The sequence below is a fragment of the Phocoena sinus genome, chromosome 13, assembly GCF_008692025.1.
Source record: "Phocoena sinus isolate mPhoSin1 chromosome 13, mPhoSin1.pri, whole genome shotgun sequence".
In the NCBI taxonomy this organism is placed as follows: domain Eukaryota; kingdom Metazoa; phylum Chordata; class Mammalia; order Artiodactyla; family Phocoenidae; genus Phocoena; species Phocoena sinus.
This window is the reverse complement of record NC_045775.1, coordinates 24,467,284-24,579,775: the sequence shown is the minus strand read 5'-3', so window position 1 is coordinate 24,579,775 and position 112,492 is coordinate 24,467,284. Positions and strand designations below refer to the sequence as shown.

At 47.0% G+C, this 112,492-nt stretch overlaps 1 protein-coding gene across 1 annotated transcript; it reads left to right on the top strand.

The window, feature by feature from the left end:
* The first annotated feature begins 4,687 nt into the window (after positions 1-4,687).
* On the top strand, positions 4,688-104,032 carry CAPN13 (calpain 13). The gene is given in 23 exon segments (XM_032652236.1): positions 4,688-4,759; positions 23,896-24,125; positions 36,667-36,745; positions 37,742-37,857; positions 43,458-43,591; positions 49,759-49,933; positions 50,866-50,940; positions 55,711-55,796; positions 59,820-59,894; positions 60,933-61,078; positions 63,389-63,531; positions 67,275-67,286; positions 69,420-69,622; positions 70,634-70,670; positions 70,996-71,085; positions 75,020-75,033; positions 75,119-75,162; positions 75,260-75,318; positions 76,904-76,972; positions 79,134-79,209; positions 80,784-80,912; positions 81,873-81,928; positions 103,922-104,032. Coding segments are annotated over 22 exon segments (2,127 nt in total). The 5' UTR covers positions 4,688-4,759; positions 23,896-23,927.
* Positions 104,033-112,492: the final 8,460 nt, after the last annotated feature.

Genomic DNA, 112,492 nt, shown 5'->3' with positions numbered 1-112,492 from the left:
GCAGGGGACACGGGTTCGTGCCCCGGTCCGGGAAGATCCCACATGCCGCGGAGCGGCTGGGCCCGTGAGCCATGGCCACTGAGCCTGCGCGCATCCGCTCCGCAACGGGAGAGGCCACAACAGTGAGTGGCCCGCGTACCGCAAAAAAAAAAAAAAAAAAAAAGAGGCACAACTATTTCTTTGACCTCCCATCTTGGCTTTCGGGAGTCAAAACTGGTAAATCTGAGCTTGACTGAAGCCCTATCTTTATGAGGCACTTCTGCGTACTCCTTATACACGGTTCTGGGCAGTTTAACGTCCTCATTTAGTTACTTTGTGAGGGTGCCACATCCATAATAATGAAATTATTTTGATTATCTTTCATAGAGAGTGTGTCAGTGGACAGTTTGCAGCCCCAGAAAGAGCACAGTGCAGATCTTCTGCTGGTTCAGACCCAGGGTTTCCCCTTTCTTTTTTCTCCAAGGCTCCCCCCTGCTCTCTCTTCTTTTTTCATGGGGATTCATTCATCTGCTCTGTCGTAGTTCCTTTTGTCACCCCAAGACTGGCTTAGATGGAGACAGCCTCTTCATCCCTTTCTTGCTGTCTCCACAATGAGCATAGGCACCCTTTTTAATTAGCTTTCTTGTCCATTACATTGGGAGACAGATGGGGAAGCCTAGAAATCCATAGGCAGAAGCTGCATTGGCCTAAGCAGGCTCCGCAGGATCGTTTTCTTAGAGGTTCCCTGGAGCTCTCTGCTCCAGGACTGAGAGCCTCTTTTCAGGCAAATGACTCAAAATTAAGCAAGCCCGCCGTAGCCCCACGTGAGTTTGGGTTGATGCTGCCACCAGTTTAGTAGGATTCCCAGTCCCTGAAAGAACCCGCTTGTCATCCTTTGTCCTGGGCACACTGCCTCTTCCTCCCTGAGGTCCGCTCACCTCCAAGGTCAGTCACTGACCTTTCTGGGCAAGTGCGGTGTTTCCCAGCCTGGTTACCAAATGCCCTTCGTCTCAAGCCACTCTGCACCAACTTTGAACCCTTCTTATCTGTACTTGTTCCTACTCCACCCCATTTGTCACCTTTCAGGAAGAAGGGAGAGTTTTCCACAGTCCCCTGGGGTAGCTCAGGAATGAAAGCAGGGAGTAAACTGACTCTAATCCTCCCTAATCCACCCACGTGTGTTGGTTGACCTAGGCCTTCTTGCCTCCAGTTTCTGAGAACTTCTTTACTGGGGACATAACCCAAGAAGGAAGCAGCAATAACAGTCCTCTATCCTGTCCCCTCACCCATACTGTAGTCTCAGGACAGTTCTGGTCCATGTGTCCTCCTCAGGCTGCAATGACAGTGACCACCCTTAGACTGTGCTTTTGTGGAACTGGGCGTCCAACGACGGAGCTTACCCTGAGGGATGCTGGAACGTTGACAGGGCCAGGGCAGCGCCCAGGGACCATGCCCCGACACAGACACACGTCTCTCAGGGTGCTGGCTTCCTGCTCCTTCAGCACAAGCAAGATGTGGGTTTCCCCAGTTTCCCTTCACCATGGCCACCACATCAGAAGGCAGGGAAAGGGGTCCAACTCCTTTCAGCCCCCTCATTACGAAGGTTTCCACTTTGGTAGCAGAGCTCCTTTCTACTTGGCCCGATGCCTCTGTCTTTCTCAGGTCAGCGACATGTGGCAACACCAGAAACAAACACATCATGCCGGTCTCTGTTGGTTTCTTCAGGCAATACTTATGTGGATTTACTTGGTTTGGGTTTGTTTATTTTTTGTTTGTTTTTAAATTTTTATTGGAATATAGTTGATTTACAATGTTAGTTTCTGCAGTACAGCAAAGTGAATCAATTATACATATATCCACTCTTTTTTAGATTCTTTTCCCATATAGGCCATTACAGAGTACTGAGTAGAGTTCCCTGTGCTATACAGTAGGCCCTTATTAGTTATCAGTGTTATATATAGTAGTGTGTATATGTCAATCCCAATCGCCTAATTTATCCCTCCCCCACCCTTACCCCTGGTAACCGTAAGTTTGTTTTCTACATCAGTGACTCTACTTCTGTTTTGTAAATAAGTTCGTTTGTACCCTTTTTTTAGATTTTATATATAAGAGGATATCATATGATATTTGGCTTTCTCTGTCTGACTTCACTCAGTATGACAATCTCTAGGTCCATCCATGTTGCTGCAAATGGCATTATTTCATTCTTTTTTATGGCTGTAAAAAAGCCATATGTTGTATATATGTACCACATCTTCTTTATCCATTCCTCTGTTGATGGACAATTAAGTTAGATTTACTTGTTACTGAAACAGAATTTTAAGAAATGAATGAAGACAGGTTTCATTTCCCTTTCCAGACTTTCTCTCCAACAGTGTAAGGCTCTACTTCCCTAGCCTGGGGCATCACCTTTATCCTTCCCAAAAGAGTCCATGGTTTCCACCTTAGAAGTCCCAGCCTCTCTGACGTAGTTCTCCTCAACTCCCACCAGCCAAGTACGGTCTGGCTTTACCAAATAACAGCCGCCCTTTGTTGCATAATTACTATGTGTCAGACTTAATAGTAAGCAATTCACCTGTCTTTGCTTTTTTTTTTATTATTATTCTCATAATGGCTGATGAGTTAGATTCAGTTATCATCGCTGTTTTGGAGTGAAGGAAACAGGCTTAGCGTTAAGTTGCTTGTCCAAAATTCCACGATAAGTAAGTGGTAATGCCGGGACATTTTGGTTTGAAAACGTGAGTGTTTCTAATGCTTCTCTTGAAGATACTGTTAGATTTGTCACCTACTGCTCTGAGTCTAAGAACATGACTTGCCTAATTCATCCAGAATGCAGCCCACAGCACAGCACCGAAGCGGCGTGAGCCTGCACTTCACACTGCTTGGCACTAAAAAAAAATCATCTCACTTTGTTGACGACTTTTTCCACCCAGAAAGGAATGTAAAAACACGTGAAATCTGTTAGATGAGCCATTTGATTACATGGCAAATACTCTGTACACCTGTTTGCCCTACCACACTTGTCTCCTTTGTCATATTTTGCAGGGACATTTGATTTAATCCCCTAAATCAACAATGAATTTATTTTCTTTTTTTTTTCCTTTTTTTTTGTTTTTTCTTTTTGGTTTTCTTTCTCAGCTTTATTGGGGTATAATGAACAAAACACTGAATCTGTTTTCTTTAAAATGAGGAAGAGGATGGAGCTTATCAAAATGCACTGCGGGGGGGGGGGCTGGGGATAGTTTGCCTTGAGGCTATCCTGGAGGATAGTGATGGGAAGGGGGGGTCCCAAGTGGGCTTTGGGGTACTGGTAATGTTGTCTCTTTATCTGGGTGCTGGTGATTTGGGTCTCACTTCATGCAAATTCCTCAAGCTGTCCACTTGGCATTTGTCCTTTCTCACTGTGCTCACCCTTGCCTGGACTACATCACCAACCTCTTCTCTTGGCAGGCTCCCCACCCTCCATCACTCCCATGACTCATGGGTAGAGATGAGGTTTCCCTCTTTTAGGCTGTGAATGAAAAATGTTCCTGCCATATCAGCAGACAACGGATGTTGCACCCATCAGCCCCTAAAGCAGCCCCCGCTGGTGAGCCCTGAGGGAACTCAGGCTGGAGACAAACAGGGCTGCCCACTGCCAAGCCCTCAGGCACTGCAGCACGCCCACCCCCCAGGGGACTCAGGATGGGAAAGCACAGGATACCGGCTGTAGATAGCTAAGGTGCAGATCAGAGGAGTGATTTCAGTGAGTCCAGGCTCTTGCATCTTCCCAAACACAGAAAAGCGCCAAGTTCCTTAACGTGAGATGTCTGCTTTTCTTTAATTAACAGTAACCTTTTGATGTTCCAACTACCTGGTGTTTGTTGCAAAACCTCCTGTGTATCCTGGCTCCTCCGTTACCTCTTCAGAGCCGTCCCTCAGAGCTATGTGAGAGGCTGCCTCCTGGGCTTGAAGTCCTAATAATTCTCAGCTCTTAGGCTGTGCATTTTTTTTCAGTCAACACCTATTACGTAGGGTGAGCCATGCTATGGGGAGTCTGGAGTCAGGAAGCGCCTGCTTTACACGCCTCATCCCTTTCTCCTTGAGCCGTTAAGCAGGGATGATGCGGAGACCTTCCCCGGGTCTCTCCATGGCCAAGGGTTCATGGGGTCTGCCATTTATATTTGTGGAAAGAGCTTCCTGCAGAAAGCCCAGGTGGTGTGATTTACCTTGGGCATCTGCTCTTGACGTGCAACACCTGGCGAAGGCACTTCCGGTGTGGGAATGAGGCACAAAGGAAGGACACTTCCCTGTCTCAGCACTTCCTCTGAAGGAGAAGTTGCTGAAGTAAAAAACAAAGCGGACGACCACAACTCAGGCAGCCAAGAAGTCGAAAGCTCGGGGCTCCAGGAAGTGAGGTGGGATCAGGTGGAGAGAGGCTTAGGGTGGAGCATCTTTGGGGAAGTTTTGCAATTAAATCCAATATCCTCTCTCCGGGAGGGAGGCACCCGGCGCCAGGCTGGAGTCATTGTTTAACTAAGGTGGGGAGGTAACTGCTGTGCCTGTATGAGGAAGAGCCTGAGGGGACGAAGCAAGCAGAGGCCTGCGCTGTGGGGCTCTCAGCCTGCCTTTTCTCCAGAGGGACTGCCGCTGTCCTCCACCGCCTGTCTCCTATGCCACTCTCCATCCCGCCGCAGAGCTGCTGCTGCCACCGAGCCTGTGGGACCCACCCGGCCCCAACTCTGCTCCCCACAGGAATCCTGCTGACTAGGCTCCATCAAACCACCTGCCTCTGAAACAGGTAGGATGCGAGTGGTGACCTCCCAGGGCTTCGGACCAAGACAGTGCTCCAAACTTGAGTGAGCACATAAATGTTTCAGGGACGGTCTTAATTCTGTAGATCTAAATCTCCACCCCCAGAGATATGGATTCAGTAGCTCTGAAAAGTGGGTGTTTCTGATGCAAAGGGCCCAAGTACAAGTTTTAAGAAAAACTGGGGCAAAGGGTGAGTTGACTCCCTAAGAGAAGATAACCTAAACTTTGCACACTTCATACAGTGAGAGGATCTCTTAATCACTGCGTCACCTTGGCTTTCTGCTCATTTAGTTACAACCTGGAGGGCTACATTGTCATAAGGGATACCCTGATGGCAGGAACCATGTCTTTGTTCACCACTGTATAGTTTCTGACACGTAGTCGGTGTTTAATATTTGCTGGAGGAACGGGGCCCAGGGCTTGCCTTTTGTTTTCTAATGATCTAGATGAATAATTATACCAAGTTGAAAAACCTGTGTTAATCCCCAAAGGCTGGTCAACACCACTGCAGAGATTCAGGTGGTTCCTATACCCCTAGAGCTGCTTCCTGGTCAATGCATGTGCCTCCATGGCTACAAATGTTGTGGAATCTGAGATGTGATTCTGTACTTGGGGAGACAGAGCCACAGCTATTTTGTCTGAACCCAAGCTGACCAGATTAGAATGAGTGCAGACATTTTTCCTCTGCAGTTACAGTTAAGTTATGACCTGCCAACTACCCTGTTTGTCCTGGGACAGAAACAGAACTTTGATGACCCCCAGATGGCATTACCTGAATATTTAGTGAGCAATTCTCTTGGATTGGCCCACTTGTACCCAACTGGACCTAATTTTTGTTCTTGTGGGTGATAGCTGCAGGAGGACTCTGGTTAGCACATTGGTTGTTGACAATATAATAATCTACCAATTGTGTAATAAGCAAGAGTTATATGTAACATAAACTTATTATTCCCAATTTGTAGATGGAATAAGAAAGGTACCTGGTGAGCCACTTGCTACTAAGCAAGATGCAGATGACTACGAGTTATATTATTCCTGGCATGCTGTTTGTTTCTAGAAACTTGTCCATTTCTTCTAGGTCATCCACTTTGATGGCATATAGAACAGTATTTCATAGTTCATAGTATTTTCTTATGACTTTTTGTATTTCTCCAGTATCAGTTGTTAATTCTCCTCTTTCATTTCTTGTTTTGTTTATTTGGGTCCTGTCTTTTCTAATTAGTGAGCCTGGCTAAAGGTTTATCACTTTTGTTTATCTTTTAAAAAAACCAGCTCTTGGTTTCATTGATCTTTTCTATTGTCTTTTTGATCTGTTTTATTTATTTCCTCTCTGATCTTTATCATTTCCTTCCTTCTGCTGACTTCGGGCTTTGTTCTTTCTTGAATTCTTTTAGGTGGTAAGTTATCAATAGGTTGTTTGCGATATTCTTGTTTCTTGAGGAAGGCCTGCATTGCTATGAACCTCACTCTTAGAACTGCTTTTGCTGCATCCCAGAGATTTTTGGAGTGTCGTGCTTCCATTTTCCTTTGGTCTTGACATATTTTCTGATTTCCTCTTTGATTTCTTCACTGGTAGTATTTAGTGAGTGATTTCACTGGAAAGAATGCCTTAGAAGAAAAGGTGCTGGTGAGAAATATACAAATTAATGATCCACCTACTCACCCTGAGGGCTTACTCTATGTCTAGCACTGCGCTTGATGCTACCATGCGTGCTGTCTGATACTATCATCTGGGCATGTTACGTAACCTGTCTGAGTCCCAGTTTCCTCATCACTAGAATGTAACAATAAATTAGATTAAATGAGATAATATATGTAAAGTACTTAGCAGTGCCTGGCACATGGTAGGTGTTCAAAACATTTTAGTAGTTACTATTGACATTATTTGAGCCTGGGTCCTCTACAAAACAAAGCTTGAGGCAAAGCTTAAGTGCTAATGCCTCACTGGGAGTTGCAGTACCAGGGCAGTGAGAGTGAGGGAAATGAGAAATGGGGAGAGAAGGATGGGAAGCAATATAAGATGATGTGTCACCCGCCTCTCTTCACATAGAGATATAGCCAGCTACTTGGCTAAAGCAGGACACCTGTGGACTAGCTTTGCAGAAATGCTGTGTCTTGGAAGAGTCCACAGGAGAGAGGCTGGAGAGGAAATTTACATGTGGGCTCCCTCCTGTCTCCCATCTCTCATTGCTCAAAGTTTGCCCCGTGGGGAATTCATGCTTCTGAACCTCTGGCTTGTGCCATGTGGCCCCTTGGCAGCCACTGGGAAATCCAGATCCTTCTCCTTGTGGCTTGGCACCTCATCTGAGTCCAGAAGTGGTGAGAAGAGCCACTTCTTTTCCTGGGGTCAAAGAAAACCCCCCAAAGAGGGGTAAGAGACCCAGAGACAGGTGAGACCAAGAGGACCTGAGACAGCACATAAGATTAGTCCAATACGGATCAAGTTATCATTATTATTTGCAGGACACTGTGCAAGGCACTAATGTTTCCTGATCTTAGGGAGTCACCTCCCCCTTTCTCCCATGAGGCAACCATGAAAGAGTCCTCAGGTCTACCCCATCTCTCCTCAGTGTTTGGAAGAGGTCAGACTGAGCACATCCTTCACTTTCCCAAACCTTTATAAGGCAGCGCATCCTTTGATAGTAAGAAAGGCTACAGCTGTGCAAAAGAGCAGAGCAGAATCGAGAGCAGAATGTTGATTTTTTTTTTTTTTTTTTTCTGCTACCTTTGGGGACTCTATCTCTTGGACAAGCATGCTACATGGAACACTACTTCTAGGAACTGTTGCTGGGAGCTCCTTGATATAAAGTTTCTGTGATCAAACGTGGGTGAATGTTGCCTCCTACCTTCCCCTCTTCGGAGAGTCATGACTCAGATTTACATAAAAGGCTTTGAGAAGGCAAAATAAAGAAACTGGTTGAACTGAGTGCATCAGCAATTCCCATACTCAACACGGGTCGGGAGCACTGCTTTGGACCCTAGTGACCCTGGGTTCGATCTTTCTCTGTCTCTATCCCTGAATTCTCAGGAAGCTCTTCTCTACCATGTGTGCTCACTAGTCTGCAAAGCTGGCCCTCCCAAGAGAAAAACAGGAAATCTCGGCCAAACACAATTTCCTCATCTTAATTTTTAAGGTAGTTGAATAAGGTGATCCCTAAGGAGCCTTCCAAACCATTGTAATCTGTGAGGATCATGTTGAAAGGCAGCTGAAGGTCATCTCACCCAGCTCCTGAGCTGCCTCAGAGATGACCTATTTAGCTAATAAACAAATGCAAATTTTGAAGCGATGATGTGGAAGTGAAGACTTGCCCCACTGCCGCCCCCTCTGGTAGAGTTTTTCTAAGATGAGAGAAGTACTGTGTACTAAGGGTTATGACCCTGGTGATGGACTGCCTCTGAGTCCCTGGGCTGGTAGAGAGCTGCAGCAGTGGGGTTAACATTCTCACTGTGTCACATCGGCCACAAGGGACCTTTAAAACTGAAAGTGGCCAAGAACTTTGACTTCTCTCTGAAAGAGTGGTCCCTTGGGCAGTACTCTGCCCTCTGATCACTGGCCAGGTCTGCCCTGCCATGCCTGTGGATCCAGCCTGACCAAGAATTCCCACACAGCTCAGAGAATTGAGCCAGACCCCATCACAGCCTGGGGACTAGAGACCCTGGGGGCTTGTCTCCATCCGGACAGACCACACATCTGCCCTCTGGAGGCGTAGCCGATGACTCACATCTGGATCCAGTTGGTTCTCAAGTGCCTGAGGTAGGAGAGGTCACAGGACTTGTTCCCTGGGTCTCTTAGCCAAATGTCCTGTTTTCTCCCCAGTCTAATCCTTAACGAGAAGAGGCTGCCAACCAGCCGAGCTACATCATAACGCTCCATGTCTGAAATTTTTGGCTTCTCTTCAGGAACCAACGTGAAGAGACTTTCAGATGGCATTGCTGGGGGGAGAACTTCAGGTCAGAGGCGTTCAGGATGGGCCAGCTGCTAGGACGCAGGCATGTGGAGTCTGTCCCGATCCAGACGCTGTCTCCCTCTGATGCTGTTTGAGGACCCTGGCTACCTCCTCAACCCGGTCACTTCCTCCAGATGGGCACAGGACTCACCTGCCCCCCTCACCTGTTCTGACCTGCAGCCCAGGCAGCAGAAGGGAGGCCGAGGTTTCCTGTGGCAGCGTCTGCATTCCGTCTTCCGCTGGAGGGATGGAGGTGTGGTCCCTCTCCCACCTGGCCTGTCGTTCCCACCACCTCCCCTCTGGCCCCTCCTGCAAGCAGCGGCTCCTAGACCATTTCTGCTCCTCTCTCTTCCTACTGTCTCTGATTCTTAAGAATGAAGAAAAGAGCATGGGAGTCCTGAGAGGCTTAAAACCCCCCTCAACCTGCTTTTCAAAACTGCTTCACTCACCCGCTTATACACATGTTTATACACATGCTCACACACAGAATCGTGTTCTAAGTTCATTCTTTTTCGTGATGCTCTTCAACATAATTAATTCAGAAAGCTTTTTTTTAATTTTTAAAATATTTATTTATTTATTTGGCTGCCTTGGGTCTTCGTTGCTGTGCACAGGGCTTCTCTAGCTGCGGCGAGCGGGGGCTGCTTTTCGTTGCTGTGCGCGGGCTTCTCATTGCAGTGGCTCCACTTGCTGCAGAGCACGGGCTCTAGGCGCGCGGGATCAGTAGTTGTGGCTCTAGAGCGCAGGCTCAGTAGTTATGGCGCATGGGCTTCGTTGCTCTGCGGCATGTGGGATCTTCCCGGACCAGGGATCGAACCCGTGTCACCTGTACTGGCAGGCGGATTCTTAACCACTGCACCACCAGGGAAGTCCCTCAGAAAACTCTTATTTTCAAAGAGACTTCTCCCCTTTTGCTGACCCGTGCCCTGTCCCCAACCCCACAAGCATGACTCCATCTACTTGGATGGAAGCCTGCTTTCAGAAAAGTCTCAGACCAAGTAGCTTGGCCTGGGCCTTTTGAGAACATACCATCATCTTATGTCCCTGAGCTGGTCAGAAAAGGGAGTCTCTCCCTTACAGTGCTTGGGTGCTGGTGCGAGTGTACCTCTCTCCCCACCCGCATCCTCACACCACAGTAAGGACTGGACACTGGCAGAACCAGAAGCAGGCTCCAGTCCAAGGCTCTGCCCACTCACCTCTGTGGCCTCCACAGGCCTGAGATGCCCAGAGGTGGCCGGGTACAGACCGGGATGCCCGAGGTAACCTGGCCAGAGGTCCAACTGCTGGTGTCCGTCTTTTTCTCTCCCCTGGGTGATCCCCTGGATCTCCACACATGGCTCTGTCCCAGCAGGCGGGAACTTCAGAGAGCTCCACCAGGGAGTCTCAGCCGTTGCACATCTGTTTTCCAGGTGTGCCTCAAGTGCTCACGTCTGAGGGGTGAGAAAGCATGGTGATGTTTGCATATGACTTCAGCACGGTCGTATGCTGGCATTGCACACGGATGCACATGGATGCTTTTTATTAGTGGACTTGTCCTTCTCCATATCTTGGGCCTCTCGTTCCTCCCACTCTCTTCATCACCATCTCCGTCTCCGCTGGCTGGCTGTCTCTGTCTTTGTCTCTCTGCCCCTGTCTGTCTGGGTCTCTTTATCCCTGTCTCTCTGTTTTATCCATTTTCTTTCTCTTTGTCTCATTTCATTGAAAGCCTAAGAAGACAGGCCAAGAGGAAATCGTTTAAGAATTCACTGATTGTCTAAATGTGGTGTCGCCTTCCAAAGAAATTATTTAAAAGGCCCTAAACTCAGCGGGCTCAGTGCTTGCCTAGGCCTCTCTGGTTCCTGCCGCTGGGAAGTGAGCCGTCTGGAGCGATCTGGGGAGGATGGCTTGGAAATAGTAGCTCTTAAGACCAGATTATCATTTGATACATGACAGGCCCCAACTTCCTAAATCCCCCTAATTTGCTTAAAAGGGAGCTTGAATTAGCTAAATGGGAAGTATATCCTCTCTTTATAGATGGGGGGGAAAATATGCCCAGAAATCCAAGATCATACCGAATATTACAGGGTGTTTCCGGGACACATGTAATTATAGAACCCAGAAAGAACGCTCTGCCTTGTCCTCAGAATACACTGACAGTCCACTCAGGAACTTTCTAGGCCTCTTCGGTAATCGAATGACACATACCAAAGCACTTTGGGGTTGGTAAGGAGAATCATTTCATGCCAAAACGTTTTGATTTTTCGTGTTTGCACATGGCGAACCTAACTGAAAGGAATACTGTATTCCTGTTTCACTGCCTGCTCAACAATGTCACATAGGGTGCGTAAGAACTCACGTTCCCAGTTCCAGAAACACAGAGCATTGCAGCTGAAAAGCACTTGGAAGAGTAAATCCAACTTGCTCAGTGTTCCAAATGGGGAACCTGAGGCCCGAGGAGAGGTGCGGCTCACAAATGCAGTGGAGCAGAGCAGACTCCTTTCTGCCAGGCAGGCGTTCTCTTTGTTACCCCATAGCGTGCCTGGGAGGGACCCATCAGCTGAGGTCTCTGAGCTCCCTTAGGCCGTGAGTCCCCAAAGAGGCTGGGTGCACATGGCGAGGCCAGCAGAGAGAGCAGTGAAGGGTTGCATCGCCTGTGGCCATGCAAAGCGGTTTCTGCTTTTTGCCTCTCTCTTTCCAGGAGGCTCATCTCCTTGGCAGTCGGCCTGGCCCTGAACCCAGAGTCCCTGGCAGGCCATGGATAGTTCTATTCTGAGCACTCACTTCTCTGGCACCTGTTCCCCATCGGGGGCGCTGCGGCACTCTGTATCTGAAGCCACGTGAGAGGCTTCTCTCATTACTCCCTCTCCCGTGGCCCTTGGATCAGAGATTCTCTCAGACCCCTCTCAGCCCTAATGAAACAGAAGGTAAGGTGCCTCTTGGCAGAGACTAGACTAAGCTTTGTGTCCAGGCCAGGGCATCAGCCTTGAAGCTGGGGGCTGGACAGCTGTCCACTCCAAGCACTGTCCAAACGCCTCTTGTTTGATCTTAAGCCTCAGTTTCCCCTTCTGCAAAGAGAGCCCTGGGTAGTCTTCCTCTGAGGACTGCCTTTTTGGGGGCCACAAACCTCACTCATGGCTTTCAGGCCCCCAAGGCAGGGAACCTCACTGAGATGGTTCTGAAGTGGGAGAGTAACCCAGGGAAAGCACTGGTCTAGGTGTTAAGTTACATTTTAAAACCTAAAATGTATGTTCATTCTCACCTTTACACCACCACATACCAGCTCTCCTTGAGAAATAGTCACGTGAACTCCCAACTCACAGTAGATTTGCACATGCACAAAATTCCCTCTCTCCCTCCCTCTCCCCTCTCTTTGTCTCTCCTTACCTTCCCTCCGTCTCTCTCTTCCTCTCTCTCTCCGCCCCCAAAGCCCTGAGGTGTGCGAGGTATCACACAGCTGAGAGTGGTTTGCACGGGGCTTTTTTTCCTCCAGAGAGCAGTTAAGTGCCTTATTTTCTCCACTCGGGTGGCTAAATTATTCTCAATGCGTTAAACAGTGTAATTAAACACATACGCCTGAAATGCGCCGGTCCCCTCCCCCCACCCTTCCTCGCTCCTTGTCGGCAGAGAGCACATTAGCCCCAGCCTTCAAGCTCTGTTAGTTTTAATTTGAGTTGTGGAATTAGTAATGGGTTTTGCTGGAACACTGTTGTGGGAAATAGATCACTCCTCGTGCAGGGTGTGGGCACCATTTCAAATAAGTATTTGTTAAGGGGAAAACTGTCCCTTGTCGTGTTCTGCTACATTACATCAGATTTATTTCCATTGTTCTGGAAAGCACCAGCCAGGAGAGTGCGGTGTGCATCACTCCCTGGCAGGGAACAGTTGAACGCTGCTTCCTGTTTCTTAGCGGATTGAAAACAAAATGCAAAGAGAATCCCTCTTTTTGGCTGGGATGTTCTAAGCTCAGCCTGGAGGCCGGGTCACCAGGGCAAGCCTTGCACCTGTCACTGTGAGGTCTGTCCTATCGTGTCACTGACAGAAAGCAACTGGGTGGTTTGGTGGCAAAAATATCGTGTTGAAGAAAAGCAGTTGAGTGCAGAGAACCCCAGCAGGTCAAAGTGAAAGGATCTAACTCAGGGATACTTCTGCACCCCCCCCTTTAATAATCATCCAACCTCAGCTTGACTATCTCCCGTGAAGGGTGCTCAGGGCCCTCCTGGTTCTGTGGTCATTGCTGCCATTAGCAGCTCTTACTCTCGGCTCTGTCCAACAAGGTGGCCGCTAGCCATGTATGGGTATTTAAATGTAAATGTAAATTAATTAAAATGAAATAAAACTTAAAATTCAGTTCCTTAGTTGCATTTACCATATTTTAAGTGGCTACTCTATTGGACTCAACTTTGGGGACCTGAGGAGACCTACTGTTGGAAGTCCAGGAGTAACTGGCCAGTGCCTGGGGTGCCCCACCTGTCACAGGGACAGGGCAGTGGGCACCTGGGGAGATCCTGACAGGGTGATGGTCACGAGACCTACCTACCTAGACTTCATTATGTTCCATGCCAAGCTCTTTACAAGAAGCTTCTCCTTTAATACACACCTAGTGCTAAAAGGCTGGTTTTATTACCACCACCTCCAGTGCATTTTATACGTAAGAAAAGGAGGCTCAGGGCTTCCTTGGTGGCGCAGTGGTTGAGAGTCCGCCTGCCGATGCAGGGGACACGGGTTCATGCCCCGGTCTGGGAAGATCCTACGTGCCGCGGAGCGGCTGGGCCCGTGAGCCATGGCCACTGAGCCTGTGCGTCCAGAGCCTGTGCTCCGCAATGGGAGAGGCCACAGCAGTGAGAGGCCCGCGTACCGCAAAAAAAAAAAAAAAAAAAAGTAAAGAAAAGGAGGCTCAGAGATAGTAAGGGCTTGGCATTGCTCAGTCAGTCAGTCACTAAGCCACATCTGGATTTGAACCAAAGTTCCAGCCTGATTCCACATGCTCTTGACCACCTTTCCAGGATGTCTTTTTTTTTTTTAAGAGACAAGGCAAAACCCAGTTTTCTGAAAGGCAGTATTACCTTGGGGGTTAGAGAAACAGCAAGGAGGAGCCCAACTGTGGGACCAGAGGTGCTTAAATCCATGCTGTCTCAGACGGGGATTATTGTAGCGAGCTGGGGATCAGGACTACGGGACTGGCTCTGACAGTCATCGTAAGTCTTTCAGTCTGTCTTTCTCCCTATAAACGTTTCTAGATTTCCAATTTCCCAGGAAGTAATCTCTAGGTTCCTTGCATGCTTAGCTGATGGCATGTTTGTGCCAATTAGAAAAAGTCATCACGTTTTCCCGGTGGCTATAACCGCGTGCCAGTAAACCATCCTTGCAAGCAGCCCTATGCTACTCTAATACCTTCTCTGGACACCGCTGAGGTTGTTGATGTACCTCTTGAAATGTGGCCCCCAGAACTGAACAGGGTGGGTTAGACGTCCATGCGGTGTCAAGAGCAGCTTTGTACAGGGGGCTGGAGCTATCCTGTCTAGAGCAGCCCCTTACTACTGTGATAGCAGTTCAGATTGTGTCAAGTCTTTCACCACATTGCCTCATTTAAAACGGGAAGTCAAGTAAGCCACACAAGATATTTCTGAAATGAAATTTAGCCAAGGCAGAACCCACTCACTATTCACTTGCACAGTTAACTTTTAAATGTGAAGACAGATTTGCAGTTCCTTTGGTTAAATTCCATCTTGCTGGTTTTGAGGTCCTTTAGAATTTGGATTTTGCCATCTGCGTAGTTAATTGTTCTTGTTTTCTTTCTATCATTAAAAATGATGGGGCTTCCCTGGTGGCGCAGTGGTTGAGAGTCCGCCTGCCGATGCAGGGGACACGGGTTCGTGCCCCGGTCCGGGAGGATCCCACATGCCGCGGAGTGGCTGGGCCCGTGAGCCATGGCCGCTGAGCCTGCGCGTCCGGAGCCTGTGCTCCGCAACGGGAGAGGCCACAACAGTGAGAGGCCTGCGTACCGCAAAAAAAAAAAAAAAAATGATGAAAGCGTTAAAAAGTAACTTCATTTTCATTTCAACATCTTCATCCGGGACCAAGATTAAAAATGTTAGTGCAAAGGAAAGAGTTCTGTGACTATTACAGTATGATGATTCCAAGTTAATCCAAAATCATTCATCTATGATCTCTGGTTCAAACTGTGAATTATATTTACTAGATTTTACTTTACTGTGCTACTCTACACTGTACTTATGTAAAATACTGTAGGATATAACCTACCCAGTCTAGTGGTCTTGTTTGGTTTTACCATCTTATATGTAAGGAATAAAGGGTGATTTTATCAAACACTTTTTAAAAATCAAGATATGTTATCTATCTGTACTTATATAAATCAATACATATGACCATATATATGGCATTCTCCTGTTCATCTGGAGTTGAAACTCTATTTTTAGAATCAGAAAAAAAAAGAGCAGGAAAGTTAAGTAACTGATTTTGGTAAGGCTATATTTGCTTCTAGAAATACACACATCATTTCCTAAGTACTCAGTGTTTCTTTGCAAGTCCATTTCAGAAGTTTGCTATGAATATTATACTTCTTAAAAATATTATTATAGAGCTATAAAAAATTTTAACCAATGCTTTGGGGGAATGAATGTGTAAATTACAAATAAGCCTTCTGTTTATAAAAAGAGAATCACAAAGTTTCTTACATTAAGTTCCCATAAAAATTAACATTTGGCTCAATTTATAAAAATGAAACGTCTAAGAAAAGGTTCATAGCACATTTATATTTGTATAAAGTGAAGAATATCTCTGTTCATCCAAAGGCATTGTAAAGGAAGTAAAAAGATAAGCCACAGACTGGGAGAAGATGCTTAGGACACGTACGACCAACAAAATATGAATATCCAGAGTAAATAAAGAATTCCTACAAGTCCATAAGGAAAAGATAACATAGACAAATGGGCATAAGATATGAATATTCATTTCATACAAGGGGGAATGTGAATGAAGAATATACATATTGAAAGATGCTCAGTCTTACCAGTAATTTCAAGGAGACATAAATTAAGACTGCAAGGAGTTACCACTTTACACCCACCAGATGCATACAAATAAGAATCCTGCCAATACCAAGTGTTAGCGAGGAGATAGAGCAGTGGGAACTCTTTTACATTGCTGGCGAGATTATAAATTGATACAATCTTGGAAAATACTGTGGCATATTTAGTGAAGTTGAATATATGCAAAAGCTAAACCACTGGTACTCGGTGGTCGTGCCATTTCCCATATGCACCACTAGTAAATGAAAGTTCTAGCTGTTCCATTGTCTCACCAATACTTAGTGTAGTCAGTTTTTTTTTTTTTTTGCGGTACGCAGGCCTCTCACTATTGTGGCCTCTCCCGTTGTGGAGCACAGGCTCCGGACGTGCAGGCTCAGCGGCCACGGCTCACGGGCCCAGCCGCTCCGCGGCATGTGGGATCTTCCCGGACCAGGGTAGGAACCCGTGTCCCCTGCATCGGCAGGCGGACTCTCAACCACTGCACCACCAGGGAAGCCCATCTATTCTTTACTTTCAATATTTTATTCAGTCTGTTCTTGACTTGGATACTTTTTATTGATCTTATTCTTTCCTCTCATTTCACTTATTCTTTCCTCTGTCACCTCCATTCTGCTCTTAAGCCCATCCAGTGAATTTTTTTATTTCAGATTTTATATTTTGCAACTCCAAAGTTTCCATTTGTTTCTTTTTTATAACTTCTGTTTCTCTATTGAGATTTCCTATCCTCTCATTGATTTCAAGTGTGTTTTTTTTTTTTTTTTATCTCATGGAGCATAGTTTAGTAGCTGCTTTAAAATCTTTTTCTTATAATTTCTACATCTGTCACTACAACGTTGGCACCTGTCAGTTGTGTTTTCTCTTGAGAATGGGTCACATTTTCTTACTCTTTTATTTTGAGAAGTTTGGGATTATATCCTGGACAAAGTGAATGTTATGTTGGGTAGACTTTGTGTCTGTTATAATCCTCTGGGGAATGTTGATTTTTTTTTTTTTTTTTAAAGCAGGAATCAACCTGATTAAGTTCAGACTATGCATTCTAGCTCACCTTTTGTGGGAAGTGATTCAAATCTCAATTCGTTTCTTTAAGCCTCTGCTGTGCTGGTTTGGATCCATACCACACAGCTGTAATACAGATGGGTTAGGCTAAGACTTATGCAAGTTTACTTACATAATTAGAGGATCTCATTCTCTGGTGCCCTCTCTTCTCTGCTTCTTTCCCCTGGTGTTCTCCCCCGAGGTCTGTAGGAACTCCTTTCCCAGAAAGATGGCAGGGTTTCCTTCAGTCATCTGCACCAGGCCACTTCATGACTGGGGCCCACCCTCATGGCAAAAATGTGAGAGCCAAATATCAAAGACCTGGAAATTCACCCTCGTGCTTGCTTCTTCTCCAAGTTTTGACTCCCCCATACAATTTTCCAGCCTTTGTTTTCAGATTCTCAGGTAGTTGTTTCCAGAGGTTATAGCTATAAGAAGCTCAAGAGGTGGGCTGTATAGGGGGCTTCTTACATTGCCATAAAGGAATTGGAACTGCTGTGTAATTTTTTTTTTTTTTTTTTTTGCGGTACGCGGGCCTCTCACTGTTGTGGCCTCTCCCATTGCGGAGCACAGGCTCCAGACGTGCAGGCTCAGCGGCCATGGCTCATGGGCCTAGCCACTCCGCGGCATGTGGGATCTTCCCAGACTGGGGCATGAACCCGTGTCCCCTGCATCGACAGGCGGACTCTCAACCACTGCGCCACCAGGGAAGCCCCCTGTGTAATTTTTAAAAGCTGAAAAAGAAGCAAAATTAAAACAAGGCAATGTAGAGATGCATAAATATGTGATAAAGCTATTTTTCAATAAAAGCAAGAGAGTGATAAACACAACATTCTGATGTTGGCCTCCTCTGGGGGAGGTGAGGGAGTGGCAGCAGGGAGGAAATCATAGGTACCTTCATAAGTATTGGTAAGTTCATAACCTTGGTGGTAGGGTCATGGGTGTTCATGAGATTATGATATTTTATAACCTATATAGCTTACATATTCTCTTATATGTATCTAAAGTGGCCTAATTTAAAAATTAAAGAATGTGTTGGTTTGTATAGTTTAAAGAGTTTGGTTACCTGTTGTCAAAGCATCCTTAGGAAGATTTCTATTAACTGAGAGACCCACTGGGGGAAAAAAATCCTGTTCTTAAATATGTCTGAAGCTCACTTGTCTTGAGAAGATGATGACTACTCTTCAAAAAAGAAAAGCATTAGGAAAATTCACAGGAAATTGTCTTGGTATATATTAAAGTTATTTCTAAGAGCATTTATACACACACCCATACATGTTTATCTTCTCCATTTCCAAAGATAACCCAGTCTGTGAATTTCCATGTAGAACACCAACACAATTGTGTGTGTGTTGTGGGGGGGGGGGGGGGGTCTTGTCTGTGGGCTAAGTGCCCTTAATCCTGTGTCCAGGCAGAAGTAGTTGGATCATCCAGCTGTGTATTCTTACAACTATCCATCTCTGAGTGGGAGCAATACAAGAAAGGTTAGAACAAGATTATTGGAGTCAGAGAAATAAATAATATCTTTGTATAATGCTTCATGATTTAAATCCCTTCCCACATATTTTTCATTTTATTCAACAAAGTATCATTATACACATTTGACAGGAGAGGAAACTGAAGTTCTAAGTGCTTAGAAAACTTCCTCAGGCTCATATGGCTAATAAGGGACAGAATAAGGACTTGAGTTGGGATCTTCTGCAGTCATTTAACTTTGGGGCTTTTTTTTTCTTCTGAAGTCTTTTAACTTTTGTACGTCTTCTCCACACATTAATAAGAACTTGCCAATAAAAAGACTTGCTGCTTATATATGTCTGAAACACTGAAAGCAAACTTAAATTAGTTTCTTTATTGAAGGACTTCTTGGAGTCTTTTGTGAATCTTCATAAAGTCTATTCAATATGAAATATTTTCCAAAACAGTTTGACCTCATAATTTGTTATTCATGGAGGCTTCTCCACGGAACATGCTTGAGAATAGTTGACATGTGACATTCATTCCACCAACACTCATAAGAATTTTATAGAATACCTACTGTGTGCCAGGCCTGGCACGAGGTGCCGGCAGACCAAAGATACTAAGATCTAAGTATTGGTAGGCCCCCAGGTCCTCTTTGATCCGCACACTCCCTGGAATATGCAGCTGGGGTCGCGAGAGTTGTTTGTACAGCCTGGGGTTAGTCACTGCTGTGGACTGAATTGTGTTTAACCCAAATTAGGGTTTGAAGCCCTAACCCTCCATGTGACTGTATCTGGAAAAAGGGCGTTTAAGCAGGTCACTAAGGTTAAACCAGGTCATAAGGCTAGGGCCCTACTCCAGTAGGCCTGTGGCCTTATACGAAGAGAAAATGAGAGAGAGAGAGGTCCCCCTCTCTCTCTGCCACTCTGCCATGTGAGGACACAGCGAGAAGGCTGCTGCCTGTAAGCCAGGAAGGGAGTCTTCACCAGAACCGGACCATGCTGGCTTCCAGATCTTAGACTTCTAGCCTCCAGAAATGTGATGAAGAAAATGTCTGTTGTTTAAGCCCCCCAGTCAGTGACATTTTGTTGCATCCAGAGCAGACTAACACAGTTGCCCATATCAATAGAGGACAGAGGGAAGGACTGAATCAAACTCATTTTATAGGCACTGATGGGAGCAGAAGAACAGGCTTGAACCACCAACTATATGCCTCTTACCTGCTTCTCATAATAGTTCTGAGGCTTGAGTCATTAGCTCACACAGTTCTCACCTTAAGAACTTTAACAGTTAGTGTCCAAAATATACAAACTGTGCATACAACTCAATATCAAAAGAAAACCCAATCAAGAAATGGGCAGAAGACTTAAGTAGACATTTCTCCAAAGCAGACATACAGATGGCCAACAGGCACATGAAAGGTATTCAATACTGCTAATTATCAGAGAAATGCAAATCAAAACCACAATGAGGTACCAGCTCACACTGGTCATAATGGCCATCATCAAAAAGTCTACAAATAATAAATGCTAGAGAGGGTGTGGAGAAAAGGGAACCTTTGTACACTGTTGGTGAGAATGTAAATTGGTGCAGCCACTATGGAAGACAATATGGAGTTCTTTAGAAAACTAAAAATAGAGCTACCATATGATCTGGCAATGTCACTCCTGGGCAAATACCTGGAAAAGATGAAAATTCTAATTCAAAAAGATATATGTACCCCACTGTTATAGCACTGCTGTTTATATTAGCCAAGAAATGGAAGCAACCCAAGTGCCCATCAACAGATGGTTCAAGAAGATATATACGTATACAATGGAATATTGCTCAGCCATAAAAAAGGGTGAAATATTGCCATTTGCAGCGATATGGATGGACCTAGAGAATATCATCCTAAGTGAAGTAAGTCAGAAAGAGAAAGACAAATGTTAAGTGATAAGATATCACTTATACATAGAATCTACAAATTAATACAAATGAATCTATATACAAAACAGAAACAGACTCACAGACATGGAAAACAAGCTGGTTACCAAAGCGGAAAGGGAAGGGGGAGGGGTAAATTTAGGAGTATGAGATTAACAGATACAAAGTATAATATGTAAAATAGACAAGCAGCAAGGATTTACTGTAGAGCACAGGGAACTGTATTCAATGTCTTATAATAACCTATAATGGAAAAGACTCTAATATATATAAATATATATAACTGAATCTCTTTGCTGTGCACCTGAATCTAACACAATATTGTAAATCAACTATCTTTCAATTTAAAAAAATAACTTGATATCAGCTCTTTTTGCCGTTTTTCTAGCTCCTGTGCCATTTTTCTCACTAGACCCAAGAGATACCCCAGCAGCAAGACTGGGTTTTATCCTGAATATCAGGTAGACCTTCTGTCTTTCTTTCTTTATCCAGAGAGCAGAGTCTTCTCCTGCCTTTGTTTTTTTTTTTTTTTTTTTTTTTTTTGCGAAGTGAGGCAAGTAGGTCATAGAAGAAAAGAAATAAGCCAAAGAGCCCTCCCCAAAGCGACAGGTGGGAAAATTGTTTGGCCTTTCCTGCTGCACACACCAGCAAGATGTCAAATTCTGTAAACCCTTCCTGCCTGAGAAAGTGAGTCTACAGGCTGTTCCCTGGGAAAGCCATTGGCAATTTGGAGAGCAGGAAGGTGAGTCCAGTAGGTGTGAGGTCTGTTAAGGTGGAGACTGCCTTTCCAGCCTGTCTTCTCTTTTCCACATCAAGATTCTCCTTCTCCACAAAGCAGCGGACCGCCTCCTCCAGCAGCGGACACCCAGACCTGCCGCCAGTCCCCCAGAGCCTTCTCCTTCCTTTCTGGGCTCTCAGAGCAGTAGCTGAGCTGAGGGCACAGGTCTGATGTCCCACCCCTGGCCCTCACCCCTGCAGGCCCCTCTGAGCCTGGCCTGTCATTCATAAGAGCAGGTCCTCCTCTTAGAGGGTGTGGGGCTTCTGCACCATCCTTTTATGGCCAAAATGATAAGAATGTTAATTATACTAATAACCACTGTCGACTGACTGCTTTCTGCTTACCAGTCACAGTGCTAAGTATTCGACAAGCGTGGTTTTGTCTGAGTCTTCCAGCAACTCTATAACATGCATATTAATGGCATCTCCATTTCGCAAAGGAGGGAAGTGAGTCTTAGAAGGGGGATTCCTAAAGTCAGCTGGTGCACTGCCCGGTGGTGGGCAGTGAGGACCCTGCAGATGAACCTGGGAACTGATCCCCAAACATAAGGCCCTTTTGCAAGATTCTGATAGAGAAGTCAAGCCAAACTGTTCAGACTCATTTTTACCTGCAGTTAAGAGCTGCTTAATAACAGTCTCATAATTGTAGGTGGGTGGCTTGGCAGTGCTGTATTGGCTCCACTATCCCTAAGTATGTGTTCAGATGGTGGATCCATAGTTTTCACAACCCTCCCTTATCAGGTGTCATTGCCGTTGTCTTCAACTGGCAGCCAACTTCTATTAACATTTTCTTGTTCTTGAGCGATACCTTACTGTTATTTCAGCTTTATCACTATTTATGTAGTTTGTTGTAGGTTCTCCTCTTAACCCTATAGGGAGTGGTGAGGTACACTGACGTATTTTCACCTGTTATTTTCCAAGAGCCAGATTGAAGAAATGTATATATCATACTGGGCTAAACCAAAGGAAATTGCTCATATTCAATCATTTTTACCTTAGGTTAAACCATATGATACTGACTATATTCAACCATTTCTGACCTATAAAAATGGCAGTTTCATATGGTCCAACCTAATAGTTCAAATATAAATGATTCTTATCTCTTTTGCTAGATAATTGTATGCATCATTCCCTCCAAATATGTGTGTACAGTGATACTTATTGGTGCTATTTTGCCGATGAATTTGTGTTATCTAATTTGCAACATACTACTATTATATGTTAATCGTAAGAAAATTATAAGTTATTTTTTAAGTTTGCATATTTTTTCTGTGATCCAAGATCCTGATTGTAAGCTCACATTCTTTCTTTATGAGTTGTTCTTTCATGTTCCTCTCCAGTTCTTTATCATTACCTGATTCCTTTCTCGCTGTGAAGTGGTTATGGATAGGACATATGGACCTTCCGGTCTTTTGTGTCACCTTTATAGACCCTGGTCAAAGAAGATTGAAAAGCACGACTTTATGGGCTAAAGAGGTTTTTCAAGTCCCACAGCTAGTAAGCGTGGATTAGGATTCAGATCCAAGCCAGCTTGCCTTGCAGGTGGAGGATGTGATGCATATTTTGGTAAATGGCATCAGTTACACCCCTGTGGCTTCCTGGACAAGAAAACCCAGGCTACCTTGACTGCTCTTTAGAGAAATTAGGATGCCAACGTTTACTGAGTGGCTGCTGTTTGCCAGTCACTCTGTTCAGTCTGTTAGGTCCAATGTCATTTAATACAGCAATAAACCCTCTGAGGTTGGTATCATTAATCCATACAGGTGGAGAGATAGGTTCACAGGCTTGAATACTAACGCACTATTGCAGAACTGGTAGGTAGGTGGTGAGAGCAGAGAGCAAACTTCAAAGCTCATTTGATTGTTCGCTGCACTGCCTCTTCTTCCTCCCCCACACCCTCGACCTCCCGCCCCTATATTCATCATCGGATCCTATGGGTTCTACCTAAAAAATGACTCTGGAATCTGTCTCTCCACCATCTTCACTACCATTGCTCTAACACTGTCTCTCCTGTGGACAGATATGCAGCAGCCTCCAAGCCTCTGCCCCGTCTGAGACCCTCCCCATCCTGCTGTATGGCCTCCAACTTGCTCCACGATCCCATACACAGATCTGATCATAAGCCACCTCTTCAGTGGCCCCGCAGTGCTTGCAGGGCATAAAACGAAAGCAGTCCAGTTTTCCAACCTACCTTCCTGGCCTTGTCTGCCAAAACTCTCTACTCCCAACCCTCACTCCACTGCCTCTCCAGCCCCTCCCACCCCCTCTAACACCCATGACTTCTCCAATCCAGTTCCTGGTCCTCCATGTAGTTGCTACTCAGGGCACCTGAAGGGACTTTTTTTTTTTTTTTTTTTAATCTTAACCTACCTGCCAGTTCTCCACCCGGCAAATTCTTCTTCTCTCAAGGCCAATTCCAATGTCAGTGCTTGTGGGAGAACCACCCCAGACTCTCCTTGGCAGTTCCTAGCTTCTCCTCTTTATATCCATCCACAGGACTCTGTACACATTTTTAATTAGACCGTTTCTGTTGAATGAGAGCTGGTTGTTGAAATGTCTAATCTATTTTTCCCACTTGATAATGAGCCCCCAGGGGATAAATATCATGTCATATTTATCTTTGGATTGCCGGCATTCAGAAAAGCGCTTGGTATAAAGTCAGCACTCAATAAATGTTCATTCATGTATGAATAGTCTCTCACGCACGTAAGAGCATCCTGAGAAGCTGTTCAGTACAGCAGACTGAAAACTGAACTAGAAGGAAGGATGCTTGGATTGTAGTCTGGGCTCACCTACCAACTGGCTGTGTCACCAGGGATAGCACTGATCTGGGTCTCTGTCTCCTCACTTGTAAAAGCGGGGGACATCTGAGTGCCTTTCAAGGGTTCACATCTAATGATGCAAAGGACTTGATGGCTTACCCCTAAAAATATCTTTTTTCTCACTGAAAGGGAAAGACCTTATACCTCTTCCAAGAAGAGTCATGGCGCACAACCAGGAGCTTCTAGCCAAGACCCCCATCATCAAGTTCAGGCAACAGGACTTTTACTCCTTGCGGGATTATTGCCTAAACAGAGGGCTGCTGTTTGAGGATGAGACATTCCCTGCTGAGACTTATTCCATAGGTCTACAGCTGCTCAAGGGAAGAAACCTCTCCAGCCTAAGCTGGATGCGGCTAAACGTAAGTGAACCTCCTCTCTAGGGACACGCCCAGCTCCTGGACCCTCTGACATGGTGCCTCCCATGGTGCCTCCCCCTGAAATGAGGGGCCTGAGACCTGGTTTTCAGGGCTGGCCCAACTCAAACTGGAAGGAGACTGAAGTTCATCTGGTTCCTCAGCTACAGAGTTGTATCCACAGTGGGATGGAATGACCCTGTACCAGGAAGCAGGACCCCAGTTCTAAGACAGCATGTCACTAGATTACATGCCTCATTCCCACATAAAAAATGGGGATGCATGGGGAGGAGGATTGTAGTAGTAGCTGTGGGGTCTCTTCAATCTCCGTAAATGAGCCCCTCTGTCAGTCTTCATCATTCTTTAATCTGTCAGGTATCACTGTCTTTATCTTTTTTCTTTCCTTATTAGAATTTACTCAAAGGGAAGATAACATGTCAGTCACTTATATAATAGGATGAATTTCAACAATTGCCTTGCCTCTGTCATGTATATTTGTATTTTCAATCTTGTAAAGGCTGATCACCTATAAAAGAGTTGTAAACACCAGCTGTAAAATTAGGGCGGTATTTCATGGCAATGTTCAAACCCCCCGACTCCCCCACCCCAGTAGACGACCACTAACTCCACCTTGAAGCCAGGCGAGCCCTGTTGGTTTTTTCTAGAACTATCTCAGTTTCAGGGCATGAAGCTCCAAGGGAAATTTCTCAGCCCACTAGACATTCTCATAATATCATTTTCATTGACGCAAAGGACCTGGCTAAGGGCCACTTTGAGGGCCCTGATGCTCAAACCTCCTGTTCATGCTTCCAAAAGCAGCCAGCAGAACCTAGAAGAAGAGGAAAGAATCTAATGTCTGGTAAGCTAATGACTATGATTTCAGCAAGCATTACCGAATGCGAATGAAATGCCAAGCACTCTGTGTAACACGCTCAATGAAGCCAGGTTAGGTTATACAGAAGAGGTGTTTTCTGATGACAGAGAACATGACGGAAACGCTAGAGGTAACAACTCTTGTCCTAACTCAGGACCAATTTGTAGCTTTGGGGAAGGGGAGGGTGAGTGGGGATCAGGTGGGGCTTAGGATGCTACTTAGTTAAGATGGGGGTGCTTCAAGCTTCTAGAATCCATCTTACCATCCAGAGGCAATAAGTCCCCAACAATGACTCCCTACTTGTGGACTTCACTCCTAAGGAGAGCTGAGCAGAGAACTCTATTTAGACCTTGGAAGGATTATATTTTTCTCCCTTTGTTATTTTCAGATGAGGTTCTTTTAGAATGTTTTTTTTTTTTCACAAGGTACTGAGCAATAGATGTGAGACCATATTTATAGTGTTAAAGAATTTATAACATTTTTATTTAGAAAGGGTTGAGAGTTTTTTATTATCTAATTCCAGCAACATCTCAAACTGTGATGTCTTTTGAGGTCTAGGAGAAACTGAGGCAAACAGAAATGAAATGACTCACACAGAATCGTTCCAGGAACCCAAAACAGAGGCAGCCAGGGGCCAGATACTTTTTACTCCCGTTCTTCTTTTACCCATCCAAAGGCTCTACCAGGGGGTCATTTTTCATTCCAACATTTCTTTTATAATGTATATGTGGATATGTCATATCTCTTTGTATCCCTTATCACAACTGTCAGCACTTACGCTTGTATAGTATTTTCCAGAGCTTTCCATGTGTCTTCTCTTACTTTGTCTCATGTTCTTTCCCAGTTTTATGAGAGGATATGCTCAGACAGGTGATGTGACTTGCACAATGTGACACAGTTAGTGAGGGAAAGAGCCCGGATTTAAACTAAAATTTCTGACTCCCCATGTTGTACTATTCCTCACATAGGATTAGGATTTGGCTGAATGAATAAGTGAGTGAATGAATGATTCTGTCCACAGGCACCTGAAATGGGTTTCAAGCTCTACATGTATAATATAGAATTCTTGAGTTGACCTGTTTTCCAAGCAAGATGGTGGAGGAGAAAGCTGACGTACTCACCCCTTAAACATGGTGACGTCCTCAACTGCCACAGCTCACAGCTGCGACTGAAAAGAGCCTTGAAGGAGAAGCTCCAGCCAGCACGGAGCAATCCTACCTGTAATGGCCAACACTTAGATAGTGCTGACCACATGGCAGGCCTGGCTTTAGGTGCTTTGACTCACTGAATCCTCATCATAACTCTATGAGGAGGTACTATTATTAGCCCCATTTTACAGTTGAGAAACAGAAACAGAGAATTAAGTGACCTGCCTAAAGTGATAGAGCTGGGACTTGAGCCCTGGAGTCTGGCTCTGAGACATATTCCTAACACCACAACTGTGTCGCCTCCTGTAAGGCTTCATCATAAGCTCGTGACGTATTTTAGGCCCCTGTTTGCTGCTAATAATATCTTGTGCACCAATAGAATCTCCTACTTTGTCTGGGTAACGGAATCAACCCCTGTCTACCTTCTGCCCTTCTTTCCATTTTTATAGGTGAAAAGAATGAGGATAAAAATGGTACCAGTACCTAACAAGATTATTTTAAGGAATAAATGAAGACAATACTTAGAACATTGTCTAGCACATTGTAAGCACTTACTAAACACTAGCTATTGTTACTATGGCTAATTTGGGAGGGACGGCATAGAGTAGCAGCCACAGGGACCATGCTCTGGGATTTCTTGGGCTTTCACTGTCCAGTCATCTCAGCTTCAGCCAATTTCAGCAAAGACTTTTAAGGAGAAGTGTGGGTCAGAGGAAACCATCTGGGGAGGCCGGGGTAGCCTGGCAGGGAGCGTGCGTAGTGCTTTTCTTCTCACATTTTCTTGCCTATCACTATTAGAAGGTTGCCTCCCAATCTAAAGCTTGCTCAGTGCCTAACCAGAGGCCTGACTGGCATCCCCTAAACTTCAGTTATATAATGGCTGAGGTGGCACCAAGGCTCCTTAGGCCGTATCTGCATTCTAGGCTTTTCTAGATAATGGGAAAGCTTCATACTCTAGGCAACTGTTAAACCATCATGGGTATCATTCTACCTCGCGTACTCATCTAGGCTAGGTAGGTTCAACAACGGTGCAAGAGTCAGGGGCATGAAACTAGGCTCAGCTTTCTACACCTCATGAAGAAGAAAAGTTGCTTCGCATCCCATAGTTCATGTTCTCTCTCTCTCTCTCCTTTTGCCTACCTCTTCCTTCTTCTTGTCTTCCCTCTCTCTAACAATTAACCCTAATCCATTTTGCTGCTGTAGAAGCTCCTTCTATTGCTTCCTTCAGCTTTTCTGGGTTTGAGGAATTGGTAACCCACTCCCCACACCCTCCCCTCCCCCCACCAGCAGGCAATCAGGTTCTGTAAATGCCCGTGACTGCGCCTGGAGCAAATGGCACTGAAAGGATCCAACTCCTCCTCCTCCTCAATGTTTCCTGCAACACCAGCCTCAGCAAGAGACAATGCTGAGAATTACACTTATACCTGGAGACTCTACGTGATATTTCCCCAAACTGAATTTGGCACTTAGAGTCACTTTCTTCTAAAAATTTTATTTCATGAATAATAACAAATTCCATTTATCAAGCATGTACCTATGCTAGGTATTAATCTAAGCACTTTACATACAACATTTCATTTAATTACCATAACAGGCCTACGAGATAGATAATATTATTATCCTCATTCAGTAGATCAGCACCGTCCAATAGAACTTTCTGCAATGATGGAAATGTCCTTTCTGCCAATACAGTAGCCGCCAGTCACATGTTGGTATTGAGCAATTGAAATGGGCTAGTGTGACTGAGGTATTGCAGATTTGATTTAATTTAATTTAATTTTATTTTATTTTATTTAAATGTAAGTTGCCAATATGGCTTGTGGCCACCATATTGGAAGACACAGAATTGTAGACGTAGATCTTCACAGCAGAGTTGCCACTGTGTCAGACTGAGGAATTGAAATTTCATCTTTGTCCCCATTCTTTAGTGAAAAACATGTCCATTTCTCAACTGAAGAATGGGCTGGGGGCCCAAAACATGTTCAGGACTCAGCACCCAGCCCCACTGTGGATTTTGGCCTGTGGCCATCCCAGAATGAAGTGTTGCCTACCCAGACACTGATGTTCATCTTCCAAGTAGCCAGAGCAGAGTTTCCGAAAGGATCATTTACTATAAATGATTCACCTTGGTTTCAGCATGAGTTATTCCGGAAAGGAAGGGGTTAACAAAGTGGAGCTCTGAATGTAGGCTGTGAAGGCAACAGGTAGCAGAAGGCGACAGAAAGAGAGCATGCCAACAGCCAATTGCCACTGAGCCAAAGAACTTTGATTCCAATAAAGCAAAGTTCTCTAGCAAAAATAGAAAAGGGAGTGACGCTGCCACCTGGCGCAGCCTGAATTGTGGCCACCGGCTGAAAGGGCCTGTGTCTGAAGACCAACACACTAAACCGGGTGTTTCCTCATCCAAGAGCAGCACACCATCTCGGGGAGGGCATGAGGAGCCTTTGACAAGAACACAGGAATCGCTGTCCAAAACATAGGAAGTGATGCTGTGTTAGAAGGGACACCTCCAGAGACAACTGCAGGGGAGTGCCTTGTTTGGTACCACTTCAGGTATGGGTTATGGGTGTGGATGCAGAGGGGAAGAGGGAGGAGGAGAGGGGAGAGGTCGAGATCTCCTACAGGACATAACCAACAGGAGCTATATAGATATATCCTATTGATTTATTTATTATGAGGAATTGGCACACATAATTATGGAGGCTGAGGCGTCCCAAGATCTGCTATCTGCAAGCTGGAGACCCAGGAAAGCTGATGGTGTAGTTTAGTCCAAGTGGGAAGCCCTGAGGACCAGGGCGGCTGATGATGTAATTCCCAGTCCCAGGACAGGAGAAGACCAATGTCCCAGCTCAGCAGTCAGGCTGAGAAGGGGCGAATTCTCCCTTCCTCTACGTTTTGTTCTGTTCAAGCCCTCAGTACATTGGATGATGTCCATCCATATTGGGGAGGGCAATCTTGTTTACTGAGTCCACTGATTCAAATGCTAACCCTCCTTAGAAATAATGTGTAGCCAAAAATCTGGGTACCCCATGAGCCAGTCAGATTGGCACATAAAATGAACTATCACGGCTTCCTTCTGTACAAATGATGTTGCAGAGACCTCAAAGGGCCAATCCATCTCACAGAGTCAGAAAACACTGAAGACCCTGCCTGCCAGTGTGGTCCGTGGGGAAGGCATTATGGGAGCGGAGTGCCTGATGCACAGCCTGATTCCTGTGGGACCTAGGATAAATCACTCAACCTCTCTGAACCTGCTCCTTGCCCTGGCTGGGCCTCAGAATCACCTGAGGAGCTGTGTGGATCCTGAACTCTACCTCCATCTGACCTACTAAATCCAGGTCATGGGGGGCGGCCTCCAGCAGTCTCCATGTCTGCGAAGCTCCTGCGTGATTCTGAGTCGCACTCGGGGTAGAGACTGCCCATCGCCAGTCTTACCACATTCTCTAACTGCCCTGGTGTGCCCAGCCCACCCAGTGACAGGGGACCTGCCCAGAGCCAGGGGATTTTTATCTGCCAACCATCTTGATCTATTTTCTCTGTGGGCCCGGTCTCACAAAGTCGGCCCGGCAGACTGAAATGCTTCTGGGTATAATTTCTGTCTCCTCCTACCTTTGCTCTTTTTGGATCACCCAGGACCCCTCTAAAGCCCAGAGTGAGGAAGGAACAGGCAGCTCAGGACAGGAGATAAAAAATGCTAGTTTGGTACCTAACTTTTATGCACACAATTCTAGTGTTTGCCCATAAATTTGATGTTGACAATTGATTTTTGATTTGAAATAATTATCCTTTAATTTTCATAACGTATCTTTCTATTCCTAATTAACTAAAATTTTGTTTTTTTTCATTTTCGATTTTGTTATTTTGGTAAATCAGAGAAAGTTGTGCATTTATCAAATGCCTTCAAGGCATTTATTGGAAAGATAGCAATTGTTTCTCCTTTGACCCACGTAAATGGTATTTTATACCATTAGATATCCTGATAGGAAACCATGCTGGCATCCTGCATTTCTATGGCAAACCCTACTTAATGGTAGTGGGTTAGTTGTATAATTTATTGTTGATTCATTTGCCGGGTATTTATTTCAGTATTTTTCCGTAAATGAAATCAGTCTGTGATGTGATGTGTGTGTGTGTGTGTGTGTGTGTGTGTGTGTGTGTGTGTGTGTATGTGTTTCTCTCTCTCAGGCTGGGCATCCAGGCTGTGCTGACTTCTTAAAATAACCGGTTGCAGGATTCTTTCTTTTTTTAAACACAAACTGCAGGCGACACAGGAATTATTTCCTAAAAGTTTGAGAGAATTCAGCAAGAAAATTTTGAGCTTAGAAGCCTTGACAGAGATAATAGGGAGATATTCTTTGATCATTTAAAAATACTGTTTCAAGGTTATTGATTTTCAGGTTATTTACCAACTTGGATCATTTTGGCCATGTTAATTCTTGTCAGAAAATCATCAGTATGCTTAAACTGATTAGTATAGAATTTTATGTCATGTTTTTATACTGCTAAAACCTCCTTTCTATTTCTAATTTTATTTGGGTTTCTCTAGCATATTAGCCAAAGGTTGGGTCTAAGTAAACCTTCTCCCCAAATACAATGTATTCAATATTTGCGTTACTGATCTTGCTGTGTTTCTATTTTGTAACTCACCAGTTGTTCTGTTTATCATTTCTTTCCGCGTATGTTTGTGAGGCTCTTTTGGTCTTTCTAATATCTAAAAGTAGACTGTGTAATCCACGTTTTTATTCCCTTTCGTTTTTTTTAACATCTTTATTGGGGTATAATTGCTTTACAATGGTGTGTTAGTTTCTGCTTTAAAACAAAGTGAATCAGTTATACATATACATATGTTCCCATATCTCTTCCCTCTTGCGTCTCCCTCCCTCCCACCCCTCCAGGCGGTCACAAAGCAAAGAGCTCATATCCCTGTGCTATGCAGCTGCTTCCCACTAGCTATCTACCTTACGTTTGGTAGTGTATATATGTCCACGCCTCTCTCTCGCTTTGTCACAGCTTACCCTTCCCCCTCCCCATATCCTCAAGTCCGTTCTCCAGTAGGTCTGTGTCTTTATTTCTGTCTTACCCCTAGGTTCTTCATGACATTTTTTTCCTTAAATTCCACATATATGTGTTAGCATATGGTATTTGTCTTTCTGACTTACTTCACTCTGTATGACAGACTCTAGGTCCATCCACCTCACTACAAATAACTCGATTTCGTTTCTTTTTATGGCTGAGTAATATCCCATAGTATATATGTGCCACATCTTCTTTATCCATTCATCCAATGATGGGCACTTAGGTTGTTTCCATCTCTGGGCTATTGTAAATAGAGCTGCAATGAACATTTTGGTACATGACTCTTTTTGAATTATGGTTTTCTCAGGGTATATGCCCACTAGTGGGGTTGCTGGATCATACGGTAGTTCTATTTGTAGTTTTTTAAGGAACCTCCATACTGTTCTCCATAGTGGCTGAACCAATTCACATTCCCACCAGCAGTGCAAGAGTGTTCCCTTTTCTCCACACCCTCTCCAGCATTTATTGTTTCTAGATTTTTTGATGATGGCCATTCTGACTGGTGTGAGATGATATCTCATTGTAGTTTTGATTTGCATTTCTCTAATGATTAATGATGTTGAGCATTCTTTCATGTGTTTGTTGGCAGTCTGTATATCTTCTTTGGAGAAATGTCCATTTAGGTCTTCTGCCCATTTCTGGATTGGGTTGTTTGTTTTTTTGTTATTGAGCTGCATGAGCTGCTTGTAAATTTTGGAGATTAATCCTTTGTCAGTTGCTTCATTTGCAAATATTTTCTCCCATTCTGAGGGTTGTCTTTTGGTCTTGTTTATGGTTTCCTTTGCTGTGCAAAAGCTTTGAAGTTTCATTAGGTCCCATTTGTTTATTTTTGTTTTTATTTCCATTTCTCTAGGAGGTGGGTCAAAAGGATCTTGCTGTGATTTATGTCATAGAGTGTTCTGCCTATGTTTCCCTCTAAGAGTTTGATAGTTTCTGTCCTTACATTTAGGTCTTGAATCCATTTTGAGCTTATTTTTGTGTATGGTGTTAGGGAGTGATCTAATCTCATACTTTTACATGTACCTGTCCAGTTTTCCCAGCACCACTTATTGAAGAGGCTGTCCTTTCTCCACTGTACATTCCTGCCTCCTTTATCAAAGGTAAGGTGACCATATGTGCGTGGGTTTATCTCTGGGCTTTCTATCCTGTTCCATTGATCTGTCTTTCTGTTTTTGTGCCAGTGCCATACTGTCTTTATTACTGTAGCTTTGTAGTATAGTCTGAAGTCCAGGAGCCTGATTCCTCCAGCTCCGTTTTTCGTTCTCAAGATTGCTTTGGCTATTCGGGGTCTTTTGTGTTTCCATACAAATTGCGAAATATTTTGTTCTAGTTCTGTGAAAAATGCCAGTGGTAGTTTGATAGGGATTGCATTGAATCTATAGGTTGCTTTGGGTAGTAGAGTCATTTTCAAAATGTTGATTCTTCCAATCCAAGAACATGGTATATCTCTCCATATATTTGTATCATCTTTAATTTCTTTCATCAGTGTCTTATAATTTTCTGCATACAAGTCTTTTGTCTCCTTAGGTAGGTTTATTCCTAGATATTTTATTCTTTTTGTTGCAGTGGTAAATGGGCGTGTTTTCTTGATTTCACTTTCAGATTTTTCATCATTAGTGTATAGGAATGCCAGAGATTTCTGTGCATTAATTTTGTATCCTACTACTTTACCAAATTCATTGATTAGCTCTAGTAGTCTTCTGGTAGCATCTTTAGGATTCTCTATGTATAGCATCATGTCATCTGCAGACAGTGACAGCTTTACTTCTTCTTTTCCGATTTGGATTCCTTTTATTTCCTTTTCTTCTCTGATTGCTGTGGCTAAAACTTCCAGAACTATGTTGAATAAGAGTGGTGAGAGTGCGCAGTCTGGTCTTGTTCCTGATCTTAGTGCAAATGCTTTCAGTTTTTCACCATTAAGGATGATGTTGGCTGTGGGCTTGTCATATATGGCCTTTATTATGTTGAGTAAAGTTCCGTCTATGCCTACTTTCTGGAGGATTTTTGTCATAAATGGGTGTTGAATTTTGTCGAAAGCTTTCTCTGCATCTATTGAGATGATCATATGGTTTTTCTCCTTCAATTTGTTAATATGGTGTATCACATTGATTGATTTGCGTATATTGAAGAATCGTTGCATTCCTGGAAAAAACCCCACTTGATCATGGTGTATGATCCTTTTAATGTGCTGTTGGATTCTGTTTGCTAGTATTTTGTTGAGGATTTTTGCATCTATGTTCATCAGTGATATTGGCCTGTAGTTTTCTTTCTTTGTGACATCCTTGTCTGGTTTTGGTATCAAGGTGATGGTGGCCTCATAGAAGGAATTTGGGAGTGTTCCTCCCTCTGCTATATTTTGGAAGACTTTGAGAAGGATGGGTGTTAGCTCTTCTCTAAATGTTTGATAGAATTTGCCTGTGAAGCCATCTGGTCCTGGGCTTTTGTTTGTTGGAAGATTTTTAATCACAGTTTCAATTTCATTGCTTATGATTGGTCTGTTCATATTTTCTATTTCTTCCTGATTCAGTCTTGGCAGGTCGTGCATTTCTAAGAATTTGTCCATTTTATTGGCATAGAGTTGCTTGTAGTAATCTCTCATGATCTTTTGTATTTCTGTAGTGTCAGTTGTTACTTCTCCTTTTTCATTTCTAATTCTATTGATTTGAGTCGTCTCCCTTTTTTTCTTGATGTGTCTGGCTAATGGTTTATCTATTTTGTTTATCTACTCAAAGAACCACCTTTTAGTTTTATTGATCTTTGCTATTGTTTCCTTCATTTCTTTTTCATTTATTTCTGATCTGATTTTAATGATTTCTTTCCTTCTGCTAACTTTGGGGTTTTCTTGTTCTTCTTTCTCTAATTGCTTTAGGTGCAAGGTTAGGTTGTTTATTCGAGTTGTTTCCTGCTTAAGGTGGGCTTGTATTGCTATAAACTTCCCTCTTAGAACTGCTTTTGCTGCATCCCATAGGTTTTGGGTCGTTGTGTCTCCATTGTCATTTGTTTCTAGGTATTTTTTTATTTCCTCTTTGATTTCTTCATTGATCACTTTGTTATTAAGTGTATTGTTTAGCCTCCACGTGTTTGTATTTTTTACAGATCTTTTTCTGTAATTGATATCTAGTCTCATGGTGTTGTGGTCGGAAAAGATACTTGATACAATTTCAATTTTCTTAAATTTACCAAGGCTTGATTTGTGACCCAAGATATGATCTATCCTAGGGAATGTTCCATGAGCACTTGAGAAAAATGTGTATTCTGTTGTTTTTGGATGGAGTGTCCTATAAATATCAATTAAGTCCATCTTGTTTAATGTATCATTTAAAGCTTGTGTTTCCTTATTCATTTTCATTTTGGATGATCTGTCCATTGGTGAAAGTGGGGTGTTAAAGTGCCCTACTATGAATGTGTTACTGTCGATCTCCCCTTTTATGGCTGTTAGTATTTGCCTTATGTATTGAGGTGCTCCTATGTTGGGTGCATAAATATTTACAATTGTTGTATCTTCTTCTTGGATCGATCCCTTGATCGTTATGTAGTGTCCTTCTTTGTCTCTTCTAATAGTCCTTATTTTAAAGTCTATTTTGTCTGATATGAAATTTGCTACTGCAGCTTTCTTTTGGTTTCCATTTGCATGGAATATCTTTTTCCATCCCCTTACTTTCAGTCTGTATGTGTCTCTAGGTCTGAAGTGGGTCTCTTGTAGACAGCATATATATGGGTCTTGTTTTTGTATCCATTCAGCTCTCTCTCGTTTTATAAGGAATGCATTTGAGATGCTGGGTTTATCCATGAGTGTGGTCTTTTTAATTTTGCAAATATTACAGAAACAGGGAATCAATATTTATTGAACAGGTCCCTTGTCTGATGCTACACTCAGTATTTCACATCCTTCCTCCTTTGTAAAATGCAGACTCCTGCTTTGCAACTCTGTCGGGAGACCACTGTGAATGAAGCATCTAGTCCTCAGTGAGGGTTTGGTAACAGCAGCCAGGGCACCAATGGCTTTCTCATTTGACTCCCACTTTACATATGAAGAAACTGAGGTTCAGCAAAGTAAAGAAAATTGCTCAAGCTCACCCAGGGAACAATGCAGGTAGGATTCCACACCAGGCTTGGTTCAGTCACTCTCAGCACACCTACCCCTCCTCTGTCCATCATGGGGGTAAACCAGGGGTAAATGACGAAGAAGCTGCAGCTGTGCTGGGTCTAGAAAGCTGAGCCACACTGTCTTTTTTACCCCATCCAAAAACCTGATGGCCTCTACCCTCTTCTTTAATCCCTGAGTGGAGGATCTCCAGCTAGCCTCCACTGAGACCTTGAGTTCCCTTTTCCAGTAGAAGGTGAGGGGACAGCTAAAGCCACTGAAGTGCCCCAAGTTGCTTTGACACTGGGAGAGTTGCTTCCTCCAGGGCCCTGTGGAGAGCTGCCCTTCCTGCTGGTGTTGGGAGAGACCCCAGGTTCTGAGCAGCCAGGGGTAGGGCATAGGGTCAGCTGGATGCCTCCATCACAAGGGCCTGAGCCTGAGCGCCCTGCCCTGGCCATCAGAGAGGGCTGGTTATGTGCAAAAAGATGGTGGGAGGAGGCCTGGTGAGGTGGGCTGGCTGACTTGTTTGCAGACACGCACACCTTTGTTTTCCCCTTGGCGGCTCCACCAGGAAACTGGCCGGCAGTATACAAAGGGCTGACAGGTCTCTCAAGATACAGGACTCCACACGTTTATGGCTGTTGAGTAGATGAATCTACTTTGCCGCCCTGCTCTCTGGGGACTTATTTGTCAATGTGAAAAGGAATGATACAGGAACAGTTACCAAATTATACAAATCCACACAATGGAAATCCAGGAAGAGCTGCACAGAGAGGATGCTCAGAATAATCCTGTGGGCTCCTGGTAGCAGGAAAACCTAGAGGCTGCTTGGGGTCTTCCAGAATCCGTCTGTGTGTTAGCCAGGGAGTGGGCAAGGTCCTGAATAATGCACATCCTCTGTCCTGTACAGCACATGGCTGGACTTGAACCTGGAGCTCAGAATGTCAACACTGACTTCTGAGAGATGACATTTCACGAGGAAGGCGTGGTCATGCTTATAAAAATTTCCTCTAATAAATGCATCCTCTTCTTTTTTGGTTGTTTATAAACTCCTAATGAAACAGTGCTGTTGGTACCAGGATGGCTGATCATTTGATGTAAGGATCCTGAGTCCTTATCTCTTGGCACAGATTGCTTATGCATTTATTGCCTTTTTGGTCAGTTACATATACACCCTTTTGACATCTGCCTTGCTGTTAGCAATAAAACCTGAAGAATGAGGGCAGCTTTCCTACCTCATATTTTAAACACCTGTTTAAAGAAGTAACCTCTACCCCTCAAAGACAAAGAGAGTGACGTCTTGGGTAGCACACAGGGAGACAGAGGAATGAAAGATGCTCATGGCTTTTCTCCCTCTTTTCTAAGGATTTATTGAAGGGTAAATCAGAGCCTCACTTCATCCTGGAAGGTGTGAGCAGTTTCGACATCCAACAGGGGGAGGCAGGTAAGAACTCAACCTCTTCCTTCCCAGCCCTGGATTGACGCAGGCTGCCCAAAGTCAGCCTCAGAGTAGGGGGGGTCAAGAGCAGTGCCCACCCAGACCCCCAGAATGCTGCCCCATCTTCTGAGGAGGCAAGGCTGGCACCCTCGGTGTTGCTGTGGACGGACTGTTCACACCCAGACCCTCAGCCTGGAAGTCGGCTCAGTAGCGTGTGTGCAGAGCCCTTTGGGGAGAGCAATTATCAAAGAAAAGGAGCAAATAGACAGAGAGTTTAATCTGAGCACTGAGTAGAGAGAAGCATCAGGGAAGCAAACGTTAATTGAACTTCTGCAAGGCTGTGCTAGATACTTTGTATGTGCTGTTTCGGTAAAACCATTACTCCCATCACCACCACCCCCCCATCACTCCCATCACCACCACCACCCCCATCACTCCCATCACCACCCCCACCCCATCACCACCTCCACCCCCATCACTCCCATCCCCATCACCTCCACCTCATCACTACTCCACCCCATCACCACCCCCACCCCATCACTCCCATCACCACCCCCACCCCATCACTCCTATCACCACCCCCACCCCATCACTCCCATCACCACCCCCACCCCATCACTCCCATCACCACCACCACCCCATCATTACTCACACCCATCACCACCTCCACCCCCATCATTCCCATCACCACCACCACCACCCCCACCCCATCACCACCTCTACCCCCATCACTCCCATCACCACCACCACCCCATCACTACTCACCTCATCACCACCTCTACCCCCATCACCCCTTTCACCACTACCACTATCTCCATAACCACTACCATCACCTTCTCTATTTTGCTTGGAACTGAACCCAGTGAATCTTTCTTCTGGTTCTCCTCTCTCAGACAGAAAAAAATGCATTATTCAGAAGGAGGTATGCTGACTCTGTGCAGTACATGGGATGGGGCTTCCAATTGTGTCCAGGCAGCTCTCGTGGCTTATGTCCCCTCCCAGGAGATTGCTGGTTCCTGGCAGCACTGGGCTGCTTGACACAGAACCCACAGCATCTGCAGAAGATCCTAATGGACCAAAGCTTTTCATACCAATATACAGGGATTTTCCATTTTCCGGTAAGTGTGCTGCTGGGATGCTCCTTAAATGGGATTCTCTGTGAGCACAGGAAGGCGACTGTCGTGAAAGTTCTGTTGGTCTGGCAGCCCGAGATGTGGAAAAGACACTTATGTGTTAGTTACTCTGTGTTGGCTCGTGATCTGACGACACATAGGGAGGATGAGAGTTAAAATGTTTTCATGTAAATATAAAGAACGGCAGAAACAATCAGCAAAAGAGAAGAGTCATTCATCAAGAAGCCTGTACATCATTGAGATTTTGTCTGTCTATTCCTGTGCCATATCTGGTTATTTTGACTACAGTAGTTTTAGAATGAGTTGTAATCTCTGGTGGCATAGGTTCTCCTTCATTATTCATTATGCTTGCCCCAAAAATATTTTATCTTGGTGATTCTTGCACATTTATTCTTCTATGAGAATTTTTAAATCATGTGTCTATTTAAAAAGAAAAGCCGGGCTTCCCTGGTGGCACAGTGGTTGGGAGTCCGCCTGCCGATGCAGGGGACATGGGTTCGTGCCCCAGTCCGAGAGGATCCCACATGCTGCGGAGCGGCTGGGCCCGTGAGCCATGGCCACTGAGCCTGTGGGTCCGGAGCCTGTGCTCTGCAACGGGAGAGGCCACAACGGTGAGAGGCCCGCGTATCGAAAAAAAAAAAAAAAGAAAAGAAAAGCCACTGTGATGCAGAATAGAGCAGCATTAAATGTATGTATTAATTTGGAAAAATCAAACTTTTATTACTGTAGTTATTCCTTGACCAAAAGACAGTATATCTTTCCATTTATTTGGAACTAGTTTTATGCCCTTCAGTAAAATGTTATAGTTATGTTTTGATATTCATGCTATACCCATCTTGGTAAATGTATTCTCAGATATTTTACAAGTTTGTAGCTAATATGAATGATTTTTCTAACTAGACGTTGCTAAAAAGAGGAAAGCTATTCCTTGTTTTATATTAAGTTGTATCTAGCCACCTTACCAAATTCTTTTATTAGTTCTAATTTTCTTCTTTAGTAGTGTCTGGATTTTTTTTTAGTTATCTAATATTATCCACAAAGATAATTTTGTCTCTTCTTTTAATATTTATAGAGCTTATTTTGCTCTTTTGCCTTGTTGCATTAATTAGAAGGTTGCAATTTTGAATAAGAGTGACAAGAGCAAAATCCTGCTGTCTCTTGGTTTTAGTGACATACTTTCCTGGTTTGTCATTCTTTTAATCCACTGTTAGATTAAATTTGCTAAAAATTTTATTAGAATTTTTACATCTATATCACATGTAGAATTGGCTTCCCATTGTTTGTTGTTTTTACTATGGAGTTATGCTTGCTTTTTAATATGAACCTATTGAGATTTACTTTGGTCTGAAATAATTTGTATAATGGCTGTTAATCATTGATTATCTGTTCTTTAAAAGTAAAATAGGCAATAGTTAAATTGTCTGGACCTATCTCCTTTTTATTTATTTATTTATTTTTATTATTTTTTTTTTTTTGCGGTACGTGGGCCTCCCACCGCTGTGGCCTCTCCCGTTGCGGAGCACAGGCTCGGACACACAGGCCCAGCGGCCGTGGCTCACGGGCCCAGCCGCTCCACGGCACGCGGGATCCTCCCAGACCGGGACACGAACCCGTGTCCCCCGCATCGGAAGGCGGACGCCCAACCACTGCATCACCAGGGAAGCCCCTCTATCTCCTTTTTAAATATGATTTCTTAAACTCTTCTGATGTGTTCAATAGCTGTTGATCTGCTTGGGCCTCTTATTTCTTCTAGAGCTAATTCTTGAAATTTATATTTTGCCAAGAGAACCAACTGTTTCTTCTGTAGTTCCAAATTTATTGCACCAAAGTTGCTTATATAATTCTCTGAAAATTTATTTTATTTCTTCTAATTTGTGATTAAGTCAACTTTATTAATCCCTAAACTATATTTTTATTTTTCCTTTTTTCTTAATCCAGCTCTTCTTAATCCAACCAATCTACTGTATTAGTTTTTGGATGACTCAACTTTCAATTTTCATTGTTCTTTCTATTCTTTTTCTTTTAGGGTTTTGATTTCCATATAATTAATTTCAATTTAATTTTATTAATTCCCATTTACTTTCTCCTGGTCAATTTTATTGGTTTTTTGTTTTCTGAAACTGTACACTTAATATTCTTTCTTTTTCTCTTCATGATAAAAGATTTAAGACTAAAATTTTCCTTCTCAGATCTTTTCTGTATCCATCAATTTTAATGTCAAATGTCTTATTAATTTTAAGTTAATATGTTTTTAGCTTCTTTATGATGTTTTTAGTTTTGATTAAGTTTTATAGGGGATCATCTCTTGGTTGTAGAATTTTAGACTTATTAGATGATGATCAGAGAATATAATTCATAAACTCTCACATTTGGGGAAATTATTAAAGTTTTATTCATGGCCAGGTCCACAACAGTTTTTATAGATGCTTCATGGACATATAAGAAGAGTATATATTATCCATGATAATATATCCATGATATATGGAATCAAGCTCTCTGATTTGCACATTGTATAATCTGCAATTATCTCTTCTATCTTGGCTTATTTTTTGTCTATTTGATTTGTCATATTCTAAAAGAAGTGAGTTAAAGTTCTTCCCCAAAGTTATAGTTTGGAGGGTTCCTCATGTTCTGGCTTTATACTTTTCCTGCTCTATTCTTTGGTGCCCAAATATTTATGTTCTTGCTCTCCAGTTGTTGCAATAAAGCTTACACAATATCCCTCTTTGCTATATTTATGCTTCTGAACTTGAATTCCTCTTTATCTGATATTCACATTGCTACTCCAGCTTCCTGTTACTTACATTTCCCTATTATATCGTTGCTCATCCTTTCACTATCAATTTCATTTTCACTACGTTACCAGTATATTTCTTGTCCAAAGAATATTCAAAACTCATTACTCACCATTGTTTCTTTCAGCCTTCATTTCCTCTTAAGATTTTTGTTCTAATTTCATCCACATTTGGTAGGAGTAGTTCCTTGAATAGTTTCCTCAGATTACGTGAGTATTTTTCATTTGATCTTACTTAAGAACAATATTTCGGTTGGGTTTAGGATTTTTGGATTACATTCCTTTTCCTCAAGAATCTGTAAACATTTCTCCATTGTCTTGTACCTTCCCCAATGTTGCAGAAGAAAAATCCAATGCTAATCTATTCTCTTGGCCTTGTATGCAACATATTCTCTCAAATTGCAAGTTTATATGAGGCGATCTCTCTCCTTGGTTCAGAAATTTCTCTAGAAATGTCCAGATGCATGAATTCCAGGCAAGATTAATCTTGCCTGGAATTCAGTGAGCACTTTCGTTCTGAAGACCTGCCTCCTTTTTCTGTTCAGCTGTTTCTCTCCATTTTTTCTGGGTGTCCTCCTTTATCCTGTTCTGTCTTCCTGAAGTCCAATTATTTGCATGCTAGGTCTTCTAACAAGCTCCCAGTTGATGCTGATGTTGCTGGTCCAAGGGTCACACTGAGGAGTTAGCCAGAGGGTGCAGTGTTTGGCTGTGTCTGGGCTCACCTCAGGGGTGCAAGTGTTGGTGGGGTGACAGGTAGTTAGGACAAACTGAGGCCCAGGCTGGACATGCTTTGCCCTTCTGGGTGGTGAATATAGTCCCACAGTTCCCCAGAAATAGCTACAAATGCTGACCTCTGTACATCTCATCATTCTGAGCTTGGGCACACTTCTCTGGAAAGGGCCCAGTGCCTGGGCAACTTGGATACTTTGCCCAAAACACTTCTGGTTTCCCTCAGACACTTGGGTACTGGCTCAATGGCACCAGCCAGCTTCTTGAAGGGCACAGACATTTTCCAGGTGCCAGCCCTCCTCACCCAGAGCAGTGAACCAGGAAACACAGATCGGTGGCCTCATTCTTGACCACCAGTCAGGCTATTTTCATCCTTTTTGGGAACGATGATCTTATCTGAGGTTCCCTTTGTATAGGGAGAACAAGTCTGGTCAGCATTACTGGTGTGGGAAGATGTGAGTGAGGGTAGAACCAACAAGAGGATCTCGTTCAAGCCAGGACTCACTCCTTCTTTATGGCCTACTGTATGCCAGGCACTAACCTAAGTGCTGAACGAAAAGCCTGTCGAGAAACAGTTCTTACTTTCAAACTTGTGATCTCACCTTCACACACTCACCTGATCCCATCACAGTAGGAGGTAGCTCTTACTCTTAGCACCATTTGACAGATGAGGAAAGTGAATCACAGAGAATTAAGTGTCTTATCCAGTATCTATTGCTCAGGACAAAAAAACAAAACCAGGACTGGAGCACGGTTCCACTGACTGGATACCACCTACTACACTTTGCTATCCAATTAAACCCCAAATCCTGATGGGTCTGTCCGTCTAGTATCCTCCTTCAAGGAGCTAGAGTTAGCTTCCTTGATGCTTCAGACAGGTTTCACGATCTCACTGTAATAGCATCCCTGTTGGCTCCCAGCCTCACCCTCCTGTGTATCCTACTGCAGTCGGGATGCAGATCCACAGCTGGGGCAGCACCAGCTCCAGTGCACTGGTTCATTAAAGACTGCGAGGACATCTTCTTCGTTTTGTCTCCACTGACATTTCTGTCTTGGTCTCCCTCCCTGCTTCGAAAGTGCATCCTCATGTGTATGCAAAAGCCCAGCATCTGGGACATCCAGCTGTGGGCAAGTCTCCCTGTCACCACCCAGCAGATGATGGATTGCATCCACCCAGCTTTACTCCAAGCCCAACTATCGGAGGCTTGCCTGAATCTTGTCAAGACTCAGGCCTGAAGCCAGAAGCCCTGTTGCTGATCCAGAGACCAGCAAACCAACTCCAAAAAGCTGGCTTTGTTATGAATTATCCTCATTTGGCAATGCCCCCGGGTGAACCATTAAGAGTTGAATGCTGAAGATTAAACCACTCTGTTTTGAAGAGGAGCATCTGGTTCATTTGCACGCTTAGCAGCAACAGTGCCAGCGCGCCTCATGGCGGCTGCTCTGCTGGCAAAGACAGCTGGACGTGAGGAGAGGAGGGCCAGGGGGAGGCTGTAACTGTAACAGTCCTCCCGAGCAACCTCACCATTCGGCCCCTAGGCTTCCGCCCACACTGTCGCCGCCGCATCTGGGATGCCTTCCCTGCGCCTCGCCACCTGCTGGAATCCTGCCTCCTCTCTCAAGCCTTCAGCTCCCTAAAGGCTCTCCTTCCCCATCACAACACTCTATATCTCCCATTCTCCTTTGCTACTCAGCATCTGCTCCCCCTACTGCCATTTTGTACACAAGATGTACCCGGAGAGTCTTCAGTGCGCCTGAATCTCACAAAGGACTTGCCGAAGTGAGGCAGGAGTCAGCCACAAAGTCCAGGTGGAGCCCAAGACTCCTTCCTCCCTGCTGTATTTTCCTTGATTAACTTGATCTGTGACTCACCTGTCAGTGGAGATGACAGTCCGGTCCCCCGTCCGCCAACCTGGGCTGGGATTTTGGTCTGGATAGACTTCCTTGTTGCACTGTGGTGGTGAAGTGGCAAAGGTGGTTATCTTTTGACCTGGGTCGGGGGGGCCAGCACCTCCCTCCTGCCCCAGCTCTACTAGGGCGTATATTCCTCAATCTCCTCCAGTTCTGGCAGTGTGGCCAGTGGGTGGAAGTGGTGATTGACGATCGCCTACCTGTCCTGAACAATGAGTACTTCTTTGTTAATCCTTACAACAAACAAGAGTTTTGGCCGAGCCTGCTGGAGAAAGCCTACGCCAAGTAAGGATGGGCCCGTCCCTCTGCCCAGGGCCTGGATGCTGGCCCTGCCTGCCCAGCCACTTGCCCTGACTGACGCTCCCCACCAGCCGGCGCTAAGACTTTTGGCAGCTCTGCTCAATGCAAGCGATGCCCCTGGGAGCTTCAGAGCCTTTGCCACCTCGCTGGGCATCCTCTATAAATAATCACTGTGCGCAAGGCTCAGCTGGAGCCAGAGGAGGGACCCAGAGACACATGGCGGGGGTGGGCAGGGCAGAGCTGGACAGAAATAGGCACTGACAACGGTATCACTGTAAGGGCTGGTGTACGGGCCCCAATAAAATGTAGTATCATGTTCAAAGTCTGCTGAGAGGGGCAGAGGCGAGAGACAGCAGTTCTGACCCACAGAGACTCAGCTGGGACTGCACAGAGGAGGTGGCGTTGAGCAAGGCCTTGAAGGATGGGTAGGATTTCAGAAAAGAGAGAGGAGATATGAGGGGGGAGTGATTTGAGCAGTGACCCGGGCGGGACACTTGGGGACCCGGTGTGGCTACCGTGAGATTGCATTTATGACTGGGGGGCAGGGCGGGAGCTGCTTATTATTATATGGTCCAAACACCATGAGTCAGGGACTACCTTCTGGTGTTAACAAGCTCGAGGACTTATAAACTCCCCAGGTCACCTGTTTCGCTTAGACAATTTGGGTTGCTTTTATTCAACAGCTGTGTATGGAGCGTTTAATCCTAATCCAGGCACTGTGCCGGGCACTGGGAGAGACGCTCACGCTGGCTCAGTCGGGGTGTGCAAGAGTCTGTGTGTGTGTGAGAGGTCTCTGTCATCAAGACCCACACAAGTGAGGGACACATCGGAGCTGGAAGTCAATGCTAGGAGACAAAAGGTCAGGGGACCACACATTTCAGGAGAAAAATGAATAGTGGAGAGTGTCCTGGAATCAGGTTCCCCAAAGATCTTCCTAACCAATGCCTCATAATGACACATGGGGAAGCCAAGGCTCTGAATAGTGATGTGATGGCAGGTGTAAGCGATTAACCTGAGTCTACCGAGGTCTTTGGTCGTTTGATCAAGTGACATCATTTGGCAAGACTGAAGACCCCGCCCCATCCAATCCTGGGCCCTGAGGAGTGGTTACGGCCCCACAGACTACCCCAGTCCTTGTCCTTCTGGAGGCGCATCTCAAGGGCTCTTTTCGTGCATTCTTTCTTTTGAGCCAGCTTGTGCAAAACTAAAGCTGTTGCTCATTTCCAGTGTCAGGAAGAGCTGGTCGTTAGCATTTGAGAATGAAGCCCAGAAAACAGGCGAGGTGGATGAAGCCATCCATATGTTTGGGGAGGTTAATTCACTTCTAAGCTACTTATGCAAACACGGCCATTATCTTTCTGGGGTGGAGTCGGTGCTCACCGCTCCAGGGCCTCTTTTTATTCCTTATTGAAAGTGGGGAGCATGGCAGTTCACTTGGAGAATTAGAAAGCTCGCAGATGAAGTGATGACTTTGACCCGATCTTGTTAACAGCTGACCTAAAGCAATCATTCAGCTTGAAAAGAAATGGGAAACTGGACCCAGAATCCACATTCCACTGCCTGAAGAAATCTAGTGCAGGAGAAAATGTTTCAAACTCCAAAGCTATTTAAAAGCTTTGCCCTCCATCCAAAGAAGGGGGTTATAGAATGCAGGAGGGAATCAAATAGAATTACAGCACATCAGAGCTAGACGGAGCCTCTGTCAGCATCAAACCCTACCTTCTTTGAAAGATGAGGAAACTGAGGCTTGGGGTGGGGAGGGGCAGTGAAATGACTCACCCAAGGTCACACCGTGTTTGAGGCCAAGCTGGGATCAGGTCTGTCCTCCCCAGTCACGTGCTTTTCCATCATTTCTTGATACCGTCAGTCCTAGAGGAAAATGAGTCGTCTTTTTGCATCTTTGGAACTCAGTGTCTGGCACAGAGGGACCACAGCGCAAGCATAGAGAACCCACCTGTCCAGGTGGAGATGGTCCTCTTTCCCTCCAAGGGTGTAGGCAATACCGAGTGAACATGTGGATCCCAAACTTTCAACCATTCTTGCAGCTGGGGAGTCAGAAATGAATTGGTCAAGTGAGTCAGATGCGGAGGGGAAAAAAATCTTTGTTTGCAGGGGTTTTTTCCCCAGAGGTCATAAAATAGGAGAGTGGGAGACAAGATCTGGTGAGCTGCCTAGCATCCTTTCTGGAATCTCTGTGGCTCAGAATTATAGCCTTTCAGCATCCTTTTTGGATCCCGATTTGACATCTGAATTCTCCCCCCTCTCACATCATTGCCAGGCATGTAGACATTTCCCCAAAATGAGGCTGAAGCCGAGGGGTGAGAAGAAGACTCTCTCAGAATTCCTGGGTTCAGGCGACACGCGTAGTGACAGGTGTGGCGAACACAGTGCTCTCCTCTTTCCCTCCCTTTCTATTTCCTGGCAGCAAAGGGAGCTAAGAGTTGACTTGTCCCTGAAGCATGAGCAGGGTCTGTGAGCTTCTGTTTGTAAAGCAGAGAGGGGGAGCTCGTTGTCTAAGCACCCAGCTGCTGCTGGGACAGGCTTCGTGGGCATCGTGGAGACACGGCGAGAGAAGGCTGTGGAAGACACCGAGAGGGGGCCACTGGCCGTGGGTCCCTCCCCTTGCGTTGGGTGTCTCTGTGGTGACTGCAGAGAGTGGGAGGTTCATGAACTCAGACCGTCAGACGAGGCCCGTAGACACTGAGGCAGTGGCCCTGAAGTGACAGGGCAGAGCCAGCAGCTGCTTTCCTGGTGTGGCTCCAGTGAAGCTCTCTTGGAAGCCAGAGGGGGGAGGTCATGCTGGTGGGCTCCGGAATGGGTTCCAGAACCCTAGTCTTGGTGATCTTCCAGCGCCCTCAGCAAAGCCCTCTTAATCGAGGACCCAGAGCCAGAAAACGTGGAAAATCAAGTGAGTCAGACGCTGAGACCTACCTAGGCACGATCGAAGCTTTGCAGTTGACTAAAAACACTGCAGAGATCAGAGTCTAATACCAGACAACCCTGGTCAGAGAGAGGGAGAGACAGAAAGATAAGACTTAGAACCAGTTTAATAACGAGCTGAGATCCATCTGCCACCTGGTTCCTGTAGAATGGCCCTTGGGTTCTGTGGATCCTTTGCTTTCATTAACACAAGACTCTCTAAGCCGTCCATGGTGTTTGTGCCTGGGACGGTGTCCTGCTGAGAGCGGCTGCTTGATCTGTATTTGCTGAAATGAGTTTACGTGAATTCTGGGGGACCCCAGGAGGAGAGAACTGCAGAGGTGGAAGTATGGTGAGAGAGGGGTGTCTGAGGAGCCCCAGAGCTGATCCAGGTGAAGGGCCAAGGACCGGGAGGGGTCTTGTCCGAGGCCTCGGGCCCCAGTAGAGGCGGCAGCAGGGTGGACCCACGCCTGACCCCCACGTGGTTTTGCATCACCAGAAAGCAAGCCACAGCTGGAGCTTTTCTGCGGCTACCAACCTGTATGGGGCTTGGCCTCTGCTTCCCCGTCAGGGACAGGAAAGCTTAGGTCCCGGCCGGAGGCCTGAGTGACTAGGCAGTGTGGGAACATGCCCACTGGACAGCTCTGACACCAAGAGGCAGGGTCTCCTGCCTGGCCTGGCTCAGCTCCATGCTGTTGTGGGTTTGCCCAGCCTATATTTTAGGAGCCCGTGGGAACCTTTCCAGTTCACCCCATCGACAGGAACTTGAGTTCTCAACACAAATCTGACCTCATGTGGCCCCTGCTTCAGTGGTTCTCCTTGTCAGTGATCAATCCGCCCTCTCTCCCGGGAATACCAGTCAGTCCATCATCACCCCCACTCCACCACGCTCTTCCGGCTCCGGAGCCTACCTGATTTGATTCTTCCTCCCCAGAATGTCCATCCCACTGTCCAGACCTGGATAAAACTCAGTTCAGAGTTGTGACCCCTCTCAGAAGCCTTCCCGGGACCCCCAGTTACTTCCTCTCTGTTCCAAGGTGATCCACGCGCTCTCACAGCAAATAGACACCCAAGGAAGGCAAAGCAACCCGACGTGTCCTTCTAAGGGGAGAGCATGTGGGTGGTGAGTGCTGCTGTGGAGGGGTGGACGAGTTTGGCGGTAGAAGCAGGTGAGCATGGACTTGCTGTCCTGATCGTGCTCACAGCAAGCACACCTCCACAATCCAGACCCTCTCCACGTGCTGTGCGCGCTTCACCTGGTAGCACGACCGCAAGACCCCATTCCCCGGAGGAGCAAAGGGGGCCTTGAAAAGCTCAGCCTCCCGCCCGAGAGGAGAGCTCACGAGAGGGGAGGCCAGCAGTTGGGCTGAGCAGATTGGCTCTTGAATCTGGAGACTCTCTAGTAGGTGACTGGGGGAGAATTGGGAGGAGGACAAGATAGGGCAATAAGACAGGGCATTTCTCAGGGTGTGGGTCCAGAAGCAGAAACCCCATGGGAGGGTGGGAAGAGGCATTTTTTAAAATATTTATTATTTTTTAAATTTATTTGGCTGAGCCGGATCTTAGCTGTGGCACTCAGGATCTTTAGTTGCCACATGTGGAATCTTCGTTGCGGCACACGGGATCTTTAGTTGTGGCATGCGGGCTCTTACTTGGAGCATGCAGGATCTAGTTCCCTGACCAGGGATCGAAGCCGGGCCCCCTGCATTGGGAGCATGGAGTCTTAACCACTGGACCACCAAGGAAGTCCCGGAAGAGGCATTTTGGAGAACAGGTCTGAGAGTTCTAGGTGGTTTGCTTTGGGGATATGTTATGTAAGCCTCACCCTCACCTGTGTTACCTTCAGTGACATCACCTCCCTGGTGATTCTGGGGGTAGTGGGTTAGTTCTGAGGATGGGAATGGGGATTCTGGGTCAAGCTTCACACAGAGTAAGAATAGAGGCTGCCTATGGCCACAGCGAGCATCACAATTGTTGACTGTGGGCTCTTGGAGGGCAGGAACAGGGTCTCATCCATCTTTGAATGCTCAGTGCCTAGCAAGGTACCCTGCACACAACCAGTACTTACCACTGTTGTTAAACAGGAAACAGTAGATCCTTTTTTTTTTTTAACATCTTTATTGGAGTATAATTGCTTTACGATGGTGTGTTAGTTTCTGCTTTATAACAAAGTGAATCAGTTATACATATGTTCCCATATCTCTTCCCTCTTACGTCTTCCACCCTCCCACCCTCCCTATCCCACCCCTCTAGGTGGTCACGAACCACCTAGCTGATCTCCCTGTGCTATGCGGCTGCTTCCCACTAGCTATCTGTTTTACGTTTGGTAGTGTATATATGTCCATGCCACTCTCTCACTTTGTCCCAGGTTACCCTTCCCCCTCCCCATATCCTCAAGTCCATTCTCTAGTAGGTCTGTGTCTTTATTCCCATCTTGCCCCTAGGTTCTTCATGACCTTTTTTTTTAAGATTCCATATATATGTGTTAGCCTACGGTATTTGTTTTTCTCTTTCTGACTTACTTTACTCTGTATGACAGACTCTAGGTCCATGCACCTCACTACAGATAACTCCATTTCGTTTCTTTTTATGGCTGAGTAATATTCCACTGTATATATGTGCCACATCTTCTTTATCCATTCATCTGTTGTTGGACACTTAGGTTGCTTCCATGTCCTGGCTATTGTAAATAGAGCTGCAATGAACATTTTGGTACATGACCCTTTTTGAATTATGGTTTTCTCAGGGTATATGCCCAGTAGTGGGATTGTTGGGTCATATGGTAGTTCTATTTTTAGTTTTTTAAGGAACCTCCATACTGAAACAGTGGATCCTTATCATAATAATAGCCAGTCTTTATTAAAGGCTTCCCTTGTGCCAGGCACTAGGCTAAGCCCAGCCCCACGAGGTTAGGTAACTTGTCCAGGTGAAGCAGCTAAGTATCTGGTGAGACTGGGATTCAACCTTTGGCCCGTGGCCCCAGCACCTGCATTCCTAAGCTCTGTACAATACTGCCACCTGTGGGGCTCCCCAGGCCCAGGAGACCAGGAGAAGGAAGCGATAATGGTGGCATGTCGCTAGATTCTTTATCCAGGAGAACAGAAGGTGGGTGGGTTGCCATAGCCCAGGGGTGGTTGGGAAGTCCTGGAAAATATGCAGAGGTCCGGGTACACCCTCCCTGTCTGGGGGCACCAAAGGCACCGCAGGGGTCGATCTGCCTTTATCCCTCCCAGGTTTCATGGGTCCTATGTCAACCTGCACTATGGCTACCTCCCTGATGCCCTGGTGGACCTCATAGGAGGGATAGTCACCAGCATCAGCCTGCCTTCCTCCTCGTCTGACCTGATGACAGTGGTGAAGATGGTAGCCGAGGCAGGCTCCCTGATGACCTGCAGCACCCTGGCCGGGGTGAGTAGACCAGGAATCTCGCTGCACTGGTTCGAGCCTTTCCTCGCCCAGGAGTGTTCAGCCACTGGCCCATTCGGAGGAATGGCCAAGTGACCATCGCGGAGCACTGATGCTGTGCTTTACTGACACCACCTCATTTAATCCTCACGGTAGCCCTCCATCTGAAATAGGGATCGCAGAATTCACTTACAGAAGAAGAAATGGGCTCAGAGAGGCTAAGTAAAATGCTTACCGCCACACAGCCAGTGAGTGGCTGAGCAGGGGTTCAGACGCTGTCGTCTGATACTGAAGCCTTTGCCTAGTGCTTCCCTGTGACCAGAAGCAGTGGGGTCCAGAGTGAACGGGGGGCCCTTTGATTCTCACTGGCTTTAAAGGCAGCAGCCCAAAGGCAGAGTACCCCATTCTGAAAAGCCTGAATGACCCTCCAAATTATTTGAGTCTGTTCTGAGACAGCCAACACCGTATCCCTGAGGACAATTCCTTCATTCTTTAACCATGTGGGCTTTGAGTCACACACCCCTCGTCTGCAATGCCACATGAAACCAGAATGCACTTTAAACCCCAATTCCTCATAGCTTGGAGGTGGTAGGTCTTCCCAACTCCCACAAAATGCCCAGAAGTTATGTCTTGTGTTGTGTCTCATTGATAGCAAGTAATTGGAGAAGCCAGCAGCCCACGTCCTCAGGACTTGGTGGCCTTCTGTCTGTCATGGGGTGGTCTCCTGAGGTGTGAAATGCTGGGGCCTCAAGCACCCTACAGCCTCCAAACTCTGCCTCTCTAGGAAAGAAATCCAGGAACACATGCCGTTCCGACGTGAGTCAGTGGGATGCTTTTCTTCTGGCTACAGCCCGGCTGCTGATTGAATAGTGCTTTTCTGTCTTTTTGAAGAATGTGTGAATGTTTAACGCTTGGTCTGCTTTTCTCCTTTGAAGCCGACAACTGAGTCCACAAGGATGGCAAACGGGCTGGTGAGTCGGCATGCCTACACAGTGACTGGCGCTGAGCAGGTAAGGCTCTCCATGAACACGGTGCCCCAGGGTTCTTGCTCCCCTACACAGGAGTCAGAATCACTTGCCTCGGTGAGCCCAAGAAGCTGAAACAAGTAGTGATCACCCTTGCCTCCACCATGTCCAGGCCCATCATGGACAACCTCATTCCCTGTCTTCATCCAGTAGTTCTGGTGCCCAGTATCCTCATCCCCCAGGGACCCACCAAAAATCTTACTATCCTTGAATGGCCTCAGACAGGCAGAGTGTCTAACTATGCTGGGGGATTAGCCCAAAAAGAAAGCAGAATTAGCTACCCAATTGAATTTGGAGAAAATTTTGCCCCAAAAGGGTTTTATTTGTTATGTACCAACTGAACTGCTCTGAAAAAGACACTCGAAAATGCAGGGGCTCAAACGAGATCAAGTTCACTACTCAGCTAGGCAGGTGATTCCAGAGCTGGTAGCTGGCTCTGCCACCTGCAACATGGGGCTTCTATCTGTGAGCCCAGGGCAGCTGCCTCAGGTCCCCTCATTTCCCAGCCGGGGGAGGAGAAAGAGGCCAGGGCCACTTATACATCCCTAAGGAAGGCACGTATCAGTAAAGGCACACACCATTTTCTCTCAGATCCAATGAGTCTGGACCTAGTCACGTGCCACCCTGAGGCCCAAGGTTGTCTGGGAAACATGCCATCTAGCTGGGCTGCCATATGCCCAGCTAGAACTTTATTCCCATGAATGAGGGGAGGATGGCTACTGGGGGACAGTCTTTCCCCTTGATGCAACAACCAACTTTGGGTGGACAAAAATGCATATCGTCAGTGTGTGCAGTAGCGTTTGGTCTGGAAAACACGACTAAAGTCCACCCTCCTCAATTCCTAAATGAGAAGCCGACACCTGAGAGGGGAAGGCCAGGGCGATAGAGCTGCTTGAAATGGCCGGGCCCAGCCACCACGACTCCTGGGTTCCCATCTATACTTATACAGCCGTGCAGGGACAGCACTTCCTGGCCTTGTGATGATTTCCCACAAATGTTCCCCCATCTCTGTAGTTCTCACAACTCTTGAGGTCTGATAATGTCTTCTAGGTCATAAGAGACAGTGTCGCAAACCCCAGGGTCCATTTTTCACAGGTATTTATGGGCCAAGGAACGCAGAGTATCAGCTTCTATTTATGGCCTATTTCTCATATCTGCCTTCCCTCTCTGCGTGTAGTCTCTCCTGTCCATTGACCTAAGGTCAGTTACTCCATTGCTTTGTGTTTGGGTGAATGTTCCAGTCTGCAAAACAGAGGCAAGGTGGGAGGGAGACGCAAGAGGGAGGAGATATGGGGATATATGTATATGTATAGCTGATTCACTTGGTTATAAAGCAGAAACTAACACACCATTGTAAAGCAATTATACTCCAATAAAGATGTTAAAAAACAAAACAAAACAAAGCAAACAAACAAACAAACAAAAAACCAGAGGCAGTATTTTCTCTCCCGCCTTCCTCCCTAAGGAAATCAGTACCAAAATGCTTCCTCTGCACGGCAACTGGAGGAGAGTAGGCACCTAATAAATGCCTGTTGGATCAGTGGACGAGTATGCTTGCATGAGTGAATGAATGCATTTGTCTTTGGCCTATGAGGATGACATCACGGATTCTCCATCATAGAATATGTGAGGAGCTCCAAGGACATTTCCCACAAGCAAGGAAGAGACCCTGATAAACCGAAGCCATAAGAGATCCCAGTCCCAGTGGTTCCAGATGCCCTTCCTCTGGGATCTCCCTTGCCCTCCTCTGAATTCTCAGTGGAGACAGACAATACCATCATCACATCTGGCCACGGATGGACATTCTGCTCCCCGTAGCTCCCCATCCCGGATGTGGACAAGTCTAGGTTAGAGAGAGAAAGTCAGCTTTCTTGTGTGCCAGCCTTGATCCAGGCAGTGCTGCCTTGGATTACTGTGTTGACAAGACTTGGGCTCTGCTTCCGGACTTGGAAAAAGAGAGCCGTGATCAATGAGTGATATCTGTGCTGGGCATGGAAGGAAGGAGCCATGGTACCTGCGTGATGTGCTGGCCGTTCCTGGCAAGGCCCTTTTCATACATTGAGACGGCCTTTCTTTCTCCTCTGAATGCAGGGGAGAAGGGACTTGTGTATCCAGAGGTCCAGATGGCCATGGAATGTGAGCCCCGCAGAGGCTGGCCATGGGGATGGCAGTGACTGCCGGCTTATAGAGCAGCCAAGTAAACACCTAGGGCCAAGGTCACGGAGGTGAACTGGGGAGTGGAAGTGCGGGCTTGGCTGGGGTTGGGGCTCGTGATGATTCTGCTCACAGCCCGGAGGTTTCCTCCCCCACAGCACACGCTTTGAGTTGTTCTTATAGCACACAGCAGTCTAAACAGGACACTTCTGTGACAGTAGGTGATGAAGACCGTGTGTCCTGCATGATCCATTCCCACCATTCTTGCCACTCTGCGGCTGCTGACGCTTCCCAGCCTGTGCTCAGAGGAGCACCAGCCTGGTGCGATGCTCTATGAAAGCAGTATTCGGATGTTAACATGTTAAAGGCTCTGAGAAGGCCTGTATTAACAATGTATTAGCAATATAAGTACAGCTTGGTTTTAATCTACCATTAGCCATGAAACCATTTTTTTCTAGGAGTAACAATTAACTGCCTCTGGAACTTGCATTCAAGAGAATACTTTCAAGGAATTATTATCCTAGGACAGATAACCTGGATCACCTCTTCCTGGTGGCACCCTTTCTGAGAGATCTGACCAGGGTCAGGGTACAGTCAGCAGCCAGGAGAGTGAAGCAAGAAAGCCCGCCCGTTCTCAGATGCAGCTGTGACCTTAGCCTCGAAGGTTACGCCTGAGGCACTTGGCCAAGGCCCATGTGATCACCAACAGAGCACTGTCGAAAAGAAGTGACACGGTCAGACAAGCGCCCGAGAACTTGATTAAAGGTTCTTCCTGCTGAAAGAGGAGGTTATAACTCTGACCACAAGTGGTAAGATTAAACCAGCCCATAAATGCAGTGAGCTTTTTAATCTGCTCACCCACCCTCTGGGCGGGACACAGACAGGAAGATAAATGAAATTGGCATTTTTTACTATGCACCTGGCTGGGTCAGTGACTCCCCGGGGCCAGGGGGTACGTGTTTCTCTGCATGCCTCATTTAGCCCCTTCCGGGCACTGGCCCCTCTTCTCCCCTGTGCCTGCCTGAGCCCCTGACTGTCCCTTAGGCACTGAGGGTGGCTCATTAAGCTATTTGGGCCACCAGGCGCCCGTTTCTCACGTCCCTGTTCCGTGGGCTCCGTCACATGCTGGCAGTTAAGAATACACTGTGTGCAAAGCCTGAGGTGCCTGGTGGGGGGCAGAGAGGGGCACCCGCATCCCACGTGGCATTAAAAGAGTACCTTTCACTGCAGTGTCAGCTAGACGGAAGTAGACAAGAAAAGAACCATACCCAAGCTGGGTTCTTGGGCCCTTGTCTGACCACACCGCTCCTTCATGCCACTGCCCTACTGGTAATCACGTGCTGGCCCAGGTTTACGTGCAAGGTCAGGGTCTCGTCCACATGTGAGAATGAGCTGGGCCCGGGAGCAGCTGTATCCTTTATCCACTCCCAATTCCAAAGTTAAGAGCCTGGGCTTTGGGGACTGACAGTGGCTGGGATCAGAGTTCCTCCTCTGCCACTTACTCTGTGGCCTTGGGAAAGTTGCTTAACCTCTCTGATGCTCAGTCTCCTCTGCAAGACGAGGATTATATGAATATCCACCTCAGAGGATGGAAGGCCGTAGTGCACATCACACACTCAGCCAGGCCTGTCTCCAAGCCCTGCCTCCACACACGGGTTTCTTTTCCACGTGGGAATATTCCACTTGGGACTTTCTCCTGTGACCTGGAATCAGTGAACAAGTCCGCCCCTTCCTCACCTCTCCAGGCCTCTGTCTCCTCAGACAACATTAGCACAGATCAATACTGCCGCTACAACTCAATCATGCTTTAATTCCTCTCACCAGGCGGAGGCCTCCTGGATCCAGGAACATAAGTTCAAAGGGTTGTGATTGTTTTGTTGTAACTTTTCAACAAACAGTCCTGCCCTCTGGCCTCGGTGGTCTGAAGGAGCAAGTGTGCCGGCCTCTGTATCTGGGACAGATGATGATGTGATCCCCTGGGGAAGGAAGGAACGTTCAGGCCACGGGGATGCCCTGCTCGCTGACAGAGGCAGGCTGCCAGGGGAGCCGGCTGCAGCCCCGGGGCCGCAGTCTAGGAGGGCTCCACTCCCAGGCCTCAAAGGTCTTGGTCGTGCTCAAATCAGCCTCCTACTGGCCTTGCTCAGGACAGTGCTGTGGAGACCCCAGCACAGCTCCCAAGGGGCCGCCAGCAAGGAAACAGCTATTTGAGTGGAACAGAGATGCCGGCTGTGACAGGGCATGGAGGAGGCTGGAGACCCATAAAGATCTCCCCTCTGCAGCCCATGGCACCGTCCGTGCTATTTATCTGCTGTTGTCTCAGCTGGCTCAGATTTTAGGATGCAGTCATACAGACTGAGGAAGCTGCGCCTGCCCTTCAAGGTGCTGCACAGAAAGAAGGACCGTTTTCTCCTCGGTCTCATTCCAACTCCACACAGGCAGAGACATTGATTTTTTTTCCTTTCCAGTTTTTTTTTTCCTGCTGCAGCCAAACGAGGTCAGAAGTTAAATCAGTGCTTGGAGGTGAAAAGCAGCTGCATTCATATCCCTTCTGCTGACCCTTGCTGGAGACCACTGACAGTTTTCCTTTTCTGTTCTTTGCAGATTCAGTACAGGAGCGGCTGGGAATAACTTATCCGCCTGTGGAACCCCTGAGGCAAGAGCGAATGGAGAGGGCGCTGGAGTGACAGGTACGGCTTTTGGAAACCTCTCTCTCTCCTTCATGGAGACCCGGTGTTTGGAGAGCATTCTGACCCATGAGGGCAGCAGGTAGATCTCACTGCAGGTCTGTCCAGCTCACACCTGTGTGTGACTTTCAGTCGAACTCACACTCCCGTGATACCATTCACCAAGCATCATTTAAACACCTGCTGTGTACTCCGGACTAAGTACACTGTGCTGGGTGGGTGCTGTGGGATGCATACAGATGACAAGAGACAGTGTCTGTCCTCCAGAAGGAAGCAGTCTTGAGCGATGAACCCATATACCTAGAATAAGTACGAAATTAAAAGAGGGGCAGGGTAGGGCAGGAGTCAAGTTCTACTTGGCAGACAGAGATGGGGAGAAGGAGTCTCCTTCCATAAAAGGATCCCATGGGATTCTGACCCAGATGATGCCATGTCGTCAGGATGGAGAAGACTTCATTCTAGGGGGAGCTGGGGAGCTGAGGCAAAGATCTGGCTGATCTTTTGATTCAGTCCACCTGCATCATCCATCCTGCCGTATTGGTCCAGACTCCCACGAGCAGCCAGCGCCTTGCTGGTGGTAGGAGTGAACAAAGCTACGTGGGTCTCAGATGCCTCTGCTGGCCGTGTCCCAGGCAGTTGCTCGCTGACCCAGCTGATCTATGGGGCCCCCGCTGTGTGGTCTGTAGTTCCTGGAGAGCTGGGCTGGTGTTTCCCAGCTGCCAGGAGGATGGATCCCTGGTCCCCACCCCTTTGCTGACTAAGAATGAGATGACAGGCCTGAGAGGGATGGCAGGCCAGCCACAGGGGACTGGCTCCTCTCAGCAGCCAGCAAGGCCCAGCCTGCCCGCAGGTCTCTGAGGGCCTGTGTTAGATCCACGGAAAGAGTCGAGACACGTTGGCCAGCCGTGGCAGCTTAGCACGAGGGAGAACATGATCTGAAAGGAAATACATCGTGTTCAAGCAGGTGAAAATCAATACACGGAGAAGTGTGTTCTGGAGGCGAATGCAGAGTTCTCCCACCCCTGCCTGAGCCTGATGCCCCAGGCTGGGCGGTGCCCACCAGCCGAGGCGCCTGCACAGGTGGGGCTGGAGGGTAGGAATATGAGAGAGAGGGAGAGGCAGAGACACGAATTCTTAGCATAAACCTGGGTGTGACCTCCCTCAGATGCCCCCTGGAGAACAGGGCAGCTGAATCCCCTCCTCCCGCACAGAAGGGGAATGAAATTGCAAAACCACGAACCACTGGACAATATTTTTACTCCCCGCCGCACTCTCTCCTTTTATGTTGCCTCTGTCCTTTCTTCCTCCCTGGGGATATCCATGGCCCTTTCCAGCCCTTCCCAGTCATCACCCCAAGCTGCCCAATATGGCGCGGGGTGGGATCCGATTAGCCTGAATCCCTGATTCGGGGTTGGCTGTTGCAGGAGGAGTGGAGGAAGGGCAGATGTCAGAGGCACAGTCCCCTTGAGTAGAAGAGGCAAGAAATTCACGTGAGCTGACGTTCTGCCCACGTCCCCCAGGCTAAAGATCAAATGACCAGTGATGGCAATAAGGGACCCCAGAGGTCGGGGAAGAGAAGCTTCCCATGGGCGGGCCTGTTCAGGGAAAGCGTCTTGAATGGGGTTGAACTGGAGTTCAACCAAAAAAAAAGTATGACTCACTTTGGAAGCCATCCCTAGGTAGGCGGGAAGTGTCGGCTGCTGCGCTGAGCCAGAAACAGTGGCTCAGCGTGTGTTCAGGGCCAAGAAGCTGGCCTGAGGCAGAGGAACCTAGGGGAGACGTGTCGGGGGCTGGAACCAGAAAGCCTGGTGCCAGCCGAGAGGTTTGGATTTGTACCTACAGGCATGGGGGTTCACAAAGGCCTTTGAGCAGGGAGGAGAAGTGTGCAGAGCAGAGACGGGAGATGGACCCTGCCACACCTACTCTGGAGGATCACGTACCCCGGCTGAGGGCTGAGGTTCCCCATTCCCCACCAGCAACCGGGCTGGAAGGAAGCGATATGGCCGCATCATCACTGTCTCCGTGCACTGGTCGATTTCTTCACTATGTTTTTTAAAATTATTTATTTATTTATTTATCTTTGGCTGCGTTGGGTCTTCGTTGCTGCGTGCGGGCTTTCTCTAGTTGCGGCGAGCGGGGGCTCCTCTTCATTGCGGTGCGCGGGCTTCTCAGTGCGGTGGCTTCTCTTGTTGCGGAGCACGGGCTCTAGGCACGGGGGCTCCAGCAGTTGTGGCTCACAGGCTCTAGAGCGCAGGCTCAGTAGTTGTGGTACATGGGCTTCACTGCTCCACGGCATGTGGGATCTTCCCGGACCAGGGCTCGAACTGTATCCCCTGCACTGGCAGGAGGATTCTTAACCACTGCGCCACCAGGGAAGCCCCTTCCCTACGTTTTAAGGAGTGGAGACGGATGGGGAGGGCGGGTGGTCTAATCTCAACCATAATGGAAATTTCAATCACACATACTTAAAGACAAACTTGCATGAATCAATAGTGTATTGATTTACACTACATTTATTTTCCCTTACACACTGCAGAAAATGTAATTATCACTTAATTATAAAATTACCATTTTACAATAACACATCTGACTGGCTCGGCCTGCAGCCAGAAGCCTGAGTGGTCCCTGCGTTGCTCTCCCGGCACAGAGGTGACCCAGGCCCTCCATGCAAGTCAGTTCCAGAGAACTGGACCCTTCCAGAGAAGGGTCCCATTACACTTTTGTGCCTTGGGGGCCGTCACCTATGGATGTGCCTCCACTTTCAGGAGTGGGCTGGGAAGTGACAGATGCTCCCTTCTGCCTGTGAGGTCTCCCTCCTTCACCGCAGACTCTAGAAGTAGCTTCTGGAACACATTATCCCAATGAAGTAGATGGCTTTAATTATTAATTAATTAAGCCAGCAAAAAATTATGGCATCCCACCATGCACCAAGGCATTGTGTTAAAGCCCTATGACGGATAATATAATGGAGAGCAAGGTCACTGATCTCATGACACTTGGAATCTAATGGGGGACAGCAAGAAATAAACAAGCACTAGTAACACAGGGTGCTAAGTGCTGAGATGGGAGTGGTACAGTGTGCCATGCGGGCTCGAAGGAAGGGCACCCCAGGGGGGACAGGGAAGGTTTCCCAGCAGAAGTGCCTTTCAGGAGGAAAGATGAGTAAAAGTTATTGGGTTATAGGACTGAAAGGAGGAAGTGTATTCCAGGCAGAGGAAGCATCATGGTGAAGGCCAAGGCGGGTCTGGGTTGGGTGCTGCCACTGCCACCAGACACACAGGTATTTCTAAGGAAATGAAGATGTTCATTATTGCTGGAGTGTACGGTTCAAGGGCAGGGGGATAGGGAGCTGCTCGGGTAAACCTGGAGAGGTAAGCAGAGGCCAAGTTCTCTTTCAGAGTTTGAAGTTCATCCTGAGAGTAAAAGGGCAGCACTGATGTGTTTTAAGCAGGGAAGTGCCCTAACCAGACTTCTGTTTTAGAAAGATTGTTTTGATTGGAGGTGTAGAGTATGAACAGGAAAGCGGGCCGGACTGAGTTCCGGGAGACCGGTGAGCAGTCCAAGAGGGAGATGAGGGTTCTTGAACTTGAAAACAGCAATAAGGATGGAAATAATTCGACGGCTTTGAGAGGGGTTTAGGAGGTAGAATCAATAAATCATTAATATTTGGTGATGGCTTGGACGTGGAGGGTATGAGAGAGAATAACCCTTCGTGTTCTCACTTGGGCAATAGAAGGAGGCAGAGGATGAGTACATTTTGGGATACGTTGATTTCAAGGTCACGGTGGGGCTCTGGTGGAGACAAGGAATGGACCATAGCATGTATCCATCTGAAGCTCAGGAAAGAGGATGGGGCTGGGAGACAGCTTGGAAGCCATCAGCATAGAATCACCAGGTAGAGCGACACTGTCCACTCACACCCAGAAACTACTGGAGGCCTGTGCAAAGGGCCCCTGTCGGGCCATGTGTGGTTGAGATGAAACATCCCAGGAGGTCTCATCCTATGGTCTGTCTCTCCACGCCCAGGTCTCTGGAGTGGCAGAAAACCCACGACCGACGGAAAAGCCAGTTGTATGAAAATAAGGATGATGGCGAGTTTTGGTACTTACACTTTTTTCAAAATTAGATTTTAAATCTTTAACTATTGCCCAAACCCTCAATCCCCACCCTTTTCCCTAAACTTTTGTGAGAATAAAGATTCGCTTTTCAGAGATCTAGGTAGAAGGAGGCTATTTTCTCCACCAAGACACAAAAGCTTTGAAAAGGAAATTGTGTGTTCTCTCTTTGCATGAAAGGTATTTCCTCTCTGAAATGTTAGAACTCTCAGGAAACGTTAATGGTAGAAGGGAATATTGGCACCAAAGCTTTGAAACCACCAGTTTCCTGGAAACCAGGATGCATGGTTATCATGCCTGTAACTTCTTTTGCCATCTTTTTTGGAGCCCTGGAGTGCCACAGTCTTTCCTGGCATGAATCGCAAGAGAGGAACATGGGGGTTAATCTCCCAGCCCTGACTCTAGAGTTCTGGGTGAGTCATCGGTGTCATCACTCAGCAGCTATGTAGGACTAGATGTTTTACAACACATCCCCAGCCCTATGCTCACATCTTAAAGAATTAAGATGGACATTTCTCTGAAGGGCTGTCTGGTTTATTCAATGACATACTTAAATAAAATTTAGCATGTGTGAGAAAGAGACTGGGTCTAAGTAATTAAGAATCAGAGGAACACATATAAATTACGAGGAAGAATATTTCCAGTATCGCAACTTTAATCACAGGTATGATTTTAGGTGTTGAATCCATTGTATTCTGATAAGACCCCAATCGTGCATTTGGCAAAGGGCCCTAGGGAAAGGTGACTTTCTTCGCAGTGTGTAGGACCCAGGACAGAAGGAGACTGGCAGTCGTCTTGCTGGCCGTGAGAGGGACCTGAAGAACTCATAATTTGACTCTGTCCTTGTCCTTCCGACCACTGGAGACATCAGAAGTGTATCTGACCACGAAGGAACCAGAATGGGGCTCTGGCCTTTGGGTAGGACGGTGGTAAATCAACGGATACTATAGTTGACAGGCAGAGGTACAGTGAAGTTATGGGACAAACCCGTAGTCGTTAAGTGATGTGTCTCTCTTCATAACAGGATGTCATGTCAAGATTTCCGAGATAACTTCTTCTGCCTATTTATATGTAAGCAAGTTCCAATCAGCCTGGACCATGGAAACGCACTCCATGAAAGATGGTCCCAACTGATGTTTAAGAACCACTTAATTCCAGGAAATGCGGAAGGTAGTTATGACCTTGGTAATTATTCTGCCAGATGGGAAGCTGCCAGCCTTTGCCCTATCCCAGCTTCAGCTCTCAGGGGCCCTCGATTCTAGACCATCAGCCTGAAGAAGAGGACTTTGTCAGCCCAAAGGGACAGCTATACTTCTCCAGGGGAAATGATTGCTGTGGGGGTGGGCCGGAGAATCTCCACTGTGAATCCCCTGCTCTCTTGCTTTCCCACTGTCCTTCTACTAAGCTCCATCCACCTCCCAAGAGTAGAACGGGCCCACTGCTCTTCAGTAATTATCCAGGGGCTTCCCTGGTGGCGCAGTGGTTGAGAGTCCACCTGCCGATGCAGGGGACACGGGTTCGGGCCCCGGTCTGGGAAGATCCCACATGCCGCGGAGCGGCTGGGCCCGTGAGCCATGGCCGCTGATCCTGCGCGTCCGGAGCCTGTGCTCCACAACGGGAGAGGCCACAACAGTGAGAGGCCCGCGTACCACAAAAAAAAAAAAAAAAAAAAAAAAAAAATTATCCAGGACATTGGGGGAGCTATGAAAAGAACACTGGGCAAAAGTCAGGGCCTGGGTTAAACCATTGTTTTTGCCACATTTTGGCTTTGTGACTCTGGTCTCTCTGTCCTCAGTCTCCCCAACTGTACATAGGGGAATTTAGTCATCTCTATCTTCCCCTTGAAGCCACAAGGCACCATGCAGGCATCAGGGAGCATAATCCTGCCCATGTTGGTTGATGCATCCTGCAGCACCATACTGAGATCCCAGAGGTGGGCACCTCAGAACTTGTCTTTGGGCTCCCGGGAGATGAATCTCATTGATGTGATTTTAAGAGAGCGAGGGACATACTCTCACTGCACCTCTGGCTCCCCGTCTGTGACATGGCTGAGTGAAATATCACCCTCTGAAGATGGACCTGAGTGCTCACACATCCTGCATAGGAAAAGCTGTACAAACAACATAGTTGTGCGTGTGTGTTTGTGTGTGTGTGTGTGTTTGCACCTCGCCACGTGCATTCCCTCACCTTGGCACCAGCCTGTCGAGAATGGTGTGCTTGAATGACCCCACGCCTCCAGGCTCTTCACTCTGCTGGTCAGAGAACCTAGTCACCAGGAGACCAAGGACAGATTCTAAGGAACCGCCGAGTCGCTCGGGCAGCAAGTTTACTGATTCATCTTCCTGAGCTGCACCTGTCTGACTGTGGGCCAGCACCCCCAGATATTAGTGCAGATCGATGAACTGACCAAAATTATACATTGTGCCATCTGTAGTAATTCCTTACAAGGGAGAGAGGGAAGGGAGGCAGCCGGCGAGCACCTGCTCTGTGCTGCTAAGTGCACTTGAGTGTGTCATCTTGTTTGATCCTCACAAAAAGCCGATGACCGAGATGGTCTCTATGTCTCCCTATTCCCCTTTCAGAGCCTCCCAATCGTACCCCAACCTTCTGATGTCTATTAATTCATTTCTAGCTTGTCTCATCTTCATTTACTCTTCATACATTATCTCTCATGCATTTGGTTGTGTTGTTTTGTTTGGTTTTTCTGGCTATGTCAGGTGTTTCGTTGCAGCACGTAGGCCCTTTGTTGCAGTGTCCAGGCTCCTCTCTAGCTGTGGTGCACAGTCTCAGTAGTTGCGGCATGTGGGCTCTCTAGTTGTGGCACGCGGGCTCAGTAGTTGAAGCGCATGGGCTTAGCAGTTATGGCTCGCGGGCTTAGTTGCCCGGTGACATGTGGGAACTTAGTTCCCCGACCAGGGATTGAACTCGCCTCCCCTGCGTTGGAAGGCGGATTTTTAACCACTGGACCACCAGGGAAGTCCCGATCTCTCATGCATTTGAATCTAATGGTTTTCACGTTAGTTGTCTCCCTCTGGCTTTGGTGAGGACTCTTGGGTAGCAGAGTTCTATGAATTGCCATCTCTCTGCCTCTCTTCCTCTGTCTCCATTGATGCTTGGGGGATTGACACCATTTCATGGCTCCATGGTTGTCACCAATGCATACCTGAGGCCTCTGGAATTCCACTTATTATTATAAAAATAGCCCTCAACTTTACAGTGTAAGAAACATTTTCACCAAGTAGGAACTATACTTTCCCTCCTTATTTTTAAGAGGAGGAGACTGAGGCTCACAAAATAAAGAAGCTTGTGTCACAACTAGTAACTGTGGAGAATGGGACCCAGGCCTTAGGTCTATTAGCCCAAATCCAGAGTTTCTATCACAACCATCACAACGTTGAACTGGCTCTCTGAAGTGGTCACCGTCTCATCCTGGAATGCCAGAGATGAGCTGAAGTCCAGTCACTGCCCTTTTTCATGCAGGACCCCAGAGGGACATGCAGTACATCTTCTCTGTGCCAGAAAGTATGGGAAACAACTATGTCATCGTGTCCTTCAATTTTATCATGCCACAAAATTTAAAGGCAAAAGACAGGACATTTCCACTGAAGTCCGAGGTGTTCAAGGTAAGGCAGCATGCTTCCGGGCTTTGCCCTTTGAGGACATTTCTGTACACCCTGGAGAAAGCAACCAGCTAGGCTGGGAGATTTCACCCAGCTGCAGACTCAGAAATAAAACCCAAAGGGTGACAGAGTTCAGGGAAACCTGAGACGAAGGAGGTTACAGTGGGCACAGCTCCTGCCCTGCTGCAGGCTCTGATGCTTGCTCCTTAGAAAGTAGTCTGGTCCGAGACCAGCTGTTGCAACACTGCAGATTGTGGGATCGCCCCCAAACATTCTGAGTCCCGATCTCCGTGGATGGAGCCTGAAAATCTGCATTGTAACGAGCTCCCCAGGGACTGCTTATACACAGAACTGTCTGAGAATCTTTGGCTAAACTCTGGGAGGAGTTTAAGGGAAAAAACAATCCTGGGTATACAGCCGGGAGGTACGTTTTTCTCTTATGCTTACACCAAAATCGGTCAAAGCTCCATGGTTGGCTTACGAGCATCTGCTCGGCCACTCATCCAAGGCCAGGTCTTCCTCTCCGCCTAGCCTCCCCTCCCCTCTGATGGCTCTTCAGTCAGCCCTTCAGCTCCTAAGGGGCCATCCCGCCGTACAACCCCCAACACACACTCACCTGCACACACACTAGCTGTGAGGAGGTGATCAGGGAATTCCTTTTTTTTCTTTTTAATACCATGAAAAAGAAAGGAGTTACAAAAGAAAATCTGATACCTGTGCTCCCTCCTCCTTTCCCCAATAGTTTAATGCGTCCCACAGATAAAGTGGAGGGTTCTCAAACCATGCACCCCACAGCCTCCGCACGAACATGGATAACTGCGATCGTGCAACCATCAAATGCTGGGATCCCCTGTCCCCATATTACAGGTGAAGAAACTGAGGCCCGGTGACGTGATGTGACACAGAGTTAATGGCAGAGCTGGGGACCGGGTGCCAGATGTCCCTCGAGCCTTCAGTCAAACACACCCATCTCTTGTGTGGCGGAAGCTCTGACAGCATCTCTACGAAGGATCCCGGGAATGTTCACTGAGACTAAGGCAACATTCACAACTAGGGCCTTAGCCCCGTCATGGACAGGCAGGGCTCCTGGGTCCTGAGACAGTCCTGTGCGCTGGCTGTGGTCCACTCTAACACGAAGGCCTCACTGATAGAGAACTTCAGAGTTCCAAACATGTTCACACTCACTGTCTCAAAAACCCCAGTACTCCTGCTTTTATAGATGTGGAAACCAAAAGTCAGCATGAATGACCTGCCCAAGGTGCAGCTGGGTGGTGACAGGGGAGTGCCCGATACCAGAACTTGTGGTCCCAGGATGAGGGCTCTCAGCAGGACATAGGCACTTGCCTTTCTGGTGGTGCTCACAGCTCAAACAAAAATATGTTTCTGGCTCTAGAAGGAGGAGAACCCTTTGGGTTCTGCTCTCTCTGAGCACATTTCCACATCCTAGTTGCATGAAATCAATGGAAAAGAAATTGATGGGGTTTAGCGCCATACTTTGGAGGTTCCGCAAACCAGCTGAGACTATCAAAGAACATCTCCTAAGGATGCGGTAGTGGACAGTTGTCATTTTCATCACCACTAGGCACATGGACACCCTTTCCATGTGGGGGGGAACCTTGGTGAAAGGCCAGACCTGGTCTCCCACTGCAGCAGTCAAAGAAGCCAAACATTCCCTCTCCCCAGCCGTTGGATGCAAAGGGGTAGACTTGTGGCCCAGGCTTGTCCAATTAGATGTTCTTGGTTACTCTAGGCCTTGAGTCTTGAGGAAGTAACTAAAGGAGCTGGGACCAGCTGAGGGATTCTTCGCAGCAAATCTTAGGTACAGCAATGCAGGCAGATCCTGTGGTGGTGTCCAGCTGTGTAGCCACCTCTTCTCATTCCTGCCCACCTTCCAAGTCGCGTTCTCTAGATTTCCCATTGACTCTGATTTATCTTTCCCGTAAATGACCTCCTGTTTGCCCCACCCTGGATTAGTTTCCATTGTTTTCTGCCAAGGATCCCAACTGATTCAGGTACCTTGTAAGAGGATCCTCATCCTCAGAGTCCCCTAATCTCACCCCTGAGAAGAATAAAATGAGAGGAGTTGGGAAGGGCTAGGAAGGGACTGAGACATCTGGTCTACCAGCAAGGATTGAACAATTCAAGTCCTGAACCAGACAGGACTCCTAAGAAAATCTCAGCCAGCTCTTCCCTTTCCTAATGAGAGACAGAAGTCCAGAGAGGATATGAGGTCTGCCCCCCATGCACAAAAACTGGGGGTGCTGTTCATATTTTCATCTGATTCTAGTGTCCCAGAGCTGAGCAACACGGCAGCCTTGTGTTTACTGATTTGCCCCAAGTCTTTACAGTTCAGGAGCCCTGGCAATATTGTAATCATATGTTTTTCTAAATGCTGCCAAGCCCATTTGTCTACTTTTCGGCCAGAGGTACCTTATTTCTCAGCTGCCCATTTTGCCGAAGGGGCAAGCAGACCTGTGACCTCCTTAGGCTCCCTGGAGATCCCTTTGGATCTTGCAGGATCCTGATCGAGTTAAACACCAAAGAACAGTCCAGACCTTGACAACTCAAGAGACACTTGGATTCCTTTGACAGTTCTGCTGAGAAACAGGCTATGTTGGTGCCAGCAACTAGGCTGTCTGAGACTCCAGGGCTCTACTGGTGTTCATGGGTACAGCGCTGCCCACATGACAGCCGCATACATTTCTGCAACCTTGGCATGGGCCTGTGACTCTCCAACTGCTATGGGAGCACTGCTCTGCCTTGCATCAAACCAAGCACAGGTGGTGTACAAACAGGCAGGGAGAAGACAGGACAGAGAAAAAGAGCAAGGATGGATAAGCTCCATCCTCCCGCAGGCTGGAACTTGCCACCTCCCTTCCAGCTCATTCCTGATCTCCAGATAAGTCTGCCCAGGCAAATCAAATGGCCGGTACGCCTAAGTGGAGCCCAGGATCAGCAGTAGGATAGAACTGAAACCCGTGCCAACTGTGGAAGACAGTACATGGAGGTGGTGGGTATTAATTACAAAGGAAGCAACACAGCTTGCTCTGTTCTCACCTCTGCTACTGAGACTGCAAATTCTCAGTTTCGGAGCCTAGCATATGCTTAGGACTACTGTGACAACTCAACACATTCCATGCAAATACTTTGCAAACCATGAAGTGGCTTAAAAATGGGACTGCATCTTCAGTGCCTCCTTATGCAACATGAACAGACCGAAACATAGATATTTCCACATTCAGACCCACACATACATCCCTACAAACACTGAGGTACAGTGATTGGGAGGAGGGGAATGCTAGAACAAATTCCCACCATGCTTTACAGTGGTCTGATGGAATAACAGTTTCCTTCTCCTTGGAGCTCCAACTCTGGGGAATCTACCTTTGATCCAGGTTCTGTCTTACCTCCAGTTCCCATCACTGTCTCTTTTCCTTCCAATTTTATCATCACTGCTGTGAAGAGTAACCAAGCTGAGATGAGAAAGGGAGAGTCTCCTTTTCTCAGACACCTTCCTCCCACTTCAATTTCCTTTCCCCTTCATGCTCTCTACAGCAGTTGGGTTTCCTTTGTCACAGCTCTGCACAGAGAGTGAGTGATGGTCCCTGTTCACTCCCAGGTGTTCCAGGGAACAGGCTGAAAGTGCAACAAAAAGGAACGCAGGGCCCCGAGCCAGCCTTCTCAGATCGGCTCGCCTTTGGGTTTTAGTTTGGGTTCCTGAACCTGCCTTTCTTCTCTTCCCTCAGATCGACTATCAGGTATGGCCACCGCCCCTGCTGCCGTCTGTCCATATTGTTACGCCTCTTCCAACACCCTTGACCTCAACGTGTCTCTTGCTGTTCTGTGGCTGCCAATTCAGTCTTGCTATGTCCTGTAATAGATACAAGCTTAGAACTTCCGAACAGGTCAACAACGCAGGGAATATTTCAGCTGTCCTTGTCTAAAGCTGGATCCCTTAAGCTGTTCTCTGGTTTGACGTTGCAGAGGGAATGCAACCATGAAACCATCTTCAAGCATTTGGCCCCTGATAGATAAGATTGATGCTGCCCGTTCCTTTTAAGATGAGAGACAGGGCTCACGGGTCCCTGGTGGGGCAGGGGGTAGATCTTTAGCCTCCTCTATTCTTTGTCAGCTCCCAAACCCACCACAACCAGGATGCATGCAATGCAAATGCAAGTTCAAGGCACATCCTCCAACTCTTCTTACAGCCACAGCACCGCCACCACCCTCCCTCCCCACCCTCCCGACCACCCACTACCACCTGCCCCTCCCCACCCCTGGCCAGTAAATATTCTGGCTTGGCATGGGCGAAAGGTGACCAAAATATGGGTAAGGATGGAGAAGGAAAGATGGAGTTTGGGAAACCTAACCTCACAGGCACTCAAACACCTTTAGACGTGAACTCTGTAATGCGGCTGTTGCCCAAGGGGAGGTACATGTGCCAGGACGAGGATGGAAGGGAAGAGGGAGGGAGCAGGATGTAGCCACAGCCAACGGGTGGTGACTGCAGCCTGCTGGCAGGTCCAGGGAAGCTCCTCCGGCCCTTCCAGACGTCCCCCGACAGGGAGACAGAGGCTGCGACAGGTGGTCCTTGAGCACGGGATACACAAAACCCCAGGCAGAAAGCAGACAGCAAGGAGGTCTGCCTGTCACAGCGGCAGCCCAGCCACAGAGCTGGGTTTAGGATCCAACTCTGGTTCTCAGCACAACAGTCATGGAATGAGAACTTCTGGAAGGGCTTCAAGGGAAGCAGTCAGGTGCAAGGAACGAGTCAGGGTTCTAGTTCCCAGACCTGGAGAACGAGGTGAGGACTTGATCGAATAAAAGGTATGAGCTGCATCCCTAGAAATAGAGGGTCAGGTCTTGTGATTGTAGGAGGCTCAAAGCCCACACCCGTCTGTACACAGTGCCTCCCCATGTGCACACGTGTGCATTCACACACACACACACACACACACACACACAACAGTGCTGACTCTGGAGAAGAACTGATCTCATCATTTCTTTTGCCAGAAAGGCCCAAGCAAGTCAGGCTCCAGAGACACTGGGGCTGCTGATAATGTCAGCAGCATCAGTTTGGAGACTCTGCCCAGCGCCCCGTTGCACACAGCAAAAGTAACCTCAGCCGTAGCCCAGCCTGGTTCCCACCCCTTGAAAAGACCCTCTCCCCGTCTCCTTGTTTCCCCCCAAGGCAGAGCTCACAAGCAATCATTTCATGCTGCGTGACCGTTCTAAATGGAATCCCCATCTCAGTTGTGTTGGGGAAAATTTATTTAGTAAGGGATTTTTATCATGTAATATGTATGTGACGTCCAGTAATAGGAACTGCATGATATTTATTGTTTTATCTCCAAGAAAATATTGAAATAAAAGGAAAATGATGAGGGCCTATTATTCTCCAGTGAGAAGGCATTTCAGGGCTTTACTGGAAGGAAGAAATGGAGGGAGCGAAAGGACTCCAGCCCCGCAGTGCTGCAGGGGTCCAAGGAGTGCTTTGCAAAAGGGTCCAGAGAGAAAGGACTCCAAACTCCAATACTGAATTACGTTTTGAATTACTGAATTAATTCAGTATTGAAACAATCTCACTAGTTTTCATGATTTGTCTTTGTATATAAGCAGGGAGATAAACCCAGAAGCCCAGGATGCTGTAAGATTTAATGAGGTAAAACCATGTATCATATTCCCCTCATTCATTGTAGTGTTAGCATCTATATTAAATAACAGTCTGAACTCTATTGCATTTTGAGACTTCGGGTAAGCAATGTCTCCCTTTTCAGGGCCTGTAGTGCTGTTTTGATGGATGGAGAGGGGTCTGGGAGGTAGGGGGTCTCTCCTGGTAGCTGTGGCCCATGCACAGAGGGGATTTCTCACCATCATCACGTCTCTTCCAGTTCCAGCATTTCCGAGAGAGATTGCCGTCCACCTTTTTTTCCAAATTCAGAATTGCTGAGAAGGGCATCATTTCTGAAACCGCATGCAACCTTACAGAGTGTTTCAGCCTGAGCCCTGGGACCTATGCGGCGGTCGCCTCCGCAGGCAGAGAAGCGGTTGAGTTCTTGCTCCAAATCTTCCTAAAGATGCCAGACAGTGACAGGTACAGAACTACTGGGATTCTAAACGTTTTATTCTACTTAATTTTATAAAAACACATTGCACCATCTGTGCAGCAACGCACTCAGTTAGCAGGGGACACAGCACGGCCCCCCCACTCTCAAGAAGCTCAGCACAAAGTGGAGGCGAGAGAGTCTGTGAACCAATACGTAGACCACGAACAGGATGGGGCCATTGCCTGACGGAAGTGCAGGGTCGTGTGGGAGGACAGAGTGGAGGGATTCCCTTCTGGCAAGAGGGACAGAGGAAGGCTTCTTGGGGGACATGGAATATGAGCTAGTCCTTGATGGAAAACCTAGCAGTGTTTCCCAGGGGAAGGCAGTGCAGGTGGAGGAAAAAGACATGAGCAGAAGCAGGGAAGTGGGTGAGCATGGGACTCTTTGGAGAATGAGCGATGTTGTCCATACACGCAGGAAGGTGGTACGCGGCATGCATGGCAATTGTCTGAAATGTGGACAGAATGTGGGGTACATCGGGGAGACGGTGAGAGATGGGCCTGAGTGATAGTCTGATGGTGGAGGCTCTTCACTGCAGTGAAGACCCTGCTGGGCACCTCATGTCTTCTTGGCCCCGAGGCAGACATCACTACAATCGTGGCAGTCTTTACCGTTGAGCATGGACGAGGCCTTCTCAGTCCAGAATGCCAGATGGTCACTGTGCCACCATTCAGAGTTGGAACCTAAGGCAAATCTTACTGGCCATCCTGGCAATGGGGGTTACGATACACATATATCTGGTTGTGAAAGGAACAGTTTACAAAATGATTTGAAGACCGGGGTGGGCCACCCGAAAGACTGGACACGAGGTCAAGATGCTCGTCTGTCTGCTGACTGCCACGGCTGCCCACTTCACAGCTTGCTGTGCTGAGGGCTCTCCACGCGTGTCCTTGGCATAGACGCCCAATGCCTGCAGGGGTGCCTGCCACATGTAAGCGTGAGCCTCCTTTGAATAGTGAGCTGGTCATCCTTGTCACACTGTCCCCCTGATTTTCTAGGAACCTGGACGATAATCCCAACCTCAGACCACTGCAGGTAAGGGTGCGGCAAGGCTTGGTTGGCAGACTTCACTGGGTCCCCTCCCCAAGAGCTTCTGTCTCCTTCCTTCTTGCCTCACCACTGACCAATGAAAGCACAGATACCACAACGGGCTGGTGATGGCTCAAAGGGGCAGGGACGAGGTGAGAAGACCAGGCCTTGAAGGCCAGGCTGGACCCAACCATCTTCCTTCCACAAATTTCCATTTTCCCATTCCCCAAAAAGGTTTGATCCAATTGCTGGATGAAGAAGCCTCTGTCTCAGATCCAGGTGGAAGGTTTTGGGGCCCTCACCGTATCAGACAGGCAGCCTCCTTCCCCAGAAATTTGATGTTGGCTATTCTTCCTTAGATCCAGGCAAGTCGTCCAGAAATGGCTCCCAACGAAGCATTTTCTACAAATACGCTCAGCAGGTACAGTAGTTAGCATGACGGCGAGGGGCCCTACACAGGACAGGTGATGGAGGGGCCAGAGGGAGGGAAACATCTCCCAGGTCTTTATCAGGATAGAGAGAGGAAGATGACTTGATGGGTGGCCGTGTCAGCCTCTTTCCCTGGATGTCCAGAACTGATCTGGAGAGACGGGGCGCCCCACCTGGGTGACATCTGGGGTGAAGTGTAGTTTGGAAAGGAAGGGCCTGATTATAGGGGAGTGAGCTTTTTAAAGCTTTAAACAAGCAATTGGCAATACCCCTTGAAATCTTTCCTTCTCCTGTTCTGCCACCTCCCACCAACGCTGGCATCCCTCTCAGGAGCTGGCCAGCTTCAGAAAGCACCAACAGCCTTCTTCCTGCCAAGCCACCTACGTGCACAGGGGATTTTCCTAATGGTTTAATCAGCCATTATAAAGAACTCCTTGACTTGTCAGGAAAAAACCCAGCTGCCAAGGGCTCTGCACGATGGGCCTTTTACCATTAGTCGTCATGTCGGTGTGGGAAGTGAAAAGTCATATAGGTGATCGAGTGTACCATGCCGACCTCGGGCAGACAGGGGCCAAGGACAGGAAGATGCCAGACATTCAGAAGGCTAACGGGGCATTGGTAACCAGGAGGCAGCCAAAGGGAAGTTATTCAGGTAGCCTGGGCCCAGAGATATAAATAAGCAGAGATGAAGAATGTGGCTGGCATGAGGGTACACGTTATAGGGAACAGCTCAGTATGAACCTCCTTGAAATCAACTCTAGCCCAGGATTCAGGCCCACATCTGGGCTGACTCAGAAAGCACTTCCCTTGATGCAAAACAGGATCTACTATGGTGAATGTCCCCAGTCTGTGAGCTTCTGAAGGCAGGGATGACAACGTATGCATTCCTTGTCCCCAATAACTATCACTGTCCTTGGCACAGAGAAGGTGTTCAATCAATCTGCACTGCATTAAGACAGATTCACTTCCCCAGAGCAGACGCTCTAGCTAAGGTTACTTCCCGTAGGTGATCAGCAGGACCCGGTTAGGATACGTGAGGCCAAGCTTCCTTCAGGGGCAGGTGGCAAAGTCCTCAACATGGTCCATGAACCTGCACCTCTGAAATAAAAAATATAATTTGTCATATGATAAATGGTACAGATTCCCTAATCAGGACTTTTCCAAACAACAACCAAATGTCTTCTCATAGAGGGTAACTGGCAGCCCATATGAGGCCTTTGTAGGAATTAGAATAGAAGAGAGATGGAGCTTTGCGCCAAGGTGCGTGGCTCGAGAGTAGAACCCAGACTGGACTCCAACTTCCTTTCTCCCCTTGGTGGATACCCTTGAGCAGGGCCAACCTGGCATCACTCTGCACAACCTGCAAACTATCCTCAGAGGTTGTGTCCTCAAAAGAAAGTTGAGAGCAAAATATTCGTCCATGTCCTCACTCTGTCCTTTCTCCCAATCTCTTGTACCCCTTTATCAGCCATAGTAGTGGTGGTGGTACCACAACCCAGGGTCCGCCTGTGGGAAAAGGAAGGACACACTCAGCCTTTGGGACAGGCGACATCCATCATCTCTCATTTATTCAATCAGCAAACATGTACAAAAAGGCTAGGATCTTCCAAGGAAAGCGAGGCATCAGTCCTTAGGCATCTTCCATTGAGGTGGTAGAGGCCGACGTGAGATTCTTTGGGCGTTTTGTTCAGGCAACCTTTATCTCCATTCCTAGCCCCATCTCTTCCAACATTCTGGTGTTTACTGGGTGCAGGGACCAGGTCAGGGGCTGTCCCAGCGTGGGGGCTGTGATCCATGCCCCACAGCTGCTTACATTCTCACGTGACTCCATGTAAGTTGGCATTCCTCACCATGACAACTGCTCTTTATAGTGAGGTGCCACGATTCTTTCGAGGAAAAAACTCAGTTGATGGTGGGCACACAGCACCAACTTCCCTGACGTGACCAACCAGTGAGACGTTGGAGGGATGACCTAAGGGCCAATTTCAGATGCTGGCAGGATGTGTTGCACTGGTGACATCACTGGGGGTCATTTTTCCGGCTAAAGGACTCCAGTAAGGACAAACTGTAGGGCTGCTTTTGCTGTGTGTTCTGGGTGGTGAGGCCACCCTGGGGACTGCTTATCTGTTGTCTGTGTGGTACTGGTTCTCAGAAGACCCCAAGGAGGCACCTCCTTCCTCCTCACCTAGTGCCCCTCTACAAAGCCACCTGCTGGGAGCCCTCACTCCAACTCCTCCCACGGAACAGCTTCCCCAGGGTGGTGATGTCCCATCATGCCCTCGGCTTTTTACCAGGCTGGGTGAAAGAAACAGCTGCATGGAGAAGAGCTCTGCTTCTCTGTCAAATCGTCACGGAATCTGCTGCCCATAAAACTGTTGGGGTCAGCGTCCCAAACAGAAAAGTGAAGGCAGTTAACACCTTCAGAAGTTCAGGCCAGGAAAAGTTTCTCTCCCCTCAACCTCAGCTGCTTCCCGTTTTTTATCTGAGGAAAACCATGATGTCTCCCTTTCTGCTTCTGTGGCTGGGAAGACTAATGCTAAGTTATGTGCTCAATTAGAGCAACTTGTCTTAGCCTGGATTCCTGGTGTTTTTATCTCCCCTCGCCACACACACACACACACACACACACACACACACACACACACACACACGCACTCAGTAGTCATGTTTTCTCTCACTTCCTTTCTGGAAGCAGATGGGGGAACACACCTGTAGGGCTGAATTGATTCATTCAACAATACTTCTCCTGAGGGGCTCCCAAGTGCCAGGTATGGTGAGGGGGAAGCAAACACAGCTTTCAGCCCAGTAATGAATAAAGAGAGAAATGCAAGGTAACCCACACCAGGTATCAAATGTCAGGAGTAATCAGCACTACAGATGTTCAGGGAGGGAGTTATCACCAGGGCCTGGAGCAATCAGGAAATGCTTCCTGGGAATCCCCTGGTGGTCCAGTGGTTAGGACTCCATGCTTTCACTGCTGAGGGCGCGGGTTCAATCCCTGGTCAGGGAATTAAGATCCCGCAAGTCATGCCACGCAGCCAAAAAAAAAGAAGGAAGGAGGGAAGGAGGGAAGGAGGGAGGGAGGGAGGGAAGGAAGGAAGGAGGGAGGGATGGAGGGAAGGAGGCAGGGAGGGAGGGATGGAGGGAGGGAGGGAGGGATGGAGGGAAGGAGGGAAGGAGGGAGGGAGGGAGGGAAGGAAGGAAGGAGGGAGGGATGGAGGGAAGGAGGGAGGGATGGAGGGATGGAGGGAAGGAGGGAGGGATGGAGGGAGGGAGGGATGGAGGGAGGGAGGGAAGGAAGGAAGGAGGGAGGGATGGAGGGAGGGAGGGAGGGATGGAGGGAAGGAGGGAGGGAGGGAGGGAAGGAAGGAAGGAGGGAGGGATGGAGGGAAGGAGGCAGGGAGGGATGGAGGGATGGAGGGAAGGAGGGAGGGAGGGAAGGAAGGAAGGAGGGAGGGATGGACGGAAGGAGGGAGGGAGGGAGGGATGGAGGGAGGGAGGGAGGGATGGAGGGAAGGAGGGAGGGAGGGAGGGAAGGAAGGAAGGAGGGAGGGATGGAGGGAAGGAGGGAGGGATGGAGGGAAGGAGGGAGGGATGGAGGGAGGGAGGGAAGGAAGGAGGGAGGGAAGGAGGGAGGGATGGAGGGAGGGAGGGATGGAGGGAGGGAGGGAAGGAAGGAAGGAGGGAGGGATGGAGGGAGGGAGGGAGGGAGGGAAGGAAGGGAGGGAAGGAGAGAGGGAAGGAGGGAGGGAAGGAAGGAAGGAAGGAAGGAAGAGAGGGAGGGAGGGAGGGAGGGAAGGCTTCGTGACAAAGGTGAGATGGGAACTAAGTGCTCAGAAATCCCAGTGCTTTTACAGTCAGGCAGGTGTGCCCCTCTGCTCCTGGGCACCGATGTGATTCCTGCATCCCTTCCTCGTTTGGATCAGGGGCTGGACATTGATCCAGGACTTTGCGCCAAGGTGCATGGCTCGAGAGTAGAACCCAGACTGGACTCCAACTTCTTTTCTCCCCTTGGTGGATACCCTCCGAACCCAGGTTCAGAGCCTTCTCAACCAGGAATTCCTGGAAGGTAAGGAAGGACCTCCTGGCCCCAAACCCATCCCCATGGCCACGCCAGTCCTATGCCCCCTCTCTGACATTTCAGTCCTTCCTGTTCTCCCCCTCAGGACCTCCAGGGGACACATTCTCTTTGGATGAGTGCCGGAGCATTGTGGCTCTGACGGATGTATCCTTTGCAGTCATCCCCCCTCCCCCAGCTCTAAGAGCCTGTCTGCTCCTTGGGCTTCCCCAGGGGTCTATTTAGGACACTGGGGAACACTTTTCTCACCCTCATTATTTTCTTTCTTGGTTCTGAGGGCTCACCGAAGAGCCTGGGCTCCTGGGGATTCTGCACCAACTTGCCCTCCAGAACCGCCACAGCAACGATAACCAAACTTACCACCTATCAGACGTCTACTGCGTGCCAAGAGCTGTACTGACATATATTTTTTTCCTCGTAATTCTTGCAATAACCCCTGTGATATAAGAAGTATTGTCCCATGATCCAATGGAAGAAACAAGGGTTCAGCCCAGATCACACACCTAGTCAGAATTTGTGTCTGGATTTGCAGTGGGAGTTTTCAGCCTCCGAAGCCTATGTTCTAACATTATTCTTCACTGCCTCCTTGTAGCACCAGTGGGAACTATGTTCCTTACACCCCTCTCCTTACCACTGCAGGAGTCCTCGCTATTTAAATTCCTTGCTTAGCAAGCCCCCAGTTCAATAAAGATAACAGCCACCAACCTTGCAGAAGACTCTTCAGTCCGCACGGCACTTAACACCCCATTATTACTATCGTGCTGCACTCGTAGATGAGACTGGGCTGGGACAGTGCACTGACCTGCCCACGTTCCGTGGCCACAAGTGGCAGGGCTGGGACCCAGCCCCGGGTCTCCTGCCTCCCGTCCTGACTTCCACTCTCCCCTGAGCCGTTTCTCCCCTGCCCGCCCCATCTCCCCTCTGGCTCCTCATGGGCGTATCCCCCAGCTGTTGCCTGGCAGCTCTTCCCTCGGGTGTGCACGGTCTCCCTGGGGTGACACGGATCCCCCGGCTCTTTCACTCTTAACAAGGCTCGACTGGGGATGTGAAGCCAGCCATTGTCAAACAAGAGGCCGTCCTGATGAAATCATCCGTCAGGCCCTGTCTCTGCTGGCTGTGGCTTGGAATCACCCAGAGACACTGCTCATGCCTGAGGATGAGTCCAATGGCCCTCGGCAACCCCACATCCTGGGGCAGGCAACCCTAGGGGAGGTCATGTCTGCAGGACCCCTGCAAAGCAGACAGGTCTTTTCTACCCTTCCTGTTGCTCACCCACCAGCTCCCCTCCAGTGCCTCAGAGATCCATTCTTTTCATTAGTTTTCATTAAACCCATCGTATGGAGTGACCAGGGCTGACTTGAATACACAGAACGTGGTCCATCCACTGGCGCACACTTAGCGGGTACACTCACCTCTCATGCTGCCTCTGGAGTTGCAAGGCGCTCTCCTCCCCCCAGCTGCTCCCCACTCCCCCCTGCCAGGGCCCCCACCCCAACTGGTGAAGGCTGTGTTTGGGGCTCGCTCTCTTCCCCTGGGCGCATGTGATGTTGGCTCTCCTTTCTCAGGGCCGCCTTCTCCTTCCAATTGATTGTTTTCCCTGTGAAATAAATCTAAGCCAGCTGGTGTAGGGCCACATCCAGGTGACGCTGGACTGACTGTGCTACTAGTTGGTGGCTGGGGCTGCTCTCTGCTCACTGCACGAAGGACTGCTTGACTCTTAACTGCCCACCAGCTGAAGGTGAACGGACGGCTTGACCAAGAGGAGTTTTCAAGGCTGTGGAGCCGTCTTGTCCACTGCCAGGTACCTGCGTGTTCCCTTTTGACTAGCACTCTTATTCTGTCTGGTTTAGCATATGTTTACAGGGTAGCCCGATCCTACACCAGGGTTGAGGGCTATGAAAGGAGAGGAGACTCACCCCCATCCTCAAGGAGGGCCCCTGTTTTGCTTGGGGATCTGTACCTGCACCACTAGAAGGAACGAGGCAATGCCCGGTCAGGTGGCAGGCTGAGGACCGCTCTAGGAGGCTGGAGGAGAAACGGGTCACAGTGACTGTAGCTAAAACTGCCAGCTAGCACTGCTCTCCTCATTGCTCCCCGGGCCCACTGCAGCATCCCCTACCAGTTCACCTCATCCCCTTCCCCTCCGTCTTCCAGGACATACATCAGAATCACAGTTGTGGTCTGTGGCCTCAGTGTGGCCTCACTGTTGTTCTCAGGACAAAGTTGAAACTCAGGGCTTCCCTGGTGGTGCAGTGCTTGAGAGTCCGCCTGCCAATGCAGGGGACACGGGTTCGTGTCCCAGTCCGGGAAGATCCCACATGCCGCGGAGCGGCTGGGCACGTGAGCCATAGCCACTGAGCCTGCGTGTCCGGAGCCTGTGCTTCGCAACGGGAGAGGCCGCAACAGTGAGAGGCTCGCATATTGCAAAAAAAAAAAAGTCGAAACTCATCAGCTATACGTAAGATCCTCTGAGTTGGGACCCACTTTGGAGTCCAGGAGAAGCCCTTACCCTCATCCCACTGACTCCATCGGACCCCAGCTCTGAGACTCCTTGTTCTTCCGTCCCTGCACTCAGAGCCTACCTGATGCCCACCCAGCCTGCGGGTCCAGCCCCAAAACCCCTTCCCTGAGGGGCCTCTCCTGGGGGCCTTGCCCGCCCCCCCAAGACCCAGCGAGTCCCCCTTCAGCTCCTAACACTTGAACCCACAACAATAAAATAAAAACACTTTCTATTTACATATTATTTATTTATATCACCTAATCCCTGATTGGAATCATTTGGTTTCTCACCAGGCACTGCAATGGCCGACAGTCCTCCCATTAGATTGCAGGGTCCTCCCGGGCAGGGATCCCTCATATTCATCCTTTTTCCCAGGGCCTTCCACAGTGTCCAGCACACAGAAGGCACTCAAGAGTGCTGAACAAATGACCGAACGAATGCGTGACTGAATGAATGAGTCCGTACCTAATTGAAAACACGCTAGGCCTCTGAACTCACAAAAGCCAACTAAGGCCAGAAAAAAGTTGTCAAGCCGCTATTTCCCAGTAATCGGCTCCCACGAGCTGCCTCAGCTGCACACCTGCTTGGGAGTATTTTGCTTTAAAACAGCTCCTGGGCAGCAGCTGAGCATAGGCCAACGTTAGGAGTCCCGGGTTCAGTCCTTCGGTGCCTGCCTGCTCCATTCAAGGCAAGTTACTCACCCCACTGTGTCCTCACCTGGGAAGCAGGAGGAGCCTGAGGGTTCGAGTGAGAATTAGGGGGAGGGAGAAAAGTCTCTGGCAAACGGAGAGCCGCCCTGTACAAAATCGGGGCGTTCAGGTGACTCCACACCACGGCCGTGCTTGGTCCCAGGCGCAGTTCTCACGTACCTTCAGTGCTGCCTACACAGCACTCACTATCGTGCAAGGCACGCTCCTAAACGCTTTATAAAGATGTGCTCATTTACTCCTTGCAACGAACCTATGAGGTAGGTACTGTAATTGGCCCTGTGCTACAGAGGGGGAAACTGAGGCCTAGAAAGGTTAGGTCACTTGACCCAGGTTACACAGCTGGTAATAGTCAAGCTAGGATTTATACTCAGCGATTTGGTTGTAATGTCTGTGCTATTAACCCCACCCTAGGCAACCTCTAGAGAGCTCTCTACCTCCCTGGAAGGCAGGAAGCCTCCCGGGCGGCAGGAGCCCAGTCTAGGAGGTGAGGAAGAGGAAGGAGAGCAGGTCGGGGGAGCGGGGGGAAGGTGCGGGCCTGGGAGAGGGACCCCAAGCAGAGCCCATTCCCCAGCCCCGGCCTCAGCCATGCACCCTGCCGACCTCTGAGCTGGGCCCACCCGTGTTTTAGTGAAGCAGCCTCCAGGGCTGGGAACGAGATTTATCGGGACCTCCCTCTACCCAGGTACTCAGGACATCCTCTCCCAGGTGGACACTGGGCTCACACGGGCTTCTTGCTTTTTCTCCCATATCAGAGTGTTTCCCAAAACTCCTGGAAGAACTCTGGAGTTTTCCCGAGCTCGGATTTGTGGAAGGCCATAAAGGACACAGGTAAAGCCGGCGACCCTTTGAGCCGTGATGACGTGTGTGTGTGTGTGTGTGTGTGTGTGTGTGTGTGTGTGTGTTGCCCTCGTCCCCAGCATGCTATAGGCAAGGCTGGTAGAGAGGTGCCGGGCATGGCGGGGAGAGAGCAGAGCACACAGTTTGTGCCCTCCCCTGCTTTACACTGGGTCTGTGAGCTTCCTGGCTCCGGACGCAGACTCCACCCTCCCCCACCTGAGTTCTCGCCTGCCAGTTAATTCTCCTGATTGCCTTCTCTCCCCAGCACAGCTCTAATTGTGTAGAAATGACCCCGCATGGTTGGTCCCCTACCAGAAATCTAGCTTGCCTTGAAGATGCTTCCATCTCGGCATCCGGGCCATCAGGGTTAAATACCCACAGGTGGGCTGATGCGCTCTCTTTACAGAGGGTCTGGGGCTAAGTGAAATCAAATGGCCTCTGTCTGCTTCAAGGAGGCAAGAGCTTTCAGTCCTGGGAGAATGATAATAACGGCGCAGGGCGCAGATGCTTCATATTTCAGCAACAACTTGCGCTCACGTCACCTCATTTGATTGTCTCAACAGCTCTGGGACTTGGGAAGGACAGGAATCGTTATCCTCACTGTACCCATGGGGGAAATGGCTCACAAAAAGGTTAGGTCAGGAAACTGCCACCTTCCTGAATACAATATAAAATCAGGCTCCAACAGGTCCCCTCCTGGAAGGGCAGCCTCCACGGGTCTCCGTCCCGGGGGCTCTCAGCCTGTTGAGCGGGTAGAAACCTGAGCTGCTGCCCGCACCCCGCCTCAGCCTCTATCCTCGCCTTACTTTTCACAGCCGAGGGCTGTGGTTCTCACACTTGAGCCTGAGTCAGGACCCCTGGGGGCTTGTGAAAGTGCAGATTGGTGAGCCTCACCACCTGCCCAAAGTTTCTGCTTCAGGGGGACTGGGGTGGGGCTCAAGAATTTGTACTTCTGACAAGTTCCCTAGTGAAGCCAAAGCTCCAGGTCTGGGGAATCACACTCTGAGAACCACTGAATGGCCAGTGAAAGACGAAACCTTTAAAGGAGAACCTCACTAATGACTCCAGAATAATAAAAGGGAGAAAGAGAATAGTTGGAATTTGGCCGAAAAGCTGGCAGGGGCCAGTCCGGTAACTGAAAGGGGCAACAGAGCTGATGTGATCTGAGGGGGCAGTTTGAGAACATGCAAGCTGCAGAGGCATGCCCTAGCTAAAGGCATTCAAATTCACATTTTATGAGCTCTGCAGGAGAAACCGAACATGTCTCTGGCTGTATGGGGCCCACAGGCCACCAGGCTTGTCCCCTTGATGGATGGTTTGGTTTACAGTGTTCTGATGGCTCACCGGGGTGCACAGGCCCCCCTGATTTTCAGTCTGCCATTGTGGTTCTGTGGTCAGTGCCCCCCTGGAGCTCACAACTAGACCTGCACAATCACAGGACTCGAAGAGGGCGAGGGAGCTCTCTCCCGTCCACCTGAGGCCACCACCTGAGCTCTCCGCTCTGAGGACAGGACCACCCCAACTCCTGACCTCCTCCCTGCTCACTGGCTCCCCCTGTGTCCCAGACTTCCTTGCAGGGATCTCCATCACCAATAAGCGGCTGGATCTCATGAGACTCCGCTATAGTGACAGCACAGGCAGGGTCAGCTTCCCCAGCCTGGTCTGCGTCCTGATGCGGCTTGAAGCCATGACAAGTGTCATCCTGGGGCCATCCTGGAGACCTTCACAAAGAACACAGGAGGGGACCAGGAATGCGCTCCAGCCCCAGGCCTGGGCTCGTCCCAAGGGACAGAGCCAACGTTAGCCTGTGTGATGGTGTAGTTGCCTGGAGTCCCCAACCTCCCTTCTGCACCCTTTTCTCCCCAGGACATTCCCCCACCCCAGATGGCTCATTTCCTCATCACCCTACTAGCGCATCTCTCAGGAACCAGGTTAAATCGCTGCGGCCCCTCTCCAGATTGTGTTTATGGTTTAAACCTACTCTTTAGCCATGCAACGAAGGGTTTGATCCCTGCTGAAGGATTGCACACACAGCGAGTAGGTGGGAGCAGTAGGTCCCCCCCGACCAAGGCCTCAGAAATCCAGCTGTGTAGGCCAGAGGTTTTGACACTTTTTAGCAGCACACCCCTTTGTTTTAAATGACATTTCACATGAAACCCCAAGCCACAATATAGCTCTAAATGGAGCTGTTGTGGTTGAGGTCGAAGTGGGATCTGGCCTACGCTCACATCCTTGCACCGCCCCTGCCATGTGGCACTAACCCCACAGCTCTGAGGCAGGCGATTAACAAGGTGGAGAGAGCAGAACGCTGGGAGGGTAAAGGAGAAGCCAGAGGTACAGTCTTGCTCCAGAGAATTCGCAGCTGGACAAGGGAGGTGCCCCGAGATACCTGCTAAAACAAGCCCCGCATCCCCACAGCCGAGTGTGGAGAGTACAAAGTGTAAGGAAGCTGCAGCGGGCAGGGGCGTGTGGGGCAGAGCAGTCAGGGGGCTGTTTTGAGGGCTGAGCCTGAGCCACGGGTGTAGAGTTTGACTAGAAAGAGAAATGGAGGGGAGGCCGAGCACACTCCAGGCCTTCACACAGAATCACCACGTTGGCTTTCATCACACGTGGGCCCAGGCCTGTCCTGATTCTTCTCCTCCTCTTTACCCTAGAAGCGTTCCAGAACCTCTCCAAGGACGGAAAAGGACTCTACCTGAGAGAAATGGAGGTGAGGTACCTTCCCCTCACAGAGACAGGGCACAACCCCAGGCTACCTCCCCTCACCTGATTCCAGGGGGCATTTCTCTCCCTGAGGTTATTGAACAGTCTGTCAAAGGCCCGCCAAGCTGCCGGCCCCCTGCCTCCAATTACTGCCTTTATATATTGCTGGCTGCCAAGGCTGCTTTAGGATCCTGGCAGACAGATTTTATTTCTTCCAATAGCTTAATAAAGCAGAGGATTGTGTGGAAGTCATAAATCCAGGAGGGAACTAAGGAACACCTGCGGAGCTCGCTGTTTTTTTTAATTTATTTATTTTATTTATTTATTTTTGGCTGCGTTGGGTCTTCGTTGTGGCGCGCTGGCTTCTCACTGCGGTGGCTTCTCATGCTGCAGAGCACGGGCTGTAGGCACGCGGGCTCGGTAGTTGTGGCTTGCGGGCTCTAGAGCGCAGGCTCAGTAGTTGTGGCGCACGGGCTTAGTTGCTCCGCAACATGCAGGATCTTCCTGGATCAGGGCTTGAACCCGTGTCCCCTGCATTGGCAGGTGGATTCCTAACCACTGTGCCACCAGGGAAGCCCCATGAGCTCACTGTACATTAAACTTACTCCCAGTGAGTTTTTAGAAAGAGCCTCCTGACCCAGCCAGCTGGTTGACCTCAGCTGTCCCTCTCAGTGCCCGGCTATTCAGGGAGCAGCGGAAGATATGCTGTAATAGAGGGCCGAGGCCTCCTGCTTGGGTTGGAATTAGCTGGAAAAGGTTGATGAGACTAGACTGAGATCTTTCAAGGGAAGAGGGTACCATTTGCCCTGCTCTGTGTTAAGCTAACTAGTTTAAAGTTGTGTTGTAACGAGGATGCTTATTTCTCACTGGATGAACCTGGTGATGTACAACTGAAGCCAGGAGGAGAGCAGACCCCAGAGCCCAGATAAGACGACATAGCTTTAGAATCATTTCCTCCCAGGGGCACAACGCATCTTCCCCTCCAGGAACTGCACACAAGACTCTCTCCCTGGGGGCAGCCTCCCCAGAGATTACAGAGCCCTTTTCTATGTGAGCCAAGGCTCAGCTGCTTGGCCCATGAGTTTCAAGGTCAATGCTGCAGATTTCATCCAAGTCATGTAGAACAGGGGGCATCCATGAAAGAGTGTGGCCTGGAGGTTATGAGGGAGGGATTTAGAATTCTTTTTAAATTTTCTTTTTATTGAGATATAATTGACATTTAACACTGTGTTCATTTTAGGCGTACAACATAATGCTTTGATGTATGTATGTATTGTGAAACAATTACCATGATAAGTTTGGTTATCACCTCACATAGTTACAATTTTTTTTCTTGTGATGAGAACTTTTACAATCTACTCTCTTAGCATCTTGCAAATCTAGAACACAGTATAGTCACCGTGCTGTATGTTAACCGCCCCTAGACCTCTGTATCTTATAACTGAAGGTTTGCACCTTTGGACCACCTTCACCCATTTTGACCAACCCCCTTACCTCCCACCAGTGGCAAGCACTTTGTTCTCTGTATCTATGAATTCAGTTGTGCTTTTTTTAATTAGATTCCACATGTAAGTGAAATCATACAGTATTTCTCTCTCTGACTTATTTCACTTAGCATAATACCCTCAAGGTTCATCCATGTTGTCACTAATGGCAGGGCTTTCTTCTTCTTTATGGCTGAATAATATTCTGTTGTATGTATATATGTATACCACATTTTCTTTATCCATTCGTCTATTGATGGACATGTATCAGTAGGTTGTTTCTGTGTCTTGGCTACTGTAAATAATGTGGCAATGAACAGGAAGGTGTCTGTATCTTTCCGAGTTAGTGTTTTTATTTTCTTTGGATAAATACCCAGAAGTAGAATTGTTGGATCATATGATAGTTCTATTATTAATTTTTTTTCAATTAAGTGACCGTTTATTGAATAACACCTATATGAGAGACACTGTGCTGGGCTCCAGGGATACAGAGATAAATGAAATTCGCGTGGTTTCTGCCCTCAGTTCCTCTCTGTCTAGTGGGAGAGGTAGTTCTGTAATAGGAAACTACACTCTAATATACAAGATGCAATGAAAGAGGCTTGGGTGCTGTACGGACACTAAGGGGTGTCCAGATGAGTTCAGCTTTGGATATGGTGATGTGCTTGTGGGACACCCATATGGAGATCTCCCATAGACAGCTGAACATACAGGTCTTTAGGGAAATCAAACTCGGTCATTGCCCTGGAGGGTCTTGCTATGGAGTGAAAGAGACAGAAATGTAAATACTGAATATAATAGATCAATTGCAATACTCTGTAGTGAAAGCTAACACAGAAGTTTGCACAAAGATGATGGTACAACTAAGTTGGCCTGGAAGTTGTGATGTCTCTCTAGGAGACAGCCTAGGAGCTGAGTCTTCAATGATTAGGAGTTGCTGTCCGGTGTTGTGGGCTCTTGATGAGGTCATCGTTCACATGGAGTACTTTGGATGGACTGAGCGAGACTTCAAGGTAGAGGGACATCACCAGCTGGGCAGTCAGCGGACAGTGTGCAGGCAGCTGGTCACGGAGGCCCTCCTCTGAGGGCAAGACCCACAGCTCACAGTCTTCCTTGACACAAGTAAAAGGTGGCATGCTGTGCCCACTCCAGTGGTGGGTGTGTCCGATGGTACTAAGAGTTGGTTTGGTGTCCTCTGGAGAGCAGACACCCAGAGCCTATTACAGATTTTTTAAGGAAACTCCATACAGTTTGCCATAGTGGCTGCACCAATTTACATTCCCACCAACAGTGCACAAAGGTTCCCTTTCTCCACCTCCTCACCAACACTTGTCTTTTTGATGATACTCATTCTACCGGGTGTGAGGTGACACTTCATTGGGGTTTTGATTTGCCTTTCCCTGATGATTAGTGATGTTGAGCACCTTTTCATGTGCCTGTTGGCCATCTGTATGTCTTCTTTGGGAAAACGTCTATTCAGATCCTCTGCCCATTTTTAAATCAGATTGGGATTTTTTTCTATTGAGTCATATGAGTTCTTTATATATTTTGGATATTAACCCCTTATCAGATATCTTTATTTCCTTCAGTGTTTCATTCTTTTCCCAACCTTGCCCTTTGCCCTTACTGTCTGCCCAGCCCTGGGTTAGTCACCTCATTCTTGATCCTTCATGTCTTGGCCCCACTGGGTTTCCATATTATTTATTCGTGTAAACCACTTCCCCAATCATAACATTCAAAACACTGTTTTGTTGCTGTGGCTCACTCCTTCCTTTTTTTTTTTTTGTAGAGCCTTATTGAAATATAATTCACATAGCATACAGTTTACCCATTTAAGGTATACAGCTCAGTGGTTTTCAGCATAGTCACAGAGCTTGGCAACCATCACTACAATGTAAGTTTAGAACATTTTTCGTCACCACAAAAAGAAACTCCATGCTCATTAGCAGTCAAGTCCTATTTTTGCCTCATCCCTTTAGTCCTAGGTGACCACTAATGTACTTCTGAATCTATAGATTTGCCTATTCTGGACATTTTATATCATTGGAATCATGCAATAGGTGGTCTTTTGTGACTGACTTCTTTCACTTAACATAATATTTTCAGGGTTCATCCAGGTGGTAGCATGAATTAGTACTTCATTCCTTTTTAGTGCCAAATAATATTTTCATCTTGTAGGTATACCGTATTTTATTCATCCATCATCAGTTGACGGGCACTTAGGTAGATTCTACTTTTTGACTATTGTAGCTAATCCTGCTATGAATGTTCGTGCAGAAGTTTTTGCGTGGATGCATGTTTTCATTTCATTTGTATACTTAGAAATGGAATTGCTGGATCATGTGGTAACTTGATGTATAACATTTTGAGCAACCGTCAAACTGTCTTCCAAAGCAGCTACACCGCTTTACATTCCTACCAGCAGTAAATGAGAGTTCCAATTTCTCCACATTATCGGCAACACTTTTTTTATTAAAGTATACTTGATTTACGATACTGTGTTAGTTTCAGGTGTACAGCATAGTGATTCAGTATTTTTGCAGATTATATTCCATTAGAGGTTATTACAAGATAATGGGTATAAATCCTTGTACTATACAGTGTATCCTTGTTGCCTATCTATTTTGTATATAGTAGTTTTTACCTGTTAATCCCATACCCCTAATTTGTCCCTCCCCACTTCCCGCTTCCCTTTGGTAAGCACAAGTTTGTAACCACAGACTCTATGTCTGTGAGTCTGTTTCTGTTTTGCATATACATACATTTATATTATTTTTTAGATTTCACATATAAGCAATATCATATAGTGTTTGTCTTTCTCTGTCTGACTTATTTCACTAAGCATAATATTCTCTAGGTCCATCCACATGGCTTCAAATGGCAGAATTTCCTTCTTTTTTATGGCTGAGTAATATTCCATTGTATCTATACCACACCTTCTTAAGCCAGTCATCTGCTCATGGGCACTTAGATTGCTTCCATGTCTCAGCTATTGTAAATAGTGCTGCTATGAACATTGTAGTGCATGAATCTTTTTGAGTTAGTTTTAATTTTTTCTGGATATATACCCAGGAGTGGAATTTCTAGAGCATATGGTAGTTCTATCTTCAGTTTTTTGAGGAACCTCCATACTGTTCTCCATAGTGGCTGTACCAATTTACATTCCCACCAACAGTGTATAAGGGTTCCCTTTTCTCCACACCCTCTCCAACATTTGTTATTTGTAGACTTTTTGATGACAGCCATTATGACAGGTGTGAGGTGATACCTCATTGTGGTTTTGATTTGCATTTCTCTAATAATTAGCAATGTTGAGTGGCTTTTCATGTGCCTATTTGTCATCTGTATGTCTTGTTTAGAAAAATGTCTATTGAAGTCTTCTGCCTATTTTTTATATTGAGTTGTATGAGCTGTTTGTATATTTTGGATATTAACCACTTGTCATTCGCATCATTTGCAAATATTTTTTCCATTCCATAGGTTATCTTTTCATTTCCTTTGCTATGCAAACGTATTTATTTTTGCTTTTATTTATTTTACCTTAGGAGACTGATCCAAGAAAATATTCCTATGATTTATGTAAAAGAGTATTCTGGCTATGTTCTCTTCTCAGAGTTTTATGTGAGTGAATGTTCTAACCTCATTGTTTTACATGTGGCTGTCCAGTTTTCCCAGTGCTAGTTGTTGAAGAGCCTGTCTTTTCTCCATTGTATATTCTTGCCTCCTTTGTCATAGGTTAATTTACCATAGGTATGTGGGTTTATTTCTGGGCTCTCTCTTCCGTTCCATTGATCTATGTGTCTGTTTTTGTGCCAATAACATGCTGCTTCGATTATTGTAGCTTTGTAGTACTGTCTAAAGTCTGGAAGGGTTATACCTCCAGGTTTATTCTTTTTTCTCGGGATTGCTTTAGCAATTTGGGGTCTTTTGTGGTTCCATATAAATTTTAGGATTATTTGTTCTACTTCTGTAAAAAATGTTCTGGGTAGTTTGATAGGGATTGCATTAAATCTGTAGATTGCTTTGGGTAGTGTGGTCATTTAAATAATATTAATTCTTCTAATACAAGAGCATGGGATATCTTTCCATTTCTTTAAATCATCTTCAATTTCCTTCATCTCGCCAACACTTTTCATTGTCTTTTTTATTATAGCCGTCCTAGAGGGTATGACGTTATATCTCATTGTGGTTTTGATTTGCAGTTCCCTGATAGCTCATGATGTTGAGTACTTTTTTGTTGTTTATCGGCCATTTGTATATCTTCTTTGGAGAAATGTCTGTTCAAATCCTTTGTCTGTTTTTAAAACTGGGTTATTTATCATTTTGTTGCTGAGTTGTAAGAGTTCTTTATATATATATTCTAGTTACCAGTCCCTTATCATCTATGTGATTTGCAAAAATTTTCTCCCATTCTGCAGGTTGTCTTAAGTTTCTTGATGATATCATTTTCAGTGTTTTTAATTTCGATGAAATCCAGCTTATCTATTTTTTCTTTTGTCACACTTTTGGTATTGTATCTAAGAAATCATTGTCTAACCCAAGATCATGAATATTTACTCCTATGTTTTTCTCCTAAGAGTTTTATAGTTTAGCTCTTACATTTAGGTCTCTGATCCATTCTGAGGTAATTTTTGTATATGGTGTGATGTAGGGGGTCCAACTTCATTCTTTTCCTGTATATCCAGTTGTCCCAGCACCATTTATTAAAGAGACTATTATTTGCCCCATTTTATTGTTTTGGCACCCTTTCCAAAAACCAGTTTATCATAATGTAAGGATTTATTCCTGAACTTTAAATTCTATCCCATTATCTTAATGTCTATCCTTTTGACAGTACCACACTCTGTTGATTACTATAGTTTTGTAGTATGTTTTGAAATCAGGAAATGTGAGTCTTCCAACTTGGTTTTCTTTCTCAAGATTGTTTTGGTGACTGAGTTCCTTGCATTTACATATGAATTTTAGGGTCAGCTTGACAAACTCTGCAGAAAATAAAGGCAGCTGGGATTTTTATGGCAATCACATAAATCTGTAGATCAATTTGGGGAGTATTGCCATCTTCACAACATAACATTTTCTGATCCATGAACATGAGATGTCTCTCCATTATTTTTAGATCTTGTTTAGTTTCTTTCAACAACATTTTGTGGTTTTCAGTGTAGAAGTCCTGCACTTCCTTTGTTAAATTTACTCCTAAGCATTTTATTCAATTTGATGCTATTATACATAATTTCACTCTTAGCTTACTCATTGCTAATGTATAGAAGTAAAATTGATTTTTGTATGTTCGGCCACCTTTCTGAACTTATTTCTTAGTTCTAATAGTTTTTTAGGGGATTCCTTAGGTTTTATGTATATAAAATCATGTCATCTGCAAATGGAGATAGTTTTATTTTCTCCATTCCAATCTGGATGACTTTTATTTACTTTTCTTGTCTAACTGTCCTGGCTAGAACTTCTAATACAATGCTGAGTAGAGGTGGAGAAAGCAGACATTCTTGTGTTCCTGATCTTGGGAGAGAACTCCCAAGTCTTTCACCGATAAGTATATGTTAGCTGTGGGTTTTGTTTTTTTGTTTTGGCTGCACCACACAGCATGTGGGGTCTTAGTTCCCTGACCAGGGATGGAACCTGCACCTCCTGCAGTTGAAGTGCAGAGTCTTAACCACTGGACCGCCAGGGAAGTCCCGCTCTGGGGTTTTTGTAGATACCATTTGTCAAGTTGAGGAAGTTCCCCTGTATTTGTAGTTTGCTAAATCAGCATGCTTTTAATTACTGTCTTGATGTCTGTATTCCCTGCTACGCTGTAAGCCTAGGTATGTCTTATTTGTTGCTATCTCCTTAGCACGTGGAGAAACCACTCAGTAACGATTTCCAAAATGACTGAAAGAAATTGTCCTTTCAGCTTTGTGTCTTCCTTTGTTTTGTTCTCATCCCAACTTCTGTAAATGGGGTGTAAACATTGTTAAAATTGTCAACATTGTCTTAAACCCACATCTTCCTGCTATTTCAGCTATTTCTATTTTCTTGCCCATTGGGATTACTGGAGAGCAGATAGTTAACATTATCTTGTTATAGTCTCCAATACATCATGACCTATATTCTTTTATAAAGGCTATCGTCTAACCCATTGATCCTCTCACTCTTTTGAAATCTGCTTTCCTAAGTCTCAGGAACATTTCAACTCTGGCCAACATTCCCTTACCCTGCTATTACAAAGTCAAAGTTACTTTCTTCCAGGATTCCCATCACTCCCGGGTTCACTGTTGGCCAACACTCAATCCAGAGGCGGATTCCCTCACCTTGCTCATTTGGTCCTCCGTGCCAGGAAGCAGTCACGGGAACTAGGGAAGGCCTTATCAGATGAGCTATGTGAGCTTCTCCCCAGAGACTTGGGGTTGCTGAAGCTCCTCTCCAGTCTACCCATTCTGGGCTGCTTCCTACAAACTGTGTACAAGAAGCTTCTACCTGCCCTTGGACTCACCAGGAAAGCTGGGGTGTACTCCCATTGTGAGAACATTTCTGTTCCTCTCTCTCATCTTCATCCCATCTGCTCTCCTCTAACTTAGTAAACTACGATATTAAAACCGACCGGACAACTCCTCTTCCTCCCCTCTCATCATATCTGTTTCTTTTGAACAAAGCACACACTTCGGTTGTCACACTGGGGGCCATGTTTATGTTAAAATTATTTTAAAATATTGAATTCTTACTTTAAGGAATGCTAATACTCTGTGCTTTGGTGTGTGGTCCTTGGACATTTGAGGCTATGTTGATCTTAACTGATTTCAGAGTCTAGAGGTTTCGTACACTGCAAGTCACACCCTGCTGAGAGTTTGTCTAGCTGATGTCATCTACATTCACGTTGATCTACTGTCAATATGGCAGTAAAGTGCCTTATTCTAACAAAGTTAGCGTTTAGAACAGTTTCCCACTAGGCATAAATAAAGTGTCTGGAGGAAGGGGCCACCTCCTCCTACTCTGCATGAGGGTGAAATATGGGCAGCGGTGGCCCTGTTTCTGCTGATTTACCAACAGCAGTTTTCACAAGAGTGAGTCTGCTTCTATCCTAATAAATCCATCTCTCCAGCCTTCAGACCAAAGAAATTCTTTCTGAGAGCTGAGAGTCTGGATTTGCCTCTGGTGTTAGGAAAACTCCCCACCTCCTTTGGCAAACATACACCTGGTGATTACCAGGCACCTTTCACCCCTAGGGTGTGCAGCTTTCCAGAGCTAGCTTTTAAAGAGAAATGTATCCAACTAGGACAATAACATGAAAACTCCAAGGACATAAACGAAGATGGAGAAATAGTTGGAATCCAGGAAACGGGAGGTCCAGCACTATATCCTTCACTCACTACGGAAGTCCAAAGGCCAGAGCTGCAGAGCTGAACGAGAGAGCCAGAAGCCCAGCAGGGAGCAGGAAAAGCGACCTATGGGAAAAACGGAACCAGTAGTTTTAGCTAATTGCTTAATCATGGGAAAAATAGTGTTCCAAAGGATTTTGAATTTCTGCTGGGGGTTAGAAGAATTATTAGGATAACGACATAGACCAAGCAGATTTTTAAAAAATTAATTAATTTATTTTTGGCTGTGTTGGGTCTTCGTTTCTGTGCCAGGGCTTTCTCCAGTTGCGGAGGGCGGGGGCCACTCTTCATCGCGGTGCACAGGCCTCTCACTATCGCGGCCTCTCGTTGCGGAGCACAGGCTCCAGACTCGCAGGCTCAGTAGCTGTGGCTCACAGGCCCAGTTGCTCCGCGGCATGTGGGATCTTCCCAGACTGGGGCACAAACCCGTGTCCCCTGCATCGGCAGGCGGACTCTCCACCACTGCACCACCAGGGAAGCCCCAAGCAGATTTTTTAAATGAGGTAATTGCTAACTCCTGGAAGAACAAAGACTTCTTAGAAGAAAGGAAATATGAACCTAGAGTTTTTCTTCACTCAGCAGAATAAAATAAAAATTGAGTATTGATTTAACAAAAAAATGCGACATAATATATTAGAGAATGGAGGGAGAAAAGATACAGGCATGAAAGTGGGGTTAGGAGCACCCCAGCCCCATCTTCCATGAGGAGTCAGTAGCCATTTAAAATTGATAAGTCAAGGGGTAACCATATAAAATATTATTTAGAAGTAAAGAGTTCAGAAGAAAGAGTTCGGAGAGAGGAATTTTGGATAGGAATGGGGCAGGGGACTGCTGTTTTTGCTTCATGCTTGTATGAATGTCTTGAATTTTTAAATTATGTACCTTGGGCTGGACCTTTATGAAAAATAAATAAGCAAACTAGCAAATAATCTGAGAGACAAGAGTTTAAGACTCAAGAGAAGAGGAGGGAGACGGAGAAGAACAGTTGAGGTGGCTTCTTTACCAGGTAGGCAGGAAAGATGTTTGATTATAGTTGTAGAAAAAAATGTCTATGCAGAGATATCACTTGAATCCAAGAGACAAGCCCTCGAGAAAAGCCACTATTCCCCGGGGGTCCACAGCCAGCAGACCAGAACTCAGCTAGACCAGAGGACAGAGTTATAGTTATTCTAGCTGCCCCTCTTCTCAGCCCTTCCATCCTGTCCAGGGGATCGGAGGAACTGACTTCCCCTCCACTTTGCTGCAGGCACTCAGGTGCTAAATGGACTATGGTTTGTGCTCAGACAGGGCAGAGTAGGTGGGTAGGGTGCCTCTGGGGAATTTTGAAGAATAAAGTAGGGACATTGCCATCCATTGGAGCCATGGGTGTGATGGAGCTGGTCCAGCCTTGCCAGTAGGTGGTACAGGTGCTCCCTCTGTTGTCTGGTGGACCTGAACAGCATCTGTGGGAATGGGGCCTGGCCTCTGTAGTCACTCGAAGGAAAAGCTTCTGTACTCACCCCGGACCTTTTGCATTTGAGCATCTGTGTCTTTCTCTAAGACAAATTCCCAGTGATCACTCAAGAATCTGGCCCTTGTTCCATTGGGCTGTGCTGCCCCCAAAGGTGTGATACATCAAAGCCTGCGCTGCTTGGAGCATAGTCAAAGCCGCCTTCGAGGATCCTGGGCCAGGTCCTCAGCTGGGTGAAGCTCTGGTTAGCCCACGATCATAGAACAGGTCATCTGAATACTTCAGAACCCCAGCCTGGAATCCCAGGAGAATGAAGCAGAAGATGATCCCTCGTGGGAGAGCAGGGGAGAAGCTGCATCTCGGTTCCCCTCCCATCAACCCAATCATTTCTCAGTCTGCCCGCCCACAGGGTGCTGTGCGTGACATCGGAACGGTCCGTTGGGTGTTTGCAGAATTAGTCGTACTCTCCGATATCTGAATCCTGTTTCACAGCCAGGTGGCAAAATAAAGGTCTTCAACTCCATGACAAATAGGATCTTAGTTCTGGATGAAAAATACCTTTGGGGGAGGGGAAATCCAGCCAGCAAGGTGGACGCCTCCCTCACTCCTATAATCCATAAAATGGTCATCAGATAGCTCTAAAAGATCATGCCCCACCAGAGTGTAGAAGAGCTTCCAGAGAGTGACCAGGCCAGACCCCACTTAGGAGAACTGACATTTGAGAACTCATTCCTAGAAGCATCTCTCCAGTGAGGGAATCCTAGCAAATGCGTGTGTCAAGAGAATAGGAGGGCTAGAAACTGCCAGGGTGTGACCGTTCTGAGAAGAAACCATCAGAAGGTTGATGCCATGGGCAGGGGTGCGCCATCATGCAAACGCCCATACTCAGGTACTAAGTTAGCGTTTGGAGGTGGATGCATCCCGGTACGAGGAACAAACACACAGCCGACTAACCTGCCTCTCACAGGAACTGCTGCGAAGTGTTTGCAATCATTTCAGTAGCATAGCAGGGTCAGACACACAGCATAGCTTGGGCCACGTCATTGGGCCTCCTGGCCCTGGGCTTGGCTGACCAGGATAGCTGGCCATGGTTATCAGCATGGACTTCAGAGGTAGACAGAGCTAATGCCTGAAGACCCCAAGTCCTGGGCCATCAGACTGCCCTCTTAGGTAAGATTTTCTGATGCGAAACACTGGTCCCGACTGGTCAACACAGACTCTGCTTTAAAAAAATGGACAGCTCAAAAAAATGAATGGGCTGCTTTGGCAGGACTCAGAGATGACCTTCACCTGTACCTCCGGGTAGAAGGTCCAACACACCTGCACACTTCGTTGCTCCAGCCACACGCCTAGAAACCCAAGTGCCCTGACTCAGTGACTGTGCCCTCCGCAGCAGCTGGGCCTAAGCAGCCCCCAAGCGGAGGGACACAAAGGACAGGCCTGCTTCCCCGGAGCGGGAGGTTACCCTGGTGGGAGTGCACGTGTGTACACAAACACACACACCGGGGAAACCCAGGCCCAGAGAGCAGCTCTGCATGCAAACGCGGTGGTTTGGGGTGACGTCAATCTTCTCCCTGGAACAGAAATAGGTTCCCTGGTTCTTGCCACCTCCAGGCCCAATGGGGACAGAGGCAGGATTACAGTGGAACAGTACAGCACATGTCATGCCTGTGCTTTCCCTCTTCCCTCCCCCATCTCCTGTGCTCCATCAAGGGCCCTGACCCACCAGGACAGAATCCAGGAGGACCTCAGAAATAGCCAACTCAGTTCAACGATGGGTTTTCCAACCTCAAAAAATGTTCCACTCGCCTATGTTTTAAATTAAGATGATAAAACTTATCCAAATCTAAACATTTAAAACTTTCAGTTTCATATAATAGCCAGTTAGGAGGAGGGGCTGGGAATAGGGAAAGGGCAGGGAGTGTGGAATAGAAGAAAAGGTTAAGCGGAAGGGAGGAACGGAGAGTATATCAGGCGAGAAAATAGGAACCACTCAAGGTATATCAAAAAGGACGTATTTAACACAGGGAGTGAGTTGCTCACAAAATTGTTGGGTTTGCTGGAGGAGCGCAGGCCAGACACAATCACCACCAGCTCCCAGGTTCACCACCAGCTTTCAGAGAACCAAGAAGCTGCTGCTGCCGCCGCCACACTTACCAGATACGACAGGGGGCGGCCAGAAACGGTCACAGCTGCCTGCAGGCCTAAGCAGGTGACTTGCAGGACAAAACCTCACATCTGCTGAAGCCCCCGTGTCTGCCCGCCCTGCCAGAGGCAGAATAATAAGGCTCTGCCTCTCTGCTGCCTTTCAGGTCATAAGTGCATCTCACCGATGGGACTTAAACTATATCCGGGACTCTTCTAAAGGCTTCCAGCCCCTGCCAAATGGAAGAGGGTATAGAAAGGGGGTATAAAGATTGTCAGGTGCCAACAGACAATAGTCAGCACAGGGGAAAGAGAAAAATGGGAGGAGAGGGAACGACAAGCAGATGGAGATGGAGAGCTGGCGGGGAGGATGATTCAGACAGACAGGGGCAAACAAATGAGGCGTGGCAGGGAGCAATACAGACAAATAAGACAGGAGAGACTGAGGACAAGACAGAAGTCAGGAGATTACATAACAACCTAAATGGGAAAAGAATTTGAAAAAGAATAGGTACATATATGGGCTTCCCTGGTGGCGCAGTGGTTAAGAATCCGCCTGCCAACGCAGGGAACAGGGGTTTGATCCCTGGTCCAGGAAGATCCCACATGCCGCAGAGCAACTAAGCCCACGAGCCACAACTACTGAGCCCGCATGCCACAACTACTGAAGCCCGTGTGCCTGGAGCCCATGCTTGGCAACAAGAGAAGCCACTGCAATGAGAAGCCCGTGCACCGCAACAAAGAGTAGCCCTCACTTGCCACAATTAGAGAAAGCCCATGTGCAGCAACAAAGACCCAGTGCAGCCCAAAATAAATAAATTTATTTATAAAAAAAAAGAATTGATACATGCATATGTATAACTGAATCACTTTGCTGTACCCCTGAAACTAACACAACATGTTAATCAACTATACTCCAACCTAAAATAAAAAGTTAAAAAAAAAAAAACAGAAGGAGGAAGACTGGGGTCTATGGACGTTGATCGCAGTGGTGGCCATAGACCCAATCATCTGAAATCTGTTGCCAGTGGAAATGCTGACTTACCCGACACCAATCAGAGTGGTAGCTCTCAAACGTCATTGTGCATAAAAATTAGGAATAGCTTTTCTAAAAAACTTCAGAAATTCCGATCTGGAAAGTCTGGTGCTAGACCTGGGAATCTGCTTTTTTCTTTGAAAGCTCTCAAGTGATCCTGTGGTCCTCAGGTGACTTTTCAGGACTCACTGCTTTTGCAGCTCCGCTGAATGGTGGAAATGCTCCGGGCTGCAGCAACCAGGATGGCTATGAAATACCCGATGAATTCAAGCTTAAAGTCTGCTCTGGTCAGAGGCCTCCCGCCACCCCTCCCCCACCCCCTCAGCCCCACGCCTGCTGCCCTGGACGGCTGAGATCCCTCCCCACCACCTCCCAGCTCGCTGTTCCCCTCCTTCCAGCTCCCAGAGAACTGATGCCCTAGTTGATTTTTACCTCTAAACAAGCTAATTAAGCAGTAATCCTGGAAGAATCCATCACTCTGACAACGTTGTTGATTAACCATCCCCCAGCCAAGCCAAAACTGCTTAATATCCCAACGGAGTGGTCAGTAATGAGTAGAGCTGCGGCACTGGGCTGCGCAGAGCAGGTGATGCCTGGATATCAGCAGTTAGATGCAGAAAGGGCAGGCGGGCCAACTTTGCGGCCAGGTGGAGGACAGTGGAGAGGACGATGGATGGGCTTGAGGCTGCACAGGCTGCGGCATCCCTAGCCAGATTCTAGACCATTCTTTCTGAGACCACCGAACGCCCCCAGAGGGTTTCTAAGGTTATGAACAACTCTGGACCATGGGAGAAGGACCATGTGAAAGGGGCTCCACACAGAGACATAATTCTCCAACTTCATAGCTGTGGCAACTGTTTAACTGCTGAGTAAGAGAAGGTTTACACAGGCAAAAACAATAGAATGACTGCATTCAGGGATCAATTTCAAGTCCAGACTGATACATCTTTCTTTTTTTCCACACTTAGACTCTTGTTTTAAACACCCCTCCGTTCCCTTAAAAGATTTACTTTCTTCAGTGCTCAGAAAACAAGTCTCTTGGACCGAGCAGGACGTGGTAAAACACTGCCCCCTGATGGTCACAGTTGAGGCCGCTTCAAAGCATCCACCTTCCAAAGGTTCCTTCCCCTCAAGTACCCAGTGTGGGCTCAGCAAGGAGCCTCCAGCCAGCCTGGCTGGAGCTCGCCATCTGAGCTGCCATCTCTGCAAAATTGCCCCATCCTCTGTCCGACTTTGAATCCTCATCTCATTTCTTCCCTTTTTTGGCATAAAGGATGGATGACATTGGTAAATACTCTTTTGTGTTTTGTTTTGTTATATTAGAAGATAACAATTTATTGTTTGAACAAGGGAGTGATATGATGAAAGTAGAGTTTATGGTAGATTAATCTAGTAAAATGTGTGGGATAGATAAGAAGCAAGAGAGTTGATTCAAGGAAGCTAGATAGGAGAACGTGGCAGTCAATATATAAGGGCTTGATTTAGGAGAGAAGACATAAAAATTAAGCATGTAGTCATGAATCTAATAGACCCATATCCACAGTGCGCTGTTTCCGTCACTAAATCAGGTTTCACTTATTTTACTCTATTAGCTATGTCAGTACTTACTAGAAGACTCTATGTTATCATTTAGAAACTGCATCTCTCTCTCTCTCTCCCCTCCCCCCCACCCCCCGACTTCCAGGTAGAATTTGATCTTACTCATGTAAAGCTCACTCAAATAGGAGTAGTCCTTGTATGGAGAAGAATTCTGAGTTGGTAAATACTCTTGACCAAGGGAAGGAAACTGACCCCCAGCTGTGCCCTTCTGATGGGATCACTGACATGCCATGTCATCTTATGTCTTGAAGAGTTTCCAATTCTGTTCAGGCACAAAGAAAAGAAAAATAGTTGAGAGTAAGTGCTCAATAGAGTTAAGAGAATGAATGGCTGAGCATGTGTGGTGTAGAGACAGGCAGCATGGTGGAGTGGACAGAGCACTGGGAAAGGCCTCTGGAGTCCCAGGTTCAAGTCCTGGTTCTGCCTCCATCCAGCTATGTGTGCTTTGGGAATGGCCTTCTCTTTCTCGGCTTCCCTTAAAATGAAGGGACTGAAGTTGGAGATCTCTAAGGTCCCTTCCACGGCACACACTTGGGGAGCCAGAGCCTAAGAATTCTAAGCCAGAGACAGCAATTAGGCAGGAAAAAAGAGCCCCTAACAATACAGCAGCAAGAGCTCTTACTGGGACCCACTCTCTAGAGAAATAAACGATGCTGTTTTCCCTCAGCCTGGGAGGGGCTACTCCTTTTATGATTTTTCAGCGATGAAAATTTCAAAAGCCCCTTCGCTGTATATTACAGCATAAGGAATATGGTCCATAATATTGTAATAACTCTGTGTAGGGACAGATGGTTGCTAGACTTACCATGGTGATCACTGCATAATGTATGCAAATGTCAAATCATTTTGTAGTTTACCTGAAAATTAACATAATATTGGACATCAACCATATTTCAATTAAAACATTTTTTTAAAAAACCTTATGCATGGAATGAAAAAACAGTGCCCCTTCACTCACCCAGAGTTGGTCGTTAGCTTTGACACTGCCCTGGAAAGGTGGAATCCAGGCCACAGTGCAGCCACGGATGGTGGTGAGACAGTGACACCTCGTGGCTATCTCCACTAATCACAGCCCAGCCCTGCTTCTCGGCACTTGCGAAAGCCCCGTCCTTCCCAGGGCAGCATTAACCCTCAGTGAGTGGGAATGATGCAGGGCCCTGGGTTGTAATCTGAGTCTTGCCACTGCCTCTCTGTCTGACCGTCCTCAGTTTCTTCAAAAGGGAGTCTGGTCCTTGAGTCTTTCCCTTCCAACTGCCTTGTTCTCTGGACTTGCATGACTCACGGTGTGTAGTCAGGGATCCTAGGTCCATGCAGTGTGCAGGATGTCCCTACTGAGAAGGCATGGCCCCGAGTTCACCAGTAGGACCCTGGGGTCCCACCCACCCCGTGATCATGCATGGTCCTGCCGCACACCCACCTCCTTGAGACAGCCAGACCATTGACCACAGATGTTCCATCCAAGGCGTGCCTCCATCCCGGCTGCCAGCTGCTGAGGCGGGAAGAGGTAACAGGACCAGCCAGAAGGAAACCTCATTGAGCCAGCTTTCTATTGGGTGTGGGGAGGACTTCACCTGCTCTTGTCCTCTTTGGGTACCAGAATCTTGCCCTATTGGTGGGACTCATAGGGTTCATGTATCCCCAAAGAACAATGTAGAAGGCTTCTTTTTAATACACTTTCCTCCCTGTACTGTTACCCACACAAGCTGCAAAGAACGAGGGTTGTGTGCCGAAGATTCTGAACCTCCCGCCAGGTACTCATGATGTTTTGGCATGGCTGGAGACACAGAGGCTGAGTTTTGGGGTCTTTCCTGAGTATCACATTATTCTTACCCTAGAAGAACTGGGCTTCCTGCCTCTTGAGCCATGTCCCTTATCACTAGTTTCTGGTCTGTATTTACTTGTCTTTCTCCAAGTGTAATCTCTGAGTGCTGCATGGTGTCCGCAGAAGACCGTGATGCTTTCCAATATGGCTGTGTTCATGTCACCATCACTCCCTATGGCTTCCCTAGACTGTCCCCAAGAAGTGTACAGTGGTAACACCCAGGAACCCCTTGAAGAGGGAAGTCATTCAGGTTGGGGATGCAGTTCCTAGAGTTGCCACAGCTTCTGGTGGTATGTGGCAAATTTTCCCTGGTTATTAAGGAGAGTATGTAAAAATACTTTTTTGGAGATGGAGAGCACATGAGCTATCATTTTAAAACACCTACTCTACATTAATCAGGGTCCAGTCCGGAGACAAGAATCATACCAGCTGTTGGAATAGGGAAAATTTAATACGAAGAATGATTAACTAGTGAAGGGTAGTTAACTACTAAAAGGGGCAATAGAGGACTCTAAGGAAGACAGGAATAGGAAATGCTGGAAGGAGCTGCCACCTCCAAGGATAAGGGAGGTTCCCCAATGATGGAAGGAAGAACTTGGATGAGATTCAGACCACTTGGGAGAGAGTGTGGCTGCAGCCCACTGCTTGGTCGAGAAGTTCACTGCGGCTCCAGCCAGGAGCTGAAGCACAGGAGGTACCCCTGCTGGGAGCCAGAAAAACTCCCTGAGAGAGCCCCACTGGGTGAGAGAGCCTAGATGCCGCTGGCAGTCACATTGCAGGAAGAAAAAAGGCACACTGGAGCCAGGAAGGGGAGCTCTTCCTCTGTGCGCCTTGCAGTGTCCCCCTAGCACCCTCTACTGTCTCTCTGGTAAAGGACAAGTGTTGACAAGGTCCAACTGCAGTATTACAAAGCAGGGCAAGGAAGGGTGAATTTGGAGTTGAAAGCAACAAATTGATCGCAGGAACACCTACTCCATGGCAGGCCCTGTGCTTGCATTTCTATAAAGAATCTAGTATAATCTCAAGCATAATTCCTTGAAATAGATAATAGAATTCCCATTTTAATGTTAAGAGGGTACTGAAAGCTAGAAGTAACCTGAGAAGGACATGCAGCTAACATACGTGGCTGGGCTGGTGTTTTGACTGCTGTGTGTGTGATTCTAGAGTCCAGTCTCCTACCGCAAGCTAACAGTGCCTCTCTCCGTAAAGGGTGAAGGGCAGTGAGATCCTGCTCTCCTCCCTTCAACCCTCCTCCTCCATGAACTCACATAAACCTTCCCAGCATTGCTTCTTGGGCTCTCCTCCTGAGAGAGACCGACAGTGTGACAGACGCCCTGGGGTTGCTCTAAGGCAGTGATTCCCAAACCGGAATCACTGGAAGAGCTTGGTGAAAATAGAGGCTCCTGGGCCTTCTCTGTAGGTACCAATTTAATAGGTTGGCAGGGGGAGCTGAAATCTGCATTTAACAAACTCCCCAGAAAGCCCGATGCTCCAAGAAAGGAGCATCAACCTCTCCACTGGGCTGGAAGTGGCAGGTGAGAAGCTGCCTGGCCTTCGCTGGGGGGAAGGGGACTTCACGCTAACAAGCTCCTCTCAGCCCCAGCGCCCCGCGGAAAGGTCAATATTGATACCTGGCTTCTGAAATGAAAATCAAATAGGACACATGGATCTGCTTCATGGGTGATGAAGTTGTAATGGCTCTTACGGAGGCTGAATTGATTCCTATCTGTCAGCTGGAAAATTGGAAGATGGGCTCCAGGACTCCTGGCCCCCTGGCCTGGCAGTCCTTTAGGCGTATTTTCTGGACAGGAGGTATTTCTGAGCTAGAGCTTGCCAGGCAATCCCATCCGGCGCAGGAATAAGAGTCACCAGCTTTTGAGCACCTACCATGTGCCAGGAACTATGCTCCAATCCTTAAACACGCCTGCAAAGGTTAATACCACAACTAGGAGACAGGAAACTGGGGGTCTGCCCAAGGCCACACAGATACAGGCGCAGAGCTGAAATTCAGGCACGTGTGGGTCTTACTCCAAAGCTTACTCCATGGCCTTGGGAGGGGGACCAGCTCCTGGTTCAGACCCCCTGCTGGGGGAGAGCCACGCTCCAGGAGGCCTGGGGGCCATGTGCTCATGGTCAGGTAGTTAACATCTTCCCTTTGGTGGGGGTTTTAACATCTATAAACCAACTCAGGAAGCGTATATCAGATGCTATTATCTAGGTCCTTCAGAGAGGAGCTAAAGCAGAGGATATAGGCGAGGAGTCTGTCCTGGTGAGGGGTCTGTCCCAGAAAGGCCTCACAGGGTCAGTGACATAAACCCATAGAACTATAACACCAAGAATGAACCCTAACATAAACTGTGGACTCTGGGTGATAACGACATGTCAGTGTAGTTCTTTGATCGTAGCATATGTACTACTCTGGTGGGGGGATGCCTCCCACCAGGGGACAGGGGGCAGGGGTGGGGGGGCACGGGCATATGGTAACTCCCTATACTTTCCCCTCAGTCTTTCTCTGGACCTAGAATTGCTCTACAAACTAGTCTATTTAAAAGAGAAAAAAACCTACTGCCTCTTTATTTATTTATTTGGCTGCGCCAGGTCTTCGTTGCGGCGTGTGGGATCTTTAGTTGCGACATGCGGGATCTTTAGTTGCGGCATGCGGGATCTTTAGTTGCGGCATGTAGGATCTTTAGTTGCGGCATGTGGGATCTATTTCCCTGACCAGGGATTGAACCGGGGCCCCTGCATTGGAAGCACAGAGTCTTAGCCACTGGACCACAGGGAAGTCCCCCAAATTACTGCCTCTTAATGTGGTTGTGAGATTGTTAAGTAAGTTATAAAAGGGCCTAGCCCAGGATTTGGCAGGCATCAGGGTCCCTGGCAGCTGAATGAGGGGAGGTATCACCCCGTAAGCTCAGTGTAGACCCAGGAGGACCCTGACAGGGGAAGAAGAGCAGTGCTCCTCTCTGCCACCTCGTCCCCCTCAGGGAGCCCTCTGGGGGCGTGGGGACAGGTGTAAGAATTAAGGACCAGACGGAACCAAGTGTTAATAAACCAGAAGACAGGACAGCAAATATGGCCCAGGGCTGGATATGATAACAGGCCCAGGTCTAGGATTTGTAAGATCAGTCCCTCCCTCTCTCCCTCTCACCACATAAACCTCATAGCGAACAGAAGGAACCAGAAGGGACTGGCTATTTGGAAAAAGCATAAATCTGGCGGGCCATTCCCCTGCTCTGAAGCCCGTACTTGCTCCCCAGTACCCTCACCTGGCACACAGGCCTTCCCTCCACTTCCTCTGCTCTACGGCCACTCTGGGTACCATTCAGTGGAATAGAAAAGAGAATGGGTGGGTGTCCAGAAACCCAAATTTTAGACCCAACTGTTTGGTAGCTGTGTGACCTTGGGAGCACCTCTCCTCCTCTCTGTGCCTCAGTTTCCCCAGACTGGATTCTTTCCTTCCTCCTTTCACTGAATACACTACTGAGTGCCCACTATGAGCATGACAATCTCTAAGGTCCTTCCTGTTGTGATATTATGTCTTATTCAGTGTAGTTCAAATGCACTGGGAGAGATATAAAACACACACGAAGTGTAAAAATGAAAATGAAGAAGTCCCCTTAATCATGGTTCCCAGAGATGTGCATTTCCTTCCAGGCTCTGCCTTTTGAATCCCCATTTGTGTGCCCACCTTTGTGGGAATGGAACACTTGTTTGCAAAGTGCTTAGATAACTTCAAAGATTGCAGGGCTGTGACTTTGCCCTCAGTATCTGATCCAGGATAAAAGTGGTTGCCTCTGGACCAAAGAGCTTGATCCTCTTTGAGTCCCCCTCCATGGTCACACCTGTCCTCCCTGTCAATCCCCCTCCCCTATGAGACGATCTAGAGCTTCTCTGGGGGGAAGCACATGATGCTCAAACAAGCATGAGATCGGCTCTAAACAGGGTTCCAATTCTAGCTCCAACGTTTACTTGCTGTGTGACCTTGGGGAGTTACTTAACATCTCTGAACCTTGTTGTCCTCTATCTGTTTGGTGGAGGAAGTAAATTCCTACCTGAACAGGTGTTGTAAGGTTAAGCAAAATGACACAGGTAATGTTTCTGGTCACATAAATAGCAGTACCACTTTATTTAATATGAGCTATTAGGTATCTTGTCCTCACATGAGAGAATCCATGTAACGCATTAGGACAGTCAGTGCCTTGGTAAGAACTCCACAAGCTATTTCTCTCACCCTCTTCAGTCAGTTTCATTTTCCTCCCTGTGACTGCCAGGTGGCAGCATGGGGCCATGGAACAGAGCCCTCTCATAATGTGAGTGCTGTCAGGGACCCTGGAGTGACAATAACCACAGACTGTTTATTGAGCTCTTAACGTGCTGGGTGCATGAGGGCACCTCATAAACACCTTCCTTTAACCCTTGTAAGTTCATATGGGGGGAGGTTCAGTCACCTGCCTCGTGCAGGGGAGGAATGACGGGCTCAGGCAGGAGGATCCATAATGGAGCAGAGCCTATAATCAAAAGCTCCCCTGCACGCAGCCCGGGCACCTGCCCGCTGCACTTGGCAGCCTGGTGGGTTGCAGGAGCCTCACCAGGTGGATGAGGACAGTGGGGCCCAAGGAGGGGAGAAGGGACCGGAAGCCAGGGCCCTGACCCCAAGCAGGTACGCTTTCCTGCAGGACCCCGTCTCCAGGGAGGATCCCCTCGGCCAGGGCCCCCTCTGCCGTGAGGCTCAGCCTGGGGCACTCTGGGGGACGCTGGGAACCCCAGGAAAGCAAGCACATGATGTCCTCCTGTCTGATCCTGCTCATCCAACAGGACCTCTTCCGATCCTCAAGTAATCTTTACCTCCAGGAGCCACGGTGATTTGTGGAAAACTTCCTCCAAATCCCCAGCTAATCCTCCTTTGGCTGAACCCTTCAGTGATCGCATTTGCGGCTGGTGGCCTCTAATCCCTCCGGCCCCAAGAATTCCTGGGAAAGCACATGTGCAGACCTGTGGCATGCTGGGGCCTGGTGCCCAGTGAGTCTGAGCTGGGCGCACCGGGGACCTCCAGCTTGTCCCTCAGCGTCAACCTCCTTTTCTCCCTCCCGCGAGTCTCACCGGCAGCAGGTGGGGGAGAAGCCTGGGTCTGTGCCTGGCGGTGCCTGGACAGGGCAGCTGGCCGACAGCCGAGAAGCTGGGGCTGCCACCCTCTACACCGCGTGATTCTCAGAGGGATGCTCTTGTTTGAGGTTAGGGCCTCAGTTTCTTCCTCTCAAAAATGGGGATAAAAATAGTCTTTAGGGATGCTTATGAGGATGTACGAAGGTAACGTATTTAATGAGCCTAAGGCAGAGGCTGGAACCTAACCAGCCATCAGAGCTGGGCAGCTGTGGTTAACCTAGAGTGTCTCCCTGCCATCCCCACCCCTCAGTAACGACCTCAGCCCTCCTCTCTCTCCCACCTCTGGAGGCGCGGACACCTGCACAGCAGCTCCTCACACAGGCTGCGTGGTGCAATGGCGTGAGAGCCACTGTGGGCTGTGCGGGGTCTAGGGCTGCCAGTAGGGCCACGGTTCCGGTGCTGGGGAGAGGCCGAGGACCTGCAGCTCCGAGGTGTACCCAATGCAGGAGAGATGCCTGGTGTGGCCACCGTCAGGTGCGGGGCTCAAGCTCTTGAGAGGTGAAGGAGTGCAGGGCCAGGGAGGCAGGCAGGCTGGGGTGGGGCAGCCCCGCATCCCTGGCAGGGGTGGACCAGCCCAGCTGGACAGACAGGGTGATCCCAGGTGCTGCCCAGGCAGGCAGAGTTTACAGAGAGATGCTACAGGGGCCAGCTCCATGAGCCGGGATAAACGACTGGATCTTTGAGGCACAGCATTTTTATAACCCACAAGTCAGCAGGGGGCCCTGCCCCTAAGGAGGGCTGGCTCAAACTCTCCTGTGGAGGTTCAGCTCCCTCCTGGAGCCCCTGTCCTGACCCCCTGCCTCTGCACCTTCCATCTCCACTCTGGGCTCACAGCTGTGCCCTTATCTCCCCCCAGGTGTGGGCCTCTTTATGGATTCCTGTTGCCTTTCCCTCTGTCCATGCAATACTGAAAAAAAAAAACAGTAAAAACTAAACTCCCTCACACTCTTCAGGATAGAGGGCTCCAGACTTTTCCTGGGGTCCTGCCTGTTTAACCCAAAGCACAAAAGCTCGCCCTTGGCCAGAAGCCAGCTGCCTCCTGCCGGGGAGACCCCTGCCCACCCTAGTCCAGCTACTTTTGTGGTGTTAGCTTCCACTGTGGCCCAGAGGCTGGAGCCGGAGCCGCCATGTGCTGGCAGCCTGTGTGTTAGAAAAGAGGCCGTGGCTTGTATTCCGAGGAGTGTGTCTTACTGAAGGTGTTTGAAATCTAGCTCCTCTCTCAGCCTAGAAGTCATCACCCCTCTGTTCACTGGAGTTCCTCCAAGGAGCCTGGCATATAAGGAGGCAAGGAATAAAATATGGGGTCTTTATTCCTACAATTAAAATACATGGCATTCAATCAATACTTTGCTAACTTTTAACATAACAGAAACACTTTGCTCATCATCAAACCTCATGCAGAACCCCAGTACAGGTAAAATAGTGAAGACAGATGGCTTGGCTGGATCTGGAGGAGACATGAGGGCTCAATCCCACCCCTCCCCCCACCCTCACAGGAGGACAGAAAGGGAAACTAAAATGTCTCTGTCACCAGTGTAAGGTCATCCAGCTTAACTCTTACTAAGACAGATGCAAATTAAAACTGCACTGAGAGTACGACCTATCACATCAGACAGTTGCTGCAGACCTTCTCTGAACCCTAACTTCTCTTCAGGAGCCACACCTAAGCTCTGAGACTGCTAGTCAGCCAGTACCACGCAGAAAGAAGTGATACAGTAAGCATGTCCAAAAGCTCTGATATGGTCTCATCCCAGGTACTTTGCACGTAGGCAACACCAGTACATCACAAAGTATTCATTCCACTGGAAGGCAGATGACATCATTGATTTTGTTTCCAGAAAGAGGGCAGACAGCAGAAGCAAGAAGAACTACAATTCTGCAGCCTATGGAAGGAAAACCACATTCACAGAAAGATAGACAAAATGAAAAGGCAGAGGGCTATGTACCAGATGAAGGAACAAGACCAAACCCCAGAAAAACAACTAAATAAAGTGGAGATAGGCAACATTCCATAAAAAGAATTCAGAATAATGGTAGTGAAGATGAGCCAGGACCTCGGAAAAAGAATGGAGGCAAAGATTGAGAAGATGCAAGAAAAGTTTAACAAAGACCTAGAAGAATTAAAGAACAAACAAACAGAGATGAACAATACAATAACTGAAATGAAAACTACACTAGAAGGAATCAGTAGCAGAATAACTGAGGCAGAAGAACAGATAAGTGACCTGGAAGACAGAATGGTGGAATTCACTGCTGTGGAACAGAATAAAGAAAAAAGAATGAAAAGAAATGAAGACAGCCTAAGAGACCTGTAGGACAACATTAAATGCAACCACATTCACATTATCAGGGTCCCAGAAGGAGAAGAAAGAGAGAAAGGGCCTGAGAAAATATTTGAAGAGATTATAGTTGAAAACTTCCCTAATGTGGGAAACGAAATAGCCACCCAAGTCCAGGAAGCACAGAGAGTCCCAGGAAGGATAAACCCAAGGAGAAACATGCCGAGACACATAGTAATCAAATTGACAAAAATTAAAGACAAAGAACAATTATTGAAAGCAACAAGGGAAAAATGACAAATAACATACAAGGGAACTCCCATAAGGTTAACAGCTGATTTCTCAGCAGAAACTCTACAAGCCAAAGGGAGTGGCATGATATATTTAAAGTGATGAAAGGGAAGAACCTACAACCAAGATTACTCTACCCACAAGGATCTCATTCAGATTCAATGGAGAAATCAAAAGCTTTACAGACAAGCAAAAGTTAAGAGAGTTCAGCACCACCAAACCCGCTCCACAACAAATGCTAAAGGAATTTCTCTAAGTGGGAAACACAAGAGAAGAAAAGGACGTACAAAAACAAACCCATAAAAATTAAGAAAATGGTAATAGGATCGTACACATCGATCATTACCTTAAACGTGAATGGATTAAATGCTCCAACCAAAAGACACAGGCTCGCTGAATGGATATAAAAACAAGACCCATATATATGCTGTCTACAAGAGACCCACTTCAGACTTAGGGACACAAACAGACTGAAAGTGAGGGGATAGAAAAAGATATTCCATGCAAATGCAAATCAAAAGAAAGCTGGAGTAGCAATACTCATGTCAGACAAAATAGACTTTAAAATAAAGAATATTATAAGAGACAAAGAAGGACACTACATAATGATCAAGGGATCAATCCAAGAAGACGATATAGCAATTATAAATATATATGCACCCAAAATAGGAGCACCTCAATACATAAGGCAACTGCTAACAGCTATAAAAGAGGAAATCGACAGTAACACAATAATTGTGGGGGACTTTAACACCACACTTATACCAATGGACAGATCATCCAGACAGAAAATTCATAAGGAAACACAAGCTTTAAATGACACAATAGACCAGTTAGATTTAATTGATATTTATAGGACATTCCATCCAAAAACAGCAGATCACACTTTCTTCTCAAGTGCACATGGGACATTCTCCAGGATAGATCACACCTTGGGTCACAAATCAAGCCTTGGTAAATTTAAGAAAATTGAAGTCATATCACGCATCTTTTCTGAACAAAATGCTATGAGATTAGAAATCAATTACAAGGAAAAAGCCGTTAAAAACACAAACACATGGAGGCTAAACAATACGTTACTAAATAACCACGAGATCACTGAAGAAATCAAAGAGGAAACCAAAAAATACCTAGAGACAAATGACAACGAAAACACAATGATCCAAAACCTATGGGATGCAGCAAAAGCAGTTCTAAGAGGGAAGTTTATAGCAATGCAATCCTATCTCAAGAAACAAGAAATATCTCAAATAAATGATCTAACCTTACACCTAAAGGAACTAGAGAAAGAAGAACAAATAAAATCCAAAGTTAGTAGAAGGAAAGAAATAATAAAGAGCACAGCAGAAATAAATGAAATAGAAACAAAGAAAACAATAGTAAAGATCGATAAAACTGAAAGCTGGTTCTTTGAGAAGATAAACAAAATTGATAAACCTTTAGCCAGACTCATCAAGAAAAAGAGGGAGGGCTTCCTTGGTGGCGCAGTGGTTGAGAGTCCGCTTGCCGATGCAGGGGACGCGGGTTCGTGCCCCGGTCTGGGAAGATCCCACATGCTGCGGAGCGGCTGGGCCCGTGAGCCATGGCTGCTGAGCCTGCGCGTCCGGAGCCTGTGCTCCGCAACGGGAGAGGCCACAGCAGTGAGAGGCCGGTGTACCGCAAAAAAAAAGAAAAAGAAAAAGAAAAAGAGGGAGAGGACTCAAATCAATGAAATTAGAAATGAAGAAGAAGTTACAACAGACACTGCAGAAATACAAAGCACCCTAAGAGACTATTACAAGCAACTCTATGCCAATAAAATGGACAACCTGGAAGAAATGGACAAATTCTTAGAAAGGTATAACCTTCCAAGACTGAACCAGGAAGAAACAGAAAATATGAACACACCAATCACAAGTAATGAAACTGTGATTAAAAACCTTCCAACAAACAAAAGTCCAGGACCAGATGGCTTCACAGCTGAATTCTCTCAAACATTTAGAGAAGAGCTAACACCTATCCTTCTCAAACTCTTATAAAAAACTGCAGAGGAAGGAACACTCCCAAACGCATTCTATGAGGCCACCATCACCCTGATACCAAAACCAGACAAAGATACTACAAGAAAAGAAGATTACAGACCAATATCACTGATGAATGTAGATGCAAAAATCCTCAACAAAATACTAGCAAACAGAATCCAACAACACATTAAAAGGATCATACACCATGATCAAGTGGGATTTATCCCAGGGATGCAAGGATTCTTCAATATACGCAAATCAACCAATGTGATACACCGTATTAACAAACTGAAGAATAAAAACCATATGATCATCTCAATAGATGGAGAAAAAGCTTTTGACAAAATTCAACACCCATTTATGATAAAAACTCTCCAGAAAGTGGGCAAAGAGGGAACCTACCTCAACATAATAAAGGCCATATATGACAAACCCACAGCAAACATCATTCTCAATGGTGAAAAACTGAAAGCACTTCCACTAAGATCAGGAACAAGACAAGGATGTCCACTCTCGCCACTATTATTCAACATAGTTTTGGAAGTCTTAGCCACGGCAATCAGAGAAGGAAAAGAGATAAAAGGAATACAAATTGGAAAAGAAGAAGTAAAACTGTCACTGTTTGCCGATGACATGATAGTATACATAGAGAATCCTAAAGATGCCACCAGAAAACTACTAGAGCTAATCACTGAATTTGGTAAAGTTGCAGGATACAAAATTAATGCACACAAATCTCTTGCATTCCTATACACTAACAATGAAAGTTCAGAAAGAGAAATTAAGGAAACACTCCCATTCACCATTTCAACAAAAAGAATAAAATACCTAGGAATAAACCTACCTACTGATTAAAGAAATCAAAGGTGATACACACAGTTGGAGAGATATACCATATTCTTGGATTGGAAGAATCAATATTGTGAAAATGACTATACTACCCAAAGCAATCTACAGATGCAATGCAATTCCTATCAAATTACTAGTGAAATTTTTTCAGAACTAGAACAAAAAATCTTAAAATTTGTATGGAGACACAAAAGACCCTGAATAGCCACAGCAGTCTTGAGGGAACAAAACGGAGCTGGAGGAATCAGACTCCCTGACTTTGGACTATACTACAAAGCTACAGTAATCAAGGCAGTATGGTACTGGTACAAAAACAGAAATGTAGATCAATGGAACAGGATAGAAAGCCCAGAGATAAACCCACGTACCTATGGTCAACTAGTCTATGACAAAGGGGTAAGTCTATACAATGGAGAAAAGACAGTCTCTTCAATAAGTGGTGCTGAGAAAACTGGACAGCTTCATGTAAAAGAATGAAATTAGAACACTCCCTAACACCATACACAAAAATAAACTCAGAATGGATTACAGACCTAAATGTAAGACTGGACACTATAAGACTCTTAGAGGAAAACATAGGAAGAACACTCTTTGACATAAATCACAGCAAGATCTTTTTTGATCCACCTCCTAGAATAATGGAAATAAAAACAAAAGTAAACAAATAGAACCTAATGAAACTTAAAACTTTTGCAAAGCAAAGGAAACTACAAACAAGATGAAAAGACAACCCTCAGAATGGGAGAAAATATTTGCAAATGAATCAACAGACAAAGGATTAATCTCCAAAATATATAAACAGCTCATGCAGCTCAATATTAAAAAAACAAACAACCCTTTGCAAAAATGGGCAGAAGAGCTAAATAGACATTTCTCCAAAGAACACATACAGGTGGCCAAGAAGCACATGAAAAGCTGCTCAAGATCACTAATTATTAGAGAAATGCATATCAAAACTACAATGAGGTATCACCTCACACCAGTTAGAATGGGCAGCATCAGAAAATTTACAAACAACAAATGCTGGAGAGGATGTGGAGAAAAGGGAACCCTCTTACACTGTTGGTGGGAATATAAATTGATACAGCCACTATGGAGAACAGTATGGAGGTTCCTTAAAAAACTAAAAATAGAATTGCCATATGACCCAGCAATCCCACTACTGGACATATACCCAGAGAAAACCATAATTCAAAAAGACACATGCACCCCGATGTTCATTGCAGCACTATTTACAATAGCCAGGACACGGAAGCAACCTAAATGCCCATCGACAGACAAATGGACAAAGAAGATGTGGTACATATATACAATGGAATATTACTCAGCCATAAAAAGGAATGAAATTGGGACATTTGTAGAGACGTGGATGGATCTAGAGACTGTCATACGGAATGAAGTAAGTCAGAAAGAGAAAATCAAGTATCATATATTAACGAATATATGTGGAACCTAGAAAAATGGTACAGATGAAATGGTTTGCAGGGCAGAATAGAAACACAGGTGTAAAGAACAAACATATGGACACCAAGTGGGGAAGTGGTGGTGGTGGTAGGATGAATTGGGAGACTGAGATTGACATGTATTCACTAATACGTATAAAACAGATAACTAATAAGAACCTGCTGTATAAAAAAATAAGTAAAAATTTTAAAATTTAAAAATAAAAATAAAACTGCAGTAAGATACTATTTTTGCTTGATCATATTGGCAAAGATCCAAAAGGATGGGAAGGCTCTCTGTTTTGGCAAAGGTGTAAGAAACAGCCACTCTTATGCATTGTAGATAAGCTTAATGTGATATAGATTTGGCAATATCTATAATATAAATACACATATCCTGAGACCCAGAAATTCCATGAGCAGGAATTTATGCTACAGCTCATCTCTGCCAAGAAGATAAATGACCTTACAACACTGTTTGTAAACAATGTAAAAGGCAGTAAATAACTAGGTGTCCATCAATGGGGAATGACTAAAGAAATGGTAGCCCATACAGTGGGGTCCTCCGTAGCCACTAAAATGAGAAAAGAGCAGAAAAAGATCTCCAAAACATACATTGCTAGGTGAAATAACAAGGCAGTAGAACAGTGTGTAGAGTATGCTACCATCTGTATAAAAATCAGTGGGGAAAGAATAGAGGTATTTTCTTATAGTTGCATAAAATAGTTCTGAAAGGGTAACAAGAAACCTGTAACACCAGCTTCCTGTAGAGAGAACTAGGTGGTGGGGGAATAGGAATAGGAGGGAGATTTTTATGTATAGCCTTTTCAATTTTGAACCATGTGATAGTATATCCTATCCAACACTTAAATTTAAAAATATATATGTATGAACAAAAAGAAAACTAGTCGCATGAGACAAAAATGAAGACCTTTATTAGTCTCCTGCTTTAACTATGCATAGAGTGATTTGTACTCTCTAAGAATCCAAAGTCAAGATACAAATTCTATTTTTAAAGATTTTCTAACATTGCTCAATAAAGTAAGCCTCTAGACTTTTAAATTTTTATTTATTATTATTTTTTTGGCTGCGTTGGGTCTTTGTTGCTGTGCACGGGCTTTCTCTAGCTGCCGCGAGTGGGGGCTACTCTTCGTTGCGTTGCGCGGGCTTCTCATTGCAGTGGCTTCTCTTGTTGCGGAGCACGGGCTGTAGGCGCGCGGGCTTCAGTAGCTGCGGCACGTGGGCTCAGCAGTTGTGGCTCATGGGCTCTAGAGCGCAGGCTCAGTAGTTGTGGCGCGTGGGCTTAGTTGCTCCGTGGCATGTGGGATCTTCCCGGACCAGAGCTCGAACCTGTGTCCCCTGCATCGGCAGGCGGATTCTTAACCACGGCTCCACCAGGGAAGTCCCAGCTTTTAGACTTTTAAATGCAAAAGGCTGTTGGAGTTTTGGCTCCCACTTAGGGTGTAGAACTCTGCAGAAAGCATTACTCTCACCCTTACCCCCCAAAATGCCAAATCATTTACAAAAGGACCCCTTTTCTTGAACTCATCAGAGAACTGAGAGGGAAGGCAAAAAACTAAGCTGAAATCTAAGACATAATAGACACCTCCAAGGAGAGATGGATCACAGGTCCTTGCT